General features: G+C 40.5%; 3 protein-coding genes and 1 pseudogene across 5 annotated transcripts in view; 2 read left to right on the plus strand and 2 right to left on the minus strand.

Moving 5' to 3' along the window:
* Positions 1–1,232: 1,232 nt before the first annotated feature.
* On the minus strand, positions 1,233–72,773 carry LOC114661187 (myosin-16). Its single transcript, XM_051933360.1, has 42 exons — positions 72,504–72,773; positions 71,275–71,418; positions 68,043–68,199; positions 64,555–64,582; positions 62,788–62,890; positions 60,646–60,738; positions 59,285–59,348; positions 57,624–57,722; positions 56,211–56,314; positions 54,571–54,709; positions 51,803–52,071; positions 51,542–51,712; positions 51,280–51,456; positions 50,310–50,495; positions 45,073–45,160; positions 44,469–44,586; positions 42,058–42,178; positions 40,853–40,989; positions 38,431–38,512; positions 36,620–36,793; positions 35,915–36,142; positions 35,092–35,196; positions 34,541–34,627; positions 34,246–34,391; positions 30,973–31,063; positions 29,586–29,642; positions 29,401–29,487; positions 28,437–28,682; positions 27,594–27,711; positions 25,690–25,817; positions 24,145–24,341; positions 21,862–21,994; positions 20,957–21,173; positions 20,658–20,794; positions 19,403–19,506; positions 19,126–19,318; positions 17,155–17,358; positions 15,240–15,365; positions 14,987–15,157; positions 12,064–12,264; positions 3,911–4,134; positions 1,233–1,530 (listed from the first exon to the last, which is right to left on the minus strand). Exons 1-41 carry the CDS (start codon positions 72,711–72,713, stop codon positions 3,931–3,933), a joined length of 5,844 nt encoding a protein of 1,947 aa, XP_051789320.1. The 5' UTR covers positions 72,714–72,773; the 3' UTR covers positions 1,233–1,530; positions 3,911–3,930.
* LOC114661434 (uncharacterized) lies at positions 4,536–4,649 on the minus strand (annotated as a pseudogene).
* A 39,887-nt stretch (positions 72,774–112,660) lies between the features above and the next one.
* LOC114661191 (importin subunit alpha-5-like) lies at positions 112,661–126,801 on the plus strand. The gene is made up of 11 exons (XM_028814397.2): positions 112,661–112,777; positions 114,149–114,222; positions 117,498–117,641; positions 122,082–122,167; positions 123,399–123,667; positions 123,951–124,033; positions 124,592–124,855; positions 125,155–125,388; positions 125,973–126,155; positions 126,339–126,485; positions 126,651–126,801. The coding sequence occupies exons 2-11, from the start codon at positions 114,157–114,159 to the stop codon at positions 126,717–126,719; spliced, it is 1,545 nt and encodes a 514-aa protein (XP_028670230.1). The 5' UTR covers positions 112,661–112,777; positions 114,149–114,156; the 3' UTR covers positions 126,720–126,801.
* Positions 126,802–136,580: 9,779 nt separating this feature from the next.
* Positions 136,581–144,179, plus strand: part of smurf1 (SMAD specific E3 ubiquitin protein ligase 1) — an 85,749-nt gene continuing 78,150 nt past the window's right edge. For 2 of the 3 annotated variants that reach the window (XM_028814395.2, XM_028814396.2), the window contains exon 1: positions 136,582–137,068. In XM_028814395.2, the coding sequence (XP_028670228.1) occupies positions 137,014–137,068 (55 nt within the window). In that variant the 5' untranslated portion in view covers positions 136,582–137,013. Of the gene's footprint in view, positions 137,069–144,179 lie in introns of all 3 variants that reach the window. The other variant, XM_051934125.1, reaches the window with a different exon arrangement.

Raw genomic sequence — 144,179 nt, forward strand, 5'->3', positions numbered from 1 at the left:
TGAAGGACTACCATCGTTCTTTTGAATGCTCAGGGAATTAAACCTGTTTATTTAATCTTGATTAAAAAGGACACTGCATGAAAATCTAAGTTCTCAAATGCATCAATAACATTGATCAGGCCAAAATCTTTTGATTAAAACATGAATCACGTACTTGAGGATAACCGTGGAAATTAAGGGGAAGTGCATTTAAGACAGAAGCTAGGAAGCACTTCTTCACACACAGAGTTGTGGGTATCTGGAGCAAACTACCAAGTCACATAGATGAAATAGAAAGTATCTGGATGTGATTATGGGGCAATTGCATTGTTAGCTAACCAGACAACTGTGATCAAATGAATGCTCTCCTCTCATTTATTTGCATTCTCAAAAAATAGAGACAGGTTTGAAACAGAGGACCAGAAAACAAGATGTAACCTGTGGCCCACAAAGATTGTAATCAGGAAATCATTCAAAAGTAGTTCAACTCTAAGCAAAAATCTTTATCAGAAGCCCTTGTCAAAAATTCATTACCAAAAAAGGTTTAGAAAAGCAAAATAAATGCAATTAAGTCTTTTGGGAATATTTGAAAGGTTATCTATCATAGGTATTTTTAATGCTCAGAGAATTAAACCTGTTTCCATTGGCCAAAAAAATTCTCAAATGTTTTGATAACTTTGATTGGGCCACCAGGAAAATCACCACCAAGATGACTTGTTTTAATCTTTATTGTAATTGACACTGAGGTTGTGACCTATGTGACCATGCCCCTGACAACCCGACTAGCATCTTGACAACGAGGCCACAAAGTGGCATCAAATCCATAACATATTTTTAGCAACATTCAATTGATGTTCAAAAAATACAGTAACTACTGAATAAATATCATGAATTATCAAAACCTTCAAAGTGATTTTCAAAATAGGAAAACATCCATTAATAAGATAAGTAAAAATTACAGAACAAAACAAATTCACAACAGTTTGTCGGATGTCTTATGCTCTTTTGCTTCTGAATAAGTGTGAGTGCAGGTGTATGTTACAGGAAAGCAAAGTTTTGCAAAAAGTTGTGTTATTTCACAGTTTCAAATACTTAATGGCACTGAACATACAGTACCTTCAGGGATTTCTAATACTCACACTTCATTTAACATGCTGTACACAGAGAGGAGTACATTTTTTTTAGCCAGCACACACACTCGCAGTGCCTACTAAATAAAGTGTCATGAGGATTAAAAGAAAAGACAAAACACATTTCTTGGTTTGATTTTGAAGATAAGCTTTATTTTGGCTAATTTAAGACTTTTTTTAAGCACTTATATACATGTATCAGTCTGGTCACATGCTAGGCTGCACTCTCCATCCTTGATATGAGAGTGAGGTGTTCCTTTTCAAATACACAGCTCATCATCAGCCAAAGGCAAATTAAGGTGCGGTATGACCAACTCAACATGCAACATTAACAAACATTACACATTAAGACTTCGTTGAACCTGTAGGGTCTTCCAGAGTCCAATGATGGGCATGGATAGGAAGGAGGAAGCATGTCACCCTGAAAAAGATCATTTTTGTCAGTGTCTAGAAGAAAAAAACGGAAAATGCTTTAAGACAAATTTCAGTATTCAAGCCTGTTCTGTTCTTCCATCTATCCATTCTTAGCCTGCTTGTTTTAATATTGGGAGCCCACCCAGAAAGCACAAGGCAGGAGCGGACTACTTCAGGGCCAACTCTGTTTTTGTTTCTTTTAATACTCCTCAAATTACATTTGACAACCAGCCCTTTTGGTTTTGTTTTTTTACCCTGAAAACCATAGCCAGACAAAGCTTGTTTTACTTAACTGATTACAAAAAGCAATGACGTTTACAGGCTGCACATTTACACAGCCCATGCACTGAGTTGACCGATTTTTATTTTGTTTATTTGTTTTTCTTCCTGTAAATGTTTTAATAACTAGCTGTTCTACCTGTCTAAGATGGGTTGAAATCTAAGTAATCAACACAGACCTCAGTGGGTCTCTGTCATATGCCATTTGGTGTGGGATTTGTGAAAGCGGTATTAATGTTTGTGATGCACCATCTATTGGAATGGCAAATGCAATGCATGTTATTCCTAAAAATGTCTGCGATGTGCTATTGTTTGAGATTACAGAGATACAGCAACCAGATAGACACACAGACATATGCACAGACACTTGTCCTTTTATTAAAGTGGATAATAATATTTGAATCTTCAGCCTAATGTCTGCCGTTATTTCCTTGTTTAATTCAACAACTAATTTCTGTGAAAGTCAAAAATTTCCAAAAATGTTATTCACCAGCATATGAACCTTCCTACCATCTCTTCACTTTTTCAACCCAATTTTACTATTACAAGGATTGAGCTGCTAATATTGGGCACAAGTTAGGGACAAAACTTGGATGAAACTAATCCATTATTCCAGGCCAATTTTGGCTTTTTAAAAATGTTCTGTACACATGTTGGGATATGAGTAGAAAGTGAATTATCCAAAAAGTCAAGTTAAGAATATCTATGGATATTTCACAAATGGATGACTAGAGATCATTAGAGCTGTGAAACAGCAGCAGAAATCACTGTGCCACTACCTAACAACACACTCCCAAACAAACAAAATAGGAAATACAGGTTTAGTTTATATAAAGGAAAAAAATAAAAGAAAGTTACTCCATTGCTAAGTAAAATCTTTGAATGAAATTTTCAGCTTTTTTAAAAAAAACAATATTATTAATAGAATGGTCTAAATCTTCTGTAATTAGTTAAGACAGAAACAAGGTACTCCTTTTAAATTCCTAAATGATTATAAAACATAAACCAGAAGCTACTGGGAGGCTCTAGGCCTGAGTTTAGGAACCAGTGATCTAAGTAATCTGGCCTGCTGACTGTAAAACATCATCTGTTAGAGTTTTAAAAACATTTCCATGGACACGTGTTCTGCCCAGTTGCTCTCAGAAATTAAAATAAGGGCATACTGACAATTTTAAAGTTAACCTGTGATTTATTATTTTGAAGTTGAGTTTTAGGGTGGCAAACGTTTGCTTTAAACTGCATCATGGAAAATTGTTAGATTATTAGTATAAACAGTGGCAATTGCTCACAGAAGACGTTGTTCATTATAGTTAGACAAGACTGTCCAATTGCAGTGTCTGCACCACTATGTATTTGATATCATAAATTAACACTTTATATTTTTTTTTTCATTTCTTTTTTTAAAACAAAATTCTGGACATTCATGTAGTACTGTATCTTCCTTTCATGTTCAAAACACTACATCTGGCTGTTGTTTTACTGTCTCTGGTTTCATGTCTGATTCATAGCATTATTGTGCACACACTACCTTTCACTACCTTCATTACTCACATCCTTTGTCCATCCATATAATAATAATAATAATAATAAACAATATTCGTCTTGTTATTTTTCATTATTTTGTAAAATCATCCAGATACTTCATTGACTTGTCCTTTAAAGCTGTGGTTTTCATACTTACTGTGGTGTATCAGAATGCAAAGATGGCCTACAAGCTTACAAGCATCTGCTGACGTACTAGTAAGAAGCTTGTGAATACAGTGAGACGGAGGATCTGGCCTGCCTTCTTTAAAGTATTTAGCCACAAAGAAACCTTTACATTTTTTCTTTTTCAGATAAACATTGACACAAATTCATTACAACTTAAGATGAAAAGCTACTTATTATGCTTACACATAAAATTATTATTCAAGAAAAATTTTCAAGCCTAAACAGATCGTTTTCATTGTCAAAATTCATTGAATTAATTTATTAATTTAACATTTCTCCATGAACACACATATTGTATATAAAGTACTATAATAAATTAAACAAACTCCACTAGGTGCTAATCATTATAAGCACATGTACAGTGCCAGTGGTAATATAATAATTCAAGAAGGACCTACCGACTGTGTAGAAAAGCTTTCTATTCCTCAGAAGCACCTTTGGAGGAGGAAGATTTGGAGACCTGAATGATCTCCACTGAAGTGAAGCCCTTCCCTACAGATACGCGGTTTCTGGTGCGCAGTTTGTTCAGCGCAGATTCAGCCATACCGGCTCTCTCCTCTGCATCGTCCAGCTCGTGGACTGCCTTTCTATACTTAGACAGGCTCTGGTTGGCTTGTTCCTCCTGTGAGAGAGTGCAGAATATTAGCCATTTGTTAGCGTGATTGTTTTAGGGTGATCGTTAGAGCTCTATAACTATATACATCATATATATATATATATATATATATATATATATATATATATATATATTTATATCATATATATACATCCTTGTGGCAAGACTCTGCAATTAATCATAATACATTTTTTATGTAGTTTCCCATATTCAAGGTGCTTTATAAAAATTATGTTTTTGTGCCAATTTTTTTCATTATTGAATGTGAGTATTAAATACTATATTGTTCTGTTTCTTACTATGTACTGTATGTTTTTAATCATAGAAAAATATGGTAAAAACAAAATACATATCTCAAACAGGAAATGAAACATTGTATACTACAAACTGTGTCACAGTGGTAGGTAGCAAAGTTATGCAGTCGAGTTTCCTGCATTTGGGGAAATCGCAGTACAATGGATGAGCCTCACCCTGGGAGAACCACCTTAGTGATCATGGTATCTCCCCTGCCAGGTAAGTATGCAACTTGTGAATTTCCACTTGGGATTAATAAAGTATCTATCTATCTATCTATCTATCTATCTATCTATCTATCTATCTATCTATCTATCTATCTATCTATCTATCTATCTATCTATCTATCTATCTATCATATAGTGCCTTTCTTATCTATCTATCTATCTATCTATCTATCTATCTATCTATCTATCTATCTATCTATCTATCTATCTATCATATAGTGCCTTTCTTATCTATCTATCTATCTATCTATCTATCTATCTATCTATCTATCTATCTATCTATCATATAGTGCCTTTCTTATCTATCTATCTATCTATCTATCTATCTATCTATCTATCTATCTATCTATCTATCTATCTATCTATCTATCTATCTATCTATCTATCTATCTATCTATCTATCATATAGTGCCTTTCTTATCTATCTATCTATCTATCTATCTATCTATCTATCTATCTATCTATCTATCTATCTATCTATCTATCTATCTATCTATCTATCTATCTATCTATCACTGCTGCCTCACAACAAGGAGACCAGGGTTCATGTCCCAGGTGTCCCCTGCTTAGAGCTGCACGTGGGTTTCCTCTAGGTGCTCCAGAGACGTGCATATCTATCTATCTATCTATCTATCTATCTATCTATCTATCTATCTATCTATCTATCTATCTATCTATCTATCTATCTATCTATCTATCTATCTATCTATCTATCACTTCTGCCTCACAACAAGGAGACCAGGGTTCATGTCCATCTATTACTGCTGCCTCACAACAAGGAGACCAGGGTTCATGTCCCAGGTGTCCCCTGCTTAGAGCTGCACATGGGTTTCCTCTAGGTGCTCCAGAGAAGTGCAGATCAGGTGTCTTGCACCGCTAAATTAGAACATTAAGGTGTTTTCACCTTGTGATGGAGTGGTGCCCCATCCAAGGATTGTTTCTGCCTTGCCCTCCTATGCTTGCTGGGATAGGCACCAGCTTCCCCACAACCCTGCCCAAGATAAGCAGATTTGAAAATGGATGGATGAATACTGCAAAATAACATTTTCAAACCCACTCAATTAATTCTAGGTCTCAGGGGACCTCTCCCATAATACAAAACAGTGTAAAGAAAATGAAAAAATGAATGTCCTACTTTAATAGGGCTGTGTATAGGCTTAACTAATTACTGGAACTTGTGCAAAAAAGTGATACTAAAAATGCATTCATGCACACTCATATGTTTCCTGTGAATGTATATTGGACTATTATAGTGTACATTCCACCATATTAACTCCTTCTTTCTGCTCATCATAAAGCCTGTTGGGTACCATGGGGTATACTGGATCAGGAGTTCATATATCGTCACCAGCTGAGAACCTGGCTGTCCAAAAATCTTCCTTTAGTAGGCTTATGTAACTGGATAAGGCTTTGTTAAAGTGAGGTTATATAAGTAGTATGACAAAAAACCCAATGCTGCTGGGACACTATTTTTTATTGATTAGCTGTGCATAAGAGATATATGGACCACTATTTGATTTCTTAGTTGATTATTTTGGTATATTGTGACGTGTCTTGCCACTGCGTGAGCTGTAGGGAGTGAAAGCGGTGTTGGGGTGGAGTCTTGGGGGACCACACTTTGTAAGGGCTTGGGGCACCTCCCTGAAGAGAGAGCCGAGTGACAGGGATCAGGGTTAATTAATAGTGCGTGGAGAAAAGGGGAGAGGGTAGTCGGAAGTAGTTGTTGTTGTTGGAGAGAGAAAGAGAGCATCAGGTTGAGAAGGGAGCAAACAGTTAAAGGGCAGGTAAGAGGGAGGTAGATAGGACGAAGGCAAATTATATTATTTTGGTGGTGTCCCCGTGACCCAGACAACGGGTGGCAGTAGAGCACTGTTTATATCGCAGCATATCAAATAAACAGCCAGTTGGCATTTGGAAGACTCCTCCAGAGAAACAGCTCCTGAGTGTGTTTTATTCAACGGGATGTCACAATGTTTTATTTTTCCTACATCAATCATATCAGCGTGTTTTGATGTATTAACCTTTGAATTCGTCAGTTTTCTGTTTTATTGGTTTTCTGTCTAATACCATTAGACACTTCATTTTTTGAATTTATTAACAATTTCTAACCAACCAGATGACAACATACAGTTCCGTGGCATGTCAGTAGATGGTGCTGTATGTTGATGTTCTATATTTGTGCTTGCACACCAGTTTGATTTTTTTGTCCATTGTTTGTCTTAGATCAGGGGTAGGCAACGTCGGTCCTGGAGTGCCACAGTATGTGCAGGTTTTTGTTCCAACCCAGTTCCTTAACGAGAACTCAATTATTGCTGATGAAGCACATATTGCTTAAGTGACATTTTAATGCTTCATTTTAGTGGTCTCGCTTGTTAAGGTTCTCCAACCTTAATTGCTTATTTCAATCTTAAACTGCTGCATTCAGTGTTTTAATTGCTCCTTATTAGCAATAAGATGTAAAACAGGGGTAGGCAATGTCGGTCCTGGTGAGCCGCAGTGGCTACAGGTTTTCATTCAACCCAATTGCTTAATTACAAACCAATCATTGCCAATCTCAGACCTTATTTAATTTTATGGCTTGTTAGTCTGTGCAATGTAAGGCTTTTATATCGTAGATTTTTTTCCTTTTCAAGGATATCATCCAAATGATATGAAGCCTAAAACAGATCATTTTCAGTCTGTCACATTTTTCTATTAAGTGTTTTATTAAATCAAACCGTGCATGATGAACACACACAGATGTAATTGGAAAAAAGCTAGCTGGAGAACTGCTGGCTGCTTTGTCTTTTACATCTTATTGCTAATAAGGAGCAATTAAAACACTGAATGCAGCAGTTTAAGATTGAAATAAGCAATTAAGGTTGGAGAACCTTAACAAGTGAGACCACTAAAATGAAGCATTAAAATGTCACTTAAGCAATATGTGCTTCATCAGCAATAATTGAGTTCTCGTAAAGGAACTGGGTTGGAACAAAAACCTGCACATACTGTGGCACTCCAGGACCGACGTTGTCTACCCCTGTCTTAGAGAATTCAATGTGATGTGACTAATGGGCGGCCTAAAACTGACTATCTTAGCAATCCACGTTTTTAAACCTAAGCATTTTTATTTTATGGTTGAAGAGTGGTGAAATCTAAGTGATGGTGGTGGATTACAACTCCAGCCCCTGGTGGTGCTAGTAGCCAAAATGAGTGCAAAATTCTGAGCTTTTTAAACATTCGCAAAATGTGAGAAAAGTTCATAAAGAAACTTGATGGCAGGCCACCTGTCACTTGGAAACGATCCACATGACAGCCCCGTGAAGCAAATTAAGTAGGCAGAAACTGGATAGTTAGAATACATTTGTCTGCCAACTGGTAAGCTAATTTGACTGTTATTATTTTGTTTATTATTACTCAATGTTATATCTTGATCGCAAGAAAACTGCTTAACTCTAGCAACTAACACATTTTAAATGTGTGTTTTGGGTTATTGTATGGTTTTCTTCCACTCAGAAACAGTTTTGAGGTTAATTGGTTTTTTTATTGGGATTTCAAAGAGTTTAATTTAATTCCTGTCCCATCTCTTCGTTTACGAGGTGCGGTAGGAGGCATCACGTGACCATTTGTGGCAGTATAAACATGGTGGCACTCACATTTCACATTATCCTTTGGTGCATAAAAGTTGTTCAACTTGAAATCTAGCTAACTAGGGGGCTCCGCCCCCTGCTCGCTTCACTCGCCAACCCCTGGTCTTGGGTAACCCGAAATAGATTTGAAAGAGATTATTGTCGGCGCCTGCGCCTTTCATACTTTCCCACGCCTTCCGTACTATCTTTGTGGACCTGTGGAGCCTCCGTAGCCTCTTACGTTTGACTCTGAGGTACAGCGCAGAATCCTCTTTTTTGTGTGGCTGTGTCGTTAGTCGTTAGCTATGGGCGCATTGTTGCTTCATTTCTCATTCACATTAGTTGAGCTCTTTCGTTTTTGGGACGTGACTCCTTCGTTCACGGTGGATAAGACTTCGCTTGCGGTTTATGAGACGCGCGCTGTAAGCGCCTGCGCAGTATGTCTCATGGTCCCATCGCCGTGTACCTGTGTCCATATCCGGTTTATTCTCGGTTAGTAATATGGATTAGTTAACTTATGAAGCAGGCCCTAATGTCAGGTCTCATTACGGTTCATGATCTCCTTTCTGACTTTGACTTCTGTTTTGCTTTTGTGTTTGGGCTTTCTCATCATTTGCCTTTTTTGGCTCTGATTTGATTTTTCCTGTATGACTACCCTTTTTGCTTCTTGTTGTTATCTCCTAGTAATATTCTGTTCTCACAATAATTCTTTGACACCACAAAATAAAACATGAAGTGAGAAAAACGAGTGAATGTGCATGTAGACCTTTGGACCTCTTTTGAGTTGTTTTTGCAAGGAAAATCGCATACTGTCCAGTGATAGGGGAACCGATAGCTCTCCTACAGCTCATTCCCTCCTTCCTTAACCGTCTGCTCCCCCAGCTTTGGCTCCGTAGCACTGCTCCTGCAAAAAGGGAGATGTTGGACTAGTGTGGATTGCCTGGGCGTTCTTTTACTTTATTAACTTTGTTGTGATGAAGAAAAAAAAATCAGCTGTGCAGTTGTGAAATTGGGTTGATAATCTGACATTCTACTGCAATTTAGATATTTTTAGCTTCCTTAGATAAAAATAGCACACTTTGCATAAAAAATAAAACACACTGCTTTTGTGTGTGTTATGTATTAACTTATTTATGCAATTGTTTTATATTCTGCCTATTTGGAGACTGTATATTTGTTAAACCTCCTTTGGCTCTCATCCTCACTTTCATGTCGTATGACACTATTATAATGTATATACAGTACATCATCTAGGAAGAAAATGCATAGTGAACTATATTATATCAAATCTAGGGGACACTTTAAATTGCTTATATCAAACTTTTGTTCTTATCCAATAGCTTACCTAGAAAACACAGTATCTGTCTGTGAAGACTATTAAAAAGAGATTTACCTTCTTATTAATGTTAGCTACATAAAACACCTGACGCCTGTGTTTCTGTCTTACATTAATGATCCTGGTGGTTTCTGATGCTTTATATGTAAGAGGAGCACTAGAATAACTGTCACTTGTAACCATGGTTTCAACTAATACGACTGTAATAATTTGCCTTTGAGTTTCTTGTTTTATTATAATAGGGTTTCCAGTTCTTGCTGCACTTGCACATACTGTAAGTTAAATTTATATGTAATAAGTATGTTATTTTGTATGGTTTCCCTGTGTCCAAGTAGGTTTCTTCAGCATGCTCCAGTTTCCTCTAACAGTACAAAGAAATGCAAGTTAACTGGACAGGCAATGCTAAATTAATCCCTGCAGTGTGTGTGTGTTTTCACCCTGCATTGAGCTGATGGCCTGTCCAGGTGTTTTTATTCCCTTTTGCACCTGATAATTGCTGGGATCGGCTCCTATAAGCCCCAAAACTCTGCCCTAGATAAAACGATTTAGGAAAATGGATGGATAGATGAGTAGGTTGTTAGCTCAAGAAAAGTAAATATATACAGTATATATATATATATATATATATATATATATATATATATATATATGTACTAGCCAACCCGCGGTGTAGCATACGCCACATAATTATGTATTGATAGGTGAACACATCCTGAAAGACACAGTTGTCCAAATGTGGTGGGTTTGAGGATATGACTGTAAGTGAATGAAAAGATGGAACTCTGGAGAGAGCAACATACAACTGTCTGTGACTGAAAACTGGAGGACCGCCGCCGCGCCCCCACCTCCCAGAGCGAGGGACGGGGCTGGACGGCGGTAGGGCGCGGAGGGCGGAACGGGGGGGAGAGGGGAAGGATGCCCAGGGAGGACGCCCTTTCCGCCTCCTCCGCCTCTCCGGAGAGTGGGCGGGAAGCGGGCCCGAGAGGTTTCGGGTCCTAACCGTCCAATGACTGGTCGGCACAACCGGTAATGATCCTTCCGCAGGTTCACCTACAGAATTACGACTTTTACTTCCTCTAGATAGTTAAGTTCGATCGTCTTCTCGTCGCTCTGCCAGAGGCCGTGAGCGACTGTGGCAGGGCCGATCCAAGGACCTCATTAAACCATCCAATCGGTAGTAGCGACAGGCGGTGTGTACAAAGGGCAGGGACTTAATCAGTGCGAGCTTATGACCCGCACTTACTGGGAATTCCTCGTTCGTGGGGAACAATTGCAAGCCCTGGTCCCCATCACGAATGGGATTCAATGGCTTACCCACGCCTCTCGGTGCCGGGTAGACACACGTTGATCCATTCAGTGTAGCGCGCATGCTGCCCCGGACATCTAAGGGCATCACAGACCTGTTATTGCTCAATCTCACGTGGCTGAAAGCTTAGCAGCTGCAATAGTTTTACACTCCAGTACATTGCGGTGAATGCTGGTAACAGTCAAGCGGGCGGGTGGGTCAGCAGGCGTTCTCGTCCCATGGTCTTAGAGTTGGTGGGCGTGGCTCTGTGAGTTGTCATCGTATCCCATGGTCTTAGAGTTGGTGGGCGGGGCACTGTGAGTTGGCGGGCGTGGCTATGTCGTACGTATCCCATTGTTGTCTTGGTGCCCTGTCGGCTGCTTAGTGAATCATATATATAGATATTGTGACGGGTGACCGTGTCCCATGCCCAGCTGGGATGCCCCTGCTGTATATGTTCCGGGGGAGCAACCATGGGCAACTCAATACATCCCTCGGGACGCTTGGTGGCAGCCTCCCTGGCTGACAGTGATGCCTCAACCTCCTGCAGGGCTCCATGGGAGATGGAGTCCTCCACAGCCCAGTTGGGAGCTGGGGTGGCCGCCAGGGGGTGCTGCATGGATTCCACAGCCCAGCTGGACAAATCTTCAGCCCCACCCAGAAGTGCAATTGGAACCAGGTGGTCAAGCACCTGGAACACTTCCGGGTGATGGACACACCTGCACTTGTGCTAATCCAATTTAAAGTCCCCAGTTTCACTCGTACACATGTCTTTAAGACACACAAATAAAGCAGACAGCAGACAAGAACTTTTTTTTTGAAAACTGAAGCCAGGTCCCAAGAGCTGGTTTGGCAGCAGTGTAACATGTCACCGTGGTGCCTTAGTCTTGGTGTGCAGAATAAAAAAAAAGAATGAAAATGCAAAGTGAGGCTTCATTTGCTAGATTGTACTTAACTGTCTGTAAAGTCTTTGCTTCACCCACCACCATAAACATAGCAACTATCAAAGGACAGACACGAGGTCTGGAAAAAGCATGCCAATAGTTGGCGTATTGCTTTTGCATAACGGCATCAATATCATAACATATATTTTGGGGTTTAAAGTGTCTAGAATTAACCAAAGATAAACTAAAAGTTTGTGATTTTACTATTAATGAAATGATTTGCCTGCTAAGAGTTACTCACAGCTTCTTCAATCTGCCTCTTATAAGCCTTCAGCTTGTTCTGCAGTTTCTCCACCAGTTCCTGCATTCGCTGGTTGGTCTTGTGGTCCTCCTCTGACTGGAACACAAGCTCCTTGAGGCGGCGCTCATTCTTTCTCAGAATCTTTACTGTCTCCACGTGACGCTTCTGCTCAGAGTCCAGTTCTGTTTCTATCTCCTTAACCTATTGTTTGAGAGTGGAAAGAAAGTTAGGATGGATCTGTATTTTTGTTTGTAGACATTTAGCAGGCATGTTACAATATTCCATTTGGGAAATAAAGCAAAGGGTAGCTTTCCCAGTGTCTGTATGAAGAGTTAAACCTGTAGTCCTTGACTTGGTATACCAGTTCAGGATGACACAGCATGTACATTCTTATGATTCTGCTAGTTGTTTCATTGGTAAAGCTCACACTTTTCTTAATATTATTCCTGAAATGCATTTTCAGATTAAGTGGGATTGCTTCCTGTCTACACCAGCCAATGAGAGTGAAACATGCCATCCATCGCAGATTTAATATCATCAGCTACATTAAGGCTGATAGAGGGAAAATTGCCTGGAACTCTCAGATTGGCACCACCAATGTCAGGTTTCATTTTGCTTTTTAAATTCACACACACTTACACTAGAACATTAGATAAATTTTGATGAGAACGGGCCATTCAGCAAAACAAGCTTGTCCATCCTATTAATTTAGAGTGTCCAAAATAATATCAAATTGAGATTTAAAGGCCCCTAAAGTCCTGCTGTCCACCACACTATTTGATCATTTACTCCATCTGTCTATGGTTCTTTACGTGAAGAAACACTTTCTAATATTGTGTGAAATCTACCCTTAAGTTTCAGTGCCCCTGTGCTCTGTTGGCAGAGTTCATTTTGAAGAATTAAATAGGATCTACTGTACTTATTCCTTTCATAATTGTAAACATTTTGATCATGTCACCTCTTAATCTCTGCTTTCTTAAAACTGAAAAGGGTCAACGCTTTCAATCTCTCCTCATAACTCGCCCTTCACAGTCCCAGAATTGGTCTAGTCGCTCTTCCGTGGACTTTCTCTAGCATTGCTATGTCTTTTCTGTAACTTGGGAGACCGAAACGGAATACAGTACCAGAAATGAAGCTTTACTAGTGTTAATGTATAACTTAATCATAACTTCCATTGACTTGTACTCCACACATCATGATATATTAATTATAGATATATTGGGCAGGAGGAGGAGTATAGGAACCTCATCAAGGACTTTGTTAAATGGTGCGACTCAAACCACCTACACCTGAACACCAGCAAAACCAAGGAGCTGGTGGTGGATTTTAGGAGGCCCAGGCCCCTCCTGGACCCCGTGATTATCAGAGGAGACTGTGTGCAGAGGGTGCAGACCTATAAATACCTGGGAGTGCAGCTGGATGATAAATTGGACTGGACTGCCAATACTGATGCTCTGTGAAAGAGAGGACAGAGCCGGCTATACTGCCTTAGAAGACTGGCGTCCTTCAACATCTGCAATAAGATGCTGCAGATGTTCTATCAGACGGTTGTGGCGAGCGCCCTCTTCTACGCGGTGGTGTGCTGGGGAGGCAGCATAAAGAAGAAGGATGCCTCATGCCTGGACAAACTGGTGAAGAAGGCAGGCTCTATTGTAGGCATGGAGCTGGACAGTTTAACATCTGTGGCAGAGCGACGGGCGCTGAGCAAACTCCTATCAATTATGGAGAATCCACTGCATTCACTAAACAGTATCATCTCCAGACAGAGGAGCAGCTTCAGCGACAGACTGCTGTCACCGTCCTGCTCCACTGACAGTCTATCTATCTATCTATCTATCTATCTATCTATCTATCTATCTATCTATCTATCTATCTATCTATCTATCTATCTATCTATCTATCTATCTATCTATCTATCTATCTATCTATCTCCTATTAGCCTTCTTGATCACTTCTGTACACTGCCTGGATGTAGATAGTGATGACTTATGACTCCGAAGTCCTTCTTATAGGAAGTACTTTCAACTTCCAGACTCTCCCATTGTGTATTCAAATCTGACATTTTTACTTTCTACATGTTAATACTTTACATTTACTTACATTACATTTCATTTGCCACGAATATGCCCAAGCCTGCATGCTGCCCAGGTATCTCCTTAACTCTGTACTTTTGGGTAACGTGATGTTCTGGATCAGGAGTTCACAGATCATCCCATATATCATCAGCAGATGAGGACAAGGCTATCCAGAAAGTGTCTGCTTCTTGGTTTAGTTTTCTGTTTCTTTTTTGGCTCCCCTGTTTTTCCAAAATCACCTCTAACTGCTATAGTAAGTTTTGTCAATAACTGCAGTCATCAGCTTCCCGTTTTCTTTATATGCCTAAGATGTTAATTTTATGTTAATCCAAAGGTATCCCAATAGTTCTTATTTAGCTCCATATATATTTTATGGAAGCAGTCTCTTTATCTCCCTTCAGAGAATGCCTTTGCTCCACCATGGAATATTCTCATATTCTCTTGTTTGCTTTCCCCTTACCATATTAAAGTTAGTTTAATTACATCTACTGATTTTGATTTTTATTTGGTTTTGATTTTCATAAATCAGTACCACTAATATGTAATGGGACAATACAAGCTTGGTCAGAATACTCACTGGACCAACTACCAATTTCATAGCTTTAGAACATTTGGGTTTAATCAGACTGTAAGTTAGCTACAGCTTTTGGTTCAAGCACACAGCAAAACACCTTCAAAGCCACATACTGATCTTGGGTCTTTCATCAACGCTATAACAGATTATGCATCTTCATCAGCTGTTTGGCAAAGTGATTCAGCTTTTGTCTTTTTAAAACCAAAGACATGCAGTTTAATCACAAGTAGAATACGCTCTCCCTCACACCATTTAATGTTTCATCTCCACTTACCCGGGCCTCAAGTTTCTGAATGGTGCGTTTGCCCGCCTTCAAAGCAAGCTGCTCAGCTTCCTCAATCTTCATCTGCAAGTCCTTGATGGTAATTTCATTGCTCTTCTTGACTTTCTCAAGGTGTGCACAGTGGTCTTGTTCCTGGCGCAGTTCCTCTGCCATGCGCGTTGCCTACAGGAGTACAAGATGCAATTCATTTTTGTTCTCTGATGATGAAAATATAAATTGGTATCAGACAAGTTAGTGAACTCACATCGGCGACTGCTTTCTTAGCTCTTTCATCTACAGTACGGAACTCGCTGATGAGCTCCTCGTGTTCATTACTGAGTCGTTGCAGGTCTGATTCCATTTTGCGTTTGATGACCACAAGGCTTTGGTTCTGTGGGTTAGAAAAGTCATAGTAGAAGATTTTAATTCAAAACTTTTGGAAGAGCCATAGATGTGACAAAACATTCTATTACTTTATTACAGGAATTTTAACATCTTTTTACACTCTGTTTAGAAATTTTTATATAAGGGACATACAGTATATACATTTAGTGATGGTGTATGATGACACAATAAAATGCATTCATAATGATTTTATACACGTTATAGAATATTAATCATCTTTTACATGTCCCTTATATGCCTCAAACATAAAATGAAAACATACTAAAAGTTAAGAATAATACAAAACGTGTGGAATATCCAAGCACAAAATAAAACATTGGCATTGAGTTGTTGCTTACATACATGTTACAGTAACTACATTTGTCTGTCAGAGGGTCAATGATTTATAAATACAGTCTTGACAAGCCGCCCCCCAGTCAGTCTGCAGCAGTCAGGTTTCTCCAATATAATTCTGATGTTTTTCCTAATGACTTTTTAAATGTACTCATTTGTTTAAAATGCATTCATTCAACAGATGGTCCTATCTTTTCAAATGTGAGATAATGTAATGATGTTTTTCTGCATCACTAAGATCCAAACACATGTGTAAGAAAACTTTTACTGAATGATGGCCCCTTTAAGTACCAGTGCTACACTCTAGCTACCTTGTGGGCCTCCAACTGTGAAGCACAGAATTGTGGGATGACTTCGTAGATACGCTGGCGTCTGCTGTGTAGTTAATGAAGCAATACCCTTGACAGTTTCCACATAACGAGTTCATCGCTCTCTCACTGGAGCTCCCTCTGTCAACACGCACACCTACGAGTTGAAACTATGGCTCTGTGACTCATTGTTGCTTTTTATATTGTTAGCATCATTTGGTAGATTTAAGTCTTGTACTGGGAACCCGAAAAACGTCGTGTAAACTATTCTCCAGGTGCAATTGACTGCTCACTTGTCCAAACGTCTCTGTAGAGTATGTATAAATGTTCAAAGCCCTATATTTTGGGTATGAGCTCTTTCTGGCATTGTCAAGAAAGCCTACGGATTGTAATCTTACTATTTGCGTGTGCAGCTAAGCTTCTCACCTTCTAAATGGGACCTCACACAACTGATAACCTTAACTGTGGCTGATGCCTTCTGGGTATAATCACACTAAGGTAGAGCCCAGCCATAGTAAATTGCATCTTCACTAATTAGGTCAGCAGACATTTTACATCTGATAAAACATGTTCTCACACACTTCACCAAATTCCTGATTAAAGATATTTGCAAAATGGGAGCCAGCTTCTCCTTACATACAGTAAGTCCATTGTCATGGATAACCCTTTCACACTAGGACCTTTGTGTTCTGCAAACCGGAGAAGCATTATAGTACTGAAGTAGTCATCAGGAGACCACTCAGGTCTGCTGATGATGTCAGCTCTGCCTAGTATCAAATCTCAGTTCAGACTCTTTTCATGTGTCACTCCTAGCTGGTGGGACAAACTCCCCATCTCCATCTGAAATTGTGGTTCCATCAATGTGTTTAAGAAACGTTTGAAGACTCCCTTGTTTGGTGTCTAACTGATATTAGCTGGTAGGTTTTTGTAACCTAGGAAGTGTAACTTGCTTGCATTTTGCTCTTTACTGGAGTTCTTTACTGGTGGTGATCAGTTTTCTAACCTTGTCCTTTAACACTTCTTCCCAAATACTTCCCCAGACTGATGTTTACTTGATTATGTAGACCTGTTTTGTAAGTCACTTTGGATAAAAGCATCTGCTGAGCAAAAAAAATGTAAACTGTAAAAAGTCACCTGCACACTTAGCTCATTATGCCTCTCAGTGACCTCCACCAGTTCCTGTTCAATGAGTTTGCGGGAACGCTCGGAGGCCTCCAGGCCACTGCGGACTTCTTCTAGCTCTGTCTGCAGAAGACTGAGACGCCTCTCCTGCAAGTTGTATTGTTCACGCAGTTCCTCGTGTTGACGAGCATCTTCATCCATTTGCATTTGCATGTCCTACAAAGGAGCAAACAGCACTTATCATTTTTAATCTGATAATTTCTGGTTAATGTCTATTATGTAGCTGTCATTTTAGGTCTCATATCAAAAGTCAAGTTCAGATTTCATATCAAAAGTCTGGTTCAGAGGCTACTGCTCTTTAAACCTGCATATTGCAGCCTTATAAGAGATCAGTTTTTTCTTTTATTTTATTTGCAGTTTTACACATTGTTGGTGGCTTACTAAACAAAGATTGTTGCATGGATCAGCAGCACTAACACATTGTCAAGGTTAACTTCTGGATGAACAGGTGGACAGGACAGGATAGATTTTAGAAATTATACCAATGAGAGATGTCTAACTATCGGGGTCATTTGCTTAGAGAAATAGTAAGTCATCTGATTCAACTGCGTGCCTCGGAAGTTTGTTCCAGAGTTCCCTCTTGAATAAACTTCTCATTTTTCCCTGGCTACCTGAAGGATATGGATTACTTTTTAACTGAAACAGTTCTAATGGACCAATTTATGCTTTGCCTTAGAGAATAGTGAAAACCGGATTAAACCGCTGCACAAACTTCTCTCTTCAAGGTTATAGAGGTTGATTTTTTTTTGTCTGTCAAATTAAGATATACTGATAAATTCACCGTGTGTACCTGGTTGCCCTTTCCTTTGCAGTTTTTCTTTCTGCTATGTCTCTTTTTGTAATGTGGTGCCAGAATTACACAAAGTACTCCAGATTGGGTCTCACCAGCATAATGAATCTTCATCTGTGTTCATTTTAGAGCCTAATATTTTATTTCTCTTTTTGTGTTTACCTAGAGGATGAGAATGTCATGCCCAGATAAACTCTGTAGCACATCTTCTATTTATAACGTACACTTCTTTTACTTAGTTGCAACACTTTGCACTCATCTGCTTTAGATGTGGTTTTACTCTGGTGTTAAAGTCATCCAGTTTTTTAATTACTATTGCTTGGTCCAAGTTTTTAAAATTATTTTACTATCCTTCCTGTATTTGTCATTCCTCCAATTTTATTGTCATACTGTATATGGATTTCAGACATTAATCCACCAATGAGATTTGATTAGATGAGTATAAAATTTAGAAAGCAGTATTCCTAACACAGAATTATGATTCATTTAACAGGAGGGGCATTGTCAGTATCCTGGATAATGGAGACAGCTGTTCATATCATAAGATACTGTGTAGGCTTCTTATTATGGACCGATTCATCCAAAGTCAGGTAGGATGACTGGTATGTCCAAAACCACTCTGAAATATTTTTGGTATATAGTCTGGATTAAGCCTTATTGTTAAATAATGAATGACAAAGGGTATACCATGATGCCTCAGTGTGTTCCAACAAAGGAGTTTATGCAAATCATAAAGTGCTAGGACTGAACACACAGTCATTGACCACCAAATGTTCTTAATAGGCCATGTGCTCACAATAATGTACCATCAAATCCCCAAGGCTGTGATGACCTGGAAACTTAGGACTAGAAAAAGGAGGCCAGGACAACCACGTGGTGAGTGATCTGCTGTGAAGATCTTAATGCTGTTGATGTCAAATGGGACAAAGCTGCAATCACCTCAACCAACTGATCTTGTTGGTGAAAACTTACTGCTCATTGTGCCTCGTGGTATGGGACGATCTACGTCTAAGTAAGTAAAACTATCTGGACTCACCTATAACATTGCTCAGTGTTTAATAAAAGTTGATATGGCAGGTTTGGGAAAGTTTCTGTGTAACATATACATCTAACATGCTCTTCATTTACTGTACCTTTATTTGCTGCTGGAGTCTCTTCAGGGTCTTGACCAGCTCACTGTTGTTTTTGTTGGCATGGTCCAATTGGATCTCCATCTCATTCAGATCAGACTCCATCTTCTTTTTCAAGCGCAAAGCTTCAGCTCGGCCTTTAGCCTCTGTTTCCAGACTTGCCTGCAAAGATTCTATTGCACGCTGGTGGTTCTTTCTGTTTAAATAAACAAAAGTTTTAACCATCTTATTTTGGGAAAAAAAAGAATAAGGTTTCCGATAACAAATTATATTTACTGACCTTGTAATTTCAAATTCTTCTTCTTTCTCATGTATCCTGCGGTCTATGTCTGCTTTAACCTGTGCCAATTCAAGCTGAATACGAACAACTTTGCTCTCCTCAACCTATAAGATAAAAATACAATTTAACAGAAAAGCTATGGGACCAGTTCCAAGTCTGAAAATGATAATTGAAGGAACAACTGTCTTGCTGTTTCATTCAGGCATAAGCGGTCTCATCCTTGCTGTGTATTAACTTATGCCACCACATTCAGTATGTTATAGCTTATGGACAGGTCATTGTTAGTGAGCACCATGGCATGTCCTCCACCTGCTGTCAAAGCGTAGCCTTCTAGATCACAGCCCTGATGTACACAAAATGCACAAACAGCCAAACTGTGTGATCTAAAAAACAACATCTGTAGCCTGTATGGAAGCAGGAGCAGTGACAGCAGTGCATGTCAAACAATGTTTAAAGTAACAGAAATGCTAAGTGACTTACTCTGGTTCAGAGACGGAACCAGAAATATTGTGGATTAAAGTCTAATGCCTCACTCTAAATGCTTTGACATGGACTGCTTATGCTATGCATATATTTTACAATGTAATAACACACTATTACAGATTATTATTGCTGAAGAAGCTCAATCCATGAAGTACACATCAGTTCAAGACTGAGCTGATGCTGTGATGTTTTGTGTCACACTGTTGCTTTGTTGATGTTCATCTTCCTTACTGTGTTTCAATCTGTTTTTTTCTGTTCAGAATTTGGTGACTCTAAATTGGCCCCTAGTGACTATGGCTGTGTGTGTGTGTGTGGGGGTGTGTGTGTGTGCAAGTGAGTGGATCCTGCAATTTGCTATTGCCCTGGCCAGGACTGTTTACCGCCCTGTCCCTGAACTTTGCCAGGCTAGGATTTGGCCCCATGACGCTGTAATACATAAAGCAGGTTTGAGAATGTATATTTTTAGAATTGTGCTGACTGAAAATTCACACCAGCAGCAATGGTGTCCTAAATGTCCTATATGCATGAAGCATGTACCTAAAGACATGAAAGACCTGCCAACCTATTATAAGAGTCATTAATTATCTATGTAGGTTGTCATGTGGACAACCAAAAAGCACACATACTGCATAGCAGTTGGCAGACGAAACAAGCAAGTGTCTCTCGCAAGGAGTTTTCACATGCAGCGAGAATGTTCCTTGTTACCAACACTGTAATGTACATCACCGTTTTGTTCATCTTCAATTTTCTAATCTGGCGACATATTTAGTACCTCTAGTGAAGCTTCAGCTTCCTCAAGAGCCACCTGCAATTCATCTTTTTCAATTTCCAGCTTCTTCTTAGCCTTTTGCACCTCATGGAGGCTCTTTCCACCTTCTCCAAGCTGATCCACAAGGTCCTTAATTTCCTCTGTGGAAAGCATAGCAAGAAGTTGTACACTCACCAATTCACAAGCTTTTGTTTTTGTTAATTACTAAGTTAAGCTATGATGACTTAGTCTCACAAAGCTTTATGTTTAACTGTAGGGGGCCCCCACAGATCATAGCATCTTGCAGTACATTTGTCACTCACCATGAAGGGTTTTGTTCTCCTTTTTGATGGTCTCAAGGTGTTCAATTGATTCCTCATAAACAGTCTTCAACTTATAGACTTCTGTCATATAGGTGCGACACTCCTTCTGGGAATTGTCAAGTTCCACCTGGATCTCCTCGCACTTCTGGCTCCACTCAGCAATCATCTTGTCAAAGGTGCGCTGTTTTTTGTCTAGGGCTGCTGCGGCTGCATTAGACTGCAAGGTCAAAGACAGCGATTGATGTAATGCGCATTGTCATATGTTTCTTAGAATATTATGACCATTTTTGTTGAGAACAGGACATAAAATCCAACAAATCTCATCAATCCCATACATCCTGATTCTACATAATAGCATCAAGTTTCTGAATTCTACAAAATAACATCAAGTTGCATTTTAAAGGTCCCTAAAGTCCTACTGTCTACCATACTACTTGGTAACGCCTATGGTTCTCTGAGTGAAGAAGTTGTTTAATCTAGTTTGCTCAAGAAAATATTAATTATAAATTGCACCTTATAAAATGAAGATTGATGTTGGCCCTGTTCACCTATTCATTAAGATAACTTAAAGGTGAGAAGCTAAAACAAGATGGCCAATGTCCCACCATACTAATTCAGAGGCTTCTGAATTTAATAATAATGCTTGTGCTTCCATTAATTTATTTAACTGAAATTTGTTGTTTTGCTAATGATCTGTGAGCAGAGCAGCGCATTTTAAAGTTTTGTTGTACCCTGAAAACAAGGGATTATACCAGAGCAGGTGATGACTGTAGCTCGCCCATCTCATCTGTAAATACGTCATCTTTACATTAGATATGCCCACAGTGGTTTAATTCAGTCATGCTAATTCTCTCTTGCTAATTGCTGTAGCAAAAAAGTATTTAATTTTTCCCACTGTCACTTACCTTTTCAAGTTCAATGGTAAGATCTTCTACCTCTCCCTGCAGTCTCTGTTTGGCTTTATCAAGACTGGCAGCGCGGGCCTGTGCTGCCTCTGAAGCTTCTTCTGCTTCCTGAAGTCTGGCAGCTAGCTTACGCCTGTGTAAATGGTGGCAAAAGTTAAGTGCAAAATGAGATTGTTTTCACAACTGAAGATAATTTGTTTTCAATTTCTTATGAAACATACATAACACAATGTAAGGAACAGTGTAGTGTCATTCCACATAGGATCAAGTAGTATTAAGTATCAATGAGATTATTTGCTGTGAGTTTTAATTATTTTGCTAGATGACTGACCATCTCTTCAGAACATAAGACATTTGATAGACAAGAGGAAACCATCAGGCTCATATGTTTAGCTATTATCTCAGTATCTCATCCAGATACTCCTTAAAGGTTGTCAAGGCTTCTGCTTCAACTACATGATTATGAAGTTTGTTTCAGATTCCAACAGCTCATTGTGTGAAGATGTGTTTCCTGGCTTCAGTCCCAAATGCTCTTCCCGTTAATTTCCACTGCTGTTCTTGAGTATGTGATTCACCATTAACCTGAAACAATTCTGCTGGATCTACTTCATCAATGTCTTTGAGAATTTAGAAGACCTGGATTAGGTCTTCACACAATCTCCCGTCCTTGAGACTAAACAGATTTAATTCTCTGAATCTGTCCCTAAGTCCTGGGATGCGCCTGATTCAGGATCATGAAGGTGTTTAATGCGAGTGACAAGCAAGCGTTAGGACAGTGAGAGGGGACTTGACTTAAAAATTACTCCCGAGCTGCTTCTAAAATCCAGTCCATAATTGAGCATTTTCACTGTGAAACATTGATGAGAAACATTGTATCTTATAATTGGAAAGAAATGCCCACAGTGAAGTTACAATAATCAAGAGAGGCATCTCTTCACCCATGGAAGTCTTTGTGAATGTGCTGGAAGTCTTTCTGTGAATGTGCAAAAGCTTAGCATTCTTCTATGTCATACTATGAAGGGTGAATTTCAGTACCCACTCCAGAGAGAGGAGGGCACCATGCCATTGTACAGACTAAAGTCTTTCAGCAGATTACTTTCATTTCAGTTGTGAATCACATATTCAAAGTAACTGATGGAAACTAAGAGAAAGTGCTTTTAAGATAGAAGTCAGGAAGCATGCAAAAGGTCATGGGAATCTGGAACAACTTACTAAACCATGGAGCTGAAGCAGATATCTTGACAACTTTTTAAAAGGCTCTCAATGAGATGTCAGGGAATGTTAACTATTAGCTAACCAAAAGAGCTACAGCTTCATGGACTGAATGGTCTTCTCTTGCAAGTCAAATGTATGTTCTTAAAAGTGAGTGGCAGTAGCAAAAATGTGGAGATGTGCTGGTGTGAAGGTAAAAAAAATGATAGACTTGATGTCACAAGCTTAAGTCTCATCTCACTATGAAATCTAACCATACCTCTTAACTTGCCAACACTCCAAATGTAAGAGTACGAATATTAACCCTTTCAGGGCTGATGTCGACTTTTGTCAAAAGGAGGAGTTGACGATGGTAATCAACTGTAAACTGTGACAAAACCAACTGTTATGTTTTAATTGGACTTTCGTTGCTAGAAGGAAAGTTAGATTCATTGGTCTGACCGAGATCACCTTCACTCTCGTGAGTAGCAAGACGCACACAATGGCAAAAATGGCACTAACATCTGGCGAGAGATCAAAGCGAATGCGTAAAGCAAAATAGTCTGTGGACGATGTTTTGCCTATTATCTCTGAACTGGACTATGACTTGTCGGACTCAGTTTTTGATACAAGTGATTGAAAACGAATGTGAGGTTCCAGTTTTAGCTGATTGGTCCCCAGCTAATCGTGGTACTGACAATGTTCGCCAGGGAGGACTGTCACATAACAATGAAAAGAGGTAGAAACCAAATTGTAATGCACTGCAACCATGACCGCTGCTGCTGTCCCAGCCACGCAAAGACAGCCTGGCAGCAAGCCTGCCACACATTCTTGACAAACTGGCAGCCACAGCATGCAGTAACAGATGTTTTATGTTGATTTTTGAGTGAAACCATTTTTTTTTGGAAAAAATGTTCAGCCCTCAAAGAGTTAATAATGACCTTGTTTGAAGCATTTTAGGATGGTGTTCATCTTTAGTGATTTAGCGCAGTACAGTTGATAAGTTATCAGTTAGTTCAGTCTCTGCTTTCTGCTCCCATTCAACACCAGACACATGGCTATTCATCCAAGAGAGTACAAGTGATCGCTTACTTGGTCTCCTCCAGTTCTTCAGTTTTCTGGATGGCATCAGTCTCATACTTGGTTCTCCAGGTAGTGACCTCAGAGTTGAGCTTGGAGATGAGACGCTGCATCTCGGCCTTACTCTCCTGCTCTTCCTCAAGCTGTTCTTTCATCAGGTCCAAATCATGCTTGGAATTGGCTAGGCTGACCATTGCGGTACTGCGGGACTGATGGGACAGACAAACTGAGTTAGGCCTACACCTAAACCATTCTTTTATATTAATACTTGGGCAGGCTCTATGTAGTTAAGTTTGCTTTTAACATGTTTGTAACCTTAAGACTCCAAAATTTTGGAAAACACTTAAATACATTAGTACATGCATTGGACATTTAACAGCTTGTTTGCTGCACATCATCTTCCATTCCTTCAAGTCTTTACTTTGAAATCTGTTCAATTCTTATTCTGTTAATTTTCCCTTTACATGATTAAAGACTGAAGGTACCTGCATTCCCTAAACATTTTAGTTCTAATGAATTCTGGAAGACATGCAATGTATAAAAGTCCTGGCACTTTTGTATATCTGGCTATGGTCATTTGGTGAAACCTTTTCTCCCGTTTGTAATTTAAGGACATAAATTCTATATATTTGTTTTACAAAATAACAGAAAGAAAAAAAGAAAGGTTCAGGCAAAGTGGCTTTAATGAAATGAGCATCATCATGTCCTACCACGCTACCGGTTTTTTTCATTACAGAGTGCTGTGGTCTGTCCTGTTGGGATAAGGCACATAGAAAGAGCCAGTTCAAGGCAAGTCACCAGTTCATTGCAAGCCTCACTCACACTCATCCTCCCTCACTCATAACTGGTCAATACTGAGTCCCCAGTAAACTTAATATGTATGTTTTTAGGTTGTTGTGAATTAAGCCAAGCACTGCAGACAGTCAAATCGTGATTGGCCCTGGAATCAAAGCCAGGTCTCTGTAGCATTAACCCCGAGCCATTGTGCTTCCATCATAATAATGAAATCGAAATGAAGAGCCTGTAGAATTCAGTGTTAAATTAGTGTGCTGAAAGATTTATATTCTCTAGATTAAAAAAAAATTGAAAACCATGTTCAATAATAAGCTTCACATATCAGGAATGTGAGTTTAAATGCGGCCCTGGTGAACATCTGCATGCTCCCCCTTTGCCTTCATTTTCTTTCCCCCAGAGACAAGCATGTTAGGTTTACAGTACTGGTGACTCTAAAGTGGCTGTATGTAAGTGGAGGTGTGCGAGTGAGACTCTTTCCACCTTGCCTTTAATGTTGCCAGGCTTTCACTGTCTGCTCCCCTGTAACAGAACATGAGCACATAGATCAGATAGCAGAGAGATCAATGATTATTGATAACGGATGACCCTAACACAAGAAAAACATATCCTATAAAAGGTGGAACAATGGCTTAAAATGCCATCAAAACGAAGATAATAGCCTTCTTTTTCATTTGTGAAAGTGCAAATATGTTTATTGTAGTAGGTTCCCAAATCTGAAATATAGCTGAATTGTACAGAAATTGCTTGTTTGTTTTTGCCCACCTTGGATTCCTCATCCACCTGCCTCTTCAGCTCATCAGTCTGAGATGTCAATGTAGTCTTGATGCGCAAAAACTGGTTAAGCCTGCTGGTTGTCTCTTCCAGTTCCCGGCTGAGGTCAGTGTTCTCAGCTGTACAAGAAAGGAAAAGACATAAGGCAGTGGAAATTAAAATGATCTCTAAATTAGTAGTAATGTACTGTCAGATTGCTTATTTGAAAAATTTTAATCTCGCAGACAAACATTTTAGACAAATGGAAAAAATAAGTGTATCCCTATACTTCTCACTACACCAAATACCTGAAATTAAAAATCAGGTGTCAATAATTAGAACTTCACTAGAGGGGATCTTGTCTGACCGGTCTTATTTAAACTTCATACATTTAGTTTTCTTTGCTCTTTATTGTTGAAGTGTGTGTTTGATCAGAGTGCCAAGATAAAAAGAACCCTCTGAAGCTTTCAAAAAGAAGCTGTAGATGCCTATAAGTCTGGGGAAGGGATTTAAAAAGATCTCCGTATCATTGGAGATCAACCATTCCACTGTTCAAGTGGATAAGATTTCAAACTACTGCAAACTTGTTCATGCAAGGCTGCCCCAGCAAGTTCAGCCCAAGCGCAGAAAGCAAGATGCTGAATGAAGTCTCTGAGAACCCCAGAATTTCATCATGGGACCTACAGGAAGCTCTTGGCATTCATGATGTAAAGGTGTGTGACTCTACCATTAGAAAGAGGCTGCACAAATTAGATCATGGGAGGTGTGTCGGTAGGAAATCAGGACAACACTAAAGTTTGTTTATGAACACCTAAAATATGACCAGAACGCCTGGAACCAGGGCTGTTCTTAGCAGTTTGGGGGCCCTACGCGGTTCAGAAATGTGCAGGCCCCGGATGGGCGGGGAGAGGTCCAGGGGGGGCAGAGATGAACCCAGGAAGGTGTTCTAATAAAACGGCCGGAAAAGGCCTTAGATGACCAGTAGGCCTACATGTACGCTTGTGTGTATGCAGAGTGGTAACATATTGATTTTGTTCTGGATCTGGTAAAGGCCGGTAATATAGGCTTATTTCATGATTTGAATGATGAATGAATCCGAAACAAATCTCTAAAATTAACGTTTGCTATAGTGCATTTGGCAAAGTTATGACGGCGTGACAATATTATTAGGGATTTAGGTGAAGATTGCAATTTGGATAATAAATTACCATTGTTAATAAGACTAAGTGATGCACTGAACTGAATTTCCTGGGACTGGCACAGACGACTGCAGTGCCAGGGGCGTGACAGGAGCCCCAGGCCCACAGCCCAACAAAAAAAAAAAAATTGTAAGTCGGGGCCCGGCCGGGGGCCTATGCAGATGCGTAGTTCGCGTATGCCTAAGAACGTCCCTGCTGGAACAATATGCTCTGGACAGAAGAAACAAAGATAGAAATATTCATCCACCTGTAAGCAGAGTGTTGGCAATTTTAAGGTTTGGCGCTGCTTTGCCGTATCAGGGCCTTAACAATAATCTAAGAGAGTGCACTATTAGGCCACTGAAGGAACGGCTGCGAACAATGGGGCTTTGCAAACATAAGTGGATAATTGATTAAAGATCAGTCATTTCAAGCAGTAATAGACTTTTTACGCACTAGCAATGCCTTGGCTATATTTTTAAATCAATTTAATGACATCTTGATAATGAAAAGTATCAATTTAATTGAAAAACATATTTATTTCTATATATAATATCGTGCACAAATTCAGTCTTGCACTACTTGAAATGATATATTTGAGGTTGTTTCCTGCAATTGGGAAAATGGTAGCAGTCAGTAGTCAGAGTGCAGTGGGTGAACCTCACCCTGGTGTATTTCCAATTGTTATTCACAATGTGCCCAGCTTGTAAAGAAGCAGCAGCATGCAAGCAAGTTTACCTGAAAGTCTGGTTTTGAATGCATTAAGCTCAGTCTGGTTTCTCTCCATCTCAGCAATTCTTGCATTTGCTTCAGCCAAGTTGTCCTCCAGCTTACGTACATGAGCCTCAGAATTCAGCTACAAACAGCAGACCAAAATAATTAAATTTAAGGCAGCAGATTCAAGTTTCTACATTTGTCATGTAGGACATAAATGAAAAGAATCCTGTTAATAATTGAATCTGCTTTAAATCAGATTGTTTAAATGGGAAACACAATCACATAATGATGATTAATTTGCCAAGGAGGCAAATTTATAAAAACTGCAGAATGCACTTTTTTTTTTGAGGTTTCTATGCGCATTTTGTTTTAGCTTTTCATCTCTGTGCCCAGTTTTGATGCAAACAGATTTCTTAACATATTGTACAATACTTTCTTTTCTGATAAGCTATGGTTCATTTGATGGTGCTTGAATGTGACAGCACAGTACTGTTTAAAAATAACTTCACAGTCTTCTCTTCTTTTTGATTGTCTCTGACAGAAAGGATTCCTGACAGCTCTCCACCTGAGGCCCAGTGTCCATGAGTGCACACATCCTCTGTGAAAGGTGTCACTATGTAGTAAGTTGCGTTCTTTAACAAAATACTGTAGCAAAACTCCTAAAAACTGGCCAGTAATATGAAGACCTGGAGTGCTGTTTGGCATTTTTATACCCGCCATGAGAAGTAGTGAAAGTCACAAATTAGTGATGAGAGGGAGCTCACTGTGTTCAAGGAGTTGTTGTCTTAAATATTTCTTTAGGCTTCATGACACAAAGATTATGTTTGCTTAGTACTGTCAAGATGTTTTGTGTTTTTATTTTACCTTGGCTTTCTGTACAGACTCCATGCTGCTGCTTAGGTCATCCACTTCTGCTTTCATGACCTGTTTGTCTTTTTCCAGCTTGACTTTGACTCTCTGGAGGTTCTCAATATGTTCTGCCATTTCAGCCATGGAGTCAGCATGCTTCTTCCTTAGGGCTGAAGCCGTGGCCTCGGACTGTAGGGCTGCCTCTTCAAGCTCACGGCGCAATTTCAAGAGCTCTGCTTCACGCTTCCTGTTCTGCTCAATCTGGAAGAGAAAGTAAGGGAGTTTTACAAAAAAAAAAAGTTATAAAAAAGTATGAATTCATCCATTTCAAACAGTGTAGTGTAGTAGCTAAGGAAATGGAGCTGAAACCCAAAGCCGCTGGCTTGATTCTCTCTCTGTCCTACTGTGTGAGCAAGTCGCTTAAGAATTGTATATCTTTGTACTGTATTTGTAAAGTACCTTAGACTGGAGCCCACTATAGAAAAGATATACATATAGTAAATGTTTTCTGTCTATTCATCCGTATTTTAAACTTAGTTTATACATAAAAGATTAAGACCTATTGCTGACTGGGGTGTTAGTCTATGACACACTTTTGAAATCACACATTGGTACAATTTAGAATAAAAGGCCGGACCTAAGAAAATGATCCTGTCATTATTTATGACATTGGTATCTCTACCAGGGCTAATTACCACCAGCATCCATTCACAATGCCACTAATATACCATAATTATAATTATAATATTATAGTTCTGGCCTTGGTATGACAATACTTGCCATTTAGCTGTTTACTATATATAGAATAATGTTACAGCAGCATAATGAACATTTTCACACATTACAAAAACTTCATACACGACTTCTGCATGCCTTGTTATGCACAGGGTTTGATTTTGCTCTCAGAAAGACAATTATAAAGTGTAAAGTCTAGATCCAGAACAAGCCTTTACCCTCTTATGCACATACAAGTCCATACCTGAGCAACTGTGGCTCCTCCGGCTTCCTCTAGTCTGTCGCTCAAATCCTCCAAGTCACGTGAAAGTTCAGCCCTCTGCTTTTCAATCTGAGTGGAAACAAAGGGGACGGACACATGTAATTTGTGATGGTGGACGTTTGTGACAGTTCACGATTTGAGTTTGGGGAAAATAATCACTAGCCTACCTTGGCTCTTATTGCACGTTCTGCTTCAAGTTCTTCTTCCAGCTCCTCAATACGGGCCTATGATACAATACAGGAATATGAATGAAACGCTGGACACGTAAATGATGTTCTTTGCACTGGCTTATACATTGTTTTATCTGGAAAAGAAAATCTAAAAATTGGGACACTCTACTATAAAATTTGTCAGATTAACAGAAGGTTATTAAAATTTAGACAGACCTATAGATTATTATTTTTTTTATTTAACAAGATTCCTTTAACTAAGGGGACTTAAAGATCCATGTATCGTTATTATTCCTTATGGTTCTTATGAGACAAAGATAGGTAGATATGAAAAAAGCTGATAGATAGATAGATAGATAGATAGATAGATAGATAGATAGATAGATAGATAGATAGATAGATAGATAGATAGATAGATAGATAGATAGATAGATAGATAGAAACTTAAACATTAATCTCACAAATACACATATAGCAATAATTATTAAAATCTTAAGTATGCTAACAAGTTGCAAATGTACAAATAACAAGAATGATCCTTAAGTAAATTAACAAAGTGTAGGTATTCACTAAGTGCAAAGTGATTAGATTTGCCTATATTTTAACAGTTACAATTTCACAGTACATTGGTATAATTTACTGCACATAGCATCATTGTCTGTTAAGATGTCCGCTAGATTACTGTAGCACAGTATCATTCAGCACAGAGGGAACAAGACCACCTCAGCCAAGGGGTGACTCATTATAGAGCCTGATGGCTGAAGGCAGAAAAGACCTCACATGTAGCGCTCCTTGGAGTAACTCAGTTGTCTCCGTCTGTCACTGAGTGCTCCTTTGTTTGCCCAAAACCTCATACAAGGGGTGAGAGTCATTGTCTAGAATACTAAGCAGTGTCCTGAGTGCCAGCCTGTCCTACCACAGCCTCCAGCAAGTCGAGCCTGACTCCCAAGATTGAATCTGTCGTTTATGTATTCATAGAGCACTTTTTGCATTAAAAATATTGGCATTTTTCTGATTCATATAGAATATACAAAAATAACTAGAATAAAGATGCATACTGTCACATTGTGCACACATATTGTTCAAGACTGATGTGTGAATGAGGAATGGGTAGATTTTTAGACCATTAGAACGCTGTGATGAGAACAGACCATTCAGCCCAGCAAGCTCATCCAGCCTGTTCACCTTGACTGTCTGAAGTAACATCAGGTCCAGATGTGAAGGTTCCTAAAGTCCTACTCTCCACTGCACTACTTGCTAATTTATTCAATGGGCCTATGGTTCTTTTTTTTTTTAAAAAAACTTTCTAATATTTCTGCAAAATCTGACCTTAAATAATTTACAATCATGTCCACAGGTGGGTTAAATAAAGTTTCTTTCTTACCTGGTGCTCTTTGAGTTTCCTCTGTAAAGTCGAGTTAAGGGATTGCTCATCCTCCAGTTTAGTGTTGAGGTGATTCATTTCAAGGTCTCTCCTAAACATTATCAATACATTAGTTGGAATTTTGGTGGCCTCATTTTTAAAAAAAACATTACCAATTTGTCAGGGACACTGAATACAAGGCAGGAGTATTCCATATGATATTGTAGCATACCCAAGATGGGAAAGGGGACAACTGGCCTAGGTCATCAGAATAGTGACTTTGACTGTTACAACTGACCACAGTCCCCTTAGAGGTTTATTTTCTCCAGGGAAGTTGTTGACCAGGGTTGTTGTTTTCTTCTCTACTATCAACTGGACATACCTTACTTTTAATGTTGACTTTATATTGTTGAGGTTTGCTCATGTCAATCATTGACATCACTTCAGTTTTACTGTGCATATGATGATTTATAACTATAGATATATAATAATAAACTATATAGTAGAAATACATATATATATGATGTTTTATAAGTATAAATATATATAGGTTTGCGGGTTCCTCCTCGTCCACGTCAGCTTTCTCTGGTAAAAGTTAATGCTTATTCTAGGTGTAGATGAGTTGTGAAGTGTGTGAATAAGAATGCTCTGAAAAGCGCATGGTTTAATAATTTAGTTTTATCACATTATACTTGAAGGGCAGCACGGTGGTGCTGCTGCCTCGCATTAAGGAGACCTGGGTTCGCTTCCCGGGTCCTCCCTGTGTGGAGTTTGCATGTTCTCCCCGTGTCTGCGTGGGTTTCCTCCGAGTGCTCCAGTTTCCTCCCACAGTCCAAAGACATGCAGGTTAGGTGCATTGGCGATCCTAAATTGTCCCTAGTGTGTGTGCCCTGCTGTGGGCTGGCGCCCTGCCTGGGGTTTGTTCCTGCCTTGTGCCCTGTGCTGGCTGGGATTGGCTCCAGCAGACCCAGCAGTGGGTTGGACAATGACTGACTGACTGACATTATACTTGTAGATATGTGTAAGTACTCTGAACCTGTATTATGTGGAGGAAATGAGCTGACTTTAGCCATCCCTGCTTGGTGCCTCAGTATTTTTCCGAGCTTTCTTTCACAGGCACTTCAACTCATCTATACCTAGAATAAGCCATTAACTTGTACTGCCCAGGGAAAGCTGATGTTGACAAAGAGGAACACGCAAACCTCACACTGACAACAAACAGGCTGGGAATCAAAATGTCATGCCTGTGTAAATGTCAAGAGCAAACAGTTTTAGCTGCAAGACAAGTCCAACCTTCACTGTAGTACTGCAGATTGACATACAGCAGCAATAGCAAGAAATACATTTCATTGTTTATTATTTATTCATTGATAAATATAACATTGATAATCAAAGCGCTCACAAAAAGAACAAGCTGCATTGAATATGGCTTTAGAGTAGACAGCCCATACAACTCAGTGGCAGGATGTATGATGCCAGCCCATACAACTCAGTGGCAGGATGTATGGTGCCAGCCCATACAACTCAGTGGCAGGATGTATGATGCCAGCCCATACAACTCAGTGGCAGGATGTATGATGCCAGCCCATACAACTCAGTGGCAGGATGTATGATGCCAGCCCATACAACTCAGTGGCAGGATGTATGATGCCAGCCCATACAACTCAGTGGCAGGATGATGTATGATGCCAGCCCATACAACTCAGTGGCAGGATATATGATGCCAGCCCATACAACTCAGTGGCAGGATGTATGATGCCAGCCCATACAACTCAGTGGCAGGATGCATGATGCCAGCCCATACAACTCAGTGGCAGGATGTATGATGCCAGCCCATACAACTCAGTGGCAGGATGTATGGTGCCAGCCCATACAACTCAGTGGCAGGATGTATGATGCCAGCCCATACAACTCAGTGGCAGGATGTATGGTGCCAGCCCATACAACTCAGTGGCAGGATGTATGGTGCCAGCCCATACAACTCAGTGGCAGGATGTATGATGCCAGCCCATACAACTCAGTGGCAGGATGTAGATGCCAGCCCATACAACTCAGTGGCAGGATGTATGATGCCAGCCCATACAACTCAGTGGCAGGATGTATGGTGCCAGCCCATACAACTCAGTGGCAGGATGTATGATGCCAGCCCATACAACTCAGTGGCAGGATGCATGATGCCAGCCCATACAACTCAGTGGCAGGATGTAGATGCCAGCCCATACAACTCAGTGGCAGGATGTAGATGCCAGCCCATACAACTCAGTGGCAGGATGTATGATGCCAGCCCATACAACTCAGTGGCAGGATGTATGGTGCCAGCCCATACAACTCAGTGGCAGGATGTATGGTGCCAGCCCATACAACTCAGTGGCAGGATGTATGATGCCAGCCCATACAACTCAGTGGCAGGATGTAGATGCCAGCCCATACAACTCAGTGGCAGGATGTATGATGCCAGCCCATACAACTCAGTGGCAGGATGATGTATGATGCCAGCCCATACAACTCAGTGGCAGGATGTATGGTGCCAGCCCATACAACTCAGTGGCAGGATGTAGATGCCAGCCCATACAACTCAGTGGCAGGATGTATGATGCCAGCCCATACAACTCAGTGGCAGGATGATGTATGATGCCAGCCCATACAACTCAGTGGCAGGATGTATGGTGCCAGCCCATACAACTCAGTGGCAGGATGTATGATGCCAGCCCATACAACTCAGTGGCAGGATGCATGATGCCAGCCCATACAACTCAGTGGCAGGATGTATGATGCCAGCCCATACAACTCAGTGGCAGGATGTATGGTGCCAGCCCATACAACTCAGTGGCAGGATGTATGATGCCAGCCCCTACCATATACATGAAGACAGAGTTTTTTTTTAATTCAGCTAATAGTTATGTTTCAGAGTGTTAACATAGTGTTTCATTTCTTTGGTAAAGACAGTTGATTTTTCCCTTTATGGTCAAATCGTACTTCTTTCTACGTTAGATTTGGACATGAGGTGACACCTATACCAGGAACATCTTTGTTACAAATAACCATAATCTGTTGATTTTGAAATACCATCATCACAGTGTTAAATACTGTTTGAATGCTATTGATTAAAGTAGAAGTAATGGAGAACATTTTGTTTTGGGCCACAGGATAGTGTCTCACTCCTCAACCAAAAGAATGAAGTGAGCAGCTACAAATCACTAGCATATTGTACTGTGTGTTTTAAAAAACCCCTGCAGTCTAACCAAAGTTACAGATGCATGTGTAAGTATGAAGGAATGAAAGAATGTTCTTTACTTTTTGACAATCTCCTCCAGGTCAAGTTTGGCCCTTTCCATTTCATTCAGGTTTTCGATTGTCATTTTCAGGTCCCCTTCTGCTTTGCGACGTGCTTTCTCTACTTCTGCACGAATCTTCTTCTCTTGTTCCCAGTTGTCTTCAAGCTGAAGGTGAAAAGAGTAACTTGATGGCATCAAGGCTGGACTTATTAGCTCTTTCAACAGTACAGGCATGTGTATCCAGCCATGGAGAGGTAATAAGTATATTGACATATTATTATTATTATGGCGAATGTCTCGTTTTATCTCCTTACCTCATGAATGTGTGTGTTCAGCTTGCTGTTATTTTTGGTTAGGTGGTTTACTTTGTCCTCTTCAGCCTGAAGGTCATCAAGTGCTTTCTAAATGAAAAAAAAAAAAAAAACTTTTACAACAATGCAACAATATGTTTCCATCCATCCATTTTCCAACCCGCTGAATCCGAACACAGGGTCACGGGGGTCTGCTGGAGCCAATCCCAGCCAACAAAGGGCACAAGGCAGGAACCAATCCTGGGCAGGGTGCCAACCCACCACAGAACAATATGTTTGAATTAGTTAAAAAAACCTTAAGGTCATGTATTATATTATTATTTGGCTGATGCTTTTATCCAAGATAACTTACAACATTTGACATAAGATTGGTTTTATTAATTTCTGTTTTTCCACTTGGAGCTCAGGCAGGTGAAGTGACTTGCTCAGGGTCACACAGTGTCAGTAGTGGGATTTGAACACACAACCCCAGGGCTTGAGGTCCAAAATCTTAACCACTACACCACACTGCCTATATCTAATGCTGCTGTGATAAATTTCAGAAATCTTATAACCTGGTAGAGTTCATCAAGGGCCCTCTTCTCTTTCTGCAGTTTGGCAATGCTGTCATCTCTTTGACCAAGATCCCCTGTCAAAGTGCGAACCTTGTTATCTAGGGCCTGTATTAAAATAAGAAAGATTTTTTAAGACATATGGTTAAAATTACTGTGCAATTAAAAAAAATGTAGAAGAGATCAGCTGTATAATAGTTACTTCATCAAATGAACCATTAAGTAACTCTGTTTTATATAATGTTTTTCTGGTGAATAACAGCATTATGACTTATTTAACAGATTTCTACAAAATAAATTTTTATGTAGTGCCTTTCTGTATTGAATACACCCTAAATGTTTGCAGAATTTGTTTACAGAAATGTTTACAAATTTCTGCATGTGTCCAACGTCCAACTGGTGGCGTATGTGGAGTTTGAATGTTCTGACCATCTCCCGTGTCTGTGTGCTTTTTTGATTGGTAACTTAAAAATGGCCCTATATGAGCAAGTGTGGACATATTGTTTGGTGTCTTGTGCAGGTCTCATTCCTGCTTTGAAATAGAAGCAGGTTACGTGTCACGTTCAGAGTGTCCCATTGAGTCAGAGATAGGGGTGTACAGTTCAACACCTTAGCCATAACATTCAGGTGACTAGGATGAACAAACCTGCATTCACATTTTTTAAAAAGGCAACAAATATCCTAGTTTGTCTTTATTAACTGTTTCCCCTGCCAATTGAAACAGGATAAAAAGCTGAAATAGAAAACAATGAATGCATTGAATCACACACATGCCCTTTATACAGAATTGGCCATGACACTGTTAACGTCTTATGCTGTATGTTACCTGTTTCTCTTTTTCTGTTTTGGCAAGAGTGGACTCGAGTCCCTCCAGATCTCTCTTAAGATCACTAAGTTCCCCTTCCAGCCTGCGCTTGTTGGCACCCAGGCTCGAGGCAGCGCTTTCCTCTTCTTCCAGGCGCTCCTTCATCTCCTGGATCTGACTTTCCATGTCAATTTTGACCTTCACCAGCTGAGTACAACGCTCTTCAGCATCAGCAAGAGATTCTTGTTCCTGTAAATATTAAATATGAATTTGTAAGGCACAGTTTTACATCTATCACGTTTGGAGTTCACTTTTTAATAGCTGTGTAAGGGATTTTGATGCTTAGTCAATGTGTTTAAACTCATTGGCTACTTGGCTGTAATAATTACAAAACAGAACCTTATAAATCAAACAGACATTTAACCTTTACAATACCATAGTTTAGGGACTAGTACAGTATATGATGCTCTTCTTTATAACAAGCATTTCTGGTAAAATAGGCTGAAAATATACTGTACTTTCCAATTAAAGTGTAATTTCACTTTTAAAGAGACTGTGAAGTGAAAAATTTTAAAAGTCATCAGCATATAACTAAAATCTAGCCTTTTTGGGGCCATGAGTCTCCATCCCTCTTCTCTGTGCAGGTTGGACAGCCCCCCCCTGCTAGTTGTGGTACCCTAATCAGTTGCTTTGTTTACTTATATGAGGAAAAAGCAAACTACTTACAGCAACAAGCAACAGGGAAAGATCATTCTTCTCTTGTGAGAGGGTAGCCACTTTCTCTTCCAACTCCTTGAGTCTGTTGACAAGATCTTGAGTCTTCTCCATTGCGTTTCGCAACTCTTCTTCCTTTGCCTTCATTTCATCTTCCTGGCGGGCTACATTCAACAAAGGCTTCACCTACAGATTGAGAGGGATGCCGTCAGACGAAAATTGTAATGATCTGTGAAGGTGTGTTACAAAATATACAATTGCAATTGAACCCCGTCCTTCACATTTTTACTGCAATGTTGTCATGTCACTGTTGGCCAGGACTAGGGAGGCTGACCACCTTCAGAGCTCAATTCTGCCCTGGGTCTAAACAGTTAGTATGAGATGGTCAGTGCAAGATAACATTAATGGTTGATCATATTCAAATCTGAATAAGAGAGTTGCGGCCAATCATGTACAGATTTGAAGAAGAGAGTTGAATGTTTTTAGAACACAAAGATACACTTGATCAAAAAAGGAAAGTCATCCATCTATCCATTCTATTACTTATCTGGGAGGCAACAATGCCCAGATTTCCTTTTCCTCACAACCTCCTCCAATTCCTCTAGGGGATACCAAGGCATTCCCTGGCCAGCTGGTAGATGTGTCTAAGGTCTGCCCTGAGATCTCCTCCTGTTTGGACATACCCAAAGCACTACCGCAAGGAAGCATTCACGACACATCCTAATCAGATGCCTGAACCACCTCAACTGACTTCTTTTCATTGTGGAGGACTGTACTTTGAACTCCTTCTGAATGGTCTGTCTGTTACCCAGACACCCAGCAAAGGAAGCTCATTTCCACTGCTTGTATGTGTGACCTAATTGTTTCGGTCACTACTCAAAGCTTGTGGCCATAAATGAGGGGAGGAATGTAGATTGACTGGTAAATTGAGAGTGTTTCCTTTTGGCTCATCTCTCTCTTCACCACAACTGACCAGTACAATGTCCATGTAATTTCTGATGTCATTTGATCCATCTGTTGATCTCACGCTCCCCTCTTCACCCACTCGTGAACAAGACCCATATATAATTAAACACCACTTGTGACAGGACCCTAGCCCCAACCTGTAGAGAGCACTCCACCCTTTTCCATCTGAGAACAATGACCTCAGACTTGTAGGTGCTGATCCTCATCCTGACCACTTCACACTCAACACAAACTACCCCAGTGCACACCTGAGGACACCACCAAATGAACTCAACCGGACCAGATCATCTGCAAAATGTGATTCTGAGGTTACTGACATGGTACTACCCCACTCCTTGGTTACGCCTAGAAATTCTGTCCATAAAAATTATGAACATGACCGGTGGCATAGGGCAGCCCAAGTAATCGATTGATCAAAAAACAATGTTAAATACAGATCTTGCAGAGGCAGCATCAGTAACAATCAAAGATTAACAATCAGAGTATGCAGAAAATGAAGAATGAAACATTCAGCAGTGTAGGAACCTCCTCCAGCATTGGTTCTTACCAAGTGTTCCTGGAATATGTACTGGTGGACCATAACTTTGAATTGACTAAGTAATGTCAAGAAATCCATGATCAATGTTAAGTAGAGGTTTGAGGCACTTAATGAAATAAACAATAACTATCTTAAAAAAAATAAAATAAACAAAGCTAAGCGTTGGACGCAATGACAGTGCCAAGCAATCCTAAGATCCTTGCTAGATAAAAAGGCAATAGTGTGAAAACAGCCTTAGAATGACATGCAAATAATAACAATAGAATATGTGGACACTTCTGGGGATTTTCATTTTGAGGAATGTAAATAAAATATTTACCTTGTTGTAAAGTTTCCACCAGCCCCAGTAACGCAGCTGCAGGAACTTCCTCACATTACGCTGGATAGCTATCAAGCTGAGCCTGAAAGAATAAAAAATATTTAAATCCATTGAGTTAGGCAAAAAATGTGTTGATAACATGAAGAAGAGGCTGTGCAGGAGATATCCAAAAATATTAGAAGGAGTTGACATTGAACAATCAGTTTCAAAGGAAGGATCACATTTGGGATATGCACTGGCAATCGGAAGGTTGCCAGTTCGAATCCCGTAAATGCCAAAAGGGACTCTGCTCTGTTGGGCACTTCAGCAAGGCCCTTAACCTGCAATTGCTGAGCGCTTTGAGTAGTGAGAAAAGCGCTATATAATGCAATAAATATCTGAAAATGACTGCTCCTTTATATTGTTAAAAGTCACAAAACGATCCGTCCATTTTCCTCAATATGTTGCTATTGGGGAGATGGAATGTACCCTAGTAACATTAAGGGAAAGGCAGGAACTAACCCTGGAATACAGTTATGGACACTACCAGTGAAAAGTATGGATACATCCAGAAACTTTCTTATTTGGTGATAGAAATTAACCCTTTTTTTATTAAGATGCCATTAAACTAATTTTAAAACATAACCAAGACATTACTAACGTTGCTAATGGTTACTGCTTGAAATTAATGATTTTCAATTTATTATTCACATATGATTTCAAAGCCCAATTTTCACCAGCCACTCCTTCAGTGTCCTAATGATCACGTCCATTAGCTTATCCTTAATTAGTCTTTTTAAATGCAAACTGGTTATAAGAGAAACCTTGGCAATCTGTCACATGGAATAACCTTCATTCTGCAACAATACAATAAAATAGATAGATAGATAGATAGATAGATAGATAGATAGATAGATAGATAGATAGATAGATAGATAGATAGATAGATAGATAGATAGATAGATAGATAGATAGATAGATAGATAGATAAGGGGCTATATACAACTAGATAGATAGATAGATAGATAGATAGATAGATAGATAGATAGATAGATAGATAGATAGATAGATAGATAGATAGATAGATAGATAGATACTTTATTAATCCCAAGGGGAAATTCACAAAACTGACACATTTCTTGAGAAATCTGTTTGATGTTGGCAATTTCTAACCCTGAACTGAACTTTAGTATTGAGAGTACCTTGCAACCCAAATGAACAGAATGACATATTTCAGCAGTGCTAATGCAATGTCAAAGGTTTCTCTAATAACTAGTTAGCATTTAAACTGACTAATTAAGGATAATCTAAGGGAGTCAACCATTAGGGTACTGAAGGCTGCTAAAGCCATATGTGAATAATAAAGTAAAAATCAGTCATTCCAAGCAGTAATAGCCATTAGCAACACTAGAAATGTTTTAGTTGTATCTTTAAATCAAAAAAAGGCATCAATTTCTATCAAAAACATGAAGATGTCTGGGTGTTTTCTAGACTTTTGACTGGTACCATTACCAGCAGTTATTCTAACACACTCATCTTTGCCATATAAAACAACACAAACAAGCACCATAAGGTAAAGTTATAATAGAAAATTTTGAATAGCGACTTTGACGGGGGTGAGCCTGCCAAGAGGGTAGAGTAGCACCGAGGCACAGAGTGGATCCGGAGCTGAACACAGCTCCCTGTAATTAGGAAGGTACAGTGTTAATCTCTGTCCCATCATACCACTCATTACAGTATTCTATAGTTTAAGAAACTGTGCTGTGGAATAATATCCATTTATTTTTCTCCTCAAAAATGTAAAAACATGGTTATCACGTATAGAGACTAAGATCAAGTGCCAAAAATTGTTTGGCATTTACAAACCTTGCATGAGACATGCATCCAACTTAAAAAAAAGTTTCTCTATATGCTAATATTTACTAAATAAAAACTAATTACAAGCTACAAAACATTGAAAAGATGAGTATAATTTATACCAGGATGTTCCTGATATATTTGGAATGATATGGTGGATTAGGGTGCAGTGGCATAGCTAGGGGGGGACAAGGGGGAACATCTGTCCCCGGGCGCAGCATCCAGGGGGTGCCAAATTTCCCTTCCCCATTGCATTTTGGCAAACAGGAGGGGGCGCAAAATCTTCAGTTGTCCCCGGGCGCTGAAAACCCCAGCTACACCTCTGTTAGGGTTGAAATTTTGCATGTCCTGCAGCTGACAAGGCTGGTGGTTCAGTCTGCTGACTCTTATTTTGGAAACAACTCAAGTCCAATTCGCTTTAGAGAGTGCCCGCCCACTTAACTGCAACATTCAGTTGGCAAAGGTACAAGAAGATGCCAGACCATAAAGGACAAGAGTATTTGGTAATTGATCGAAGAGGCATCTGGGATAACAATTATTATAAAAGGCTTCTTGTTAACGCTGTGCAATATGCCTTGACACAGACCTCCTCTCAAGCATTTTTTTGAACTCGATCCTCATGAGAAATCCACGACACCGGGCTTGCAGCATGGTCATAATCTTTGCTAGACGTTCATCTCTCATGTCCTCTAGTTTAGCCAGCACTCCAGCACGGAAGAACACCTTAAAGTAAAGAGAATTAAAATAAAGATGGACTTAAGTGTGATATTCTGAAGCTGTATGAAAATCATTAATTGATAATCCTAGAAAATCCACACTATTAATTCAAAACCTCAAGTAATTTGGTGTTCACAAAATATGCACCTTGTAGCATAATATTTTATTTATTGAATTTGTCAAGTACCTGTCAGAGCACAAATTCCAATTCTCAGCCTTTGATTTACGGGCTAATTATCAGTAATGAAAGACACCATTAGCCCTTATCAGCATTACTGCCAACATATATACAGTTGGGAAAAGTGTTAATTTCATAATGGCAGGTCATTTCGCATGTGGCCTAAGGGCTTAGACTTTAAAGCAGGGGTGGGCAGTGTCAGTTCTGGAGGGCCGCAGTGGCTGCAGGTTTTTCTTCCAACCCCTTTTCTTAAATTATTGCTGATGAAGTATTTATTGCTCAAGTGACATTCTGAAGCTTCATTTTAGTGGTCTCGCTTGTTAAGGTTCCCACCTTTAATTGCTTATTTCCATCTTAAACAGCTGCATTCACTGTTTTAATGGCTTCTTATTAGCAATAACATGCAAATGACAAAGGGGCCAGCAGCTGTCCATCTAACTTGTTTCCATTTTCATCTGTGTGAATTCATCATGCACTTTTTAGTTTAATAAAACACTTCGGAGAAAAATGTGACAGACTGAAAATTATCCATTTTAGGCTTTAAGTCATTTGGATGATATCCTTGGGAAGGAAAAAATCTACGATGTAAAAATTTAACACTGCAGACTAACAAGCCATTAAATTACATATAATAATGAGATTGGCAAGGATTGGATTCTAATTTAGAAATTGGGTTGGAATGAAAACCTGCAGCCACTGCGGCTCTCCAGGCCCGACGTTGCCCAGCCCTACTTGAAAGGAACAAGAATTAAGGTGTGTTATGTGACTGAGACTTATGCTCTTTTATGAATGTCTTTATTAGTAGGTGCACAGTTTATATTTGAGGTGGTGCTCAACCATAAAAGTTAAAGTAGCTGGAATGGATGTTTGGATGACATATTTTAATTAACAATTACCTTAGTGTGTCCAATTCTGTATTCTGTGTCGTCCAAGCCTGTGCCACTCAATATAAGTTCTGAAGCTTTCTTGTTGTCCACAAATCCCTTTGGGATAGCATTTGGGTTCAGCACATAATATCTGTCAGAAAGATAACAAAATTTCAGGTTTTTTTTTTGGCAAATTGAACTTTTTTGAAACATTTTGCTTTAAAGCACACACACACACACACACGCACACAACTAAGCAATCATCAGCCGATTCATTCATTTCCAGAGACCGGTCCTCCATTATAGATTTGTGAGCATCCAGAGTTTACTAAAGCCACAAGAATGAGATATTATGAAACACGGAGTCTGCTTAAGTCAGTCAGTCATTTGCTAACCTGCTCTGTCCTGAATATGCTCATGGGGGTCTGCTGGAGCCTATCCCAGCTACAATAGGGTGCAAGGCAGGGAAAAAACCCTGGACGGGGTGCCAGTCCATTGCAGGGCACACACACATCCACACACCAAGCACACATGAGGGCCAATTTAGGATCACCAGTTCACCTAACCTGCATGTTTTTGGACTGTGGGAGGAAAGTAAAAGAGCCAAACACCTCAAACAGCAGCAAAGTAGTTGCATTTGCTGAGGAACAAGTAGGGAGCATATGAGCATGTGAACGATGTTAAGGGCAAGGCAGTGGACATGTCAGGGAGGTAGCACAGATGGGAGAATTTTCAAGGGAAGAAAATATTTTGTATACATTACTTTTACAAACATGCTACATCAAAGTACATTTCAACTATTTTTTTAACTTTTGTATTTATTTTATAACTTTTATACTGTGTAGTGTTGTGGTGATGCTAACCAAATGCAACTTCAAGAATAGAACGTTGCCCTATTGTCTGATGAGAATTAGATAGATAGATAGATAGATAGATAGATAGATAGATAGATAGATAGATAGATAGATAGATAGATAGATAGATAGATAGATAGATACTTTATGAATCCCAAGGGGAAATTCAAATTTAAATTTGAACAAATTAAATAAATTTAAACAAAGAAGCGTTGAATTAAAATGAGAACGTAAACCTGTTTCAAAATACACTGTGCTGCTTTTGTTGTTTTTTGTGTATTGTAAACTTATAGGTCAGAAGCTACTACAAAGTATACATGACAACTAAAATGTATGTAGAGAAAAAACTTGGACAATACTGTTTGAACCTTTACAGACAATCTGCACGGTATCTGCTATTAGTGTTCTCAAACATTAATGGACTTGATGAATCTCTTGTATTTAAATTAAAGAAATTAAAGAGTTTGTACCATAAATATCCTTAATAATAATATTCGTAACTATTTATCTTTGGTTCTTTTTGCTAAAGAATTTTTTTAAAAGGAAATGATGTGAGAAGTTAAGCAAAATGACACTGTGAGAGGGACTTTAAAGTCACAGTGCTTATGGGCAACTTCAGAACACAGCAAGAGAGAAAAGAAGTTAAACTCATGCTAAATTGTAACACATTACAACATGGTTTAAAGTCAGAAGTCAAGCAAAATGACACCTTTTATTGCCTCAAAAGCTTGCATATTGTAATCTTTTTAGTTAGCCAATAAAAGGTGTCATTTTGCATGACTTCTCACTACATTCATAATAGCTAACACGGTACAACACCCTAGTACTACAAACATGGTTTATATTGAGACAATAGTTTTATGGCCAGATATGAGGATTGTTTGCATCTCTCAGACTGTCCCAGACAACCTGACTACAGACCCACACTGTATTGAAAAACTCATCAGAAACTTCAAAAGACTTTGTTGGACAGTTATCTTATCAGAAGATCTTCACCATACATTGTTCTCCTCTGTTGCTAAATGAACCTTAGCCTGGAGAGGTCTATTAATTTTTTACATCTATGATTTCTCACTTAAAGGTTTTCCAGTGCTGTATCTGTCCTGGTGTCTATATAGATTCTGGATTACATCTCGCCTGAAGAAGGGGCCTGAGTTGCCTCGAAAGCTTGCATATTGTAATCTTTCGAGTTAGCCAATTAAAGGTGTCATTTTGCTTAACTTCTCACTACATCTATAATGGCTAACATGGTACAACACCCGAGTACTAAAAGGAAATGATTAATTTTCTGTTAACTGAGAGATTTGTTTTATGAAGATGCCATGAGACTGTTTTTAAAACCGTTTTGTCTTTTCAAATAAGATTTAATCATTACAGCTTGCCTGAAGAAGGGGCCTGAGTTGCCTCAAAAGCTTCCATATTGTAATCTTTTTAGTTAGCCAATAAAACGTGTCATTTTGCTTGACTTTTCACTACATTCATAATGGCTAACACGGTACAACACCCTAGTACTATAAATACGATGTGAAAGATGAATTATTTGAACAACATTTGGGGTTTTATTTCCACATTGAACTTTGAGGTTACCGTTGCTTGAACTCTGGATACTGTAGCCTGTTGGGAAAGCCTTTCCTGCAGATACGAATGCCTTCCAGCACACCGTTACAAGCCAGCTGATGTAAAATCAGAAAGGCATCAACGACACCTGAAGGAACATTGTGAAAGAGGGTCATCTTTAGCATTTGTTCAGCAGGATTAACACAGAAGCATGCAGGTTGTCTGCATAGCAGAACTGGTTTCAGTATAAATCCTAACTTGATTACATCTTGCCTGAAGAAGGGGCCTGAGTTGCCTCGAAAGCTTGCATATTGTAATCTTTTTATTTAGCCAATAAAAGGTGTCATTTTGCTTGGCCTTTCTCTACATTCATAATGGCTAACACGGTACAACACCCTACTATTACTAACTTGTAATAAATTATGCAATTTTTAGACTGTAAATAATTTATAATGTTACTATATAATATAATGCATGCAACACAATCTCTCTCAGACATATCTAACACCTTAAATGAAAAGTTTATACAATAGACTGGTTGAAAATATACTTTTTAAAGCTTCTGACATACATTGTTTGTCTATTTGATGTGGCTAGCCATGCATAGCAGTAATATTCCCAGTGATCACCTCACCTGATTGCTTAAATTCATTTGGCACAATGCAGCGGACAAAGTGGGGGGCAGTACTACGCAGAGTGGTCATCAGCTTGTTCAGTTGTTCCTATGGAAGTGATAAAAAAACATTACAGTGATGTAAGTTTTAATATGAAAATTTGACCTAAAGCTGTCTTTGTTCTGCTTATTTCTAGATGGACTTCAGAATGCATTATGGAAGTTAATAACCTGAAAGAACCTCGTAGCCCACAGATTTCAAGAAAAATCAGAGGTTTATCTTCAAAGGCTTGTGGATTTACAGTAAATACTGGGTTTTAGTTATTGCTTTACTTTATCAATTTTATTCACATTTTACATTATTGTGCACACACACTACTTAAAAAATGAAAGGTAATTTTTCTCAAATTTCTTTTCAAACACGGGATTTGAGTAGAACTCTAAATACAAGATGAATTTGGCTCATTACTTTAAAGTAGCTGATCACAAATAAAAACGCAAAATATAGAAGTGAGTTTTGTGGGCAGACGACTCAATCCAGGAAACCAGTGTGCATTGGCATGTTCATATTCACATTTTCTAGGTATGTGCCACATGGGAGAGATGTAAAACATGTACACACTAAAGAGCATGGACTATCATTAGGATGAAGGCTTTATCCAAGGTGACTTACAACATTTGACATACAGTTGGTTACATTTCTTTTGTTATTCTAATTGGAGCACAAGCAGGTGAAGTGACTTGCTCATGGCCACATAGTGTCAGTAAGGGGATTTTTAACTTAGAGCCTCAGGATTTGAAGTCCAAATCCTTGACCGCTGCAAGGAGTGGTCAGTCCGGAATGTCTGAAAATGTATAGTAATAATTAGGAATGTATGAGTGTTGCTGTTATAAATGGAATTCATGCTCTGTTTCAGATGGAAATATAGCCAAGTTTATTAATTTCACAATTAAATTAGCATTTAAAACTCCTGTCTGCATGTGAATTGTGGGCTTGAAGCTTATGACAGTGAACTTCCTGGTGTCTTGTAAGAATATGGCTAGAACTGCTGTGCCTGTCAAGATCTGGTATGATTTGGGGTCCTCAAAGTGTTTATTTCCATCGTTAGGCCCAGTGTTGCTAGGGGCGTGGCCTCTGAGGTTGGTACCCAGACATAATCAGTGAGGGACAGCTGTGAGGGCAAATCCTTATCTGACCTGCGGGTACCAAATCTCTGAAGTATTCCTTTTTTCAGTGCTGTTTTCCTTCTGTTTTAATGTTCTGTTGACCACAATTATTGGCTCTCATATTGGGCTTTGGTTTTGTTTTGTTGTTTATGCACTTCTTCCATTTTTTGCTCAAAACTTTATCTGCTACTTCACTGACAGAACTGTGCTATTCAATCCTTTTATTTGTGGAATTTGTGATGTGTTTGCATACTTTGTGTTAATCTCAAGTCAGTTCAGTGTGGCTGCTGTTCTTTACCACGGATGCTCCTTGTCTCCTGTACTGTTGGTGAATTTTGGGTATGGGGTATTAAGATGCAGTTAAGACTCAGAGATTATCTCTTTATTGCCGTGAAAAGTCAAGCAAAATGACACCTTTTATTGGCTAACTAAAAAGATTACAATATGCAATCTTTTGAGGCAACTCAGGCCCCTTCTTCAGGCAAGCTGGTGATGGTAATCACAAGGGTTTCTTTACATCTTGCCTGAAGAAGGGGCCTGAGTTGCCTCGAAAGCTTGCATATTGTAATTTTTTTAGTTAGCCAATAAAAGGTGTCATTTTGCTTGACTTTTCACTACATTCATAATGGTTAACACGGTACAAGACCTTAGTACTACTCTTTATGGCCTAAATTCTATTTTTCATTTGCATTTTATACAGCACCTTTGATGTTTATTTGGGGCTACTACAGAACCCCATCTCTCTTGAATTGCTTGGTAAGCTGAATCCTGTTAAAAGTATTTTTTAAAGACTACATTTACATTTTGTCACAACAAGAAAAAATCCACTTTGCAACTGAGCTGACCTATGCAAATCTCAGCATGAGCTGCATTCAGAATCAGGGCTGTTTTCAAATAATGCGTCAGCAAAAATATCCTGTGCAATTTCTTTTGGTAATGCATCCTAAATTCTCAATGATGGCAAACAAATCTACAAAATAATGGCATGAAAAACAGATACTGAGCAGAGAAAAGCTGTTTAGAAGTAAAGCATAGTGAATTTGAAAAAGTGCAGGTTCAAAAGCCGCCATGATTTTGACAGGCAGTAAATATTCCGCAGCAGTGCGGAGACTGGGATCTGTTTACAGCATGGTGAAAATGTCAAATATAAAAGATATATGCATTGTCAATAATAATTTTCAATATACAATATGTTACTCTAAACATTCCGTGGGGACAAAGTCATCTCACTGCAGCAAATCATTTACAGTAACTCATAAACTTTCTTTTGTGCTTTATTTTCTTTGTTTTATATTGCACCATTCACAATGAGTACAATAAAGCTTATTGCTAAGGCTTTGCATGTCTTATAATTATAAAAAAAAAAAAAAAGATGATCGGGACAAAGAGGAGGCAAACGTCGTATCTACTGGAGTGTCCTGGGGAGACAACTGATGGAATCCAACCTCAGGACACCAAAAATAATGAGCTTAGTCTTTACAATCAGTCTGTCATTAACAGATAACTCTGATTTTTCAGCCAGGGGCTATAGAAGAAGATGGAACATTAAAGAAGAACACTAAGGTTATTTGTTATTGTATTTTATAGTTTCTGCCAAGGGTAAAGGTGATCTTTAAGCCTTGTGCTTTCAGGAGATTTTCCATTGCAGAACAACAGCTGGATGCTGACACATTCTCCCAGCCCTGTCAGCTCTTAACAGTCAATGAACTGCAGCTAATGGATTTGACTAATTTGAGTGAGCCAACATTGTCTAATTCATACCCTCTTGCTTTTTTAATTTCCTGATTGGGCTATTTTGCTTTCCATTCTATTTAATTTAGGCATTGATGTTAAATTATTTCTATTTTTGTCAGCCATTAGTCCTTGCTTTAAGCCTTTGTTAGCCATAATGGGTGATTCAAGTTTCCCCTCCAAATTATGTTATTGTAGCAATATTTAATGTAGTGCATAATCATTAATTGATAATGCCAAGTGTGAAATTGATACTGTGCTTTAAGCCAGGGATGAGTATGTGTGGTCCTGGTGGGTCGCAGTGACTGCAGAGACTTGATTGACCCCATCTTTTAATATGTATATAATTTATGCACGTTATTATATTTGATCTCCTTCAGTTCATTTTTAAATCTATTTTAGTACCTGCTATTAGAAATACGGATTTTTGAGAAATACCTGAGTAATTCTTTTCTGTTTCTATAGGAGATTCTCACATGGAACTGATTAACAGTTATTTTTTAATGCTGAGTCTAAGAATGTGACTGCTCCTCATATAAAGAGTGCATTTGTACATCAACACCCATGAAATCTATCATCCATCCATTATCCAAACCGCTATATCCTAACTACAGGGTCACAGGGGTCTGCTGGAGCCAATCCCAGCTAACACAGGGCGCAAGGCAGGAAACAAACCCCAGGCAGGGTGCCAGCCCACCACAGGGCTGAAATCTATCATTTATTTTGAAAAAGACATGCATAATGTAAGTGAACAATTTTGTTGGCCCAGTACGAATTCTGCAATGGCACAAACTTGAATTGACTTCAGTGAATTCAGTAATAAATCGTGCCACACACACACAAGCAGGGGGCATCTTCCAGGTTTCTGTTCTGCTTGTAATTCCGGCTGATGTCACTGGTTGGTGCTGTCATTTATGCCTTTCGCTCATCAGAAAAGACAGAAGCACAAGGAGCTGTAGAGTCAGTTGTGCTTCTCGTCTCTTCCTCCCTGTAAATCAGGTGGGTCTTCCACAGTTCCTGGTGGTTGAATCGAATGCGCTAGACACTTGATTGGTGTTACTTGTGGTTTTGTTGCACTTTTGCTGTTTTGATTCTCTGGATTTTTGTCTGTTTTGCTGTGTTTTTTGACTTTGCCTTTGGATTGTGTATTGGCATTTGTTCACCTTTGCTGGCAACTCCTTTATGCCTTTTGTGCTATTTGGAGCTTTACAGTGTAACAGAGCATTTTGTAACAATAAAATGTTTTATTTTATGAAGATCCTGCGTTTCTCCCTATATCGGGGTTTGATGGGAAATTCTACCCTAGTGGACATTTTTTTTAGTCATAGCAGCGTCTGCATAAGACGTTACTAGAAGAGCAGCACACTGGCAAAAACATTTTTCTTTTTAGCCCATTTTACCATTATCAACCTGCCAATTAAACAGGGTTCATTCACCCTGCGGTTCCCTTACACTTTAATTTTGTCTTGTTCTCATATTACAGTGGCGTAGTCATCAAGATTCTCTGCAAGATGAATGCATCCAGTGAACCTTGTGACAGACGGCATGTGAAGCCTTGCGGGAGGAAAGAACCTCTGGATAATGCCAGGTACTCTTGTCATGCCATAAGAAAGACACTGTAGTGGCATTCCTCTTAATGTTTAAATACACCGCCAACAGACATCGCTGGCAGAGTAATGTGCACATACACTTGCACCTTTCCTCACCGGCAAGGCACAGAGTGTGTACTATAACTTCTACAAATAAGCCGCAGAGGATTACTGCATACTAAAGGCAGAAATTCTCACCCACTACAGAGGTGACTGGCAATCAGCAATCCAGTACCTACTGCGAGTGGTGGTTCAATCTGGAGAGACCGTCCCAATCACAAGCTTTTGACTTGTGGGGCAGGCTGACTTGATGGCTTTTCTCAGACGCAGAGAAAATTTGATTGAGAAAGTAGTGGAGATCATCGCGCGTGACTGCCTTATTAATACTCTCCCAGAAAGTTCCCTGCCACACTTGGATGGATATGAACAGTCTGGGGGAGACAATTGAATGTCACCATTGTAGTGCCCCAACACTTCATCTTTGTCTGCTTCTGTTAATACAACAGGTTAATAAGCCTAAAAGCAAAAACTCACATTGCCAGACTCTGGTTGAAAAAGTGAAATGCAACAGGCAAAGCAATGCTGTGTTTCTGCAATTGCTTATCTCTGCTTAAAAATCATACTTTTTAAGAAATTCTATACACATTTAAGCTTTAGCAGGTGAAAGGAAATGGACAACATAACTTTTGCCAAACCTTTTCAGAGTATCTTTGAAACTTTCTAATTCTTAAAAGCGGAACAGATCACTAAACTTTAAAAGCAAAGACGCACCCTGTAGAAAGCTGAGACAGTCTGGAAAGAAGACCCTTTCTTTTGCTTCTTGGCACCAGCTGCAGCTTCCTCCTCTTTGAAGAGAATAGCCAGCAGGCTCATGGATGATTTCTGGAACAGGCCCACTACTGTCTCATTGAGGGGGTCCTTGTTTTTCTCCAGCCATCCTGTAATGTTATAACCCACCTAAAAGATAGATGCGGAAGACAGAGAAATCAGAATTTTGATACGCAATAAATAATGGAAGAAGGTGTTCACCATGAAAGGTGTTATGTAAGTTTTATGATTAATTAACCAATTAGTTCATCAGACATGTTCTCTGTTCTAATAATAAACAGCAACACTTTCTTGGGCACAATTGCTGTAGCATTTAAGACAGAAGTTGGATTTTGTTTGACCTCCCTGACTTGACCTGCCAGAAATGTCATGAATTTAAGTTGGGCTACATTAGCCCAATTACAGTGTCAGTGTTCTCAGTGCAGGATTTACGTATAAGCTACACAAGCTATAGCTTAGGGCCCCCGCCTTCTTAGGTGCCCCCAAAACAAATTGTCCAAGTGAGCAATTGTCATATATACTTAAATATACTACAGCATTATTTATCCCAATCAGGCCCAGCCTTAGGCATAGGCGAAGTAGGCGACCGCCTAGGGCCCTAGATCGACTCCTTGGTCTAATTTTCACACATTTCACAGAGCTTCCAGGGGGGGCTCTGGACCCCCCTTTCGCCTAGGGCCCCATAATACCTAAGACCGGGCCTGAGTGTTCTGATTCAGGGTCCTGGAGTTGATCTCATTGAGGGAGAGCGCTTAGACTTATTAATAATGCAACCATATTGGTCAGAATTCTTGACATTGTTAGTTGTTCAAAAATGGCGTATTAGTATCATAAATAATCTGCTTTGGATTTCAGTTTTCTTGCTCATTCTTGCTTTCATTCACTCATATTTTTAGAGTAAAACTTTGCTTACAGTTCCAGCATAGTGCACCAGCTCAAAGTGTGCCTCGGGACCCTTCTTTCCACCCTTTGGCTTAAGGAAGTTGTTAGACTTGCCCAGATGATTGTCATAGAGGGCAGCCTTGAAAGTGGCATCGGTGGCTTTTGGGAACACGCACTGCTCTTCCAGAATGGAGAATACACCCATAGGCTGTACAATAAAGAAACAGGATGAATTATTATTCAAAATTTGAGACAACTGAGTAAAAAAAAAAAAAATGTTAATAAAAATTCACCTTCTCAAGCAGCTCAATGCAGGCTTGCAAGTCCAGCCCAAAGTCAATGAACACCCAGTCAATGCCCTCCTTCTTATATTCTTCTTGCTCCAAGACAAACATGTGATGGTTGAAAAACTGTTGCAGCTTTTCATTGGTGAAGTTGATACACAGTTGCTCAAAGCTGTTAAACTAGCAAAAAACAAAAAGAAAAAGAAATTATCATTTGTCCTCACCCAATGGGAAACCCCTATGCCTAAAGAAAACATTTTTGTGGTTCACCTCAAAGATCTCAAAACCAGCAATGTCCAGCACACCAATAAAGTACTGACGTTGCATCTTGGTGTCTAAGGTCTTATTGATCCTGGTGACCATCCACTTGAACATCCGGTCATAAACAGCCTTGGCCAAGGCACCAATTGAATAGTTGCACTGATCATGGTTCTGGCCCTTTTGCACAAATTCATTGCCCACTTTGACACGAGGCCTGGTTATGCCCTTCTGTAAATCCCCTGAATTGAGACCCATCAGGTGGGCAACTTTGTCAGCCACTAGAGAAGGGAGATAAAAAAACACAAATGGGTCATTGCAAAAGGAGGCCTTAGTCACTCGCATGTGACACTTTTTAAAACATTAAGGTGGGAGTTTTACTGTAGAGTGCAATCAGTCAGTCATATGTTTTGTTTTGTGTACACTTTTTAAAATTTATCATCATGTTCTATTTTTTTTATGTTACTTTGTAAAATACTACATTCAAGTTATACTCTATATAGTCTACACATAAAACATTACTTATATAATGTTACAGCATCCTTATTTAAATCATCCATTCATTGCGTTTCAGCAGAAAAAAAACAAATTCCCCATTGGGGTCAAATAAAGTGCTATCTATCTATCTATCTATCTATCTATCTATCTATCTATCTATCTATCTATCTATCTATCTATCTATCTATCTATCTATCTATCTATCTATGTATTTATCTATCTATCTATTATATAGTGCCCTTCACATCTATCTATCTATCTATCTATCTATCTATCTATCTATCTATCTATCTATCTATCTATCTATCTATCTATCTATTATATAGTGCCCTTCACATCTATCTATCTATCTATCTATCTATCTATCTATCTATCTATCTATCTATCTATCTATCTATGTATTTATCTATCTATCTATTATATAGTGCCCTTCACATCTATCTATCTATCTATCTATCTATCTATCTATCTATCTATCTATCTATCTATCTATCTATCTATCTATCTATTATATAGTGCCCTTCACATCTATCTATCTATCTATCTATCTATCTATCTATCTATCTATCTATCTATCTATCTATCTATCTATCTATCTATCTATATTATATAGTGCCTTTCACATCTATCTATCTATCTATCTATCTATCTATCTATCTATCTATCTATCTATCTATCTATCTATAAGTTACTTTCAGATACAGTATCATCTGCATGATATAATTGTATTTGAGGTACAACTAATATACTGACAGCTTTGGTTATTATTAGTATCACCATCTGGGTGACACAGGGCTATTTCACATTTCTCTTTATTTAGACATAAATAATCACTTTTTAGTTACTGCTCAGGATTTGTATGGGGTAAAATGGGACAGTCAGATGTGTCATATAGGTAAAAATTAGAATAATGATTAGAATCCATGGACAGCATTATTAAGACAGCAGCAGCAGGCCCCAGTCTTAAATTTGGAGAAGGGACAGAACTCTGGTTGGCTGGTAAGTAGGCAGACATCACCAGTTGCACAGTTCATGTTGGATCCCTAAAAGAACTTGGGGTGCTAAAGAGGCTAGTATTGTACTGAAGGTGATTCTAGTGGATCAGCCACCTGGATGATGCAACAGGAGCCTTTTTGCGCCAGTGTGGTCATAAAATATTAAGTGGTGAAGGCTTGAGAGAAATAGCAAGTTAGAGAGAGGGGATGATTAGGGGGCCAGAATGACCAGGTAGTGGTGGGCAATTTAGCCAGGACATTGGGTTGCACCCCACTCTTTTCAAAGGATGCCCAGGGATCTTTTCTGACCAGAGAAAGTCAGGACCTCAGTTTTGCATTTCATCCAAAGGACAGCACCATTTTTACAGCACAGTGTCCCCATCACTGGACTGCAGCTTTGGGATCCAGATTCACACAACAGAGTAAGCGACCCCTGCTGGCTTCACCAACGTGTCTTCCAGCATCAACCCAGGCTTTTCCTAGATGGTCTCCCATCCAAGTACTGGCCGGGCCCGAACAGGCTTAGCTTCAGGTGGATGGCCTCTTCTGAAGTGCAGGTGAGAGAGTGAGTACAGAAACTGACAACAATAGGAGTAGGGTTTAAATTAAGCAATGTAAGACCACTCTGCAGGGTGGTATAATATGTAAAAAAGATTTGAACATGTGATCAATTCTACTGCAGAGTGCAAAGATGAAATAGTAAGCTTTGTGAGTTTAGTGTTTTTGTGGTGGTTACATCATTGCACCCCCTAATTCTACTGTTTCCTTACGTCTACTGCAGTATCCACACAGTTAAAGAGCTGGTAGGTGCTTCTTCCCTAGTAATTATTTTAGGTTGAATTGTTTTTGTTGTTGCCTGCTTAGACCACTCGATTAGATCTCAGAGACTTCAAATAATTAACAGATTTGTTCCCTTTCAGGCTAACTATTGGTACATTAGGTAGCAATGATATTTTTATGGATTTTCCAAAAATCAGAAAAACAAGGAAAGAAACAAGAATTTGGTGACTTTTAAATTCTGGCAGCAGTGGGAAAGTCACAAAGTGAAAGTGCAATGCTCAGATTAAAGCAGCACTTTCTTCCATGTACATCCCTTTATGTTATGCATTTAAAAGGAACAGAAAGGTATGTCTGAGGGCCACTGCCTAGCCTCTATAACAATGAGGCCAATTTGAAAATTGCATGAAATTTCATGTGGAAGTCTTCATCTGCATTTATAGCAGATAATCTTTTTAATGTGAAAAAGCAGAATTGTGTGTCATGTGTTTAACATAAATAATACAATACCCTCAGTTGTGTCAACATCTGCCTGCTCCTCTCTTGGCTTCTGCTTGAATTTCATGTTGCCAAAATGCATGATGGCTCCTGTTAGCTTGTACACTGAGTCCTTCTCTTCTAGGGTGAAGCCCAAGACGTCAAAGGCAACCTAGCAGAAATATCAGTGAAAAACATGCATAACAGATTTGAGATTTTCAAAATAAGTTCCCCTCTTCAAACACTGGTTTATCATCGATTTGTTCTTCCTGAGTACAAAATGATGAACATCCACTCCCACATCAGATGTAGTTACATATAGGAAGGGACAGCCAAGACTACTCTGTAACTACAGAGGCAAGACAAAGTAGTGAACTGAATTTATGTAAATATTCATCTAATCTTCATCTAGGTTACAATAATGAACAAACACATTCTGGTTTAACTAATATCGTACAAATTATTGTACTGTTCTTGTACATATTGAATACATCGTTCAAACTTTCACAGTGTAGGTTAAAAAAGGTATGCGGACCCCGAGGCTAATAGCTTCAACACAAGCTAACTGGAATCAGGACTTAGCAAACCAGGAGTCCAACCAATGAAGCAACACTGGAGGTATGGTTTAGAGCTACTTTGACCAATAAAAAAGACTCAAAACATTTTGAGTTTGCTATTCACATGAAGCATCTGCTGATGTGTGTGTCATTGAAACAGAGTAACATCTCTTCATGAGTCTACCTCACACAAAACATTAAACAGGCATGGTGTCCATGGCAGGACTCCAAGAAGGAAGACACAGCTCTTCAAAAACAACATTGTCTGAAGTTTGCCAAAGACCACTTTAACATTCCACTCTGCTATTGGGAACATGTTTTGTGGACTGAAGGTTTAATCGTTTGTGAATAATATATATTAGTGTTTAGAGCAAAAAAGAGCACCTCATACCAACATGAAAACTGCATCCCAAAGATGAAGTCTGGTGGAGGGAACATCATGATATTGGTCTGCTTTGCTGCCTCTTTTGTCTGCACAACTTTCCACCATCAAGAGGCAAATGAATTCGAGATTTATCAAGGAATCTTACAGGCTAATGTCAGTGTGGCTATCTGCAAGCTAAAACCCAGTAGAAGTTGAATGATGCAACTGGGCAATAATCCTAAACATCGAAGCAAATCCACTACAGAATGGCGTCAAGAAAAGAAAATCCGGACTGTCAGAGCCCAGACGTTAACTGAATGAAGATGCTATGCAATAACCTGAAGAGAGCCATTCTCACCAGACATCCTAAAAATGTGGAGGTAACTGAAACAGTATTGTAATGAAGAATGGTGCAAAATTCTTCCTGAACATCATGCAGGTCTGATCCGCAGCTACAGAAGAGCTTGTTAGTGGTTGCTGCTGCCAAAAGAGGTTTGACCAGCTAGTATATCCAAGGGTTCACTTACTTTTTCTACAGCACACTGTGAATGTTTGATAAAGACATAAAAGATTATAATCGTTTGTGTGTTATTAGTGTGGGCATATTGTGTTTGTCTATGCTTGTGACTTAGATGAAGATCAGATCACATTTTATGGCCAGAATAGATCACAAAACCAGGTCATTATAAAGAGCTCTCCTTCTTTTTCTTACCACTGTACATTGAAAACAAGCATCCAAGTTTTCAACTTACATCAGTGAGACACAACTCTTCACCATCATCCATATTGTCGACCACTGTGACACCCTGGCAAACCCAAACGTATTGTTTGGGGTCAGGATTTACCAATAGCATTTCTGAAAAAAAAACAACAAAGAATGTCACTAAGATTATTAATATTAGCTCTCAAATAAAATAGTTCTGCACTAATTTAAACACCACGTCATATTGTACACCAGCGAAATATGTCCCTATACTGTAAATATGTTTGTTTGAAGCATTGAGACATTTGAGAGAGACAAAAGTGTCTGAAAAATGGCAATCAGTGCAACGGAACCTATTTTTCACATGAAAACATGCTATCCAAGAACTACAATTTATCATTTGAGGCATGGCTGCCATGTTGTCAGTAATGAGATGAATTTGTCACTATTAAAAAATTACAAATGGTCTCAGTCCTTCAAACATTGCAGATTGAAATCATTTTCATTACACTCTATGCACATTGCCAAACTGCATTTGAATGCAGTTGTAAAAGATCCTTCTTCTATAATTTCTGTATCTTTCTGTCCTTCCATACCTGTTATGAATAGATCCTAAGAAATAAAGAACTCCAAAGCACATAGTCCCAGAAATGCACACTTACTGGGGAACCCACAAGCAAAGAATCCTTATATATAAAAAATATTTACTCTTACAAGAAAAATGATCTGTAATACTCTGAAGCTCCAAAGAGCACAAAAGGCATGCAATGCCTCTTAAAGGCAAGTCCAAAAGCAAATAATGTCTTAATATGGTTTCCAAAGAGAGGTCAAAAGACAAAGTAATAAGGTCAAAAAATAAAATAAATCACAAAGCACAGTTGAAAACACAAGAAAACTCACTGACTCCCTAACGCATTTTGAAATGAACCACTACTACCACTGTGGTGATAGAGGAGGGAGGGCGGTTCCTCGTGGTGATTGACGAGTGGCCCCGCCTCTTGGGGAGGAACCGCCCACAAAACACATGGACCATAACACAGGCTAAGAAAATATGGCAGAGTGTTAACAAATGTAACATTACCATAAATAAACGGCTCAACATTGAAAAAAGAACACAACAAATGGATTTGAACCTTAGCCGGAGGAGAAACCCTAGCCAAAATTTAACAGAACCAAAATAATCTAAAATAACTTTTTTTAAGCTACACCTTTTCTATTTTTAATTATATTCAAGAAGAAATATAATTTCCAAATATTCAAAATGCAGCCTAGTGGGTATAACATTGGAATGAACGCTCGGCCTCTGACTGTTTCCGAGGTGCCTGTGCTCCTGTTGTCCAAGTATGTGTGATAGCTCTGTACTATAAAGAAGATGTTCTCTGCAAAGGCACTATATAAAATGAACATGCTGGTTTGAACAAAAATAAATAAATACAGGACATGCGCAGTAAACAGATTTTACCTAGAAGTCTTGGAATTTTTCCAGAGAGGAGCTGGTAGAATATATGGTACCCTCTTTCAGCAGCTTGCTGGGAAATGACACGGGACTTTTCAAGCAGATCTATGCAAATTAAGAGTTAAATTAATTACTATTAGCAATACCTGCTTTAGATGTAAACTTCCTTCATTCTACTTTCCATTTTCTAATTCTTTCCCACTATATATAATGGGGCTCCAAAGGTGGTCCTGATAGAAGTGGAAGCTGTCACTATTTTCATGCACTAATACATAATTTTTAAGACAATCTAGTAGTAACGACGAAACTATCAAGTGTATTAATGGGGTGGCATGGGAGGTCAAAGCTCCAGCTAGCTAACTTTGATTTCTAAACTAGCCGCATTTTGTTATAATTGGTATGTTTGCTTCATTTACACTCATTGGGCAAAAGTTTAGGACCACTACACTAATACTGGGTAAGGCCTCCTGCTCTCAAAACAGCCTCGGTTCTTCATGGCATGGATTCCACAACATGATGCGAACATTCTTTTCAGATTCTGGTCCATGACAACATGATTTCATTATGCAGTTTCTGCAGGTTTGTCAGCTGCACATTCATACCGTGAGTCTCCCACTCGACCACATCTCAAAGATGTTCTATTGGATTCAGATCTGGCCACTGAAGGGCACTGAACTCATTGTCAAGTTCATTATGCCAGTTTGAGATGACTTTTGCTTTGTGACATGGTGCATTATCATGCTGGAAGTAGCCATTAGAAGATGAGTAAATTGGGGCCATGAAGGGGGTACCTGGCCACCAACAATACTCCAAAGGGCTGTATTAATTGGTAATAATAGACCCAAAGTGCGCCACGATAACATTCCCCACACCATTACACCATCACCACCAGTCTGAATTGTTGACACAAGGCAGGTTGGGTTTATGGATTCATGCTTTTGATGCCAAATTCTGACCCCACACTCTGTGTGCCACAGCAGAAATTGAGCTTCATCAAACTCATCGATTCTTCTGGTCTTCACCTGTCCAGTTTTGTTCAGCCTGTACCCACTGCATCCTCAGTTTTCTGTTCTTGGCTGACAGAAATGGAACCCAATGTGGCCTTCTGCTGTTGTAGCCCATCCACCTCAAGGTTCGACATCTTGTGCATTCTGAGATGCTTGTCTGCTCACCACAGTTGTACCAAGTGGTTATCTGAGTTTCCACCATTCTCTTCTGGCCTCTGTCATCAACAAGGCACAAGGCATTTCCATCCACAGTACTGCCACTCTCTGAATGTTTTTTGTTATTTGCCCCATCCTGAGTTAATTGTTGTGCATTTAAATCCCAGGAGATCAGCACTTACAGATGTAGTCAAACCGGCTCATCTGGCACCAACAGTTGTGCTCTGGTTGAAATCACTGGGGTCACATTTTTTCCTCATTCTGGTGTTTGATGAGAACATGAACTGAAGCTCCTGGCCTGATTTTATGCTCTGCACTGCTGCCTCATGATTGGTTGATTAGATATACAAGTGGTCCTAATAACTTGTTCAGTAAGTGTATGTCGGCTTTGCCCTGGTGCTCTGGTTTAGAAACGTGAGAGTGTCTCAGGCTCTCTCTGTCACTTTGTTAGACTTTGGATGGACTGTGCTAAATTCATGTACTTGGAAGGACAAATTTACTTACAGCTCTCAATATCAGCACCAGCCAGCTTAGCAGTGGGGCCAAAGTGGATTCGGATGAATTTACCCTAGAAAAGACAAATAAATCATCTCAGTAACGTCTGGAACAATTACAGTCAGTTGTTGTGTATGAAAATATGTGCGACTGTTAGGTGTAGTTTTGTATATCGTATGTGATGTTCTGGTTTGTCTGTGATATCTGCGCTCTCACAGAAAATGACCTTACTCATTACCTTTCTCATAAGAGAAATTAATTTAAATCATATTTTAAATATTACTGGGAGAGAATGTTGCCAACATCATATACAAGGTCTTAAATGCAATGTTTTAGGCAGCTGGAATCCTAAATGCTGTACAGTTGTGATAGTGTGCTTTCATTCAAGTACCAAATGTAATATATGTTTTGAAAGCTCTGCACTTTTATTCTTTTTAGTTTTAATCCTCCTATGCAAGGCTATGTGTAATGATAGCTGGGATTTCAAAATCTACCAGTTCTATAAACAAATATACAAAGCATAGAAACATTTTTTTTGAAAATACATAGAAAATCTCAGTTGAATGCCAAACTGTAACAGGCCTTGACGGGAGCACTGTATGTACACCTAAAAAAAATGGAGGGTTTGCTTGTCTGTCAGTCCACAGCTAACATTTCTTTGGCACTTTATACTGTTTACAGCAACATTCTTGAAGATGCTAAAGCCGTGAAAGGTTATAACCCTGAAGATCACACTTCTGGGGACAAGAAAACTGGTCACCTGCATCCTCCTGGATGTTTTACAATATCCTAAGTGTAAAAGGAAGATGAAATCCTCCTGTGATTGAATCCCGTTATTCTCTTTGTCTGCAATGCTAGTGCTAATAGCTTGAATCCAGCAGCCATACCACCTGAACTTCAGTAGAAGTCACCCACCTAAGCTAAACATTTTTGAGCCTGGCCAGTACTTGGATGGAAGACCACTTAGGAGATGCTTGGATTGCTGCTGTGTTGGTTGAGGCCAGCAGGGGGCGCTTACCCTGTGGTCTGAATGTGGGCCCCAAAGCCCCAATGCAGTGATGAGGACACTGTGCTGTAAAAATGGTGCCATCCCTGGTAAAGAGTAGGGTGTCTCTTAATTTCCAGGCTACGTCATTCTGGCCTCTAATCATCCCCTGTCTCTAACTGGCTGTCTCTATCGCCATTTCACCACCTAACAGCTAGTGTGTGGTAAGTGTACTGGTGCAATAATGGCTGCTGTCACATCATCCAGGTGGATGCTACAAGCAGTGCCACATGTATCTTATTGTGCAGAGGTATGTGCCATCTTATTCTGTCTTAGTTTATATAATTTAAAATAAACCAGGAAAAAAAAAGCATGTATTACTTACAAATCGAGAGGAATTGTTATTCCTTGTTGTTTTGGCATTTCCAAAAGCCTCCAGGACAGGATTAGCCTGAATGATTTGATCTTCCAGGGATCCCTGTTGAAGGTAAAAGTAGAATTTGTAATATTTCCTAATTATCAACTGTATCCAGAATATTGCACTTCACTCTTTACACATGACAGTACTACTACTGTGACCATTAAAAATAGAGTTAAGGGGCATGGCAGACACCAATCTGTCATGGGGCCCACGCATCCATTCACTCACACCGGGCCAGTTTAGAGTTTGCAGCACATTTCTAACGCGCGGTTCTTGGGTAAACTGAGCCCAATCATCTTTCCATCATTTTCCCAGCCTGCTGATTACATTAAAGAGTCACAAGGATGTGAGGCTTCCTTTGGAAGTATCAGGCTCAGTGCAGGAAACTGACGTAGGCTGGGGTTCAACTCCATCGCTACACACCCACACTCATACAGGGCCACTTTAGAATTACCAGTCAACCTAACATTTGAGTTCCAAAAAGAACAAAAGACATGCATTGTGTGTGTGTGTGTGTGTACAATCAAACTCAGGTCCTGGGAACTTTGAGCCAATTTTAATAACATCTGAAGTATTATTCTGCTCAACCAGCTACTCAAGATTCACCTCAAAGTTTCATGGAGAAGAAATGCCCAGTTATGTATTGTTTGAGATGTAAAACATTACAACATACCAGTTATCAGAAACAATGCAAACATTAACTGAGGGTCAGCTTACGAAATAGTAAATATATTTCTGAAAGAAAAAAAGGAAAAATAGCAGAAAATAACATCTAATGGGGCGGCACGGTGGCGCAGTGGGTAGCGCTGCTGCCTCGCAGTTGGGAGACCTGGTGACCTGGGTTCGCTTCCCGGGTCCACCCTGCGTGGATGCATGTTCTCCCCGTGTCTGCATGGGTTTCCTCCGGGTGCTCCGGTTTCCTCCCACAGTCCAAAGACACGCAGGTTAGGTGGATTGGCGATTCTAAATTGGCCCTAGTGTGTGCTTGGTGTGTGGGTGTGTTTGTGTGTGTGTCCTGCGGTGGGTTGGCACCCTGCCCGGGATTGGATCCTGCCTCGTGCCCTGTGTTGGCTGGGATTGGCTCCAGCAGACCCCTGTGACCCTGTGTTCGGGTTCAGCAGGTTGGAAAATGGATGGATGGATAACATCTAATGATTACTGCATTAATATGGACTTGAATGTTGGTGTCTCCTCTACATTGAATTGGATAAGCGGCTTATATATAATATTAATTTAATATTATTTATTATTATATATTATATTATTATTATATATTATATATTATTATTATTATATATATATATATATATATATATATATATATATATATATATAATACTGATGCTCTGTGCAAGAAAGGACAGAGCCTACTATACTTCCTTAGAAGGCTGGCGTCCTTCAACATTTGCAATAAGATGCTGCAGATGTTCTATCAGACAGTTGTGGCGAGCGCCCTCTTCTACGCGGTGGTGTGCTGGGGAGGCAGCATTAAGAAGAAAGACGCCTCATGCCTGGACAAACTGGTGAGGAAGGCAGGCTCTATCGTTGGCATGGAACTGGACAGTTTAACATCTGTGGCAGAGCGACGGGCGCTCAGCAGGCTCCTATAAGTTATGGAGAATCCACTGCATCCACTTAATAGTATCATCTCCAGACAGAGGAGCAGCTTCAGCGACAGACTGCTGTCAATGTCCTGCTCCACTGACAGATTGAAGAGATCGTTTCTCCCCCAAACTATGTGACTCTTCAATTCCACCCGGGTGGGTAAACGTTAACATTTAACATTATACAAAGTTATTGTCTGTTTTTCACCTACATTATTATCAATCTTTAATTTAATATTATTTATTGTATCAATATGCTGCTGCTGGAGAATGTGAATTTCCCATTGGGATTAATAAAGTATCTATCTATCTATCTATCTATCTATCTATCTATCTATCTATCTATCTATCTATCTATCTAGAAGATGGATGGATGTTAGGGCAAAATTTTTTCCCAAATTTCCTTCTTTTTTAAACTTGACTAAAGTTCAAGACACTTCTTAAAATTATTCAGTATGAAAGCATTTGATGTGTCCATTAGATTTCTGAAAATGTAGCATACCTTGGATTCAGGAGCCTGCTTTCCACCTGTTACTGCACCAACATTGGCAAAATATTGAATGACCTTTTTCGTATTCTCAGTTTTGCCAGCACCAGATTCTCCACTGGGAACGATAAGATAATACATTACATTTGGGTAACTTACATGCTACCACAAAAATACCAACAAGTGGCACTTTCAGCATCCAACAATGACCAACATGTCAGCATTATTAATTTGTTACTTAGATATTTGAACAAAGCATTATGACAATCCTCAAACCGCCCATAGTAGTTTATATTAATCAGTGAACCTGAAAACAACTTGTATTCATAATACAGTATGCACAGTAATAAAAGAATAAGTGTGTCATCCAGATGGGACATCACAAACATTTTTAGTAAAACATGCATTGCATCTATCATTCCAACAAATGGCACATCACAAACATTAACACTGCTTTTACAAATCCCATACCGAATAGCATATGACAGAGACATATGCATTGCATTTGTCGTTCCAACAGATGGTGCATCACAAACATTAACACTGTTTTTATGAATCACATATCAAATGGCATAGGACAGGGACATATGCATTTCATTTGTCATGATTTTACAAATCCCATATTAAATGGCATATAACAGACATGCACATTTCATGGTGCACTGCAAACGTTAACGATGAGGTCTGTACAGTATTAACTGCACAGATTTCAACCTGTCTTAGACAGGAAGCACAGCTAGTTCAAGAACAAAGGATAAAGAAACTCCTCATTGAATGAATTACAATGCCATAGAGTGATACATAGTGGCAGATGGGAACTCAAAAATATAGAACCAAGATCTTCAAGGAAATTAATTTGAGTATAGGGCAGTTACTCAAGCAGCAAATTACAATTTCCCTATGATATCACTCTTTGTTAAAGGCTTATGAAAATAATAGATGTAAACAAGAAGAGTAGTAAATGTTAAGTTGTTTGTAATGATGTGATGACCTTTTTTGGTTAATTGATCTCCTCGGCTAAGAAGAGCACAGGCTGATATTAATAAACCTCAGTTACTAATATGCCTTTTATGCTGCAATTCTTGCAGCTCACAGCATCCTGTGCTCCATTTTCTGAACTGCTTTTTCCATTGACGGGTTCTGGAGAGCTGGAGACCATCCTGGGTTTTATTCTCAGCCCATGAGCAGTCTGTGTAATGTCTCTCTTTTTTCCATGTGTTCCAGGGTCTCCACACACACCCTACATGTGCATTGTTAGTATAAAACCTAAGTTGGCGCTGTATGTAAGTGTGCCCAGCAATGGACTACCATTCCACCCAGAGGTGATTCCAGCCTTGCACTCAAGAATCCTGCAGACTTGTATTGGATGAAGGCAATTCAGAAAGTGAATCCATCCATCTTTCAGACCCACTTATTCTGAGCAGGGTTGGTGAAGCTTATCCCAGCAAGCATTGAGCACAAGGCAGGAACAATCCCTGGAAAGGACACCCACCAGTCTATTGCAGGGCGAACACACGCACACATTTAGCTACACCAAATTGACTTAACTGCATGTTTTTGGTCTGTGAGAGAAACCAGAGCATCCAGAGTAGAACATGCAAACTGCGCCAGCATGCCACCCTAAGTATGCTTTTATTATTGTTTGCTTGAGGGCAGCTGGAAGTAGCAGCTCCTCTATTTTAGCCTTCACTCTTTTTGACCCTTTATGCTTTGCTACAAGGAATTTTAATCTTGCAGGCAATATAAATATGAATTAGTATTGATTGCTTTAAAAATACTTACGTGATCAGCATAGACTGGTTTTCGTGCTCTGTGAATGCAGAAGAAAATATGATTACATAATGTTCCTTTTAAAAGTGATATGCTGAGCAATATTACACTCTCCTGATGACCCAGAAAAGGACATGAAGCTGGATGGATGGATGGATGGATATGTCTGACCCGTTAGTTTTGTAGTGGCTATGGAGATTTCTAGATACTGTATAACCAGAAGGAAAAATATAAAAAGATCTTTGCATGACTGTCAATTAAATGTCATATATTTTATTATAAAATACTAGCTTTGGGGCGGCACGGTGGCGCAGTGGGTAGTGCTGCTGCCTCGCAGTTGGGAGACCTGGGGACCTGGGTTCGCTTCCCGGGTCCTCCCTGCGTGGAGTTTGCATGTTCTCCCCGTGTCTGCGTGGGTTTCTTCCGGGCGCTCCGGTTTCCTCCCACAGTCCAAAGACATGCAGGTTAGGTGGATTGGCGATTCTAGTGTGTGCTTGGTGTGTTTGTGTGTGTCCTGCGGTGGGCTGGCACCCTGCCCAGGATTGGTTCCTGCCTTGTGCCCTGTGTTGGCTGGGATTGGCTCCAGCAGACCCCCGTGACCCTGATTTCGGATTCAGCGGGTTGGATAATGGATGGATGGATACTAGCTTTGCTTCCCAAATCCCCTGTCCTGTACTATGCACCAGCCACGTCACATCCCTGCCGCTCACATATGTGGATTTCACTTTCACCAAACAACAAATCTTTTAATTCTCGTGGATACGCCTCTTCATTGGGAAGAAACACTACTCTACTTTACCCTGATGTCAACCCTAATTAGACGATCTACAAGTCTCCGACTTAAGTTTAAATCCAAACAATACAGTATATTCAATCTGTTTTCGCTGTTCTGTTATTTCACTGAATAATAATTTCCATGGGCGGCACGGTGGCGCAGTGGGTAGCGCTGCTGCCTCGCAGTTGGGAGACCTGGGGACCTGGGTTCACTTCCCAGGTCCTCCCTGCATGGAGTTTGCATGTTCTCCCCGTGTCTGCGTGGGTTTCCTCCAGGTGCTCCGGTTTCCTCCCACAGTCCAAAGACATGCTGGTTAGGTGGATTGGCGATTCTAAATTGGCCCTAGTGTGTGCTTGGTGTGTGGGTGTGTTTGTGTGTGTCCTGCAGTGGGTTGGCACCCTGCCCGGGATTGGTTCCTGCCTTGTGCCCTGTGTTGGCTGGGATTGGCTCCAGCAGACCCCCGTGACCCTGTGTTCGGATTCAGCGGGTTGGATAATGGATGGATGGATAATTTCCATTTGTTAGCGCTAATGCGATCTTTACTGTCATTTTTTTGAGACTTGAATTTTAGTACTTTCATTATCTCTAGCCTGCTCTGTATGTGTATCACGCCAACGTTTTTGAATTCTTTACGACGTTCTACTTTGTCATCTACTCTTTGTCTTTTACTTCCGGCCCCGGGCGTTGTTAAATCTCTTGGCACAAAGTCTCATCTTGCGGGACGTGAAAGTGTCTCTCTGAAAAAGTCTCGTCTCGTCCCAGGATTTTTTTATATAATAGAGAGATATTAAATTCAAAACCCTGCAAACACTATTTTAAAAGATCTATTAAGTTAATATCCATCCATCAATCCAGTTTCTAAACTAGCTTTATCCTAAGTAGGGTGATAAGGAAGCAGGAGCAAGCATCGGGCACAAAGCAGGAACAACCCCTGGGCAAGGCAGCAGCCCATCACAGGGTGAGCACACACACACACACACACACATCAGGGGCCAATGTACCAATGGCAATCCATCTAACCTGTGGGAGAAAACTGGAGTGCCGAGAGCAACCCCACATGGACATTGGCAGAACATGCAAACGCCATATAGGGGGCATCTAAAACTTGGACCCTGGTCTCCTTTTTGTGAGGGTCCAGCCTTACCACTGTGCCACTGTGCTGCCTCGTACCTTAATATAGTAAAGGCACTTAATTAAAAAACAACTCTAGAATGCTTGGATGATGGTACAGATTGGAGCGACAGGCAGATGTGAAACTGAAAGATGAAGTACACTGCTGAGTTCTTCCACTAGTAACAGTAGTAGAGGGCCCTGAAATTCTCACTCGCATGTTCATTAATATAACTGCTCTTGTGTGAGGAACAAGTTTGCAAAACAAACAAGCTCAAGTGCAAAATGTCACTTTTAAGAAGAATTTTGGAAGCTGAATTGAATTTAGTGAAGTGTTAATGTATTGACATTTTGACTGATTGCTGGCTGTATTTTTATATTGTAAAAATATTCTTAGGTCTTTAATCCAGAATAATCTCGAAAATTATGACATTTGTAAAGATTAATTTAGGAAAGTTTGATCTGGTCGTGATCCTAAAGATAAATCCTTTATGGTGTAGAAAACAGAGAACAGACAGACTGAATGCGGCCTTACAGGCTTGTGCTCAGGTCTGCGGTGGTCTTGGGGGGGGGGTCACCAAATGACAGGTGCAGTAGACGTCTATCCTGACCTTGACGGTAATTCCGAGGCTTGCCCAGGAGGCAATTTGAAAGCATCTCCTCGACGCTTCAAGTCAAAAGGGGATTTGGGTGAGTGACCCCAGGTAGGCAGAATACGAAGCCAGAGGAGGAGAAAAGGGGAAAGGCTGAGGGAAAGGGGCTTTACATGGGGTCAGAAAGACCCCGCCGGATATGCAAGGTAGGAGTGTTTTCAGTTGGCTTATCTTATCAAATATTTTAGTTAATTTGTTTCCATGTCTTAGAGTTTCTGACACTGTATTCTGGTGTGGAGAAACATAAAGATGCCACATGCTGGTTCTTTAATGGCACTTTACGGTTCATTTGTTTGGGTGTCATTGCTTGACAAAGCACTATTTAATTCAGGGAAGGCCTCTTTGCATGTGAAGTTGGTTCTTTGTGCTTTGGAAAAATTCCTAATTTGTAGAAAAAAAATTACATTTTTAATGTATGGTAGGATGAAGGACAGTAACATTAAAAAATGAACTTAGCCTGTGTGATTGTATGCAGCAAGAGTCCTCCTAAAATCAGGACCCACTGGTATTTCACAGATTTGTTACCCCTACTCATGGCTGTATACTGTGTGCTTCCTGTTTTGAATCTAAATAAATAAATGGTTCTTTCTGGAACCTTGATGTGGATGGGTCTTTTGTGAACCAATAATGGTTCCTCTAAGGCATCACTCTGAAGAGCCGCTCTGGCACCTTAATTTTAAGAGTGTATGCCAACTCGACTTTAGCTACAGCCCTAAGCAGCCCTCCCAGTCATCCAAGAGCCTGGACTATAACAGATCCGGACCTCACGGATTCCCTGTAAACAAACTTCGTCATCAAGGTAGGCATTGTTTCCTCTACCACCTTTTCCAAAGGACAGCAGTGTATAACCATTTTGATTTTACATTATTATCTGAGTGGATACAATGAACTGCTAGAATCTCAGATTCTTTTCTTAATTTAGTAAACATGCATTATAACAAAGCAGTATTTCTGGAACTTACCCATCAGCATGTCATGGTAGGCATTGTCAGAAATGGAGAACAGATGGGGAGGCATCTCATTCCTTTTCCTCCCCTTGTACATTTGCGCTACTCTGGCACCATAGATTGCCAGCCACTTATAGGGGTTGATGGTAACACAAAACAATCCGGAATAAGTCTAAAAAAATAAAGGAAGTAGTTAAAGAGCAGCTGCATCTCCATTGTATCAGTATCATGAATCAAAATGCGGATTAAACTACAACACAATGAAGCTTGTTTTTTGCAGAACAAGGAGGACACATCAGCCATGCTGTTGGAAGTGTGGCTGCATGATTAAGGATCTGGCCTTGTGAGCTCAAATCTCCACCCGGCTTGGCATTTGACCACGTCAGTAAGCTTACCAGTGCGTGCTCAGCTGGCACAGATACGCTCTTGTCTACTGTGAACGTGAATCACAAAGAAACACGTTATATCGGTATGTAATGTTTTATTTCATCTTTTTGTCTATTTCTAGTTTGTTCTTTTCTTGTTGTTTTTTTTTCTTTTTCATCTTGTAAAGCACTTTGAGCTACATCTTTTGTATGGAAATGTACTTTAGAAATAAACGTTGTTGTATACAGTAGAATGACAACTTCTGATTTACACGATCGATTGCTTACAGCCATGTGTTGATTTTTCAGCAGATCCAATGATGTCTCACCCACACAGCTTTTCATTGCGCGTCTTCACTTCAGGTTGTTTTATCATTTTTAGTCTGAGCCCTCTCGTTACCAGCCCAGCCCAGTCGACAATGGATCTTCACTTGTTATATCTCAGCCAGGTTTTCCCCCCTGGCCATTATTCAAAGTTTTGTTTAAAGTCTTTTTATGTTCAGTTTTGAGTTGTTGAGGTATGTTGATCTGCTTTTTGCAGATGATGTTGTCCTGTTTGCTTCATCAGGCCGTGATCTTCAGCTCTCTCTGGATTGGTTCGCAGCTGAGTGTGAAACGGCTGGGATGGGAATCAGCACCTCCAAATCCGAGACCATGGTCCTCAGCCGGAAAAAGGTGGAGTGCCCTCTCAGGGTTGGGAGCGAGATCCTGCCCCAACTGGAGGAGTTCAAGTATCTCGGGGTCTTGTTCACGAGTGAGGGAAGAATGGAGCGTGAGATAGACAGGCAGATCGGTGCGGCGTCCACAGTGATGCGGGCTCTGCATCGGTCTGTCGTGGTGAAAAAGGAGCTGAGCCACAAGGCAAAGCTCTCAATTTACCGGTCGATCTATGTTCCTACCTTCACCTATGGTCATGAGCTATGGGTAGTGACCAAAAGAACGAGATTGCGAATACAAGCGGCTGAAATGAGTTTTCTCCGCAGGGTGTCTGGGCTCCCCCTTAAAGATAGGGTGAGAAGCTCAGTCATCCAGGAGGGGCTCAGAGTAGAGCCACTGCTCCTCTGAAATCGAGAGGAGTCAGATGAGGTGGCTCAGGCATCTGATTAGGATGCCTCCTGGACGCCTCCCTGGTGAGGTATTCCGGGCACGTCCAACCGGGAGGAGGCCCCGGGGAAGACCCAGGACACGCTGGAGGGACTACGTCTCCTGGCTGGCCTGGGAATGCCTTGGGATTCCCCCAGAAGAGCTAGAAGAAGTGGCCGGGGCGAGGGAAGTCTGGGCATCTCTGCTCAAGCTGCTGCCCCCGTGACCCGACCTCGGATAAGTGGAAGAAGATGGATGGATGGAGGTATGTTAATGTTACTTTTCTTTATTTCCTGCTCTGTTTTCTATGACTGTGCCATGTTTGCATGTATTTTATGGGAAATCCCACAAGAGGGAGCCACCTGCCAATCACCACCAGAAACTGTCTTCTGCCCCATACTGTAAATCCAGAGGGTCTTCCACAGTTCCTGGCAGTTCATTCAGATGCACTATGGAGTGGTGGCTTTACTTGTGTGTGTGTGTGTGTAATTTTTGTTTTGCTTACTCTTATTGTGATTTTCTGGATTTATCTCCTTTATGCCTTTTGTGCTCTTCAGAGCTTCACAGTGTAACAGAGCGTTTTGGGAGAATACAACTTTTCATTTTATAAACATCTTGCATTTTCCCTTATATCTAGCCAGGGTTTGACAGGAAAACCCCTCCAGTGGGCATTTTTGGAAGTGTTTTTGGGACTTACAATCTTTGTGAATCCTAGTGATAACTGCACGTACAGTACTGTTTATCTGTAAGAGTTCACTAACTCTGGCAAAGAGCCATTCTGTTATGAACATATTAAACATCATTCTGCTTCATTTCGTTTTGTTTTCTGATTGTTAATTGTTATTTTCATTCTGTAAATATTTTCTCATTACTACATTGATGTTATTGTGTTGTATTTTATCTCTGCCATTTTGGAGATAGTTGTCATAGGCACTTTCTTCTTGTTGTTAGTATCTGTGTTCATGTGCTTCCGGTACGTTTCTGTGCGTGATGCCTTGATGTTTCCGATACAAAACATGGATAGTCACAGTGAAGGGTAACTAAACCTTTTGTCAGTTACTTTGGATAAAAGCATCTGTTAAGCAAATATAATGTAAATGTAAACTTAAAGACCTATAAAGAAAAGATTTGCAAAAGACAAGAACTCAAACAACTTAACATAATTTATTAGGAAAACAATTGTGGTTTTGATTTTTGTTCATTTTGACTTACAATTCGGGCTAGTGATTTGGTTTTGGTAAAAAGATGTAAACAATCCTCTGTGTATTGATCCTTGCTATCGCCCAACCTTTAAAGAAAACGCTTTTCCATCTCAGCCACTCTCATAATAAGATCTGATAGTACCTGATTGCACTTCTCACTCTGTCCACCTCAAATATTATACATTCATGAGTATGGACTTCTGAGTACAAAGACTGAGATGGCTGATGATATTGTTAAGGCGATTTTAAGAAGAGTGAATCTGGCAGTTGGAGGATGAAGGGATACAGTGAAGTCAAAAAGAAATTAGGAGGCTAGAGGTATGACAACATGTACTGACGACAAATGAGTAAAGTCACAGAGCACACCTTAGTCACAAAAATCTAAATGTGCAGCAGCCTGGGACTTGAGAGACCCAATAACTGAGCATTACGAGATTTGGTGTTTGTTTAAATTTGCTAACATTTAGGACAAAAACGTGTGTAATTAAAAAGTAAGTGATTTTACCCAGTAACTAGAGCTTGGGGTGTTGGAAGACATGTTTAAGGGTGTGCCATAACAGTTCGCTTAATCAAAGTCAAAGACCACTGTGGACTTACATAAATTCTCATGTTCACGTATCGTGAGCGCAGATTTTCCAAGACGCTAGCCTCATTGAGGAAGGTCAGGTTAGCCATGTCAGTAGCTTGGTAGAACTTTGGTGGGTTCATTTGCTGAATATCATCCTTCTTAATGGTGAGGGTCTGCCAGAGAGAAATAACAAAATTAACACTGAAGTTATGTTAGGGACATGCAAACATTTTCATCTTTCATAAAAAATAACTGTGGATTGTTTAAGGAAGTTAAATTCAAATCATTCATTTACCAAACCTGCTTCTTCCATTGCAAGACTGAGAGGACCTGGAACCTCTACTGGGTAACACTTCAGTTTAGGTACTGCTAAAATGCATCTATTACTCGTTTCCTCGTATGTAAAGTAACAAGACCATAGCATGGCTTCTTTTAGTTTTCAGAACACTTATAAAACATCAATAGATCGGTTATTCATTTATGCGCATGCTGGTAAAATGACTTGTTAATATGAAGGAGTCGCAGCTCTTATACTAAACATGGAATATCAAAAGAAATGTGTCTCAGTTAAGCCACCTCAGACCACTCCAAAGTGATGTGTTGTTAGTAGTTCACATTGCAGACATGAATAACCACTTTACTGATACTTTGTGAAGTGTTATGAATACCCAAACAAGTGTATGTTCAGGTCTTGGTACATAATAGTAAATGACTAATAGATGCATTTTTGCAGTAACTAAATTAAAGTGTAAATATCTCCTGGCAATATTGGGCACAAGGCAGAAACCAAACCTGGATGCTAGTCCACCATAGTGGATGCTTGCTTCTACTGGGCCAATTTAGAATGACTTATCATAAAAACGTGCTCATCTTTGGATGGCAAGGAAAGCCGGGGAACATTCCAACTCCATAAAAAGCAGGTCTGTGTTGGGATTTGAACCTTGAGGCTGAGAAAAAACAGCAGTACCATCCACTGCAACCCCATATGGCCCCCGTTTAAGTCAGAAACAATGAAACACTTCATCCATTTAAACATCTATGTATTATTTCCTAAATCCAATAAACCCCTTAGTAAATGACTGTAAGTAAACTAAAAAGCTAACTTTTGTGACAGTTTAGTAGCAATGGCTGAATTCTCATGATAACAGGATAGCAATCTCTCTCTCACACATTTAATCAATTATCCATTAACATCAATATATATTAAAAGTACTCCTCATGCCATTCTGAGTGACCCGAGTCCAAAATAACAGCCTACCGTATTTTTGACAGTCTTCACAGTGACTTGTTCACCTTTCTCAGACTGAACCTCGGCTGCAATAAAGGCCTCCTTGTCATCCTTCACCCAGCAAGACTTCTTGATGTCATATGGCTTGTTTATAGCATCAAGCTTTTCCTTCTCCGAAGGTGCCAGGAACACCATGGGGTCCACATCATCCCCACATTCACCTTTATAAGCACCAGGCATTCTGGCTGATGGTTATCCCAAAACAACAGGACCAGTAAGAAAGGAGGTACGGATTGAGACTGTGAATGGAGAGAAGAAAACAAGAAGAATTGATAAGGATGTACACATGAGTATGTACTAGAAGAGCAGCTGGAAGCAAAATGTCAGAATGTAATAAATCAGATGATGAGATATTATAAGGCTTGTTTTACTTAATTTGTTAATAAGTCCAGTTGTCTGTCCAGCTTCTCCAATTCAGTGTAGCGGGGAGTCAGTCAGGTAGAGGTAGGAGTCAGTCAGTGGACAGGGTGCTATCAATGCCAAAGTCAGCAGGCTTTTCTTTTATATAGCACCTTTCTGTGCTAAGCCCCATCTCAAGGCGCTTCACAGGGTTTCACACAAGTCCAACTGTTTCTTTAGTGGAACACTGTCAGCCCTGCAGGTCAGGTTCCTCAGTGTTGGCAACTGAACCAGCAGCCATGTTCTGCGCAGTCTAACACCTCAATATTTAGGCTGTATTGGCAGTCTCATCTAGTTATGTCTAGGAGGCCATTGCATTCCCATGCTTCCCTGTGTGAAGAAACCTTTGTCCTTTCAGTCCAAAACTCTGTAACACTTCATTTTCAGCACTACACCTTCATCCACCACTGTGGCTAAATTGCACCACTGAACAGACTCCCCAGTACACAGAAGTGCTGCCCAGTTCATGAAGAGCCACACTGGCAGGTGGGTTTCTCAGAAATCCGTTTCTTAGGTAGAAGTCAACTGTCCACCATAGTGAAACGTATTGTTTAATGCTATGACTTTCTGCTGTTCTCACTCTCCCTGATCAAATATTTTTAATATTTCAGATTTTCATCTTTGGGGAACTTTATTAAAATGTTTTGTAGAATACAGCAAGTGAGTACTTTCCAGTCTTTTTTATGTCTTATTCCTGTCTAAATACCTTATTGAAATTAAAACTTTACAATGAGCAAACACAACTGCAAATGGGACCAAGTTAGGAGGTTACCCCGGGGTCCTTTTGCTGTGTGTCTGACTATAATAATTGGAAGCTGATGTGGAAAAAATGAACTTTTAAAGACACAGAATGCAACTGTTTTAGGAACAAAATGCCAAGTCAAAAATATACATAACATTCCATTGGTGGAAAATGGTTGGAACCAAAATCTGCGGCCATGATGGGCCTTCAGGAACCGAGCTTGACATACCTGCGCTGTCCCAGTCACGGCTATCGCACTGCCTGCTTGAACAGCAAAATCATTTAACAGAATTTGCACAATTGATGGACAATTGACAATTTAATTTATTTATCCATCCATCCATCCATTATTCAACCTGCTATATCCTAACTACAGGGTCATGAGGGTCTGCTGGAGCCAATAACAGCCAACACAGGGTGCAAGGCAGGAACAAACCTCGGGCAGGGCGCCAGCCCACCACAGGGCACACCCACACACCAAGCACACACTAGGGGCAATTTAGAATCGCCAATGCACCTAACCAGCATGCCTTTGTACTGTGGGAGGAAACCCATGCAGACACGGGGAGAACATGCCAACTCCACGCAGGGAGGACCCAGGAAGTGTACCTGGGTCTCCTTACTGTGAGGCAGCATCGCTACCCACTGCTCCACCATGCCGCCGTTAATTAATTTAATTTAATTGACAATTGCAGTCAAGTAAAAAAATACAGGAACTATGTTTTCATGTATAAACAGCAAATCTGTTTTAAGTAATCGGGGTCCATTTTTTGTGCCAGCGTGTCACTGACTCAACCAATCACCGGTGGGTTTCTGTGTTTGAAACTTTTTTAAATTATCAACATGCAGCACCAGACTAAATGTGTCTTCCTTGCTATTTAATTTATAAAAAATAGTATATGTTATTTTTAATCTTTCACACTCATCTCTGTCTGCCCTTTTGATCCCAAAGCTGCCTAACACTGCATTGCACTGATTGTTTTGACTATTACAGTCACGTGAAAAGGGAAGCACACCCCATGAAATGTTTTTACTTTTTTAACATTTGTGGATATATCTTATGGAGGAAATTTCAGACAAATGTAATAAATAAATGTGCAAATAAATATAAACTGCAGGAAATGTGAGCATAAATGAATAAATGTGTCATGAAATATGAGAATAAATAAATGTGTCATGAAATGTAAGCATAAATAAATAAGTGTGTCATGAAATATGGTTTTTGCTACTTATTTATTTAATTTTGTCTGTAATATTCCTCCAAACGCACCATGAAATATGGCTTGAAATAAAACTGTCACTTTCACTCGTCAAAGTTGAGAGGGTGGGCTCTAGCACATGCTGTGTTTGGATTGGTGAATTGCCTTCTGCAGATTGCTTGTGCCTAATTCAATATGTCCGTGCACTAGGAAGCATTTTTGTATTTAATTCTTGTACTGTCTCATTTACCTCCATCTCCCACTAGCCAAACTTACTCATGTATATGTGTATTCATTCACTCATTTTCTAGGTCTGAGTATTCCAGTTCAGGGTTGCTGGATGCCAGGACAGGACAGGACGCCATCACAGAACGTCAGTACAATTGTACTGTTTTTACATAGCTAAACAAAGCTGGACACAAGGCGGAATCTAAATATTAATGAACTGTATGTCTGTTACCAACTACACCAAAACACACTACCACAGTTACTGATATTGCAACTCTACACCGGCCTTCTGCTATGTTCATTTTGTTCTTCTTCTAAAACTTTTCCCACTTTCACATGAGATCACTATATTGGATCTACTCTCGCCTACTGGATTGTTCCTCACATGATAGACCTTTCTGCCTTAGAGTTCATCCACTTTCTCTTTGTTTGTCCTCTTCTCCTCCATCCCCACACATCCAGATCCATGATTGTTCCCCCCACATTGTTCAGCTCTCTTCTCCTGATATGCCCCTACCACTTTAGCCTTCTTTGCTGTACGTTCTTAGACTTTTCCCCATGTTTTAACTGTACTGATTCCCTCGTTCCTGATCATATCAAGCTTCATTATTCCAAACATCTATCTAAACTTTCTCGTTTCTGTAGCTTCCAGTTTCCTTTCCTTTTCTGTCTTTTTGTAACTGCCCAGGTTTCTGACCCATACAACAGTGCCAGTCTTTCCATTGTTTTATACACTTTACCCTTCATTCTTGCACTAATTCTTTGGTCACATAAAACTCCAGATACCTTTTTGCAATTCTTCTAACCTGTGGTTCAGTTCTCGCTCTAGCTCTCCATCCTCAGTTATCGTTGATCTGTGATATTTAAACTTTTCCACTACTCCCTGGACGTTAATGTCTCCATCTTTTCCCTTAAATCCTATATATTCTGTCCTTTTCGTACTATTCTTAAGGCCTCTATCCTCCATAGCTTTTCTCCGTTGCTCCAGTTTCCTCTCCACAGTAGAAGTACCACATTGCACAATTTCATCTACAAACAGCATGCATGCAGCATGGGGCCTTAGTTTCTATTCTCTTAGCAGTAACATCCATAATGTGAGTAAAAACATACGAGCTTAATGGTGATCTTTGATGACCCAACCTTAACCCAACCATAACCCAGACTTAACTGCAAATCTGTTATTCCTACACTTCTTCTCACTTGTGTGTAGACACCCTCATACATATCCTTAACTGTGTTTACACTTCTCCTGTGCTTCCTTCTCTCTTTAATATCTTCTTATTACTTGCCAGGGAAGATTGTCATAGTCCTTTTCTAAATCTATAAAAACCACACACAGTCCTTTCTGCTTCTCTCTGTATTTATCCGTAATCTGTCTCGATGTGAAAATGGCATCTATTGTATCTGCTATTTTCTTTTTCATAACCTAGTGAAAAAAGAGAATTAAAAATATGTGCTCACACAGTGAAACTCCAAGAAGGATCTCTTTCACCGTTCTCTCAGCGTTCCTGAAGACAGTGACAATAATGGCTACACAGACACAGATCACCAAACTTCATGCAGTACATACCTGAAAGAGAGCGGCCTGGGTGTTGGTGGGATCTGTCCTGGCTCTCTCTTTTTATACTGGTCATGGCTCTAAATTTGGAAGTGACTTAAAAAAAGAAGAAAGGTCCAGGGGACGGGGATAGGCCAACACCCCAGTCTTAGTGGAGGGATCATCTAATGCTTTGGTGCTCTGGGAGTTCTGCTATCTGCTCTTGCCTTTCTAATGAGCTGGTCCACTGTCAGTCCCTAGCTGCTGCTGCTGCTGCTCGGAGCTAATAATATCTTACCGCTATGAACTAATGATTTACATTTGTAATGACAATCTTTCAAGCTTTGCAAATCCTGAAAAAAAATGTATTTAATGGTAAAAAATGTCTGAATATTTCTAGTTTGTAGTAAGGGGCTATATTATTTGTGCCTGGAGGCTCCACGTCTTACCCACACATCCATCGTGAAATCTGCCTGATCTATTTAAGGATTATTGGGGTTCAGGACAAATCTTGGAACAAGTCACACAACAGGGACACCAGTCCATTATTGGGGCCAGTCTCAAGCAGACTCACAAACTCAACATGCAAGACATTGAAAGACCAGGGTATCCAGAAAGAAAAGGGCACTCATAACAGGGGAGAACACGTAAACTGCTCACTGGCAGAGCCCGGGCCGAGATCTGAGCCTGACACTGTGGTGGCTGTGAATGTCTGCCCCAAATGTGATATAAGAGCAGAGCAACAAAAGTATACCATTTGTGGTTTACTCAAGACCATGTACCGATATGCTTTGTGTCCATCCAGCAAGCCTGTGAAGCTAAACTGGTGGGTGCCTCTCAGTTCCAGGGACTTGGCTTTAATTCCCAGCATGGTGTTGTGTATGCACAGTACACTGAGGTCTCCCACCCTCTGTCTGGCGTCTGAATGTTCTTGCTGTGTTCATGTATTCCCCTTCAGTACCCTGTACCTAAATGTGCGTGTTAGGTTTGTTAGTGACTGTGAGTCTACATGAGTAAGTGTCAATCTTTGCATGAATGTGCCATCCAGAGTTTGACGCCACCCTGCGCCCGATGCTGCTGGTGTGAGCTCCGCCTACTGTGATCCCAAGCTGGATTGAACAGGTTTGATAGTGGATGGAGGATAGGCCTAAATTGATCTGCTGTGTGTAAGTATGCCACACAAGAAATCCATGGCCTATCCAGGCTTTATGTCCTTCCATTTGAAGTTCCCTATGCTGGCATCTCATACCCCTTTACGGGAGAAGATCTTGGTTTGATATAACAGAAAGATGGAATCAACCAGATGTGCATGTTTGGAACATGGAAAGCAAAATAACATAATAAGGGGTTTCACAAACCCGTGTAAAGGAATACAAGCCCAGTTGTTTGTGTGGTGCTTACCCCATGAAGTTTGAAGTGATGGCCAAGAAATAAAATATAATCTCATTTCAAAAGCATAGTGTTATGGGAATGCCCTTCCTGTTTGTGTCGTATGCTGTTTAACTATTAATAATATTTTAGCAAAACAAATGCATGTGTTTTGCACATTTTGAGCATATGACTGGATGACAGACATGTGGATTAGACAACACGAGTAACGTCTGATTTTTTCTTTCGTTTTTCCATGGACGTTTTTCACATCATTTGCCATTGTACAGCACTGGTTAACATTGGTCTCTATTATATCAAAAATGTTTTTCTCTCATTCTGCGTGAAAACATGAGATTAAAATTTTTTCTTGGCCATCACTATAAACTACATGGGATAAGTAACATTTAAAATAAATATATATCATTTTTGGGTGGCATATTCCTTTAGTGCTATTCAGTTTTGCACGACTGCAGAGCTTATTCCAGCAGCAGTGGCACAAGACAGGAGCCAACCCTGGACTGGGCACCAGGCCCCCACTTGTTCACATGGTTTTGGATTTGCCAATTCACCTGAACCACCTGGACATAGGGAAAACATGAAAAATCCACAGAGATAACAGTCAAGTGCAACATTTGAATCCTGGATGCTGGGTCCATGAAGCAGCAGCAGTAGCAGTAACTGAAATATTCAGATTAAACCTACCTGGGCGTGAGAGGAAATGGACAAGTGTTAGGAATCAAACCCAGTTCTCTGAATGAGTGAGTTAAAGTAACATGGTGAAACCAATTCTGGGTGTTTGTGGGCAGACCCCATCCCAGCAGCACTGGGTGCAAGACCATCAAGGTCCCACACACAAGTACACCCCCACCTCACACTTCAAAATTTACCAAACTTTCAACGTTCTCATCTTTGGGATGTGGGAGGGGAACCCCTAAGGAGAATGTAAAGACTCCACACTGGCAATGAGTAGGGTTCAAACTCAGGACCGCTCTCAAAATGTGAGTTACCAGCATTAATTACTGCATTCTCTTCAGGTGATTAGAAATACAAAAATATGTATTTAATATTTTTATACATATCTGATATGTTACTGAGAGAAAGGAAGAAGGCTTCTACGGCTTGTAGTCTCACAATGTCATATCATATTCTAACCCCCTTAATCCAGAGTAGTGTCATGGGCAGAGGCGTAGCTCGGATCTTCAGCGCCCGGGGACAACTGAAGATTTCGCGCCCCTTCCTGTTTGCCAAAATGCAATGGGGAACATCAATTTGGCACCCCCTGGATGCTGTGCCCAGGGACAGATGTCCCCCCTTGCCCCCCCCTAGCTACGCCACTGGTCATGGGGGGCCTGGAGCTTATCCCAGCTAGCATAAAGACACAAGGCAGGAACAAACCCTGGACAGGACAGCACTCCATCATGGGACAAACACACACACACCCACTACGGCCAGTTTAGCATCACCAGTTCACCTAACCTGCATGTCTTTGGACAGTGGAAGGAAAACGGAGAAAACCCACACAGACACGGGGAGAACATGTAAACTTCATGTAGTGAGGATCTGGGATGTGAAATCTGACCTCCTTACTGAGAGGTAGCAGTGCCACCACTGTGCCACCGTGCCACCCGTCTCTCAATGTTTTTATTAGTTTTTCTTTTTTATTATTCTTTACTGTTAAGACACTAGATGAAGTACCCAGCAGCAACAGCTACATGACCAAGCCAGGCCTGGATGGAGGATTACTGTATTGCAGGAGACACTCACATGTAGCCAAACGTAACATCTTTGGAAATGGAACAATAACAATAATAATAATTCTTTACATTTATATAGCGCTTTTCTCACTACTCAAAGCGCTCTCCACACAGGGAGGACCTGGGAAGCGAACCCACAATCTCTTTAAGCTGCAAAGCAGCAGCACTACCACTGCGCCAGTAACTGGTCTTGGAACCCGGATCTGGAGAGATGTGAGGCAGTAAAGCTAAGCACTGCACCAGCAGCCATTCATCCAACATATTGAAACTTCTACTTACATCTTTTTCTATCAATAAAGTAGCTAATGAAATAAATATAAATACACTGTGTCGCCATACAATAAGCAAGTCACACAGAGTGAGAATATTTCTTTTATATTGTCATTAACTGAAATAGCTAATATTATTAACAACTTTTAATTATCCTCTTTTTTTGTTGGCCTCCGGATGGTCAGAAGGGAAGAAGAATAAATGAAAGACTGGCGTTGTTGCTAAATACTGCAGGACCGATTAGGACGGCATGATCTGCACATTCTCAGCTGCTGCAGGCTGCCCCTCGAGGAGGATGCTACAGTTTTCTCAAAGGAGCGCTTACAGCAGTTGGCCGGCACTTTCCTTACGGTTGTTTGCAACCAAACATGGAGTACGAAACTCGATTCACTTCAGAAAAGCTCTTGGGCCTTGCAGCTTTATTTCTGTACTCGTCTGCTGGTCCAGACTTGCCTTTTCATTTACTCTCTTTTACTAGAGGGACTGAAATACAAATTTCAATGCGCTCACTTGATGTTCACTCATTCAGAAACAGACACGGCTTTAAGGGCCGTCGTGAAGAACAACATGCTCTGGAGTTGTGGTTCTCCAGCCAGCCATCCGCCCTTTCATTCTTCCACTTTATCACCCACTTACTGTATTTAAATTAGTGGAAAGAGGGCATACCTCAGAAGTACTGGGTGCAAGATGGGATGCCAGTCCATTACAGGGAACAGTCACACACACACACACACACTCACACTTCCATATAAATGACAATTCAGGGATACCGCAGGAAATCACTCAATGGAAGATTTTACAATACAACACAACCAATTGCAGTGTACCATAACATTCCCAGTCTCGAGTGTAATGTAACGTATTCTTTTCAATTCCCAGTTGCCTGGAAAAAAACTGGCCTGGATGGAGGGTTAGTCTATTGCAGGAGACACTCACAGGTAGCCAAGCAAGACATGTCTTTGGAAATGGAACAACAGTAACTGGTCTTGGAACCCGAGTCTGTAGAGGTGTGAGGCAATAAAGCTAAGCACTGCGCCCCCAACTAGCCTCAGTTACATTAAATGATATCATATTTATAACATTTGGTGGGCTCAGGATTGGGTCACTGCTTTTTGCAGATGATGTTGTCCTGTTTACTTCATCAGGCCGTGATCTTCAGCTCTCTCTGGATCGGTTCGCAGCCAAGTGTGAAGCGGCTGGGATGGGAATCAGCACCTCCAAATCCGAGACCATGGTCCTCAGCCGGAAAAGGGTGGAGTGCCCTGTCAGGGTTGGTAGTGAGATCCTGCCCCAAGTGGAGGAGTTCAAGTATCTCGGGGTCTTGTTCACGAGTGAGGGAAGAATGAAGCGTGAGATTGACAGGCGGATCGGTGCGGCATCCGCAGTAATGCAGGCGCTGCATCGGTCTGTCGTGGTGAAAAAGGAGCTGAGCTGCAAGACGAAGCTCTCAATTTACCAGTCGATCTATGTTCCTACCCTCACCTATGGTCATGAGCTATGGGTAGTGACCGAAAGAACGAGATCGCGAATACAAGCGGCTGAAATGAGTTTCCACCGCAGGGTGTCTGGGCTTTCCCTTAAAGATGGGGTGAGAAGCTCAGTCATCCAGGAGGAGCTCAGAGTAGAGCCGCAGCTCCTCCGCATCGAGAGGAGTCAGATGAGGTGGCTTGGGCATCTGATCAGGATGCCTCCTGGACACCTCCCTGGTGAGGTGTTCCGGGCACGTCCAACCGGGAGGAGGCCCCGGGGAAGACCCAGGACACGTTGGAGGGACTATGTCTCTCAGCTGGCCTGGGAATGCCTTGGGATTCTCCCGGAAGAGCTAGAAGAAGTGGCCGGAGAGAGGGAAGTCTGGGCATCTCTGCTCAAGCTGCTGCCCCCGCGACCCAATCTCGGAAAAGCGGAAGAGGATGGATGGATGGATGGATATTTATAACGTACCAAAATAAAAGTACAGCACAATGAACAGGAAATTGAATCAAGTGAACCGCCTCAATAATGTTTAGTTTGAAACTTAACCCAGTGGGTCAAATAAAATAAGCAAGCTGAATAGACAGTAGGACTGGTGCAGGGAGGCTGACCGTCTTCTGTGAATGTCAACCTTTACAGATCCGGTGTGCACGCGTGTGTTTGTGCTTCTGTGTTCATTTCATTCTCCTCTTTATCAGGCATGTGTTCTATCAGCTATCTTCCCTTTTAAATTTCTTTGTGTGTGTGAGTGTGTGTGTGGATGCTTACACCTACGTGTGCCTCCATATGCCTCCACATGTGTGTACATGTTTATTTATAGAAATTATGCTTCACAAAAACTACTCGTGCAAACATTTTGCAAATCGGTAGTCCCAGTCCCGTGACTAAACAGAGAAGACGGCAAAACCCAAGTAAAATGAAACACTTTCTACGGCAGTTCTCATTGGACATAATGTAGGTCAGGCTGTTTTTGAAGGTTAAGGGGGTAAGTAGTGAGACAACTGGACTGGAGCCTGTAACAAGGCAAACATGATGCAACTTCTTTGAAGAGGTTATGGCCATTTTCTTCAGAACTTATTGTTGTACTTAGGTCTCAGTGTTCAGGGTGGATGTCTCATTAGCTGTGTGATAATTGCCCGGACACCACCAGTCGGAGACCACATCTTTATCCACAATACCTTTATTTGTCTTCCACACAACACACAAATCAGTCCTGCACAACTCCCACAGTGCTTCTAGCCCCAGTCTCCCTTCTCCTGGACCTTCTCTCTCCTTGTCCCTGGGCCACCTGTACACTCTCTCCAGGAGCTTCGTCCTGCTCCTGCTCCCGACTCCAGCTCCTTGATTGGAGGGAGGTGGCCCCTCTTATCCTCACCCGGATGAGCTCCAGCTGCTCTCCATGATGTCACGTCCTGGTGTGGCGGAAGCGTCAGGAGAGCACTTGGGTGACCCCGAAAGGATTGTCCTCCATTGGTGTGGCGGAAGTAAATAAGTCCCAGGCTTCATGAGGCTCGGGGTGCCCCTTGGCGGTGTCCAGAGGCCCCAACAGTCTTGAGCCTCCCTGCTCTCCTTCCGTGGGCCTCTTCTGCTCCAGGGCGGTTGCCCCCTCGTGGCCCGGAAGACAAATATCCCACCACCTAGTCCTTCCAGGCGTCCTGCTGGGTCTGACCCCCAGCCATGTACGACAGCTGCTTGTTCCAAAATGTTCTAACTTCATTGGGATATAGTCATCCAGGAGCCCTACACAATGCAACAAAAATGCATAATTTTTCCGATGAAAATTGTATTAATAAAGGATGTGAAAATCAATTTTGATTTTCCACAGACAAACACACATACCAAGCTAAAATCTAGTTATCTCGACATTTTCAACATCACAGAATCAGAATCTGAACTTTACTCATAAGTGAATTTTTAACAAGTATTCCTTACTGCATCCTGCGGATTGGGGTGTGGCAAAATATAGAACCCCACCCATAATCCACAGGCGTTACTCGCCGTTCTGCACACTGGTAGTAACACTTGTCAGGCTACAGCGACTGTAAGGACGATATGCCTGGTTATACTATGGCTCAGATTAGGGTTGTGGGTTGGATTTCTGACTCCAACAATGGCGACTGTTGAGTTAACCAAGTCACATAAACATATAATTTTCATCATCCTTTCCTGTCCAGCATGGAGCTCAACAGAAGCCAAATATGTGATGTGTTAAATGTTTAACCCACATTTAGGCACATGGCAGCAAGGGTCTTCTCAGTTTTTGACCCTATCACTAAACTTCCATGTACATGGTGACTATTGCTATGAAGTCAGTAGTCGGATTGGGAGATTGAGGTCACTGGAAAGGGGATTGTGATGCTCCTGATATCTCTGCAAAAGCACGAAGGTCCTAGTCTTTAGAGTCCTGGCGCTTCCTGTCTTGCTATATGGTTGCGAGACACCACCACGTAAATGACTGAACGTCTCTGGAAAAGTCGTGTAATGTGATACGGACTTTAGGTAAGAGGTCTGACACGTACAGTAAGAATTCAAAATAACATTTAAAAATCGCATTCTTAAATCTGCTTAATCATGATTTATAGGTGACGAAGGCTGCCTTGTTTGGTGCAAGGCAGGAACAAACCCAGGATGGATTGCCAGTCCAGCACCAGTCACACAAACACCCAACCACTCGCCCACCACCAATTTGGGCACACATTTCTCACATTGAATTGAATATAAAATGCATGAATGGTCTGATGGCTGGAATACCATAAATCAAGAAAACCTTGTTGTCATTGTTCTTTTCCAAAGCCCATGCAACCTAAGATGGTTGTCTTTAGGCAGGTGGGAGATGAAATGGAATATCCAGAGAGAAATCTACACAGACACACAGATGCTGACCAAGCATGAGATTCAAGACCAGGATTTTTGAGGCAGCAGAGCTGCACACTGCACCATCCATCCATTATCATGAGCAGGGTCATGAAGCAGCTGGTGCCAGTCCCAGCTGTCAACAGACATAAGGCAGAAGCGACACCTGGACAGGACGCTATCAAGAGACCTGAGATGTAGACTGGACTCCTTCACTACTGCATCTCTTTGGAGAATCCTTGGGTGCCGCTGGTTGGACTTTGTATTGAATGAGCGGTTTGCTCATGGAGTCCCAAATGAGGCACTTTACCTGTGGCTTGTGAAGGAGCGTCAGTTATGGCACTATGGCCATGTGGCGTGATTCCCTGAAGGTGATAGCAGGATCCTCGTTGTTGAGGACCTGAGCAGCTGGACCAAGCCAAGGAGATGCCCACATATCACCTGACTGCAGCAGATAGTTGGTCATTTCTGGAGGGTGGGACTAGACTACAGGATCCCGATTTGTTTCGTTGTGTGGTGGGGGCATCATCACGCTGTACCAGTGCATGCTCCCCAGCCTGACCTGATATTATGTCTGAAAAACTCATTTTTTCCGTGTCACTTACTGTACAGCATGTTATTCTCCCACACAAACACACACACAAAAAGCAGTAATTATATTCATAAACTCATCCGCTATCTTGCTGATGAAAATTTGACAAAGTGTTTCAAAGTGAAGTCTTAAATGGCTGGTTTGTGGCACTCAATAATACGGATGGATGCCTTGTAAACACATAATAACTCAGTGCACTGACGAGGAACGCCGAGCAGATATTTACTTACTTAATATGCTGGGAATTGAGGCCGAGTTCAAATCAGTTCCAAGGTGCTTCGGCTGGTGTAAACTTTCAACCCTCGGGAGGGACATTATCTTTTTAAAGTGCATCTGCTCGTGTTATCACTTGCTAAGTGGTGACGGAGGCTTTGAGAACACAAGGCAGATGTTGCAACGGAGACCGACGTGCTCACGGTGAAATTTAATTGTCATGAATTTTACTTGCTGTATCATTTTGCCTGGTTCTCAGTTGACCTTGAAGATGTACAAAAAGAGCTCGGAAGGAGCAATTTCTGAAAGCAGCTGTCTCATCTCCTGAAATCCATTTCGGACAAAGCTATTAAGGAGTAAAACCACCGACTTAGGAAATATAACATTGTCAACTGCACATTCCTGGCATTAGCACAATATCTCTTCTTTATACTAATGCTTTAGTCTAATTTCCTTGCAATTCATATTTAATGAGCTTACTCTTCGTATGATATATGTATCTGTTTGTGTAATCTATAATCATTTTACAGGGTAGTCGCAACTTTATTACTCCATGCTGGAGCCTGCTAATTTATTTCTGTCAAGCACAATAATGACTCATATTTAATTTATTTATTTATTTTGCTGTTTTTAATTTATGCCTTTTAAAGTATTTTCTAATGTGACTATAATGTGCCATCTGATGATGTTGCAGTTTCTTTGTCTCACAGCAGGTTCTTTACACAAGTTGCTTATTTTATTTTTGAGCCCAGAGGCAGAAAGCAATATACGCCATGCATTGGATACTGACAAGGAGCTGGGCTGTAATAATAGAGTAAAAAGTATACTTACTAAGACAAGATTACATTATGGAGTGCCTATTAGGAAATAATTATGATTTTTGTCTTCATTATTTTTGTTTTTTTTGGCATAAATCTGAAATGTTTTTCCAGTTAAGTTTCACGCCTTAAGTTAATGTCATATTATGGAACTTCTAGTCATTGGGTAGGTCACTGCGGTTTGGATTTGAGAGATTAGAGATCTTTATTGTCACATACACTGCGGAGCATAGTGAAATTTTTGTGCCACAGTTGCGGTGATGATGATGATGATGTATAAATAAAAAAGTCTTGAGAGTAGCAGAAGATAAATAAATAGAGTAAATATGAGTGAACAATGAAAAACAAAAAGTAAAGTACAATACAGTTACACAAAAACCAGCAGATGGATACAGCGCACAGTGCAGAGCAAGCAGAATCAGTTGCTGGTCTTGTCACCAGACGATTTCAATTGAAATGAAAGAAAATCGCTGGGCATGTCAGATCTGGTGACGACTGTATGCCGACCTTTCAGCACAGCCCTGCTCGCCCCTTTTTATGACAGCCAATAATGTGTTGCCTGATGGAGCCGATGCTGTATGAAGGGTGAGTTCAGCCACAGGCTTAGCTATTTTTTTTTCTTTTCTCAATACTGTCATTGCACATAAAACTCTTGACATCTGGCAGACATACTTCTTGTCTGTTTGTGAAGTCCGGAACACCCATTGTAATTCTGGGGAGGCGCTGATTAGTCGTCAGCTCACTTGTACATATTGCCCACCCGTACAGCTAAAGAAGATCAAACTCGTCGTGGACTAGTTAGAGTGAGTCGCTGAGTATGTCGCACTTCACACCTGACACGAGTGTACCAGCAAATGCCTCCAACTCGCTAAGATTATGTAAATGACTGAACGTCTCTAGAAAAGTCGTGTAATGTGATATGAACTTTAGGTAAGAGACCTGACACATAAGAATTCAAAAATAACATTTAAAAATCACATTCTTAAATCTGCTTAATAATGATTTATAGGTGATGAAGGCTGTCTCGTTTGGTGTAAAGCAGGAACAAACGCAGGATGGATTGCCAGTCCAGCACCAGTTACACAAACACCCAACCACTCGCCCACCACCAATTTGGGCACACATTTCTCACACCGAATTGAATATAAAATGTATGAATGGTCTGATAGCTGGAATACCATAAATCAAGAAAACCTTGTTGTCATTGTTCTTTTCCAGAGCCCATGCAACCTAAGATGGTCGTCTTTAGGCATATGGGAGATGAAATGGAATATCCAGAGAGAAATCTGCACAGACATGGGGAGCACATACTGAGTTCACACAGATGCTGACCAAGCATGAGATTCAAGACCAGGATTTTTGAGGCAGCAGAGCTGCACGCTGCACCATCCATCTATTATCATGAGCAGGGTCATGGAGCAGCTGGTGCCAGTCTCAGCTGTCTACAGACATAAGGCAGAAGTGGCACCTGGACAGGACACCAGTCCACACACACACACACACAACTGGGGCCAATGCCAATCCACCTAACCTGCATTTCTTTGGACTATGGGAGGAATCCTACACGGACACAGCAAAAACATGCCAGCTCCACACAGGGAGCAGTAAGGACATGAACGCTCATGTCCTAATTGTGAAGCAGCAGGACCACCACTGCACCATCCTGTACACTGCACCATTTTGTTTAATTCTGTATAGCTTGTTTCCTATGTACAGCCTCAAAGCGCTGTAAACTTTTACAAACAATTGAAATACTACACAAAGTATTCCTCATTGACCTGTAGTGAACTAATAAGCATGTTAAGAAAAACAAGGGATGGGAAAAAAATCCAAATAATATTGAATACAAAATACTCATTAAAGCACAAATATGCAATATGTATAGGAACAGTCTTTAAGAAGACTCTTAAAACCCATGACAGAAATGATATAAATAAATATCAAGTGTGCAAGATTTTAATGGAATGTAATGAAAGTATGAGAGTGAGTCTGCCACCAAATCAAAAAAACTATTCTAAAAAAAAGAAACTTTTATTTTTTATTTCATATAGCACTATGAAGAATGCACAATGCAGTGTTTTTATTCACGTTGCTCTTCTGATGGGAGTGCATTCTGTGTAGCTTTGTGTATGTCTGAATGCTGTTAACATGTGTAGCTTAGATTGCAGAATCCTTTAAAGATCAATAAGGTATCTATCTATCTATCTATCTATCTATCTATCTATCTATCTATCTATCTATCTATCTATCTATCTATATATCTTTCTATCTATCTATATATCTTTCTATCTATCTATCTATCTATCTATCTATCTATCTATCTATCTATCTATCTATCTATCATATAGTGCCTTTCACATCTATCTATCTATCTATCTATCTATATATCTATCTATCTATCTATCTTTCTATCTATCTATATATCTATCTTTCTATCTATCTATCTATCTATCTATCTATCTATCTATCTATCTATCTATCTATCTATCTATCATATAGTGCCTTTCACATCTATCTATCTATCTATCTATCTATCTATCTATCTATCTATCTATCTATCTATCTATCTATCTATCATCTAGTGCCTTTCACATCTATCTATCTATCTATCTATCTATCTATCTATCTATCTATCTATCTATCTATCTATCTATCTATATATCTATCTTTCTATCATCTATCTTTCTATCTATCTATCTATCTATCTATCTATCTATCTATCTATCTATCTATATATCTTTCATTTCTATCTTTCTATCTATCTATCTATCTATCTATCTATCTATCTATCTATCTATCTATCTATCTATCTATCATCTAGTGCCTTTCACATCTATCTATCTATCTATCTATCTATCTATCTATCTATCTATCTATCTATCTATCTATCTATCAACTATGTGCAGTTCCAATGCATTTCTATAGATGGTGCTGTACAGATCTCTACATTACTTAATACATATTCACAATTTTATGTTTTTTATTTAATTGTTTATTTTTTTTTATTTTTTATTTTTATTTAATTGTTAGTGGCACGGTGGCGCAGTGGATAGCACTGCTGCCTCGCAGTTGGGAGACCTGGGGACCCAGGTTCGCTTCCCGGGTCCTCCCTGCGTGGAGTTTGCATGTTCTCCCCGTGTCTGCGTGGGTTTCCTCCGGGCGCTCCGGTTTCTTCCCACAGTCCAAAGACATGCCAGTTTTGGTGGATTGGCGATTCTAAATTGGCCCTAGTGTGTGCTTGGTGTGTGGGTGTGTTTGTGTGTGTCCTGCGGTGGGTTGGCACCCTGCCCGGGATTGTTTCCTGCCTTGTGCCCTGTGTTGACTGGGATTGGCTCCAGCAGACCCCCGTGACCCTGTGTTCGGATTCAGCAGGTTGGAAAATGGATGGATGGATGGATATTTAATTGTTCAGAGAGTATTTAAAGAAGCTTATTGTTATCAGATATTTTCCTTATTTTTTGATTAATTCCTGGATGTGTTTTAAAAATCTATGCATCAGTTTTCCTACTCTGCCTGTGAACATTTCCACTTTAATGAAAAGATCAGCTTGACTTATGGCTCGCTCTTTGACTAAATGCATCTTTCAGTCACTTTACTGCCTCCCTCTTCCAGTCAGGATATTTACGAGTTGATCAAGCTTTCTTTTTTCCTCTGCTAAAGTGATGTTTATAATATGAAAATATGGTTGTAGCAAATTACACAAGTCTGTAATTGTTGCCTTCATAGAATCACTATTTGAAGCGTGTATAAGTTCATGTTACATCAGGATTATGGATTGTGGAGTATGAAAATGGTTTGCTGGCAGTCCGGTGGTTTAGGAGATGTTGGGTTGCAGGGATTCAGAGCCTATACTGACAATGCTAAGCAGGAAACAAGAACCACCCTGGATGGGATATTGTCCTATTTCAGGACCCAGGCATACATAATCCCACGCTTACAAAGTGGCGCTCTGAAATTGCCTACTAACTGAAGAATACACATACTGTATTTAGGGATGTGGGAGGAAGACCACATGGAGGAAACCCTATGCAGACATGAAAATTAGAATGCAAACTCACACAAACCAGGTGCAGAATTCAAACCCAGGATGATGGATCCAGCATTGTGTCAACCACTGTGCAACAAGCAAATATAATTAAACAAAATCAATTTATGTTCCTGCCTAGCAATAAACAATTGTGTATTGTTTGTACTTGTTTTTCCTTTAATATTTAGATGTCTGGTCCTCCCTGCGTGGAGTTTGCATGTTCTCCCCGTGTCTGCGTGGGTTTCCTCCGGGCACTCCGGTTTCCTCCCACAGTCCAAAGACATGCAGGTTAGGTAGATTGGCGATTCTAGATTGGCCCTAGTGTGTGCTTGGTGTGTGGGTGTGTTTGTGTGTGTGTCCTGCAGTGGGTTGGCACCCTGCCCAGGATTGGTTCCCTGCCTTGTGCCCTGTGTTGGCTGGGATTGGCTCCAGCAGACCCCCGTGACCCTGTATTTGGATTCAGCGGGTTGGAAAATGGATGGATGGATGGATGTCTGATTTTCTGATTTGCTTTTTGTGGCAGCATCAGGAACCAACACTGAAAATGGTGCTTAGGCACTGTAGAGAACACTGAGCCAATTCAGAGTTGGCAGTTAACGTAACTTACAAGACATCTTTGTGATTTTGGAGGAAATCGGAATGTTTGGGAAAAGCACATGCAGACACTGGAAGAATGGGTAGACTTGATATAGATAGGGAGTGTGCTAGGAATAGAACTTGGGTCCCTGGAGTTGTGACGCAGCAGCATTAACCGTCGATCCATGGAGACGGCCGGCACAGTACACAAAATGTTCAAAAGTCACGCCATTCAGATTGCATTTTGTATGTGTTGGAAATGTTAATTCCACTGAGGTAGTTATTCTGATTAAATCTCTTGCCATCTGTGTGATTGTTGCAAACCTTTTCTCACCAGGATCAGCATCAGTGTAAACACTGCAGAAATGTATACGTCAGTATTAGAAGGTGAAATGTTATTGTGGCCCTTGCAGCTAACGAGTATCTATGGAGTGGTGCTTATTTGTAAATGGAGCAAATGATGCTGGATTGATTCTCCAAACTGATGATTTTTCAGGCAGGAATGAGGGTGCTTTTCAGCAGTTTTGAAGTGTTTGAGCTCTCACCAATGTTGCCGTTGGGATATCAGTATACATTTTGAATTAAGAAGAAGTAGGTGTTGTTCCAGCATTCATATTCATAGATTTGCTGTCATCTCATCATATACACATCTGTCAGCAAGCTATGTGGGCTTTTGGAACGTTGCAGGTAAATCTGTTGTGTCAAACATCATCCAAAAGACATAAAAATGCAGGCAAGTGAACTCTCTTTACTGTGCTTTTTATTCTGCTCAGATTAGCTCATATGCTATGGTTGTTTTAGTTAAAGAATTCCTTTCAAACTGCCTGCTGGAATAGGCACTGGTCTCACATGAACCTGAAATTAAATTAGTCCGTCCTGAAAATAGCTGAAAATTACTTATGTGCTACAAATACAGTTTTCCATTGTTATATGCAATGATTTTGGATATGACTAAGTGTTACAGCTTGATGCTGGTGTGGTATATGGCCGGCCGTCATCCCGGCCAATACCCCCAGGCCGCCAGATGGAGCTCTCCCGGCAGCATGGAAGTTCCCCGAATTCCAACAGGGCCTCATGGACCTTGTAGTTTTTATAACCAGCCCTGCTGGATACCATGTGGACAACCAAGGGACGCTGTAGGGAGGCTCAGGAAATACTACGTGGCCTATAACCCGGAAGTGCGTCCTGGTCACATGGACAAAAGGAACGACGTACTTCCGGAATGAAGAAGAGGATTTTTATCTTATACAATACACAATAAACAATAACCAATCCTCCACTCCCAGACGCTTAGCCACCCTGCCTCCCAACTCAGCTCGTCGTCTGGAATTACCCATGATCCTTTTATATTCCCTGACCCGGAAGTGTGTTCAATCCCTCAGTCCATGTGATTCCTTATCACTTCCGGGTCAGGGAATATAAAAGGATCATGGGTAATTCCAGACGACGAGCTGAGTTGGGAGGCAGGGTGGCTAAGCGTCTGGGAGTGGAGGATTGGTTATTGTTTATTGTGTATTGTATGAGGATAGTGGAGTGGAGGGTGCTTTGTGCACTTATTTATAATAATAAATTAAATATTTGGACTTTTATCTGGTGTCTGACGTCTGGTCTGAGGGTTCAAGGGGTCGACAGTGCCTCTATCGGTCACACTGGATATTTCTTTTGTTATGTTCCTTTGCCCACTTCTTGCTTACCATTGCCATCTGTCCATCCATCTCTCCATTTTTATTCGAATTTAGGGTTCCAGGTGGTAAGCGGCTATCCCAAGAGCATCAGATACAAGGCAGAAACCAACCCAAGATGGGATTCTAGCTTTCCACACTGTAAATAAATACAGAAAAACAGAAAAAGGGTTGTGGTTCCAGGGGAGACCCTGTTTAATTTCCAGAATGGAAAAAAGGTAAGAATTAGATGTAACATCTTAAATTTGGGGTGGGGGGGGGGGGGAGGGGGGTGGGGGTCCAGTACCCTCTACTGGTGAAAAAGCTCAAGACCAAAGACTTTCTGTCCTATCCTGAAGCTGGTCCATCAAAGAACACTGACATTCAGTTTAGCTGTTATTTAAAAGGACAGCTACGGTGAATGAGGTGGGGTTAACAGGAGTAGAAGCAGAAGTGATGTCAGTTGTCCTTCAGGAAATTCTCCTCCAGTCTAAGGGAAATGGAAACTGGGTTAGCGGCTGTCCCTCATCTCTCATCTTCTGAAACCGTTTTTCCTAGTGAGGGTCGCAGAGAAAGCAGGCCAAGCAGGTCAGGTCAGACTATCCTGTCTCCAGCTACAGATTTCTACTCTTTCTTGGAAATTCCCGGGGTCCCCAATTCAGATGAGATATGTAATCCCTCCAGCATTTATGCTGGGTATGCTACATGGTCTTTGCTCAGTAGAAGATGCCCCAAACAGCTCCAGGTGGGGCCACCAAGGGAGTCATCCTTACAACATGCCTGAAGTACCTCAACTGGCTCCTCTTGATCCAGAGGAGCAGCGACACAACTCTGAGGCACTCCCAAACTCAGGAATTTCTCACCCTATCATGGAGTGTCAGCCCAGAAATACTGCGAAGAAACCTCATTACTGCATCTTGTACTTGGACTCTTTTTATTTCCATCATTACCCACAGCTCATTACCGTAGGTGAGGACATGATGTAGATCAACTGGTCAACTGAAAGCTTTATCTTTAAATTCATCTCCCACTTCACCACCACAGACCAGAACAGTACCTGTAGAACAGCTGCCAAGGTTCCAATCCACTTGTCGCCTTCCGTTTTTCCATCATTCAAAAACAAGACCTGAAAACATCTGAATTCCTCCACTAAGGGCAGCTGTTCTCACCTCACTTGGAGAGAACATCCCACACTTTTCTGAGAGAGAATCATGACCACAGACTTGGAGGTGCTGACCTTCATCCCTGCCTGTAGCGAATTGCTCGAGCACACGCAAAGGTCACAGTCAGATCAGGAAAAGAGGTACAACATCATCTGCATAAAGCAGTGATACTTCCCCTGGCCTCTTCAATTAGATATCCTGTCCATGAAAAGCACAAACAGGAGTGGTGACGAGACACAGCCTTGATGGAGTCTGACACTCACAGTAAACAAATTCCGAGTATTCATTCAAGCACAACTCTCACTGCATTCATATGGGGAGCAAATAGCACCCAAGAGTGGCCCTGTTACCTCAGATTCCTGCAGCAGGTCTCATGGCACATGCCAAGGGATACTATCATATGTATTTTCCAAGACAACGTGGGTTAGTGGTTGTGTCACAGAAAATATCTCTCCCTCCTTTGCTCCCCCCATTTTTCCTCATGCCATAAACCCTGAAACACACCCGAAGCTGGCATGTGGGACAGTAGCCAAGCAGCTCAGCTACCTTCTTCCATGTTAGGAGAGCTTGTGTTTACTATGTGGAGAGAGAAGCAAATCCACACATACAGGTGGAGAACTCCACTGACTTGGCAGGGATTTCATCCCAGACTCCTTTGCACTTCTTAAGGATTCACTGATCAATTATCTTAGGCTTAGTCCCAGGTGTATATTTCTTTGGTAGTCTATTAACTGTTCCTGTTTGTTCGCCTTTTGGTTGTTGTTTCTCTTCTTTCATTATGTTACATTTCAATTGTTTTCCTTGCTTACACCATTCAAATAATGCCCTTCTTATACCATTGTGTCTCATTTCATTTCACTAACTGTTGCCCGCTTCATTTGTCCAGTCATGCTTGACCAAAATCTGAACACTCACAGACAGATTGTGAGGGTCAATGTGGAGAATTAAGCAGGAGTACATACATTTTTCTTTTTTATATTTAGTGAAATAAAATTAGATGCAGTGGTATTAAAAGGCAGTATTACTCAGTTTGATTGGAGTCCTGGTGGTTTCATAATTGTTGACGCCACTGTGCTCTTGGGAATGTTCAAAAGTTTTAGAAATGGTCTTATCCCCTTGCTGTCGTCTCTGCCTAACCACAATTTGATCATGGAGGTCTACAGAGAGATCCTTGGACTTCATGGCTTGGTTTTTGTCCTGACATGCAGTGTGAATTAAGGACCTTATATACACCAGTCTGATCAAATTCACTTGCCATAGGTGAACTCCAGTGAGGTTTTAGACACATCTCAAGGAGATTTAAAGCAAACGGGGTGCACCTGATCACAATTTGGAGTGCCACAGCAAAGGGGTCTGAATACTTACAGGAATGAAAGATTTCAGTTTTTGTTTTTTAAGAAATTTCCAAACTTTTCTGAAAACATGTTTTCACTTTGTCACTATGGGTTAATGTATCCATTTAAAATGAAATCTACAACAGATTAAAGTGTGCAGAAAGTGAAGAGGTCTGAATGCTTTCTAAACCCCCTGTAAATACTGGGAGAATGTGCTGTGGGCAGATGGCCAGGTAAGAGCCCAACCAGAATGCATAATGGAAGGACTGGTGGAGAGTGTATGCACAGAGCATTATTTCCCCCAGCTTGCTAGATGGTAGCTCGCCTGGGTTGCAACTGTGCCTCGGATTTCCAAAGAGCATATTGTGAGTTAAAGTTTGCAGACTCAGTTCTGTTGGGTTCCATGGATGCTGACATGGGGTGCTATGGCGACTGCTGAGCCCCCGGTTGCAACATAAAAGAAGGCCGCTGCTTTCATTTGGGGAGCCAGAGTTGAGAGGAAAGAGGACAAAGCTTTCCAGGAGGAGCGGAGGAGGCAGAGAGGTGCTGAAGAGAGAGGGAGAAGAAGTAGAAGTCAGACTTGTGTGCTTGCTATACTGTGCTTCTGCTACATTGTTTGTACTTGTGACTGTGGTGGGACACACTTACAAAGGAAGCGTTTCCCACAAATAAACACTTTCTGTTCATTTTATACCGGTGTCTGAACCTGTCTGTGTCGGGTTTGGGGAACTGAATCAACCCCTACATTCCACAGTGCAGATTCAATTCAGACAGAACCAAGGATGGAAGTTAAACCCACACATTGGGAACTGTGGCAGCTGCGCCACACTGAATAGATCTGAACTGTCACAGTTGACTTTTAACAATGCCCTTGTGCCAGGCTTGGCTCCAGCTTTTGCAACATTAAAGTGGATTAAGTGGGAATTGATATTGGATGGATGTAAACTTTCTTTTAGGATGGTAAAACATTTCTTTTCTTTTTTAACACATGCTGTATGTTGTGTTGAGGGTTGGTGGATGGTAACAGTGCTGATGTAGAGCCAGTGAGCATCTTCTTTAGCCTCCAGATATATTGCTATCTCCAAAATGTCATTTCTTGTTTTATAGTTACAATAAGACGCGGAGGAACAAAAACAACAAAAAAAAGTGCATGAAAAGCTGAGAAGTTTGCAAAAAATTGAATTTTAAGTTTCATAGAAATAAATATGTGAATTGAGCAGCACAGAATCCCTTAGAGAAATATCTGCGCTGAAGGTCTGCATCTGTTAACAAGGTGGACACGGCTTTCCTTGGAACTCAAAGGTAATAAACAGATGTGCAGAGGGAATGAAATTATGTATCTGTCTGAGTATAGCATTCCAACTGGTACTTGTATATTGTTTTCAGATGGCATTACCAGAGACTTCTATATACTGCCACATGAATATTCAAGTATAGATGTGAATAAATGTGATGCTAGATCTCATATTGTAACTCAAGGCAGTGGATTATTGTGCCAGTCCCTGTGTGTTTCAGCTGATGCTCTGTCTTGAACTATTTTTTTCTGCTGTTCGACAGTGTATAGTGTACTGAACCATTTGTGTGATGAAGATCACTAATAAGCCACCCAGGTGGTAACTAAACCAAATTGGCACGTCATGTCATTTTCTAACCAGCTTAATCCAGACCAGGGTCGCTTGTGCTGGAGCCTATCCCAGCAATCATAGGGCTCAAGGCAGGACAGGACAAGCCCTGGACAGGGCGCCAGTCCATCGCAGGGTAAACCAAATCGCTTACACTATACTGCAGTGGATGGTGGTCCTGCCGCAGTACTACACCTACCTGGTTTAATACCTGGTTTTATTTCTATCCAAATTTTGTGTAGCTCTCACTTTCCTACGTCTTGTCAAGTCAAACTAAGTGGGTTTTTTTGCCATACCATCTATACACAAACCTTGGTACATTATACGGTGGTATGAAATTACGTTTTCCAGGGCCACAGTGATATATTTAGACAAATGTGACAATATAACAATACCTTGTTACATTTCAGCCAGAATCCCCTGAAAGTCCCCTAATATCCCCTGAAATCCCCTGGCTGGGTTTCAAATAATTGTTTTATGTTCTTTTTACTAATGTTTCAATCCTTTAGTTATGATAACATTTCTTTTGTTTATTATCTGCACTGGGTGCCTTGGTTATATTCCATCTGTTTTGTGGGCGGGGAGCCACCTGCCAATCACTGCTAATTGGGGAGCTGAAGCACCCCCTGCAGTCCACGCTGCTCACACCATTCAGACAGAACCAGGGCTAGAAGTCAAACCCACACACCGGGAACTGCCAGGTACTGCCCTCCATAAGTCTGGAGGGTCTCCCACAGTTCCTGGTGGTTCATTGTAAATGCGCTCCAGAGTGGGTGATGTATTGTGTTTTGGTTTTGCTGTTCCTTGTGCTTTTTTGTGATTTTTCTGGACTTTTGAATCTTTGCACTGTTTTTTGATCATCTCCATTGGATTGTGTGTTGGAACTTTGTTTGCTTTTGAGATTGTCTTTATAGGAATTGCCTGCCCTTTGTGCTCTTCAGTGCTTTACAGTTTTGTTTAAAGTGTTTTTTGTTAAAAATAAATGCAGTGTTGCCTTGTACTTCACACTTAATTAATTTCAAGAGGCCATTTGAACTCTGAATTGTTCAAAGTCCAAATCAATTTCCCCCATTAGAAACAATGGAAAGTGAATTAATCTGTTCCCAGACCCTAAACAATACCCATTTTGATAAACTTAAACAGCAAATATGCATAATGTAAGGTAAAAATTACACAATTAAATGCCATAAAAATAAATTAAAACATGAAAATAATAAATAAAATACATAAATACTGTATAATAAAATGAAAATTAGTGTTACTGTACTTTCATGCTTCATGATAAGTTCCTTTTCCACCTCCATTGTCAATACCTCCTCTTAGGCTTCATTGCTTCCACACTCTTCTTGATGCCATGGTTAATAGATAGCAGATATAACCAAACACACCAAAAATAAAGCAAGAAAAGCTACGAAAACACACAAGCGTAACACACGAGGTGTTTTCACAGCGAGAGACGACTTGAGCGCACAGCTGATAACGTTTCCTCTCACTGTGTAAGTGCCATCAGTTGCTGCATTTTTTCACTGCGCCCAAGGTTCAAATGTAGAAGCATCGTTTGAACTCTGGGTCAAATTTCTCTTGAATTTAGCATTCGAACTGTGGAACATTCAAAGTTAGAATCGTTCGAAATATGAGGCACCACTGTATTTTATGTTATGAAGATTCTTCTAGGCCCTTTTTGTGTCTATCCAGGGATTCTTGATGCTGTTTTCCCCTCCTAGTGGGCATTATTGGAAAGACTTTGGGGACATATGTGCTTTGGAACTCCTAGTTCTCAACATACAGGAGGTGAGAAATTTTATATAAGGGAATGCAGAACAAGGAGCAACATCTGTACAAATTGACATCCCATTGACATGTCAGCAGCAACCAGTGATGATAAGAGATGTACAATGGACAAGGAATGCAGAACAGAAAAGTAATTAGATAAGGGTGCACATGCAGGACAGGGGGTGACATTGTGTCCAATGGCCTAACTGCCTGTTGGAAGAAGCTGTTGTTCAGTCTCACACTGTTGGTCCACAGACTATGATACCTTCTGCTGAATGGAAGCAGGGAAAAGAGACTGTCCCCCCACAATTTTGGTGGCCTTATAGATTCAGTGCTTTGTGAACATGCCCTTGATGAAAGGAAGAGAAGTCCCGATTGATGGTCTCAGCAGTGCACATTGTTTGGAAATTGCAGAGCCCACACCAGATAGTGATGCAGCTGGTCAGGACACGTTCAGTGGTGCTCCTGCAGAATGTGGTGGGTTTGTTGTGTAGTGGGCTTGTCCTCCTCAGCTGGTGAGCTGGTGCAGAAAGTGTAGTTGTAACGGCCGACCCCTTACCCAGCCGGCAGCCACACCACCAGGACCCGTGGCCTGGATAAATTGCTGAGGTGAACCTACTTATACCAAGCTGTACCTCTGACAAATAATACCCCCCCCCCCCACCAATTGACGGTTAAACACAAGAAAACAAAATTAGATATGTAAAACAAGTGCTGAAATATATTGAATAAAACACAATGGCAAATACAATAATAAAAATCCCAGACGTAAAATATATCTATATATATTCCTCCACCATACCAGCAAAGTGAAAACACTACATATATGATAACAAAACCTCCGTTGACCCTGCACACGTATAACAAACACACAATACAAATGATGTCAATGGATGATTACTGAAATGTTAATGAACATGAAATTGAGTCCAAGTAAATAACTGTCCAAAATACTGATGGCTGTTCAAAATGATTGTGTTTGATTCTACCAAGTAAAAACAGAATAATCTCACCGTGCTTCAATACAATACAATACAATTTATTTTTATTTTTGTATAGCCCAAAATCACACAAGAAGTGCCGCAATGGGCTTTAACAGGCCCTGCCTCTTGACAGCCCCCCAGCCTTGACTCTCTAAGAAGACAAGGAAAAACTCCCAAAACAATCCTTGTAGGGAAAAAATGGAAGAAACCTCAGGAAAGGCAGTTCAAAGAGAGACCCCTTTCCAGGTAGGTTGGACGTGCAGTGGGTGTCAAGAAGAAGGGGGTCAATACAATACAGTACAATACAATACACAGAACAGAACAAATCCTCAATACAGTATAAAAATAAACATTTTAGAAGTACGGAGTAGAATTTAACAGTAGATGATATCACATAATATGATTTGGATTTGTTTACAGTTCTGGAGACCTCATTCATCAAGCTGTCTCCCCCATTTGGCCATTCCACAGCTGAAATAGTGCTAATCCAATGACAGGACCCCTCTTTCCCACGATTCCTGCGATCCTCCATCAGGGATGACTTTACCTTAGGCAGGCAAAACAACTTGGCAGGTGGGCCGTGGCACCAAGTGCCATATTTGAGTACTGAGAAGAGAAACAGAACAGGTGAGGGTTAGTAACAAATTAGAACTATCATGTTACTTATGTTTTAGTGCTAAAGACTAACAACAGAGATGCAGTCTGCACAGTTAATCAGCAGCTCTAGTCAGGGTGTGCTAAACTGAAGTTGTGAGTCTTCAGCCGGGATTTAAAAGCTGAGACCGAAGGGGCATCTCTTATAGTAGCAGGCAGACCACGCCATAGTTTAGGGGCCCTGTAACTAAAAGCTCGACCTCCCACCATTATTTTATTAATTCTTGGAATCATAAGCAGACCGGCATCTGGTGGAAAATAATCGGATCTTCCTCGACGATGGTGGAAAATAATGTCCAAACCCAGGGTTACTGGCGATGAATGTGTTGTACTGATTCTGGTGAATGAGAAGCAAACTGGGAAAAAGGCGCAATGCAAATAAAGGCAGAAAATGATGATTGGTTGTTGTTAGGTTAAATCTCCGTCTCTCTCGTCTCTCTTCTTCTGTCCCTCCTTACCGTTTAAATGATAACGAGCTGGATGTAACCGGCAAAACTCCAGCTCTTACGTTTCCAGGGGGCGCTGCCTCCTTGCAACATCCTTCCCCGTTTCTCATTACGGGGACGACATTTAAACAAACACATATTAGTTTAAACGGGGTGCTGTAACAAGACGTGACTGGGTGCAAACACTATAAACAACAATACTTATGTGGCCCCGCTACATAGTTGTTGCTGTGCTTTCTTAGTCAAGGATGAGATATTGCTAGACCACGTCAGGTCCTCCGCCAGGTGCACACCAAGAAATGTGTTGCTTTTCACTTTCTCTGCCACAGAACTCTTGATGTAAAGTGGGGTGTCAGCAGGTTGGGACTTCCTGAAGTTCACAATCATCTCTTTAGCTTTACCAACATTGAGAGACAAGCTGTTGCACTTGCAGTAATCTACCAGTTGCTCCACTTCCATTTTGAACAGTCCTCATGAGTTTTCCATTTTAAAGGAATGTCCCAAGAATTAACAGCAACCTTAAATTGGCTGGTTGTGAGTGATTTGGGATGACATCCCATTTCAGGGTTGTGTTCAGCTGTGCTACTGTTGCTGTGCCCTGTGATCCTGTAATGGAGGACTGGGTTAGGATAATAGATAGACTGGTTTTAAGGGACCAATGAAATGTACTGGCAACATGGAGTAATTATTTTATACTAGCTATTCACTTCAATTTTATTTTGTTTTTCATGTGTTCAAGTCTAACAGGCAGTCATTGACCCGTTCAGTGTGGAGTGTGCATGTTCTCCCAGTGTTGGTGTGACTTTTCCCCTGGGCACTCATTTCTTTGCACATCCTCAGAGGAATGGTACCATGTCCAGGGCTGGTTTGTGCCTTGTGCCTGGTACTGCTGAGACAAGGTCCAGACCCCAGCCAACCCTGGTTTGTATTAATGAACAGTCATGTGAAAAAGTAAGTACACCCCATGAAATGTTTTTCATTTCTTCTTTAACATCAAGATTTGATCTTCATTTAAACAATATCTTTAGAGAAAGGTGATATAACTAAAAAAAAAAAAACAAATGAAAATTCGACCATTGCCAAATAACTTGCTCTTTGCCTCGTCTGTCCAGAGGACATTGTTCCAGAAGTCCTGGTCCTTACCTAGGAGCTCATTGCTAAAATTTAGTCCTGCCCTAAAGTTCTTTCTGCACAGCAAAGGTTTCCTCCTCACACACCTTCCATAAATCTAAGTTCTAATGGTAAACTCACACACTTTGATATTGGCAGTGGCAAGAACTACCTGTAGTTCTCATGATGAGATTCTGCCCTTCTTGAAGGCTTCTTTTAGCATTTTGTGATCTCCTCTCAGGCTGAGCTTGCTAGGGTGGAGCGGCCTGGAGAAGTTAGCAGTTGTTGGAAATCTTCTCCACTTGTACAGTATATAATTTTCTGGACAGTGGAATGATTGTTTTCCAGTTGTTTGGAGACCTCCTTAAATCCCTACCCAGACTCGTAGGCATCTATAACTTTCTTTCTGAAGGGCCCAGAGAGCTCTTTCAATCTAGAGATGGAGGTACTGCACACTTCAACAACAAACAGCAGACCAAACAAACTGTTAGAGGTCCGCCAAGAGCCTCTCTAATGAAGCATTTGCATCTGATCTGGAGCAGCTGATTTCTACTTTATAGTACAGTATTTGTGGTAGTTAAAAATGTAGGGGTGGACTTACTTTTCCACATGCAAAATGTGTTTAAATTATGTGTTGGACTACAAAATGTAAATGTGCCATTATGTTTGTTATATTATGTCACCTTTATCTATAGACAATGTTTAAATTTACACCAAATCTTAATGTGTCTACATACGTTCAATAAAAAAGCAGACATGACTTTTGGACCTGCAGTGGACTGGCGCTCCATCCGGAGCGAGAAACTGCCAAGACAGACTCCGGCTTTCCAGATTGGATGTTACCTTATGTTGTTGTAGTTACAGCAGAAAATATTTCAGAGAAGATTCTCATCTTTTGTTTTTAATGTAACTGCACACTTGTCAGTTCAGATCCAGCTGAGTCTTCATACTGAATGATGTCATGCAATGATTGCTTCGTTTTGTTTTTATCTGACATTTCTTGTCAGTTGAGTTTTTCTTCTGTTTTACTAGGGGGCTTTGCTCGCCAAACCCATCCCCCCCAGCCAGCAGTATGTGCTGTTGTGAAGAGGGGGGCTGAATGCACCCCAAGGAGACGTGGTCGTTCCTCCGAAACCCCCTCTTAAACAGTGATACAATGGAAAACAAATATTGTTTTTTTACCTCCTCTTTGCTCGATCAGCTGCTGGCATGCTGCTGCTCCTGTGCGGCGTGATCTGCATCTCATGCAGCGCTTCGAACGTTTAAAAGCCTGTACAGCAGCTGTCCTTTTGTCTCACTGCCTTGTCTCTCTTCTCCCCGAGACATCTTCAAACACTATTTGATCTCTTTTCGCTGTTCCGTTATTTCAGAGTAATATTTTCTGTTTGTTTGCGCTAAAGCAATCGTTACTAACATTTTTTTGAGACTTTTGAATTTTCCTACTTCCATTATCTCTAACCTGCATGTGTATCATGGGACTTGCTTTCAAAGGTTGTAAGTATGATGTGACTTGACCGTCTCGCGGGACGTGAAAGTGTCTGTCTCTCTTCCAAAGATCATGTCTCATCTCTCTAAAAGTCTCATCTCATCCCAAGATTCTTTTTATAATAGAGAGATATATCGTTACACTAGAGTTAGATGTGATGATCCACGTGGCCATCTGTTTAACAGAGTTTTTCCATTACAGGGTTGTGGGAAGCTGAAAGTTTTAGGTGCAATGCAGAAACCAACCATAGGTGAAGACACCCCATGTTTAAATTGCAAGTCTTGCAGACATGAGAGGAAACTGGAGCACCCAATAAAAAAATTCAAGGCACATGAGGGGGAACATGTAAACCCACCTGGACGGTGTCTACGTTTGAATTCAGCCCCAAGCCAAACGCACCAGCCACCACTTCAGTGTGTCATCCTTACCCTTTCAGTTCACCCATTCATTTTCTTTTTTTTAATTTTATTTATTAATTTTACTTCAAAAAAGTAACATCGTATACAATCAAGCAAGTACAATTTGCAGAACTTGTACAATAAGTAACTTCAAAGCAAGAATTCAACCACCACCCGAGAGAGAAGAACATAGGAAAAAATAAAATAAAATAAGGGAAAACATCTTTTTTCCCCCCTAAATGAATATTTATGTAAATTGTTTTATTTAGGTCTTGCTATGTTTTAAAAAAAGTTTTGACCGGATCCTCTAAGTGAGAATTTAAAATACTGTAGTACAGAATATCAGTTATCCACTGACTTATAAAAGGTGGATTGGGATTCTCCCAGTTGAGCAAGGTAAGTCTACGTGCTCCTCGTGTGCTATGGGTTATTATAATCAAGTTGTCCTACTCCACTTTAGGCCCATCTGGGAGCCCACCAAACGCAGCTGTTAATGGATTAGGAGTGATTGTGACACAATTCAATTAAACATCCATCGACTCTCTTTTCTAACCTGCTTACAAAGATCAGGATCATGTGGAGCTGGAGCCCGTCCAGGCAGCACTGCGCAAAAGCCAGAAACGATCCTGGGTGCCAGCCATTTGCTTAGCAGACTCACGCAGGTACCTACACTTTTTCACATTGGGCTGCTTTAGAATCTCCAGTTAACTTCATATGCACATCATTGGGACTGGAGAATACCAGAAGAAAAAAACGAGCAGGTCCACCCTATAGAAGATGATGGGGCTGAGATTCATGGCCAGTCTGTTGGAACTGTGACGCTGCGGCACTGACCACTGCACCGCCCACATGAAAACATTTTCTATTCACATGGCTGGACAAGAATATACAGCACAAAAGATACTCCTGCTTTATACATAATGGAATGTGCAGGGAATGGAAATGGTCTCCATTCTGTTCTAAGGGTAATAGCTTCTCCTGTTTAAATGAAAGTGAGGGTGAAAGGTGAGTTGGTATTTGATGCTGATTGATGAAGTGCTGGAAGATTAATGTTGTCGCCGGGACTAAGCTACAAGTAATGCACATTTGTACACTCTTCAGCACATGACTTCAGGGCATAATGTTTCTGGTTGTCAGGTTTTAATTGAAACGCTGGAAATGCTGTGCTAGAAGATTGTTCTTTTTTTTTTTGGTTCAGCACATGCTTTTTAAAGGCCTCCCTGTGCATCCTGATTAGCTTCTCTCTTGGACTGTCTCTAGAGCGTGGTACCTAAATTGGGAGTGCTGGTGGATGTTTTCATGGCTGAAAAATGGTGACAGAGATTAGCTTTGACATGTGTGGTCTGGTGGCATTAGTGGACTGTTGGAAGTTTTGGTTCTTCTTACTAATCTTGGGACCTCACTGTCCCATTAAATGTACTTACATTCACCCACTCTGGCCCAGTTTTTAATGACTAACTGTGGCAGTGTGGGACTAACAGATCAATAATGGCATAGCATTTGCTGATGTGGTGATTTGACTGCCCTGCATCTCAGAAGTGTTCAAGGAGACAAACTAAATACTCACTGAGAAAAATAGTAGGAAGACCTGTACACCTGCTTAGCCTCTCAATTATCTAATCAGCCAATCATGTGGCAGCATGCGCAATGTGCAGATACAGGTCAGGAGCTTCAAACACCAGAATGGGAAAAATGGGATCTCAGGGATTTGGATTGTTAATGCTATTCAGGCTGCTTTGAGTATCTCTGTAACTTCTGAGTGGTGGCTCTCAGGCTAGGCATCTGCACCAGCAATTGGAATTCCATCAACGCCAGAAGTGACTCTACTCTGGTGGGCCCTTGAGCAAGACCCTTAACCTGCAATTGCTTCGTCTTGGGTATGACGCTAATCTGCATCCAGTCCTGCAAGCAGAACCTCAGACATACTGTACAGGAAAAACTTGGGAGTTGGTGGCAGGATTGGCACTCCAGTCACTGTTAAAAAACCTCAGACTGTTCCAATGTGGTGCTGAGGTGTCACCCGCTGCACTCGGGTCCCAATCCAGGTGGTTTGTCGTGTGGTGGGTGCAGCAACGCGCTATCAGAGAATGCTCCCAACCTCTGATGTCCTGCTGATCTCCTGACAGAATGGTTTACTGCAAAACTTCAGGAAAAACAATTTTTCAAATTAACTTTTCGTCAATATCACATTGAATTTTGATTCTGTGTTTGGACTTACATCATGACAACACAACGTATAACTGCCCATGAGTGAATATCGTTTCTTTCTCTCTAATAAATAAACCAACTTTTTCGAATGTTTGTCCCTGTGATTTGTTAATTGTCATAGCAAAAGTTTTTCTAATGGGAAACTGTAAACATTTTAATACGAATGGCATATCAAGATCTCCTTTGGTGTCCAATGTTATCCCCTGAAGATGTACTACATTACCTTTCTTGCATACATCCTTCTTTCAACAGTAATTTGTGAGGTGGAAGACCGGATGGTGTTAACAGTTGTAGATATTCTTTGTGATATTGTAAGTTGATGTTTTAATCTTCCACACAGTCACCACCAACTGTTTCAGCTTAGTCTATTGATACGCATTAAACCAATTTGCTGTGTAACCGATCGACATTTTTGCCGTTAATTCGTTTGACTTCCTCATTTCTCTGTGCTAGGACTGCCCGTGTACTCATTTTTCTGTTGATAACCCTTCGGGATGAAATTCTTCAATAAGATTTGGACATAATAAGTCTTCTTTTATTGGAAACTTAAAGTGAGGAAAACATAAAAATTTATAAGAGCTGAGAGAGCAGGAACTGCGTCTGACAAAAGCATTTACACGAATGAGAGGTGACAGGGCCGTGTGTGTGGTTGAAAAGGGTTGAGAGGAGAGCGTGACTTGAAAAAAATCTCATGGCCAAAGTCTCATCCCGCAGGACTTGTAATGATCTCTTTCAGAAAGTCTTGTCTCAGGATTTCCTTTTATAATAGAGAGATATACTGTATCTTTAATCCCCATGTGATGTGCACTGAGTACGTTGTTCTACCCTGAATGTAACTGAGCTTAATGGAGTAAAACAGAAGGAAGGAGTCAACAAGTAGAAGTATCAGATTGTGACTTTTGAATATGAAGTCATTTCAAATGCAACGGTACTAAAATGGCTCTTTTTTTAAAGTGAACTTTGTCCAGGAGAAGTCAAATCTGTACTTTATAAACAGAGGCAGACGTTATCTTCTTAAAAGGCTTGTTTCCTATTAGGACATGGTATTTTGTTTTCTATGAAAACTGATCTGCAAACACACCATTTTATTGCACTGAATTGATAACGAGTATCAAACGCCAACACCCACTTTGCTAATATTTTCTGCCTAAACCCATTTATATTTTTTTTATTGGTTTTGTCCATCCTTAACTTGCTTATCTCCAGAATGGAATGAACCAAAGCCACATCTTCAGAAAACTTTAAGCAAATTCTTTAGTAAGATAATAAGAAAGCAGTGAAAACTTTAAGGGCACCAAGAAGAGGTCCCTGCGGTGAGCTGGCACCCTGCCCGGGGTTTGTTTCCTGCCTTGCGCCCTTTGTTGGCTGGGATTGGCTCCAGCAGACCCCCGTGACCCTGTAGTTAGGATATAGAGGGTTGGATAATGGATGGATGGATGGAAGAAGAGGTCCAGGTGCTCTGAGAAGGGGCTAACAAAGCTCCTCCAGGACCATTAAGAGAACTCACACAAATGTTAGAGGTGCCTGACCCTCTACGCACAGGGTGAGATCATGGAGGACTGGCAGAAGGCCACAGTTAGTCCTATCTAACAGATGACAGCAGGTGGTCTGTAAATGTGGTGAGAGGAGTCTCCATATGGGTGAAGTCAAAGAAGGTGCCCATGGAGCCATTATTGTTCATCTGTGTTGACAGGTGGTAGAACGTAACAATGTTTGCAACATTATTTTAACTTTAAGAAAGCACAAGCCACCTTGGAGACCCAGCACTTTAAGCGTTGATCACTGGTGCAAAGTGGGAGCTGTAACCTGGTGACCACATACCTGTAGAGCACCACTCAGATTCTGAGGGCCATCGTTTTATGAGGTTTAAAGTCTGACCCTGCCAGAGGAACTGTGAGTCCTGGAGAATTAGAGTAAAGTCTCAGGGGCCAATGGAGAAGGAGAAGGAGGGGATAACTGAGTCAAGCCATCCCACCTAACAGAGAGTTCTGTAAAATGTATATTAATAATAAGAACAAATTTAAGTAAATAATCTAAATTCCTGCTGTAATGTCACACTCACCAAGGAAATGATTAGGAACACCTGTACATCTGCTTAACCATGTGCTTATTAAATCAACAACAACAACAACAACATTTATTTCTATAGCACATTTTCATACAAAAGATGTAGCTCAAAGTGCTTTACTTGATGAAGAAAGAGAAAAAAGACAAAATAAATAAGAAAATAGAATTAGGGAACACTAATTAACATAGAATAAAAGTAAGGTTCCGATGGCCAGGGAGGACAGAAAAAACAAAAAAAACTCCAGATGGCTGGAGAAAAAAAAAGAAAATCTGCAGGGGTTCCAGGCCACGAGACCACCCAGCCCCCTCTAGACATTCTACCTGACATCAATGATCTCAATCAGTCCTCATGGTATTCAGGGTTCACATGGAAGAACTTGATGATGACAGTCATTTGGATTTCTGGCCTTCAATCCATCAATGTAGGGACGTCACGGTGCTTTGATCAGGTGGTGGGGGCGCAGATCGCCTCGGCAGAAAACCGGAAAAAGAAGAGCAGAGAAAATAGGGGTTAGTACGGATTACAGAGCCACCAGGAATGATAATGATAATTAAATGCATATACAGAGTATCAGGATTAAATTAAACTGAAGCTATGAAAAGCCAAGTTAAAGTAATGTGTTTTTAACAATTTTTTAAAGTGCTCCACCATATCAGCCTGGTGAATTTCTATCGGTAAGCTATTCCAGATTTTAGGTGCATAACAGCAGAAGGCCGCCTCACCACTTCTTTTAAGTTTAGTTCTCGGAATTCTAAGCAGACCCTCATTTGAAGATCTAAGGTTACGACTCGGAGTGTAAGGTGAAAGGCATTATGAAATGTAGGATGGAGTGAGATTATTTAAGGCTTTGTAAACCATTAGCAGTATTTTAATGTCAAGTCTAAATGGCACAGGTAACCAATGTAGTGACATCAGAACTGGGGTGATGTGCTCGGATTTTCTTTTCCTAGTTAAGATTCTAGCAGCTGCATTTTGCACTAGTTGCAGTCAATGTTCCCTCTAAGCTGAGTGCGTGAGCAATCGCTCACACGAATTCAGAGCGTCGCTCATACTTCCCGCACGATCGCTCATTCCGACGGCGTCGCTCGTACTTATCGCACGATCGCTCACTCCGACCGTCGGAGTTGGTGCTCATAAATTTTTTGGCTTAAACAAAATGTCGCTCATAAACAATGTTTTTTGCTCACTATATGCTACTCCTTAGAGGGAACATTGGTTGCAGTCGATTGATGTCTTTTTTGGGTAGTCCTGAGAGGAGTGCGTTACAGCAACCTAGTCAACTGAAAACAAAAGCGTGAACTCATTTGTCAGCATCTTTCAAAGTTACAAGAGATCTAACTTTTGCTATATTTCTTAAATGAAAAAATGCTGTCCTAGTGATCTGATTAATATGTGATTTAAAATTCAGGTCAGAGTCAATAGTTACCCCTAAATTCTTTACCTCCGTCTTGACTTTTAATCCTAATGCAACAAGTTTATTTCTAATAACCTCATTATATCCATTTTTGCCAATCACTAATTTTTTTTTTCAGCCAATAATGTGTATAAACTCCTGCAGATACAGGTCAGGAGCTTCAGTTAGTGTTCACGTCAAACACCAAAATGGGGGTGTAAACGCTAGCGGTCGCTGTTGCCCCGTTAACCCCAACAGACAAACGCTCTGGACACCAAACTAAAGCAATAAGAAGATCTTAATTTTCTCTCTTCTTCAAATAGTGCCTTCAAGCACCCCAGCCACAATAAACAGGCAATTAAATTACAAATAACAATAATAATAAATGCAATTCTCTCCTCCACACCTCCCAGCAAACTCTGTCCTACACTTCCCGACTCCGGCTCACTTGCTGGGTCTCACAGTAGTCCTTTATATAACACTTCCGGGTCAGAAGAACTTTGGAGCTTCCGTCCTTGTGACCTGGGAGTACTTCCGGGCTACAGATGAGGAACAACTCATCCTGTCCCATTACAGCTCCCCCTGATGGCACCCACGGCACCCAACAGGGCTGGGCAACTGAACTCCAAGTCCCAGATTCCCAGGGCACCGCTACACTTCAGGGAACCTGCCATCTAGATTTTGGGGGAGGCAGTGCACAAAAGTACCTGCCTTCTCCCATCCTTCCATCCTTGGGGCATCCCGGCTGGGTTGAGCTGCCAGTCGTCCATCACAGGGGGAAAATTGGGGTTTCAGGGATTTTGACTGTGCCATGGCTGATGCCAGACAAGAAGGTTTGAGTATTTATGTAACTTCTGATCTCCTGGGACTTAAATGCACAAAGTCTGCAGAGTTTACACAGAATGGTGTGAAAAGCATCCAGTGAGCAGCAGTTCTGTGTACAGAAATGTCTTGTTGATTGGAGAGGTCAGAGGAGAGTGGCCAGTAACTGACATAACCTTGAGTTGGATGGTCTACAACAGCAGAAGACCATATTGGCTTCTACTTCTGTCACCCAAGAACAGGAAGCTGAGGCTGCAGTGGGCCCAGCTCAACAAAACTGAAAAATTGGAAAGGCTAGAAAAATGTAGCCTGGTCTGATGGATCTTGACTTCTGCTGAGATACACAGATGGAAAATTTAGAATTTGGTGCCAACAGCATGCATCCATACCTATGTCAAAAGTCCAGGCTGCTTGTGGTGATGTAATGGTGTGGGAATGTTTTCTTGGCACACTTTGAGCCCCTTTAATGCCAATTAATCATTGCTTGAATGCCATGGCGTTTTTGACTTTTGTCGCTGATCATGTGCATCCCTTCATTGACACGGTTTTCCTATTTTCTAACGGCTACTTCCAGGATGATAATCCACCATGTCACAAAACAGAAGTCATCTCAAACTATTCTTTGGTGGCCTTCCTGGTCACCAGATCTGAATCCAATAGAACACCTTTGGGATGTGATGGAATGGGAGATTCACAGCATGCTAGCACTGCTAGCCTCAGTGTGGGACTCACAGCTGAAGGCTTACTAAGGAAAGCGGTTGATGTTTCTGTAACCCATCACAAGGACGACTCTCAGGCCAAATTTGGTCTTAACATCTGACTAGTCTAAGCTAGTGAGCATGATGGAACTCAGTGTTCCCTGGGAAGACCGGACAGAGGAGGCCCATGAGTGCAAGGCAAAACACCTCGAGCTGGGTGTAAGGCATGATGCGAGCCCATCAAGGTGGGCTGCAGGGGCTTTGCAGGGCATCCTCTATATCAGGAACTCAGTCTCCTTAGTATTAGAAGGTTGCAGGAAAGAAGAGCCACCTAGAATATCATAGATGCTGCAGAAAAAGCGTCAAGGTGGTTGTGAATCAAGAGGGGTGATGAATGGTGTACCATACTACTTGGACACAACCTCGGGACCAGTCACCCCCAGCTGGGGTGTCTGATGATCAAAGACCTGAAACACCTTATGACCCTAGGATCATCACTGATGATGTGTCCACCAGTTGCACCACTTGTTTGTTGTATGAAGAAACTGCACCTGGCCAGCCTCAGGAAATTGTGTGATGCAGTCTTGTCAATGTGGACCAGAATCTCAAAGCATCTTGTGGAATGCATGCCATGAAGAACTGAGGCTGTTTTGTGGGCAAAAGGAGGCCCTTCTCAGTTTTAACATGTGGTCCTAAGAGTTTGCTCAGTGAGTGTATGTATTTTAATCATTAAGATATATGCATTACAGTATATAAAAACTTTAGATATAAAGCAGCTCTGGTCACTTGTAAAGCAATCTTTTTCTCACATGTGTGCTCCACATTGGTGTTTTGTGGACCTTTAAGGTGCTGAAATGACTCAAGATATATGAGTCCTGTTTCATTTTCTAAAGCATGAAAAGCATGACGACCGTAATTGTTCTGCCATAAGTGCTGTTGGTGTGTCGGCTCACATATTTGATTTTACTGCACTTGATCAACAAAATGTAATTACTGTGTGTTTTGTCCCTGGGTGCAGCACTGCCTTAAGGATGCACCTTTTTTGAAAGAAAGACCAAAGAGTCTTGCGCTTAACACCCCGTTATGTACACATACAGTAAATTCTGGATAATTGGGTTTAATTTCTATTTTCAGTCTAATCATTGTTGTAGTATCGTGTTAAGTGTTAAACAGCCATGCTGTATTTCAACATATCCTTTGGGGTGCCATATGGAATTCAGCTGGCCAATTTTAAATGTTCATAAATAAGGTTATTAAAAAGCAGCAAGATGGAGAACTGGTTTGTGCTGCCCCCTCATAGCTCCAGGCATGAGGTCTTCATTCCTGACTCCATGCAGAGCCTGAATGTTTTCCCTGTGTCCTCCTGAACTTTCTCTGAGGACTCCATAGTCGCATACATGTTAGGTAAAATCTAAATATTCCTAGTGTGGGTGAGCGTGTGGCAGCGCCCTGACCTGAGGCTGCTCGGGTAGGCCCAAACACCTTGTGGCCATCTTGTGGTTTTTGGTCCTGATGAAAACTGGTCCTCATTCAAATATACTTGTACAAATAAAACCCTAAAAACAAGCTATTGCTTAAACAATGATGCACACTTTACTTGCATCAGCGAAATGTACTGTATCAGATATTGGATAAATAACAGCTGTTGAAGTATAAACATTAATAAAATCTAAAATCTGCATCAATTTGAAGGAAAATAGGGAATATAGATAGATAGATAGATAGATAGATAGATAGATAGATAGATAGATAGATAGATACTTTATTAATCCCAAGGGGAAATTCACAATATGAATTGAATCTTCATATATGAAGTGAAATAAAAAGCAATGTATTTAACAAAATACATACAGGTAGCCAAACCTTTATCTGCTTCTTGAATCGCTTAAGGTAATTTCAGGATCGTACGGGTACGAAGTCGGTCAGTCAGAAGAGCTCAAGTGCTGTACATTTGAAAAATCAACAAAATTTTATAGCTTTCATTAATAAAAAGAGATGAATAAACATCGTGTGGCAAACGATTTTTTACTTCAGAATATAAGAAAGAGTATGTATTTAAAATGCTTTGCATTTATTCTCTAGTTTGTCCTGCTTAGATGTCTGCATAGTTACTTATTGTAACTGATCAGAGTCCGTCAACTGTCAGGACCGCTCAACTGCTCAGACCGCAGGAAGTGGTGCACATGCGCAGTACCTCCACTCGGCTAACCAATGGCGGCAGCTTGACGCCTCTCACCACACCTGCGCGCCGTATTTAAAATGAAGGCCACGGTCCTTACTTACTAATGCTCCTTCATTTTGGTGATGTTGCCTTGCATGTGGCGTGTATAATTTGTAACGTTTTATTTCTTTTGCTGGTGTTGTTAAGTTGAATTGGTGAGTGACGGGCGGACTCCTTGCCTTCTTTTATAAAAGTCAAATCAAACCGGTACAATGTTCTGTGTGGCTTTAGTGTGTACGACAAGGCTGAACGAAGCATGAAGACTCGCACGTTATTGACAAGACTGACGTTTGCTCTGTGAACCTCAATGATCACTTTCTTCTTTTTACCGTTGTATAGTTTTTACATAAATGTAGTTTTGATTATCTGCGTAAGATTCCAAGGTCACATGCCATTGTGCCGTCTGATGGGCAATAAGCGCGGTGCTGCAGGCTCCCGTTGAGTGTTTATAAAGAACCTGATTATCCTGAATCTCGTGTACCTAAATTGTGCGCTACTTAGACTTAACTGTTCTTGTAGGTACTACAGTAGGAATATTAAAGTTTTCCATAAATACAGAATGATAATATAAATGACGATGCAGTGCTTATTTCCAAGGCTCGGAGTTAATATACAGTAAACGCAATATGGTGTTATGAATCCGAACGTGGATGTTACGCTGATGTGATTTCTTGTCTGTCAAGATATGACGTATGTTGTGTGTGTTTTTTTTTTTTTTTTTGCTGATATGTAAATTGACTGAGTGAGTCCCTCCAGCCCACTTTGACTTGAAGTGTGCTTCGATGTTCGGGTTTGGCCAACTTTCCGCTAAAGTGCAACTCCGCCTGATTAATTTTTTGAGCTGGGGTGGGGAAATAAAAGTTGACCGAGTCTTTTTTAAGAATGAAATTTTAAAATTTCAAGCTCGAAGACTTTTATTCTGAAGTAACATGTACCCCCATTTCTTGTTTTCTAACCAACTTATTTCAGATTGGTGTTTGGGTAAATTGCTATCCCCCGATAATACAGGTACGTATTGTAAGCCTGACATGATCCAAAAATCGGTTTCCCCATGTGCAGTTAGTCTCGTGCGTGTATGGGACCTGTTTAAGTAGATTTGAATTTTTTTTTTTTTTTTTTTTTTTTTGTGTGAAACACTTTCTGGGGGTTGACAAAAACCACACCAAAAACTAATTTATTGGTTAATCATTATTGCTATTTATTTAAGGCATAAATAAACCTAATGCAAATGTTTTAGGCTTGTGTGCATTTATTGCAACCTGCTCTCATTTTTGTTATTGACCACAAGTTGCTCCATCAAATCTACTTTATAATGTGCTATCTTTATGAAGTATTTGCACGAAGTTAGTAGTGTTTGAAGGAGTTTTATTTTTTATTTTTTTTACACTTTACAGATAGCTCTGTAAAACATGCTCTATAAAGTGGATTGATCCTATTGATTGGAGTCTTAATCTTTTTTTGCAGATCACAATTCTTTGTTTGCTACTGTTTTAGTTTAAATTCTAACTGAACTCCTATTCTTTTAGGTAAAATCATGCCAACGAAAAATGAATCGGTTGAAAGGATTAAGAAGTTCAAGAATAAAGGCAAAGACCCATCTGTAAGAAACCATTTTGAAACTTTCCTTTATGAAACACTTTGCTTTTGTTTAGCATGTTTTTTTTTTATATAGTTTTCATTTTGTGTGCATTGTCCAGCTTGACATAAAGTTCTTTTAAAATTATTTTAATATATTGAGATGGTGCATTATAAACACTTGTAGCAATAAAATACATTGCATTTGTAATTTTAACAGATGCACATCACGAACATTCTGTAATGTATTCTATCATCACAAATGTTTGTGTCCTCTAATTGCATGTGTTACAAATTGCATTCCAACAGATGGTGCACAATAACCTTAACACTGAGGTCTATGTTGATTACTTGGACTTCAACCTGTAATAGCACAGTGATCACTACCAGAAATATTTTGAATTGTAAACTTGTTTTACTTTAGTTTGTAGTACTGTGTGTGTGTGTGTGTGTGTATAAACACAAATGTAAAATGGTAACATTAAAACTTACAATGATGTTTAAGTTGTACACATAAGCACATCCTCTTAACTAAACTTCAATTCACTTTGTCTTTGCATCATTTGAGTGCAGGTTGTACTGTACATGAGCACAAAGATAGTGTGTTTAAACAACTCTGTAAAACAAAGCAGCTCCAAAGTGATTAACGTAAATAGAGCCTAACAGCTGTCCTTTAACGCTTTTTAGGCCGTGGTCCGCTGACATCGGGAGAGGGCAAAGCAAAAACTTCAGTTGATTTAATGGAGTGATCCATCAACTTGTTAGCAAGATTTTGATTATATTTAAATGGATGGATGGATGGATCTGGCTAGTTGGCAAAACGGAACAGGAGAGAAATTAAACTCCAGTTAGTGTCCATGGAGAAAAATATCTGTGTGCACTTGATTTGCTGAAATATTCAAAGTCGGTCTGGCCTGGACATTCAGAGTGCCTTTTTCTGTGCCTCAGAATTGTGCGGTGTATGCAGCAGGTTCCGACTCTTGTCTCCACTTTGTTTGGTGTGCCTCCACTGAAGCCAGCTTTGGTGATTATGTTTTGGACTTCCCCAATTTTCAAAGAAGTTGTTCTCGGAGACAGAATGAAAATGCAGAATGCTAACTCCATGAATGGAGACATTTGTGCATATCTATGTGCAAACAATCGATAAAACAATTCATTCCTTTTTATACTTTCCTATTAGCATTTGCATTATCTAATACATTTCTTAATATGCAGAGTTCTCACATCTTAACCAAACTACAGCCACCAGTAACTTTTTGTATACATGTCGATTCTTCCATCCATCCATTTTCCAACCCGCTGAATCCAAACACAGGGTCATGGGGGTCTGCTGGAGCCAATCCCAGCTAACACAGGGCACAAGGCAGGAACCAATCCCAGGCAGGGTGCCAACCCACTGCAGACGTTGATTCTTCCATTATTCTAAACATCGCTTCGTTAATAGGGGTGTCCTACAGGTTTTCCCATTGATCTTTATTGCTGCTTCATAATAGGGGTGTTTAGGCTTTCCCACTAGTTTTTGCCTTCACTTTTTAAGGGGGTGTTTGTGACACATCTACTTCATTTTAACTTTGGCAACTATCTTGGTGGCTCCTCTAGATGAGGCAAAAGCCTCACATGCCCATCTTTAATCTGCGTTAAGTAAACCCTTTTTAGTTTCAATCCTTTTTCCTTATGCTTTTAATTATCCCATTGTTACAGCTTCATTTAAGAGTATGCTTGTATTGTAAAAATTCAAATATATTAAATATTTGATAAAAATTCTATAGTTTACACTATCCATGGCAACAAAGGCTAGAACAAGGACTAAATTGTGTAAATTGTATCAAATAGCCCGTAATTGTCCTTTTAAAACCATTTTATACAGTAAGGGTTTTATCAGCATGTGCAAGCTAATGAGTCTTTAGCCTGTTTTTATAAATACATAGACCAATGGGGTGTTCCTTATCCTAGCATGTAAATTGTTATAAAGTTTGGTACCTCCACAGCTGAAGGCTTTACCTCAAATAATTTATAGATTGTGTGTTTGTTTAGATAGTCTGCACCTTACAACCCTCAATTTTCGATTTTAATGACATTAATAGACTTTAACATAATACTATTGCTTGTAAGTGGTCCTAAACTTGCATGGAAGACTATGTACAGCCTTAAGAATAGGAGATATTGGTAGTATTCCTACTTGATGTAGCTTTATGAATTGAATGCACAGTGTGAATGAAATATTGTACTTCTTACAGGTGCATTAAATTCATGAACTTGCTTTCTCTCCATGAACAGGTGTTGCAGAATTCACACCAATTGAGTTATTTATACATTTAGTTTATAAAATAGTTGTAATTTTTTTTGCAATGATCTTCTCTTCCCTTAAAACAATGAATATATTTGCATTTAAAATGTTCTAAACCTTTCTAATATGGTGTTCTTTGTTCTCTATAATGATGCTAACATGGAGTCCTGTGGGGTACCAGATCTAACGTGGGATAAGGATGAGGTGTAACTTCTAAAACATGAAGTAAAGTGGTGTCTGAGGCATAATTCTCAAATCTATGTAGGCGAATGTTGTCTTGTGATATCAAATGTAGTGCTCCCCTGTCGGACAATATAACTGAATGAATTTTCTAAGGTGTAATAGAATAATGGCCACAGCAAAACTTTTACAGGGGATTGAAAGGCACCCTGTCAACCTTAGAAAGAAAACTAATTTAAGTGGTCTACATGTGTTGAATCTGAGGTCTGGTGCAAAGGCCCCTTTAAAGCATTCAGAAATATTACCTGTCAATGAAGATGTATTAATGTGTGCCACATTTACAGTAATTTGGTTTTCTGTTTGGATTAATAAAAGTATTAAGACAAAATGGAAAAACCCTAAAGAGTGGCCCAGGGACAATGGAAGTTTAGTATACATAAGTGGTGTGTTTTTTCTCCCCTTCTGTGGGGTGAACTATTGTGCAGCAGACACTAATGGGCATTCTTGCCACACTTTGTTAAATCCAATTTACGTGTGTTTATATTGTATGAGCAAGCCATCGATGAAAGTAGACTTTAAACATTTCTGTGTATGCATTAATGGCTGTGCTGTCTACTGTGTGTGATTTGATTATAGCAAAGCCCAGTTATAACCTCTCAAATTTTTGACACTAGTAAATAGGATAGTTTTGGGGGGAGGGAGAAACAAGGTATCCTTTCACCAAAATTGGTTTCTGACCATTTTTGGCTTTCTTTATTTGGATGCTTCCCTAACAGGATTACTTTTTTTTTTTTTTTTTTTTTTAATAGTTATTGCTTGCATTTAATTTTTAGGAGCTTCGGAAGCAGAGGATTGAAGTGAGTGTTGAACTTCGTAAGTCACAGAAGAATGACCAGATGATGAAGAGAAGGAATATGTCCTCCCTTCCAGATGATGAACCACTCTCTCCTGAGCAAAAGAAACAAGAAAATGAAAAGGTTAATCACTTTGTTTATAATCTCCCCCAGGGGAATCCTTCACTTTTCCATGTAATGATAAAAGCAGGCTCTTGTCAGTTGAAGCAGTTTACTTTGGTTTTTTTAGACCTTCTGTTGTGTGGAGTGCATCTGGGTATCTTGCCAGTTAACCAAAATTGCTTCCTACTTGCATAAGTCTGCTGCAAAAATTACAACCCATTTGGATTATACTACAAGTGTGAAAAATCTCAGTCCGTCTATAAAACGAAACCTAGTAAATGTAAGTGAATATTGAGCAGTGGCAGTTGGTACTACTCCTTCACAGCTTCAGGAGAAATACAGTAGTTCAAATTTCGGCCCATGTAAACTTCATACAGAAAGGACAGTATATTATGTTTGTTTGTTTTGTATGTAGGAAGACAGGCTAATGGGTGACACTCATTTGGCCAAATTTGTCTTTGTGTGAGTGGGCCTGTTGATGTACAGGTATCCATTCCAGGTTTGGTTCCTGCATTGCACCCATTGATCTGCTAAAGCCACCAGAGGCTCTACATGGGGGAATAAGTGGATTTAAAGGATTAATTTGGGTGTTTTTAAATTAAAAACCACAAACTGCTAACAAAATTTGGATAAATTCAGAGAATGTTTATAAAAACATTTCCAAAAGTCCTAAAACAGCTGCCAAACTGTGTCCCTATAGGAAAGCTGGAATCCTAGAGGAGTTTCTTTGTTTTCCACTTGTACTGATGAAGTTGTGACCTAAGCATTCCAGACTGAATTGGCTCACTTGCCTCCTGCTTCTGGAAGGCTACGCTTCCAGCAGAGAGAATCCCTTTTGTTCCATCCCAGTAGATGATGCCATTTTATGGTACAGCACAAGTCCAAACCACTTTGACTGGTCCTCTTCACTTTTGCAAGAACACCATCTACTCCAAGTTGGTGCCTGGATATAAAAATGCCTTGCCATACTGCAGTGGCTGATATCAGCAGAAAAATCATTTATAGCTGTAATCTGGGGTGTTTTTTTTGCTGTTACTCATAGCATATGACAATAGTTGGAGATGCACATTGATCTTGATCACATTTCATTTCCGTCTCTTCTGTAAAGCACCATGCTCATCCATATTACTAAACGAGAATGGTAAACCGGATATGGACGCAGGGACCTGCCCGTGGACGCAAAAGACAGTGCGCAAGTGCCACACAAAATTCCAGAGTGAAACAGGAGAGACTATGCACGTGCGCAGGCGCCACACAAAGCCCCCCCGCACCAGAGCAAAACGGGAGAGACTACGAACCGTCAGAGTGGGAAACAAAGTAAAACGTCATAAAGAGGTTAAAGAACAGGGACAAACACATGGAGAGCAGGTTACAGAACAAAACCCCCCCCCCCCTCCCCAGAGTAAAACGAGAGAGACTACGAACCGTCTGACATGCCGCAAGCAGGATAAAGCGAAGTCAGAAAACAGAGTAGGAAACCAAGTAAAACTTTATAAAGGGATTAAAGAACGGGGACGAACACATGGAGAGCGGGTTACAGATGATGAAAACTGGAATGCAACAGCTTCAAAAAAACCTAGGCACGAAACACATGCACACCGAGATACAGAATATAAAGGCAGAAACGACAGTTAAACGTCCACACCACACAGCGGAGGCGGACCCGGAAGGTACAGGCGCCTACATCGTGCGTGTGGAAGGAGTGGTAAAGTACAAAAGGCAAAGGCGCCTACACAGCATGGTAAAAACCGACATAATACGGAAGGCGCAAGCGTCGCCGCCACATTGTGAGTGGCACTAATGTGTGGTGAAGGTGCAGGAGGAGACATAGTAAAACAAGAGGAGTCAACGCCCCGCCCCAGAGTGAAACGGGACACACTACGGAGTCCCAAAGGTTCATACATCAAACCCGAGATGGTACGGACACGCGTCTGAAACCACGGAAGCAAAACTGTCTCGGCTCCAAAACCAAACCGCTCAACAACTAACACGGCTTCGACATCGAGCCTGCGTGGACAGATCTAATGAACGTGGACGCCTACAATGCGCGCCTCAAACTGCGTAGGCAAAGCAGGCACGGATTCAACACGACACAGCTCGAGTGACCGAGATACAAACGCGTGCCTGCCTGGATATAATTAATGAACGCAGGCGCCTACAACGTGCGTCTGAAATGCCGCAGACCAGGCAGGCACTGCTCCAAAAAGAGAGCTCGACTAAACGAGATACGAAGTGAAACGGGAAACGCTATAGAGTCCGCAGTGCTCCACAATGCACCGCATAATAGTTCGGAAAGAGCTTCGTAGCAACAGTGGGGAGACCCAGAGTGACACGGGCGAACGCTCCGTATTAAACATACGTCATCCTCACACGTCCAAACTATACAGCATAGGTGAATCACATTACAGTGATGTATTAATTAACAGTACGATAAACATCAGTGTCGCAAACAAATTAAAATTATTACTCGAAAAAGGGAAAATATATTCACCACGGACCAGGTGTCATTGAAACAAAAGCAGAATAAAGCGAGATCAGAAATGAAAGACAGAGTAGAAGCAAAGTAAAACGTCATAAACCGGTTAAACGAGGGGGCCAAACACATGGACAGCAGGTTACAGATAATGAAGACCGGAATTCAAAAGCTTCAAAAACAAAAGCTCGACTGACCGAGATACAAACTGAAACGGGAAACACTATGGGGTCTGCAGTAGTCCACAATGCACTGCATAATAGTACGGACGGAGCTCTGTGTTAGCCCGTGTCACTCTGGGGCCCCCCACTGCTAACGCTCCATATTAAACGTGCGTCATCCTCGCACGTGGCTGCCCAGCGGGCACGGGTTCAAAACGCCGGGGGCAGGCGAGCGAAGCGAGCAGGGGGCGGAGCCCCCTTGTGTTATATAACTGTACTTGGGTCCAGGAAATACCATCCACAGGGAGGGTAGTGATGAAGTACATGCTATGGCTGTTCTTTCCCCACTCAATGTTGAACCTGACTTGCATATTCTGCTTAACCTATGGCTACTCAGTCTAATTTTTTCATACAATTAAATACTGAACAGTAGATGACTCTGCACCTCTACTGAAATGACTGAGAAATTGGATATGGATATGACTTGCCTTTCCTGTTGGACTTCGACTAAAGTTCTGTTGTACCAACTGTATTTACTAGTTACATTTTTCTTGAAATATGGTCATTGTGAACAATCCATAACTACCACAAAAATTTTAATCGCTGTAGTGAGCGTGTGACTGGTTCAGCCAAGGGGTCTCTGACCGCATGTGGGGCAGCTCAAAAACCCACCCTAGATTGCAGTCCATGTTGAATGTTGTGCTTAAAGGAAGGTTGCAGTATTTACCGAATACTTTTCAACTTCCAGTACAAGGGATACAAATTTGATTTGCTAACAAGAGCTGACTTCAGACTAAAAGGTCTATTTTGTGCATCTGTCCCACCTGAACCTGATGGTTATTGTACCTGATCCTTGAGTGCCCCCCCCCCCCCTTTATTTTTTTTTCCTCTTGTTTTTCTCTCCTCTTCTGAAAGTTGTGGGCACCCAAAACCGCTTCATTGTAGTGAGCTTGACTGTCCTAGTAGTGTTGCCTGAACATGTATTGATCGGTTTAGCTACCCTATTGTCTACTTTAATTTTCGGGTGCAAGTCATGGTGTCTCTTTCCAGGGTGAATTTTGACATTTCCATATTTGAGCTGCATGTGGCTCATTGAGAGTTGTGATGTCTAATGTTAATTGGTCAAGGATAACTGGTCAATTAATCATTGACCAACTGACTTAAGGCTGCCAGAGATGTTGTGTAGTGAATCGTGGAGGCTGAATTGGGATGTAAAGTACAGTAGATTGATGCAAGAAATTAGTGTAAACAGAAACTGGTTTTTAATTTTTGTATTAAGTTTTTGTATATAAGGAGATCAATTTAAATGTTTGTCATTTTTGCAAGTAGGAAATTTGTGGCTAGCTTGGTATTGCATGTGGCTAGCTTGGTATTGCATGTGGACAGAATCAAATGGAGAATAGTTCGCTCTTAGGGTTGTGGAGAAAATCCACTTAAGAGTTCAGTTCTTAGCTAAGCAGTGGTCCTTGTTGAGCTATTCCCATGTTTGCATTCCTGTTTATACACTCTTCCTTTCTCATCCCAAAATTGTGCATGCTGCAATGGGTAGCACTTTGTAAAATGTGTTTTTTGTCTAGTACTGGAGTTGTGCTGTTCATCTGCAGGTTCCTTTGACAGTAGGGTAGTTTTCAGGAAAGGATGGAAATATTTATTTCACATGGATTCGGCCTTTTAAATTGGTGGCCTCCGAAGGAAGAATGAGTGAGTGGCTTGCTAAGGAGCTACATTTTAAAGCCGAAAGGTTGCAGGTTCATAATCCAAAGTGTTTTGGGAATTGTTGAAAGTAAAGACAGTGGGGTTTGTCATACTTCTGACTCTGCTTTTTAGGTTTCTGAAACAACAATTGAAGAAATTGTAAGGAATGTGAATGGCAAAAGCATAGAGGAGCAAATTAGAGGGACTCAAGCTGCCAGGTATCGTATATTAATTACTATTTGTCTGGTTTGGCTTTTAGGCTGATTTTTAACTAGAATGCATTCAGTGCAGTAATTATTTGACTGTGCTTCCTGTGTAAGTGGTAAATTCCATAATGAAATAAGTTTGCTTCCCCAACACAATCCTTAAAATGCCGGCATAGTGTTGTCCTGACTTTGCATACCTGTTAGAGCAGACTTTAATGTACCATACATCTAGTATGAATACCCCTATTTTAAAGCCAAATTTGCTCAAGCCATGATTTACTTGGGTGGCAAACTGTTTAAATACATAATGCATTGAAGTATAACTTGCAGGTATATATAAATCAAAGTAAAGGCAATTTCAAAATTGCACAATAACGGCAACAGAGAAGCTGATGCAATGCAATACATTCACGAGGCTTATGGGTAGTTCAAACACACAGCACAGTGCTCTGCCAAAATCCAATTGACATGGACGTTCTGCTCTGGGATTGCACCATTGTTTAACACAATGCCATAGCGAGATTTCTTTGGGCACATGCAGTGAAATCTGCTGAAATTCACTGAAGGATGTTGGTTTGTGTAGGTCAGTAAGCTGTTTGGGTACCCGTCTTGCACAGACTTTACAGTACCCAAGTCATCGCGTGATATGGCAGGTACAGATCCATAGCTCATATCCAAATCTGCAGCAACAGCAGATGAGGTAACCCGTCGGTCTTCTCTGAAGGCATTTGCCATGTGGGCTTGTGTGCGTGATGTTGACTGTTAACCAGATTGTGCTTCATTGGTTACACTTTGGTTTTCACACTTTAAAACCTTTCTACGCGTTCATAAACTTTTCGTTGGGTCATTTTTGGTTTCACTTCCACACCGAACCAACCTCCTTTTCTTTGGGCAGAGGGAGTGAAACCTGCTGAAATGAAATCTGTCTGTGGCATTCAACAATGGTGCAATCTCACAGTATACAGTCTGTTTATTTGACTTTGGCTTTAACTAGACTAAAAATGGAGAGCTACACTGTGTGTTCTAACTACCCATAAACCACTGAACATGTGGTGACCTCAAAGGATAGAAACTAACACCACAATTTTCAAATTGCCTTTACAGTTTGATTTACCCTCGTATATATGTGTATGTGTGTGTGTGTCTGTGTTGCTTTCCAAAATTAGTAGTAGTTTGTCATTGTGCAAATGTCTTTTAAGGGTCATCACTAACTTGTGATTTGTTCTTCTGGTGCATTTTCTAGGAAGTTGCTGTCCAGAGAGCGGTACCCTCCCCTAAATGAAATCATTAACGCTGGGCTGATCCCAAAATTTGTTGAGTTCTTAGGCAGAGATGACGAAAGTGTTCTGCAGTTTGAAGCTGCCTGGGCTCTCACCAACATCGCCTCTGGAACATCAGCACACACTCTGAAGGTTGTGGAAGGAGGGGCTGTTCCAGCTTTCATATCCCTGCTGTCATCCCCTCATATGCACATCAGTGAGCAAGCTGTGTGGGCTTTGGGGAACGTTGCAGGTAAATCTTTTAAAGCCGCCAATAGCACACTTTGCTGAAATATGAAAATGTTTGCCAGTGTGACAAGCTTATATGTATCTTCCTCTGCACAGGACCCCTGAACCCCAAAACCATGTTAAGGGTGTAAAGTCCAAGTCCTATCTTTTATTTTTAGGCCACCTAAAGGGGTTAATATATCACAGTTTCAGCAACACTTACTGTGTTCAATTGCATATTTTGATGAGCTCTCAAAACTCGCTAACTGAAATGTTTTTTTTTTTTTTTTTTTTTCCCCCCCTTCTAGGTGATGGCCCAGTGTACCGTGATGCTCTCATTGATTGTAATGTAGTGCCAGCACTCCTAGCAAAAGTCACACCAGAAACACCAGTAAGGGGTTTTAAGTTTGTCTTGTGTGAAGTGTCCTAAACCTAACAAATAAGGTATTTGTCAAGATAATGTAAGCCTTGTAAGTGTTTTTTTTTTTTTTTTTTTTTTTTTTATATATAAACTTAACCTTCTCCCATTATACCTTTTTTAGTGTTTTGGGTCCAGAGCCATTGATTACATTTTATTCTTTGTTCCATGGTCATATCTTTTTAAATTTTCTTCCCTTACCCTTATGCCCATACCAGTGTAGCTGTTTATTTGTAAACTAAAATTGCAAGTGTTTTTGAGAGCTCCTTCTGGAAAAAGGCACTAATGTAAATGAAGCTTCTGACCATTAAGCCTAACATGGTTATCATCTATGGAATGTATCCTTGGGTTGACCACCTTTTGATTCACACTAGCTTGGATGATAATGGTGTTTGTTAAAGTGAACTCTTGTGTCTTGCAAAATGGAAATATTCTCCTTTGGTAGTTGTTTCTATAAACCAATAATCGGTTTGGTGCTTGTGATCCACTTGATCTATTCTGACATAATTGGGACTTTTTCTTTTTCTCTAGGTTGGTTTTCTCCGTAATCTCACCTGGACTTTATCCAATTTGTGTCGTAATAAGAACCCTTATCCACCGCTGTCTGCTGTGCAACAAATTTTGCCCACCCTTATTCAACTCTTGCATCATACGGATAAAGACATCCTCTCAGATGCTTGCTGGGCTGTTTCTTACCTAACTGATGGGTCAAATGATCGCATTGATGTTGTGGTGAAAACTGGTGTTGTTCCTCGCCTTGTCCAACTCATGGCATACCCTGACCTTTCAGTTTTGGTGAGAATGTTGGCTGGTAATAAATGCTTTTAAGAATAAGAAATTCTGTCTTGTGATGGTGGACAATTGTGAAATTTAATAGATCTGTAGCAAACATTCATGGGTCCTCCCTTGCCAGTTAAACAATGTTGGTGTTCAGCATTCTAACATTACGTCTGGCTGTCTTGACACCTAAAAGCTTAAACTTCAGGTATACAAGGCTTGTGCAAATTTGAATGATTGGTGATTACCCTTTCAGTGTTTTCATATAGCTTATATGCATTTTCTGTTGACTGACCTTTCATATCCATCCTGTACAGACTCCAGCTCTCAGAGCCATTGGAAATATTGTGACTGGGACAGACTATCAGACTCAGATGGCTATTGATGCAGGAGTGCTTTCTGTCCTACCTCAGTTGTTACGCCACTCAAAAGCAAGTGTACAGAAAGAAGCTGCGTGGACAGTATCCAACATCGCCGCAGGGCCATCCCCACAGATCCAGCAACTGATCACTTGTGGGCTCCTTCCCCCACTGATTGAAGTGCTCAAAAATGTAAGCCTCCAAGATCTGTGCCAAGGTTTTGAATGAATTGCTCCAATTGGCTAGCTGGAAAATCCCATTGCAGTGATCTTCTGAATTGTTGTAATGCTTATTTCAGGGTCTCTTTGAATTTGCAGTTACTTTATATCTGGAACTTGCCTTATGTTTAAATTCACCAGAGAAGGGGAGTGTATCCTCTAAGCTGGTTATATTGCTGAAACCCCAACCAAAAATTCAATTAACCCTCCTCTTGAAGCTGCATCACTGGAGTGTGTTTTGACACTACATTCATGGTGGTTGCAGTAGTTTTGAAAGGTCTGCATTTGGCAAATTAAAAAAAAAAAAATTTGAGCTGATGTAACAATTTAAAACTTGTGTGGTGCAGTTGAAGTAACCTCTCCATGCTGCTGTATAAACAGTTTCAGTTCAGTGTTCTTACAGATTTTTATAAATCTGTAGAAGAATTTGTTTCCTTAAATGATTACATTTGCTTCTGTGTGTGGTTTTTTTAAATTGCCAAGTGCCCTTTATAAGTATTCATTCTTGGTGCCATAGCTTTTTGGATGTCTTGTATAATTTCCTTTTTCTTTCTTTAGGGAGATTTCAAATCCCAAAGGGAAGCGATATGGGCCGTGACCAATTACACCAGTGGTGGCACAGTTGACCAGGTGGTATTTCTTGTCCAGTGTGGGGGACTGGAACCACTGCTTAATCTTCTCACTGTTAAAGACAGCAGAACCATCCTAGTAACTATAGATGCCATTACAAATATATTCTTGGTGAGTAGCAGTAAGAAGAAATTTGTGTTAAAAGAAACTTTCCTAACAAGTTGGTTTTCCCTAATGTTGAATTTCAAACCTGCACGGTTACGATCTGTTCAAATGCAGGTGTGCTGATGCATAAGTAACATGCATTGAGTAGAAAATATTTCACTATTCTGTTTGTATTCTGAACTCCTGTAGGCAGCAGAAAAGCTTGGTGAAACTGAAAAGCTGTGCGTGCTTGTTGAAGAGCTAGGAGGTCTGGAAAAAATCGAACATTTGCAATCCCATGGCAATGACACTGTGTATCAAGCTGCACAGACTCTGATTGACAAGTATTTTGGGGAGGTGAGGGTCTTTAAATATTGGTCAGACACTCAAATTATGCAAAGCTTATTTGCTACCAAATCAGGTTACACTTGGCACAATTAAGAGCAGCATGCAAATAGCTAAGCCTTGACGCATTCAATTACCACAGACTCATCACTTTTTTTCCTTCCCTCTTTTTTCAAGGAAAATGAAGTGCCAGTATATCCCATGGACCCAGATGCTCCCGAGATGCAATCCCAGTTTAATTTTTAAATAGACCTCCACCTATGCTATACCAGAATCTGACACATGCAATTTATAATTAATATTTATAATACAAGAGTTTTTGCAAGTCTTTTTGGATCTTGTTTGTCGTCTTTGTTCATCCTCATAACTCTAGTTGGATATAATAGGAACTGTAGCAATGTAAATTGTAGTGTTATCAATGTTGGAGCTGTCCCACCAAGATCTAAGCAAGTTTTATCTGGCACTCTGTTATAAAGAAAATATGCCTGATCTGGTGCCAGATTGATAATACTTTGATAAGAGAACATTCCTGTGGCATACCCTGGTGTAGCTGACATCTTTAGAAGTAACATGTAGGTTCCCTCATTACTTCCTTACTAGGTAGTGGATAATATCCCCAAACTGATTTTATGGGCTTGAAAAATATATACTGGGGTGGGCAAATGTAGGTTTAGTTTTTTCAGATGGAAAGACATGCAGGTTATAATTACAGTAGCTTTATTGTCCCAATGGCATAGTGCACTTGAGTACAATCTTGTAAGTGCCCAAATTGCTGGACTTTATTTACATATTCTTGTAGCCTAATTGCTAATAATAGACTATCCTACACCAACCTTTGTTGCATTAGTGTGCACACACCCTTTAATAATCAAGGGTGTGGCTGCATTCAGAATCCACCAATCGCAGTACCTCCTCTCAAAGACTGTCATCAGGTGGAGAAAATTATGGCTCAACAGTAACTCTACAAAGATCAGGATGTCCCAAGATTGATAAGAAAAGAACTGGTCAGAGGCCATCAAGAGGCCTACAGCAACATTAAATGAGCTGCTGGATTTCCTGGCGAGTACTGGCTGTTTCCTACGTGTGACAACAATCGGTCATATTCTTATGTCTGGGCGGAGAGTTAGGGTAGCAAGATGAAAGCCTTTTCACAAAGAAAAACCACCAAACCTGGCTAAACTTTGCAAAAAGGTATACCCAGTCTCCCTCAACAATGTAGTAAAATTGGTGACAATTCCAAAAGGTGTGTTTGGTGCAACAATAACATAGTACATCATCTGTAGTACTAGGGTGTTGTACCGTGTTAGCCATTATGAATGTAGAGAAAAAGCCAAGCAAAATGACACCTTTTATTGGCTAACTAGAAAGATTACAATATGCAAGCTTTCGAGGCAACTCAGGCCCCTTCTTCAGGCAAGATGTGATTACATCTTGCCTGAAGAAGGGGCCTGAGTTGCCTCGAAAGCTTGCATATTGTAATCTTTCTAGTTAGCCAATAAAAGGTGTCATTTTGCTTGGCTTTTCTCCATAGTACATCATCAAAAGAGAACCTCTTGGCCACAGTGAAGCATGGTGGAGGCAGCCTCATGCTTTGGGGTTGCTTTTCAGCTGAAACTGGGGCTTTAGCTCAGGTGGAAGGAATCCTGAAGAGCTTCACATATTGGCCTATGTTGGCACAAAACCTTCAAGCATCTGCTAGGAAGCTGAAAAGGAACTTCACCTTTCAGCATGACAATGTCCAAAGCATACATCAAAATCAACAAAGCAATGGCTTCATCAAAGGAGGCTCAGTGTTTTGGAATGGCCCAGACCTTTGGGGTAACTTGAAGACAGCTGTGCACAGGAGGAGATGCCCTTGCAATCTGACAGATCTGGAATTTTTTTTGTTAGGGGGAGTGGGCAAAAATGGCCAAGTCCAGATGTGCCAAACTACTGGATTCTTAATCCAAAAAGATGGAGTGCTGTAATAATATTAAAAGGTACTTCTGCTAGGTATTGGTTTAGGGGGTGTGCACACTAAGGTAACCAGGTATTTGTAAGAGGTTTTTTTTTTTTTTTTTTTTCCTTTCAGCAAACAGTATCTGGTTTGTTTTTCACCTTCTCTGTGTAGACTGGAATTTTGCAATAAAGATGGAATAAGTTCTGACAGGATTTCTCGTGGGTTTTTTTTTTTTTTTTTTTGCCAGGGATGTGTAGACTTTATCTACTGTATGAGCACTTGGGGGGGAAATCAAGCAATTTGAAGGCAATTGAGTTTAGCTTCTTATGTAGAATGTAAAGGAATTTATAAACCCACCAGTACACATGGATGATTTTTCTAAAGTTTTCTTAAACCAATTTCCAATCCTTCTGTAATGGCAATCAGTATTGTACATTTAGCTTGAACATTACTTAAGCTTTTCTAGTGGCAGTAAATTAATGGAGTCTGCATGTTTTTTTTTTTTGGATACATGGATTTTTTTGTTAGCAGTGAGCGACTCGAAGGAAATAAACTTGGCTGCATAATGTTGGTAATTTTAGGGCAGTTAATGTTATATTAAATTCAGTTGTAATATCCAGAATTGTGACAGATTACACCTAGGGTCTAAGAGGTGCTGGGGTGTGTGGCATTTTATTTGTTTTCCCAACTCTAATGAAGAGTGCCTTTAGACTTGTGGCTCTCTCCTAATTCTACCAAATGCTAGCATTAAAGTATTAATAATTAAAATTGACTTTGCAATGGTTAGAAAATGGCACTGTGTATGGATGGATGTGGGTTTTAACATTTTCCTTGAAATGTTTTGCAATTTCTCCACATTTTCTCCCTGACAGAGTATAATTTTTTTTAATTTTATTTAAAGTATCAAAAATTGGATTGCTTGATCCCAGTAGTATTCAGCAGAGCCAAGGTTGACAAGAGGATGCTAAAACATATCCTCCCTCATTCTAGCAGATCTAGGCCCTTGATTTTCATAAGATGTAGAATTCTTTACATACTTGCTGTGAAGCTCCTGAAGTGTCATTCCTGAAACTTCTCTGTTGCTTTCTGTAACTCCTCAATCTTTTATGTGCCACATACTACCTTGGAGGGGTTTGTCTGTGCCAAACCTGGGGAACAAAATTTTGCAAAATGGAATGCTGTAACTTCTGTTATGCACCTTAAGTTACAATGCAACTCTGCTAAGGCAGTATGATGTAACGTGATGTTTTGTATAAAAATCACTTTAGAAGGCCTTAACAGACATTGATGTGTAGGTAGTTTAATTGGCTTACTCTTGGGAATAACTACTAGTTGTGCATACATTTAAATTTATCGGGTTAGCAGATGCTTTTATCCAAAGTAACTTACAAAAGAGGTCAACATGGCTAAGTAACCATCAGGAACGTTTGAGAACAAGTGTTACAGGACAAGGTTACAAGATTAATCATCGCGAGTGAAGGGCTCAGAACAAAATGCAAGTTACACTTCCTAGGTTACAAAACCAAAAGGCTAATATAGTTTGAAAACTCTCGGGTGGTGAATTTCTGTCTAACACTTGTTAAACTCCCTGAGGGAGTGAAGGTGGGCCACTCATTACACCAGCTACATGTGAAAGGAGTCTGCATTGAGATATGATAACACACAGAGGTTGGCATCACCAGGCACCATTCATCCACAGACATGAGTGGGCAAGAAGGAGCACAAGACCCCCTAGTGTCTCCGTAGACGTAGGTGCTGTCTTGTTGACTACTCTGGAGGCAAGCTTTAAGGATTACGGTTTTAAAGCAGAATTTATTAGCCACTGGGCTAACTTCATGAAGTAGTTTATACATCGCCAGGTGCGCCTTGTGAGGCCCAGTTGTAAAAATGAATACAGAGGTGGGGATCTTTAACATAATGGGGAGGTATGAGCAGCTTTCATTAAAAGGGGGAAATTACTTTTTATCTTCCCTAGCGCCGCCCCCCCCCCCCCCTTGATTTTGTATTGTGCCATTTTATGAAGCTGTCATTGCTAAATATTTGAAAAAAATGGTGGGAAGCTAATATTCATAAGGCCCCCCCTCTTCTCTAGAAGAGAAGTAAACATCAACATGGAAAAAAACTCATAATCCAAGAGTACTTTTATTTAAAATATATAATTCAGCTAGTGTGTATTCCCCCCATCCCCCTTACCCCCACAAACATATTTTCTTACCTGGTTCTTTGTTGTAAGTACAAGCTGAATCACCAATTTTGTCTTTAACAGACTGCCTGCCTGCAATGTGAAGGAAAGTGAATTTTATTTAAAGGGCAGGCAGTTCTCTAGATTTTTTTTCTTTTTCAAGTGTATTTAACTTGTATGAACCAATCTAAGATCAGGAAACAGTAACTCCTTGCAGGCTGGAGTGAATGCATGTATTACAGGGTACAGTTAACAGAAGTAAACACAACTTTGTGTGAAGAGAGAGCGAGGTTAGGAGCACACACTGACACAGTTCATTGTTGCATCCACCACATGACAAACCAACTCAGGATCCCAGATTAGGACACAAGTGCAGCCATGTGATGGGTGACACCTCAGCACCACACTAGTTCAAATGGTGTGGAACAGTGTGAGGTTTTTTATGGTGGCTGGAGTGCCAACTCTGCCACCAACCCTCATCTTTTTCTTTGCAGGTTGGAGGGCCTACATGCAGGGCTGGATACAGACTAACGTCATACCCAGAACGGAGTAATTGCAGGTTAAGGGCCTTGCTCAGGGGCTCAAATAAGTAGAGTCACTTTTGGCATTTACGGGACAACAACATCATTTATTTATATAGCACATTTTCATACAAATAATGTAGCTCAAAGTGCTTTACATAATGAAGAAAAGAAAAATAAAAGAAAGTAAGAGTTAAAATAAGAAAACATTAATTAACATAGAGTAAGAGTAAGGTCCCATGGCCAGGGAGGACAGAAAAAACAAAAAAAACTCCAGACAGCTGGAGAAAAAATAAAATCTGCAGGGGTTCCAGACCATGAGATCGCCCAGCCCCCTCTGGGCATTCTCTCTCACATAAATGAAACAGTCCTCTTTGTATTTAGGGTTCTCACGGAAGGACTTTATGATGATGGTCATGCAGACTTCTGGCTTTTAATCCATCAATGTTGGAACATCATGATGCTTTGAGTAGATGGTGGTGGCGCAGGTCGCCACCACAAAAAAACGTAAAAAGAAACAGAAGAGAGAGTATTGGTTAGTACGGATTTTAGAGCCACCATGAATAGTTATTATAATGAATTGAATATACAGAGTATCAGGATTAAATTAAAGTGAAGTTATGAGAAGGCCATGTTAAAGTAATGTGTTTTCAGCAGTTTTTTTAAAGTGCTCCACTGTATTAGCCTGGCGAATTCCTATTGGCAGGCTATTCCAGATTTTAGGTGCATAACAGCAGAAGGCCGCCTCACCACTTCTTTTAAGTTTTGCTCTTGGAATTCTAAGCAGACACTCATTTGAGGATCTAAGGTTAGATAGATAGATAGATAGATACTTTATTAATCCCAAGGGGAAATTCACAATTATATTAAGTTATGATTTGGAATATAGGATGTCAGACGTTCCGATATATAAGATGGAGCGAGATTATTTAAGGCTTTATAAACCATAAGCAGTATTTTAAAGTCAATTCTGAATGACACAGGTAACCAGTGTAGTGACATCAAAACTGGAGAAACGTGCCCAGATTTTCTTTTCCTAGTTAGGATTCTAGCAGCTGCATTCTGCACTCGTTGCAAACAATTTATGTCTTTTTTGGGAAGTCCTGAGAGGAGTGCGTTACAGTAATCTAGTCGACTGAAAACAAAAGCGTGAACTAATTTCTCAGCATCTTTCAATGATATAAGAGGTGTAACTTTTGCTATGTTTCTTAAGTAAAAAAATGCTGTCCTAGTGATCTGATGAATATGCGATTTAAAATTCAGGTTACAGTCAACAGTTACCCTTAAGTTTTTTACCTCCGTCTTGACTTTTAATCCTAATGCATCGAGTTTATTTCTGATAACCTCATTGTACCCATTATTGCCAATCACTAAAATTTCAGTTTTCTCTTTATTTAGCTTGAGAAAATTACTATTCATCCATTCAGAAATACAAGTAAGACATTGTGTTAGTGAATCAAGAGAATCGGGGTCATCAGGTGCTATTGATAAATACACCTGTGTGTCATCAGCATAGCTGTGGTAGCTCACGTTGTGCCCCGAGATAATCTGACCTAACGGAAGCATGTAGATTGAGAAGAGCAGCGGACCCTGGATAGAGCCTTGTGGAACACCATACAGGATATCATGTGTCTTTGAGTTTTAATTACCACAACTAACAAAGAATTTTCTCCCTGCCAGGTAGGATTCAAACCTAGAGTGGTCCACCCATTGACTAAGGTGATTTCTAAGAACCGGCAACCTTCTGATTGGCAGTGCAAATCCCTAGCCTCAGAGCCACCACTCCACCATAGAAGACTTGTTTATGAAATTACAAAAATGCACCAAGAGAAGGCAAACAGAACACCATTAGCTTCACTGTAGTATCACCCTGAGGTATTTGATAAATGGCAAGGAATTGCGTAATGTTTAATGGTTTAAAACAATATTTTTGATTACTATAGACAACATTAAAAAGCAACTATCAAAGTTGACAGGCTTAAGAACCCAACTCTAAATGAAATTGATTATGTAGTTTGCTGAAACTGAAATGTCCTTGTTTAGAATAGAAATTGAGTTTACACCAAAACAGCAGTTATGAGTATATAATACTTCCAGAAATTGTCATCCTGAATGTTCAAATTATGCCACCCCCCAGATATTTTTTTTCCCCTTCCCCCTCCAAGTTATGACAATTTCTGCTCTCTCATGATTCTAATGGATTACTTAAATTTTGGAATAGCAAAGGTGAAAACACGACTGAAATGTCATAGTTGTTCAACTGATTCCCTTGTGTTAAGGCCTGTCCCACTGCAAATAGTAGGGCTAAGGGGGTTGAATTCCACTTCCAAGAGCGTCTCCTGTTAATATTCAGTACACTGTGTCTTTGGTTTCTTTCTTAACTTTGGTTTTTATCTGGATTTGATGTCTTCAAATTCTGTTCCATTAAATATTTTTAAAGTTGTCAACAGTAATCTACTTTCTTGAGCTGTTAATGAAGGGCAGAGGTGTGGGGAAGCTGAAGCTGACCCCTGCAAGCACTGGGCATAGGGCAGGACACCAGTCCCTCGGAGTGAATGAACACACACGCACATTTGACTCTAAACTGCCATTACAGAAGCTGTGAGTGAGTCTGCTTGTGTTCTTTTCCTTAAGCCTGGGTGAAGTAAATGGCATAAAACAAGAAAGTATTGTTACGTACAGTATGCAGAGTATAGTGGAATTCCCACCTCCATAGCTGACCAACCTTCCACGCATTGCCTCACTCTGGTGATCAGTAAATGTTACTTGACCAATATGGACCTTGACTTGAAACATCTGGATTGAGGGGGAAAAAACTGGGAAAGCTTACATACCATTTTTAAGAATTCAGTAATATAATTTGGATAAATAACAACCCTATTCAAGGAAGAATGTGGGGGTGTATGCATAGATATGCACATTCCCTAGTCCAGTTTGTGGTCAAGGAAACCTGGAGTGCATCCTGGTGACATCAGTCACAAGGCAGGACATCTGTCTACCTTAGGGCCCATGTGCACTAAAGTCAAGCTAATCTTAACACCTTTTCAGTGGGGCACAGTGGGCTAGAGCAGCCATTGTTAAAATTAAACCAATGTGAATATGACCTCAATGTGCCAAACCTACTTTGATGGTGATCATGCCAGGATTTGAACCCATGGAGCTGTGCAAACGACTACTCCATCATGTCACCCTACTCACATTTGATAAAGGAGATATATTTAAAATGAGGGGTACTTAAGACCTGTGCTGACCACCTTCGTGGTGGCCTCTGCTAACCTGATCTGTCACTAAGGCTCCAGAAAGTGCAGTGGCTGTAGAAAACATCTTGCATTGTATGGTGGGTGCCTCTTCGCCTAATGACTACAGACCAGTGGGCCCTTGAAAGGCTAGTACTGGCCTATATGAATTCTACTGTGAAAGACCACTTGGGCTCACTTCAGTTTGCCTATCAGACAAAAACTGGAGTGGAGATTACTATTCTCTGTCTGCTCCACGAGGCTGCACAAAGCTGTGCCCCTGGAAGGATTGTTTTTTGGCTTCTTATAATTTCTGTAATTTCCTTCTGTAATTGCCTTCAGTGTCATCCCTGTTGAGCTCAGAGATGAGCCTATTGTGTGCTGGATAATGGACTGTCTCTCTGGCAGTTTGTGAGGCCCACCTTGGACTATAAATATAACAGCATGTCATGTCATTTGAAGAAATTTTCAGATTATTTTGCACTAACAACCTTGGGTGCCATTTATGAAAGTTAAGGGGCGTATGCTCTGGACACTGACTTGGGACCTTTTCGTCAAACTCTGATGATACTGATTGGGCACTGCTACTTGCTAGATACCATTTGTGAAAGTAAAATTGGGCACACTCCTTATACCAAGGGGTACGGTGGTGCCACTAGTGCTACAACACATAGGTCGTGAAAAGTCCAATAATACTGACTACCTGCTATTTGACATAGAGGGCGCAGTGGTGGCTCTGAGGCTAAGGATCTACACTGGTATCCCGAAGGTTGCCGGTTCAAATCCCCGTCACTGCCAAAAGAGATCCTACTCTGCTGGGCCCTTGAGCAAGGACATTAACCTGTAATTGCTCCAGGGGCACTGTACAATGGCTGACCCTGCGCTCTAACCCCAAGGGGTAAGCGAAAAATAACAAATTCCTAATACAAGAAATTGTATAAGGTGAAATAAAGAACAAAAAAAGAGGATGAAGAGGTGGTGCATTGCTTAAAGTACTTAGAGGTCTACTTTAATGATAGGTGGACTTGTCAGAAAGGGTAGAGCAGACTCACTTTTTACTTCCTTTAATGTGGATAGTGACATCCTTTAGATGTTCTACAGGTCTGTGACGGCGTGTATAGTTTTGTGGTATGCTGGACCTGTAACATCACTTCAAGGAAGGCCCACCCAACCAGCAAGATGATTAAGAAGGCAGGTTATGGGGTGCTCCCATAAGGAGGGGATGTTAAAGACAAAACTGATGGCCATTATAAACAACGCTGCCCATCCTCTGTCTTGCACACTAGCACTGACGACTTTGAACCAACAAGATGTTCAAGAAGACACATCAAGAAGTGTTACAGGACTCCTTTGTACTTCCTGCTATAGGCCTTTATGATGCCTCATTGGGAATGCTGTCTTATCTTTAGCCAAGTCAGATGTTTTTTGCTTGTTGTATTTGGAGGAGGGTGTTGTTTGTTATAATAGCTCTCTATTTTCTGAGCTTCTGTAAAACCTAATTTGCCCTTGCCCCTAAAAGTGCTGTTAACTACTGTACTAACAATACAAGGCTGTTTATAACTAAGTGTATACGTTTTTCTGAAGCAATTCAATTTCAAAACAACCAAAAGGGAAACTAATGTAAAGTATACAAACCCAACACTGTATATCTGAATTATAAATATGACAATGAAAAATTAGCAAAGTTGAATATAACAGTGTAGTAATTGACTGTTGCTAAGCGCCTAGTCTCTCTACAATAGCGCTGCAAAGTGAAGAATTAATTAATTGAACAACATATGACGGTAATTCAACACTTTTGCACTCAGTTAAATATCCAATAATTAAATAAAGTCAAAGTACATTAATTTGTAAGATACGTACGCTTTTCGTAGGCAGGTACTCTCAGTTTGAAGACTTGGAAGGATACAATTTCCCAAAGCTCTTGATGTACTGTCATTCAGAGCAGGTTTAAAAAACTTACAAATTTCAGGTTTTATTCCACTGAGTTTTATGTTTTGTTTCAAGTCTGATTTTGATTGTGCAGTTTTTTTTTATTACTCCAGACAGTAAAGTTAAATAGCCCCTTTCTGAGTTAGTGAATGTATAAGAAATTAAGATATTCAACCTGATAGCTACTACTTCAGACCTCGCTTGACACGGATTAAATATGGATTTTAACCGCGGGCTAAACTCACGGCAAGACGCTGTCTCTCGCAGAAATTCACGGAATGCCTTTTGTAATCCGGGAAAAAAATGGAATGTATGCACCGCCCATTCGTCTCATTCGTAAACTGCTATTGGTTGTTTGACTGCCACTCTCCGGCTTTTTCCAAGACCTCCACCACCAGTCGCGTCGCCAGGATTCCCCCTCCCCCTCAGTTTACGTGCAGGACTCGACGCTTACGTCAAGACGCTCGTGAGCTTCCCCCAAAAAAAAAAAAAAAAAAAAAATGTTTAGGACTGTTAAGCGCTCTGGGAGCTGAGGATTCTTTCAAGAAGAGGTGAAAATAAGAAGATATATAGGATAAGCTGACATCTGCTCCGTCTCTTCAATAAGACAATAGATTACTTTTCTGTCTTTTGTGTTTTTCCCTTCCACTCGTGCGACTGGTGGCGTTTCCAGGTTTTGAATCTTAGGTCAATCCTAAGGGAAAGTTAATCTCGTCTGCCTTTCGGAGTGATGTCGAATCCCGGGACACGAAGAAATGGGTCGAGCATTAAAATCCGCCTTACAGGTATGAAGGCCTAATATCTTGTTATCCGCTGGGAGTTTTAAATAAATTATCATTTATTTCGTTAAAAGACGGGAAACATTTTTGGACGTGGTATGTGTGAGAGAGTGTGTGTGTGTGTGTGTGTGCGCGCGCGCGCGCGCAGGGGGTGGCGAGTGGTCTGCAAGAACGAAACGATGCGTCTTTTATCCGGTCTAGACGGATGCTTGCATCCGAAATAAAAACATGCTCACTGTGGACAACACTTGATGGTTTCCTTCAGCTTGGCGTGCTTTTTGTTGGAATCGCGCTTTGAATAATACGCGCGTGTTGGAAGCGGGTTTCGCTGCGTTCCACGGCAGGCAGAAGTCTGTTAGGGGTGTGTACAAAGCACCTCGAATCCGTATTCCTGCGGCAGGGACCCAGTCCCGGTAACTTTGGGCTTGTCCAGCGACTGAATCCACTGGGCACCTGGGATTAGTGTCTGGTGTGGTGGTGGTGGTGTGATATTTTTTCCGGTTATGTTGATGTCTGAGTAAATAAATGGAACAGACAAGGGGGGCGGTCGATAAGGGGGGAAGAAATGTGTGCGCACAGGCGCATTAAGTTCATGGTGTCGTTTCCTGCCAGGAAAAGAAAGAAAAAAGGGGAAGCTTGATCTAACCCCAGCCGGCCTCTTTTAATTTAGAAATCTGCCGCGGCTGTGATACATTATTCAAAGAGATAGCGGCACGCCGAGGCGAGGATGCGTTACAAACCTATATGGACGGCAAAGGGTGGTGGGGGTCTCCGGGTTTTGACACATTTGTGTCTGCTCGTATTTTTACCTTTGAAATCGAAAGACGCACATCTGGCCCAGGGGTCACGAGGTTCTTTTGGGTTTTCAGGCCAAGCGGCACAACCAGAAGAAACAATGCGGGAAGATGCGTTGGTTAGCACCGTACGCCCTTATTTGCAAACTGCCGTTCTATTAATTACAGGCATTACCTATTATGTACACCTTCACAAATTAGAGGTGTATGATTTTGAAATGCCGTAGTAATCATTTCAATTAAATAAAGCAATTGCACAATTTATTACTGTTGCAATGATGAACTCGGAAGCCGTGGAGGTTTCTTCGTTAGCAAAGTAACAGACTAAAAAGTACAGTAAGGACATCGAGACGTGCAGTGAAGGACTTGATTAGTAACTCGATCAGCTTTGTATTCTGTTATATTGCCAATACAAAGACACACCCAAAGTGTTCAGAATACAGCGGAACTGTCGGGGTCCAGTCGGCCTGGGGGACCGAAACTGCGATTGTGTTTGACTTTGGCAGTGACTTTGGGTGATGGTCTCTCTTCTTCAGGGATGCTGCTGATTCCAGTTTTTATTTCCCCTTGTTCTGTTACCGACTGAACGATAATATTAATGGCCGTGAATAGCTAGTATCTGTTTGTTAGTCAGTTTAAAATTACTTTGTTTTACCGTCAATTATCAGTATTATTACAGTGCTCTCAGCCTTTACTTATATCCATAAATATTTATACACAGACACAATTCCATGCAAACATTTGGACACCTCTGTCCAAATTACCTGTACAGTCAAAGTAAAAAGTATGTGAACCCTTTGGAGTTATCTGGTTTACTTAATGAATTGTTCATAAAAAGTGATCTGATCTTCATCTAAGTCACAGGTACTGATATACACCATGACCTTAACCCATTGACACACAAAAAAGTCTACTCTTTCATGTCTTTCTTTTACAAACGCATTCAACGTTCACAGTGGTAGTGGAAAAAGTAAGTGAACCATGGGATTTAATAACTGATTGACCCTCCTTTGGCAGCAATGACCTCAACCAGGCGCTTCCTGTAACTGCAGATCAGACCTGTACATCGTGCGGGGGGAATTTTAGCCCATTCTTCCCTGCAGAACTGCCTTAACTCTTCCATATTCTTTGGTTGTCTTCTGTGTATGGCTCTTTTCAAGTCATTCTGCAGCATCTCAATAGGATTGAGATCTGTGCTCTGACTGGGCCACTCCAAAAAACGGAGTTTGTTCTTCTGACCCTCAAACCCTCACATTATCCTGGAGAATTTGTTGATAAACTTGTGAATTCATTTTCCCCTCAGTGATGGCAAGCTGTCCGGGCCCTGATGCAGCAAGGCAGGCCCACATGATGATGTTCCCTCCACCATACTTTACTGTAGGGATGATGTTTTGATGTTGATATGCAGTGCCCTTTTTACCCCAAATGACGTTCTGCTTGTTCCTCCCAAATAGTTCAATTTTGGTTTCATCATTCCACAAAACATTTTTCTAGTACCATTGTGGAGTGTCCAAGTACTCTTTCGCAAACTTCAGCAATGTTCTTTTTTGATAGCAGTGGCTTCCTTCTTGGTGTCCTACTATGGACTCCTTTCTTGTTCAATCTTTTGCGTATAGTTGACTCATGAACAGAGATGTTAGCCAGTTCTACTGACTTCTTCAAGTCCTTTGCTGTCACTCTAGGGTTCTTCTTTACCTCATTTCTGACTTTGCGTTGTGGTCTTGGGGTTAGGGCGCCCACTTCTAGGCAGAGTAGCCACAATACCAAATTGTCTCCATTTGTAGACAACTTGCCTAATGGTAGACTGATGAATATCTAAAATCTTTGAGATGACTTTGTAACCCTTTCCAGCCTTATGTAGATTATAAATTCTCAATCGTAGCTCTTCAGACAGCTCTTTTGCGCGAGGCATGATTCCCACCTGGATATGCTTCTTGTCAAAAGCTCAAACTTTATAGCGTTTGTTATCAATCAAACTCATTCTAGACCACACCTCTGAACTCGTTTCATTAAATGGGCTCCAGGTGTGCTAAATTCGGACTGCAACAAGCTTTTTAAAAAGTCATTAGCTTAGGGTTCACTTACTTAGTCCAACCTTCAGTTTCACAGTTTATGAAAATCTGTGTATCTTTAGTCAGAGGAGACTGTGTTTGTTTTCATTACTGTGACTGTCATGAAGATACGGCCATGTTTTATATGGGAATTAGACATAAATATAGATAATTCCTAGGGGTTCATATACTTTTTACTTTGACTTTGTGTGTGTGTGTAATATATATATATATATATATATATATATATATATATAAAATACATACACGCACATGTATGTATGTATGTGCCACAGTGTTTAGTTCATCTGACTGAAAGATCCATCATCCTGGGGTCAGATCCCATTCCTGGTAGTTCTGTGTGTGGAGGTTGCACATTCATAACCCTCCAACATCCCCAAAGGTGGACATTTTAGGGTGACTACAGAGACTGTAAGTGATCCTGGTGTTACAGTGGATATACTGTATGTATATTTGTGGCTTCTGCTTCATGTTGCCTGGATAGGCTCCAGGACCCTGCAACCATAAGTTAATACTGAGTGAGTTTGAGAGTCTGTGTGTATGTATATATGTTTATGTATGTTTGTGTGTTTTTTATATAATATACACACACACAATATTGTGTGTATGTATATGTGTTCAGTGTGTGTGTGTGTGTATTCACACCTGACAGTAGCTTGGTTTCTCTGTTCATCTAATGTACGGTCTACAGAATATATAATAATAATTCTTTACATTTATATAGCGCTTTTCTCATTATTCAAAGCGCTGTCCACACAGGGAGGACACAGGAAGCAAATCCACAATCTCTTTACTGCAAAGCAGCAGCAGTACCACTGCGCCACCTGTGAGGATATCTTAAATAAATTTTCTGTGTGTGTATATGAGAGAGTCAAAAATCGGTTGTACTTCTTCAAGCTTTATAAATATGCAGCAATATGTACAACATTGCAATATAAAATCAGTATTTGCAATATACGTTTATATATAACCTGTAGCTGCATTTTCTGATTAAAGGTAATGGGAGTCTCGCGCATTTCCTTAGTTCATCCAGCAGTGTCATTATGAATCTTTTTGGAATGCTTTTCATTTGTCCTTCATGACTGCCCCCCCCATCTATCTGAACAATTATTGGTCTTATGTTACACCTGCAGTCGACCATTTCTTTTTTAGCATAGCTTGAGCAACCTGGGTAGCTTTTGATGAACATGAAATTTGGAGCTAAGTGATCAATAATTAGCCCAAGGTAAAATAACTTGATTGATTAGGTTTCTGTTTTACTGCTTTAAATTGCAGTGTACATATTGTTTGCATAAAATAAATGGCACTTTATTCTTGCAAGAATTACTCGCATTTTGAAATTCTGTGCTGCTGATGTTAAGTCATATTTTTCTGTATTGATGCTGTTTTCATTGTGGCTGCATATGATAAGAAATTGTGGTGTATATGTTGTGTCTGAGTTTTTTACTTTTTTAATCCATTTCAATGAGTTTTTTTTTTCTCCCAGTGTGCTTGTATTAAATGTTTCTGTATATGCTGCTAATATTTCTACCCAACATGCATAATCAAATAAGTATTTTGCTAATTGAGACCTTTTAAAATGTTAAGATTTGCCCACCACACGTTATCAAATGATAAAGGTCTTAAGTAGCAAAATATCTGAAACGTGTGAGGACCAGTCCAACAGAACTGGAGTTCTTGGCATATATATTTGTAGGTATAAATAATTTGAAGAGCCAAGTTTGCTTGCTTTTCATTTGACAACACTTGGGTTTTTGGTTTATGTCGCAGTTCATATCTTCCCCCTCCTGACTGTTGTGTTAGCATACAGTATCCACTCCTTAAATCGAATGAGATGCATGTCTGGCTTTTGACACGATTCTTTTAATGGGCATTTGTGAGGTTGTTTGGATCAACTTGTCAGACCTGAAACTTGTGCCGTAGGCAGCAGTAACTGATGACAAATGATTGATAATACAGAGGTCTAAGCCACAGTGAAATTACACGGGATGGGATGGGGTCAGGTCAGAGGGGTGCCACTGTGTAGGAAAAATTAGATGGATATAATGGAAGTTGAACTCTGTTTGTAGCGATACAGTAATACTGGCCCATAAGGGCCTCAATCATTCGTATCTACAGTACAAATGAAATATTAACAGCCTCAAGGGCAGGGATAATTTTGTCTTTTGCTTCCACATTGTCATCTTTGTTTGTATAGATCATTAATTTTGGCATGAAGATGTTGGCTGCCTAAGCTGACGTTCATTTTTGTAAACTGGTTATTTCAGGGTGTTGTGAATTTTGGCTGTAGGTTTTGAACAATCACACAATTGCATCTAAAAAGTAAATCAGAATTCGGTTTACTACTGAGGCTGTAAGCTAAGAGGCACTTGGTTCAGGACTTGGATATTTTCTTGCAGCGGCTGTAAATTTTCATTTAACCGCTATCTCGGTCAGAAGCTGGTCTGTTTCATTCACTGAGCTGCATGTTCCATCTGCTAGTTTTTGCACTACCAAGGTAGATTTAAATGCAACCCCATAGGGGATTAGGTGTTGCACTAATGTGTAGACGAAGTAGTCAGAGAGGGGTCCGTGCCAATAGGTGGTGAAATGGTTCGCTGCAGTGACTCATTCGCCTTTTACTTGTGTAAAATTTGAGTTACCCAAGTTTGTGTTATTTTCAGATGGTGAAATTTCACAAATGAATTGAAAGACTCTGCATTGGTAAATTTTAGTTTAGCATTAGCAATTTAAAATATTAATTTCATAACTGCATAGCTATAAAGTATAAGTTTATAACCAATTCTGGAAAACTAAATGGCTCATAGGCATCACCGGTGCTACCTGGATGGACATGTGAGGAACACCAAAGTTGTGCTTGTCCTCCCTGCAAACTTTACAAAGCTCAGAAAACTGGCATCATTTTGGCACACCTGCGTATTGTGGTGCTGCCTCCAGTTAGTGGTGTTCTGTTTTTTTTTTTTTTTTTTTTTTTTTAAAAAAAAAAAAAAAAAAAGGAGTGACACTGAAAATTTAGCTTGTATAATTCACTCATTTTGGTGTCTGCTAAACAATGAGAGACAGAAAACTTGACAGGCTTTTGCTTGAGTCATCGTTTGATTCTTCAAAACGAGCAACGCGTGGAGCACACTTCAGACTCCGGGGCACTAAAGCATTTGCCCATTGATGCCCACCGTTTTTGAATGTTGGCTTTGCCATCCACATGTTTTGCATGATGCTTATGTCACATTTTTCTTAAACTCAAAACTTATAGCCAGTTATTTGATTGTTACGTGTTCCTTCCCGGCGACCATTAACAATGAAGTTTTTGTCTTGATTTAAATTTGCACTGTTTTGTTTATATAAAAAACAAAAAAGCAAAGTTGTACCATTTAAGTGGAGAAAATGGTGGTTTGCACTGTTCAAATAAATCATACTGTTTTCAAATAAAAATGCAGTTATGCACTTACACCTGGATGATTTTTTTAAGTTGAGAATTTATAGAGTTGTGGCTGACACTCCATTTTATCTTGTAACCCTGGCTTAATGTGTGGTCTGCAGAAAATAAAGCTGGTCAGCTATGCTGGGTTGAATGGCCTTTTTTTTTCATGAAATTTGTTCTTATGTGCACAGTACAGAAGACCCTGACAAACTGCCTAAGTAGACATTTAAAAGTGGAGTCGCTGAACCTGCTCTATGTTTTGTCAGTCATCTATAACCTTTTTTTCCCCCTAAAACTTACTTGACGCATGTAAAAGGAAGAATTTGAGAACAACAAATATTGCAGGTCCGCAAAGTAATTATATCCGACTTCCACAACACATTCAAAGACACCAAACTGCCTGTATCAAAGAGTCTTTGTCCAGGTTAAACAATGATAATCTACCAAACTCCATCTTGTTCCCTTTCTTTGTTAATGTGTAATGGCTGTACACTAGTCCCTTTCCAGAAAATTGTCTCATTACAGAGGCTGGTGACCTGGGCAAGCAGATATGATGGTGTGGGGGGGTCTCCAGCACTTCTACTTGACCTCGTACAGTAAGTACGCTTTTGTCATTTTCTGTGCAGTGCAATGACATACAAAATCCTCTTTGAACAATCTAAGTGAGAAAATATCTTGTCAGTGGCCATTGACCTCGATGACACAAAATTCTCAAATTCACTAGCCCTCAAAGCTCCCGCCTTTCTCCACTGCTGGTGATTTAATTATATGGCACTTGTAGTAAGAAGAAAAGAGCCGAGATGGGGGAATTCATATAAAGTTCTCAAAAT

This window comes from Erpetoichthys calabaricus, chromosome 11, assembly GCF_900747795.2.
Source record: "Erpetoichthys calabaricus chromosome 11, fErpCal1.3, whole genome shotgun sequence".
Classification (NCBI taxonomy): domain Eukaryota; kingdom Metazoa; phylum Chordata; class Cladistia; order Polypteriformes; family Polypteridae; genus Erpetoichthys; species Erpetoichthys calabaricus.

Coding starts and splice junctions, on each gene's coding strand:
- LOC114661187 (XM_051933360.1), bottom strand. CDS start 72,713: ATGCCTGGTGCTTATAAAGGTGAATGTGGGGATGATGTGGACCCCATG. Junction 28,683..29,400: donor GAGGAGCCACAGTTGCTCAG/GTATGGACTTGT, acceptor TTTCTCTTCCAG/ATTGAGCAGAACAGGAAGCG. Junction 12,265..14,986: donor TTCAGAAACTTGAGGCCCGG/GTAAGTGGAGAT, acceptor CTCAAACAATAG/GTTAAGGAGATAGAAACAGA.
- LOC114661191 (XM_028814397.2), top strand. CDS start 114,157: ATGCCAACGAAAAATGAATCGGTTGAAAGGATTAAGAAGTTCAAGAAT. Junction 117,642..122,081: donor AGAAACAAGAAAATGAAAAG/GTTAATCACTTT, acceptor TCTGCTTTTTAG/GTTTCTGAAACAACAATTGA. Junction 126,156..126,338: donor CCATTACAAATATATTCTTG/GTGAGTAGCAGT, acceptor GAACTCCTGTAG/GCAGCAGAAAAGCTTGGTGA.